The sequence below is a fragment of the Nyctereutes procyonoides genome, unplaced genomic scaffold (assembly GCF_905146905.1).
Source record: "Nyctereutes procyonoides isolate TBG_1078 unplaced genomic scaffold, NYPRO_anot_genome, whole genome shotgun sequence".
Lineage (NCBI taxonomy): Eukaryota > Metazoa > Chordata > Mammalia > Carnivora > Canidae > Nyctereutes > Nyctereutes procyonoides.
The window spans coordinates 7,955,350-8,064,516 of NW_026575028.1; the positions used below are offsets into that span (position 1 = coordinate 7,955,350).

Sequence of the window (109,167 nt, forward strand, 5' to 3'; positions counted from 1 at the left end):
CCAACCGAAATCCTCCTCGGAAACCCCCACCCCCACCACCCCAGAAGTCCAGCCAGGGTCTTCCCCGCAGCTTTCCCACCCAGCACTCAGGCCTCCCTAGAATAAGTCTCCGGCCCCATCTCCTTCATCGCTTCTAAAAGTTCCTCACCTCTCCCCTTCTCTCCGTGCTGACCCCTCTGAACTCTCCTCAGCTTTCCCTCATCACCGCCCCCCCCCCGTTCTTGTGTTCCCTATTCTTTTCCCGACACCAATCACCTCCAAACTACTCTCATGCAGAACATCCATATATATATACAGATAGATACTATAGATATAGGATATATATATCTGTATAGATATAGATATAGGATATAGGATATAGGACTATAGATATAGGATATACATGTATCTCCATCTTTTCAATTTCTTCCCCTCCCCGTGACCCCACGTCTCCCGCTACAGGCCGGCCACAGACGCTGTCACCCCAAGCTCCAGCCGCCCCTCCCGTCCCACGCCTCCCCGCCCCCAAAGCCTCCGCGTACCCCCGACAGGCCAATCCCAGCCGCACACCCACAGCCTCCCACTTCCTCCGTGCCACGGCCCCCTCGGCCCCCAAACTTCTCCAGCCCGCCCCCGCCTCTGCCAGCACAGCCCGCGGCCCCTCCCCCCACCCTCCCGGCTCCCCGCCGTCGGCCTCGGCGAACCCCTCCCCGCGCCCCAACCCCCGCGGCCGGCCTCGGCCAAGTCGCGCGGCGCCTCCCCCTCTCCGGCTCCCCCGCCGCCCCCCCTCGCAGCTTGCCTCGCGCTCCCTCCCTCGCGGCTCCCTCCCGGCCCCTCTCTCCTCCGTTCCTCCGCGCTCCCTCCTTCTCCCTCTTCCTCCCTTCTCCCATCCCCCTCTCCCAAGCGCCCTCCCTCCGCCGTCCGCTTTCCTGTGCGAGTCGCCGGACGCGCCGCCCAGCCCGCCCGCAGCCCCGCGTCGGGCCGGGGCCTCCGGCCGGGACCCGTTCGGGGGGCACCGCCGGCCTCGAGGAGGGGGCGAGGAGAGGGCGAGGTGGGGGGGACGGCCGCCCGGGAAGGGGCGGGGGCCGCGGGCGGAGGCCGCCCGGGGGGCCGGGGAGCGCGCGAGTGCGGGCTGCGCGGGGCGGGCGCGGGCGCGGGCGGCAGGCGGGCGGCAGGCGGGCGGCGGCGGTCGGGGCGGCGCGGAGGGCCGGCCGGGGCCGCGGGGGAGGGCGGCGGGGGCGGGCGGCGCGGCCCGGGCATTCCGGGCGGCGGGGGAGGGCGGGGGGAGCGGGCAGGCGGCGGGCCCGGAGAGGGGCTGAGCCAGAGCGGGGTCGGGATCTGCTCCGGGGGCAGGCGGGCGATCGGGCCCGGTGGGGGGAAGGGGGGATGGGGGCCGCCCTCCGGGGGGGTCGGGGCCGCCGCCGCCGCCGTCGCGGCGGCGACTGAAGCCGGGAAGAGGAGAGGGGGGCGGGGGAGCGGCCGCCGCCGCCCCCCCAGAGGCGCCGGAGCCCCGAATCCCGCTCGGAGCCAGCCAGCCGTCCCGAGCCGCGCGCGACCAGGTAAGATCTGCTGCCGCCCGGGCCTCGGGCCCGCCCGGGTTCTGGCCCGCGGCTCCCCACCCCCACCCCTCCCAGTTCCCCCTCCCGCCGCCGCCGCCGCCGCCGCCGCCGCCTCCATTTGTTATTTTCCCGATCCGGTTTCCCCCACTGCGGGCTCTGGCCGGCCTGAGGCTGGAGGGCTCTGGGGGTGGGGCCGGCCCCGGAGGAGGGATGGGGGCCAGAGCACCCAGAGGGTCGGGAAGGTGGAGAGGGACGTGGGAGGGTCTCAGGAGGAGGGCTGATGGGGCAAGAGGGGAGCCAGGAGCCCAGGACCAAAGCAGGAGCTCCGAGGCGGAGGGTTGGCAGAGGAAAAAGGGGGTGCCCGCGAGGGGGCTTCGGGCGAAGGCAAAAAAGGAACGGAGATATGGCAGCGAGGTGGGGCATCCAGGCTCCAGCAAAAGGCCCAGAGCCCGTGTTTCAGAACTCGGGGTGGAGGGTGTTAGGTATGGAAGGGAAGTGGGAAAGGGGGAAGGGGTGTGGTAGGCGGAGAGAGAGGGATTGTAGCAGATGAGGGAGTAGGGAACCTGGGGAGAGGGGGGCTCTGAAAGGGCCAAGGAGAGGTTCCACCTTTGAGAAGAACCAGAGGTGTTACAGGGCGGAAGGGGATGCCTTTGTGACTCGATTTTCTTTCCCCTACTTCAGGTCACCTCTGACCTTGTTTCCCCAACCCCAGGCAGACTTACTTCTTGGAGGGGGGTACACTGGGGCAGAGGAGGGTGGTCCCCCAAGAACTAATGAGGGGGACGATGGGAACATTGAAAAGAGAGTTAGGGAGAAGGGCTTCCTGGGAGGTGGAAGAGGAGGAGAAAACTGGACGATCTTGTAGGCACTCCTGGCAAGTTGTGACCTCCACCCTCAAATCCCTAGGGCACCCCCTTCCCCTCTAGCTGTGGTTTCTGAAGGGGGCGGGCATATCTTCATTTCTGTTTTGAACTCAGATTTCCCTTTGTGCCCGGGCTTATTTCTTTGGAGGTAGGTACTCTTAAGCTCCCTTCCCTGAGGGTGCTATAGGAGGGTAGGAGTTGCTTTGGCAACTGGAGGGGGAGTGGCTGGCAGATAGACTCCTGGGATAGACTCTTGAGGGGCAGGTTCTACCATTTTGTTGCCCTAGCAATGATCCAGTGGGATGTCCTATAGGTGGGGTTCAGAATCTTGATTGGATCTTGGCCTTTGGCTGTGTCCTTGGGACTCTTGGCTGGGTTCTGGAAGGTGTTTCTGGTGCTGCTGGTGGATAGGAGGTTCCCCAGGGGTTCCCCACTACCACCCCCACCCCCCACCTTCCATCCAGCAGTCTGTTGGAACAGGTAGACATGTTATTTGCAGGTCATAGTGTTGCTCCAGGTTCCTCCCCCTAGGCATGGCGAGAGCATAGAAATGCTTAAGTTACACCATCTTTTGCTAGTTCTTTCTGGCCTCTACCTCTCTTATTATTAGGAACTTTCTGTGTACAGTAGTCCTAAGGATTCTTTGCACTGATATTCTTCCATTTTCTTAAGCTTGAGTGTCCTTTCCTGAGCCTCCCTTTGCCTCTTTCCCAGACTATCAAGACAGTGACCCCTTCCCTCAGCTAACCTTCAACCTTCTATTTCCCTGACCTTGTGAGGGTGGCCCAGGAGAGAGGGCCATGGCAATACTCTGGAGTAGGAGTCAGGATACCTGGCTCTAGTCCTGGCTGTACCTCCAACTGTGGCCTTGGGCCAGTCACTTCTCTTTGGGTCTTGATTTCATTGTAAGATGATGGGGTTATAGAGAAGATGATTTCTGAGGCCCCTCTGACAACCTCGGATTCTAAGAAGGCTTAGACTGGTGCATTGTTATCTGCTGGTCTGGGCTGCATTGTTATCTAGGAGTCTCTTTGGACTGGTTTGTTAGGCTGGTAGGTCTGGAATGATGATGGGGGCTGGGCCAGTGATCCTGAAATTCACCCTGCAAGCCTTTCCCAGAAAGCCTTGTGCCTTGATTGTGTATTCCCTCTGACATCCTGCTCTATTTCCCCTTTCTTTTCCTTTTCTTAGAGACCTCTCCCTTTTTCTCACTTTTGCCTGTCTGGTTTTTGTCATTTTTCTTTTCTTTTTTTTTTCTTAAAGATTTTTATTTATTTATTCATGAGAGACACAGAGAGGCAGAGACACAGGCTGAGGGAGAAGCAGGGTCCTTGCGGGGAGCCTGATGCAGGACTTGGTCCCAGGACCCCAGGATCCCAGGATCATGACCTGAGCTAAAGGCAGACACTCAACCGCACCTGGTGCAACCAGGTGCACGAGGTCTTTGTCATTTTTCTTTTGTAGTAAGGCTGTGAAGGGGAATGTGGGTAGTGTGTTTGCCAGGTACATAGTAGGTGCTCTAGAAGTATCAGTTACGGTGACTGGCTACTAGGGCAAGACGAGTACAGCTCACCTTGTTGATGTAACATATGCTCGGGAGTTCAGAAACATATGCACAGCCCAACCCTAACTCCTCTTCTTTGCCACTCCTTTCCCCCAGGATTGTCTGTGCTTTTATGACTGCTTTTCTCCTTCAAAGCTACTAACTGATAATTTTATCAGATTTCAGCTGTTTAAAACAGTTGCGGTAGGGGGAGGGGCACGCTGATTGCTGTGTTTTTCAGTTACATTCATGCATTTCACTGACCTTTTGGATCTCTTCACTCTCACTGATGTGGTGGATGGATTCTGGGATGAAGAGGAGAGTTGGGCACCCTCCTCTCAAGGAGGGCAAAGACACACCAGTCACAAATAGTCATTTTTGCTGTGCTTTTGTTAAAGAGTGTTTTTCCCTTCTGTTAACCCTTCTGTTATAGGGTTTTGTTCTTTGGATTTTGGGGGTTTGACAGTGTTTTAAAACCAATCTACACATTTCCAAAATGTGGTAATAGTTGTAGTTGAGGAAAAAGGACTAGCTTACTGGGCAGAGCATCAGTTCTAACTTCAGAAGACCTGGAGCTCTGTGTCAGTTCTTTGTGACTCTAAGTAAATTATTATTTAAGTTTCCTGGAAAGGTCAGGTTCCCCCCTCACTGCCTGTCTCAGTAGGGTTCAGTGGAGATGAATGAGAAGTAATTACTCTGTATTCCTCGGGAAAAATATGTTATAGACTGTGGAAATGCCATTTACCTAGCCAGGCCTCCTACTTCAGGATAGGTAGCTAAGTTTACCCTGTTCCCACCAAAGCCAGCAGGATTTTATTAGAAAAGATCCATCGAAGTTAGTGGGTTTACAGGTCACTATCAAGGATGGAACAGAGCACTCATATATATGTGACATCAGTGGGAGATAACAGAAAGGAAGAAAACAGTGGGAAGCTACCGTTCTTGCTCTCAAAAGATCTTATGGTCAGTCATAAGGAGACACATAACAGCAAGAAATACAAACAAGTGTGAATGAAAATAGCTGACTATACATACATATAGGTACAGATGTAGACAAGTGGTGAGGTGTGTGTCCCTGGCTAAGCCAAGTGGGGGTGCAGGCTCAGAAATTTGTGAATTTGTATTATGTGCTCACTGATACTCATTGGTTTGGTTGGTAAATTGAAAGTTGTGATTTTCTAGCCTTAGTGAACCTAAGCACTAGAGAGGGGGTCTCTATGGGGCTTGCAAAAGTGAAGTTCTGTACTTTGAGGATACCCAGGTTTGGGCTTGGGGTGGGTAGGACTCTGTGCACTTGTGTTATAGAATGGGACATGCTTCTCCCACCTACTCTACTCTTTTCATATCTCTAGGACTGAGCTAGGCCTTCTGAGAATTCTCCCTACCTGCTTCTGATGAGAGTATAGCAAAGTCTGGAAGAAATAGCATGGGCTTTGAAGTCAGGGAGATGTGGATTTGATTCTGGTGCTATCACTGGTTTCTGTGTATTTATCACATGAAGTTGGGCAAGTCACAATCTCAATTTTCAAGCCTTAGCTTCCCCACCTATATAATAGAAATAAGGATACATAACCTACTTTGCAAGGATACAACCAACTTTGGTTGGTTGTAAGTATTAAATGAAATTGAACGTAAGGGCTTGACGTAAAGATAGCACTCAATAAATTCCTTAATACCTCAGCTACATTTCTTTATGCTCCCTGGTAAGGCTGTGTGGAACTGCTGGACACAGGTATTTCCTAGGTATCATGAAGGATAAATAACGCGAGCTCATAGGTACATCTGAATCTTGTGCCTTCTCCAGAGATGAAAGAGATGATGTTGTGAGCAGAGTCTCCTTCACTTGTAGATAGCTGGGCAGTCCATGGGGCAAGCCAACAACATCTTACGGATCGTGTGCCTCCTGGCTCAGAGGCCTAGGGCTGGGCCACTTAGCCCCTCAGACACTGTTCCCCAGTATGGAGACTCTGATGGTCTTTCCTAACAGGCTTCACTGGAAACAGATCCCGCGAGTTCCAGGCGCCTCCACTGGGAACTTGGGAGATCCTGCTTCCTGCTTCCCAGACCACAGCTGTGGGGAACTTGGGGTGAAGCAGAGAAGTTTCTGTATTCAGCTGCCCAGGCAGAGGAGAATGGGGTCTCCACAGCCTGAAGAATGAAGACACGACAGAATAAAGACTCAGTGAGTAACAGCTAAAACGAGAGACATGAAAGATGAGGGGCAAAGTAACTAGGGGTGAGGGCCTGGAGAGGAAGAATAGAAATAAGGCACATGGTAAAGTTAGGTACTCTGTGAAAAAAAACCCTACACTACCCGCTTCCTTCCTTCTGCCACAGATGTCAATGAGGAGTGGACGGAAGAAAGAGGCCCCTGGGCCCCGGGAAGAACTGAGATCGAGGGGCCGGGCCTCCCCTGGAGGGGTCAGCACGTCCAGCAGTGATGGCAAAGCCGAGAAGTCTAGGCAGACAGCCAAGGTATTCTGTCTTCAGGTCCTCCCACAGGATGCCCAGACACTGGGGCCGAGGGCGTACGTGTGTGCGTGCTGTGAGGGACCTTCCTGTCTGGCAGAGGGGAATGGTGGAGGCTTAGGAGGCATAAGACAGGAATATTCTCTTTCTCCTGAACAGAAGGCCCGTGTGGAAGAAGCCTCCACCCCAAAGGTCAGCAAGCAGGGCCGGAGCGAGGAGATCTCAGAGAGTGAAAGTGAGGAGACCAATGCACCAAAAAAGACCAAAACTGAGGTGGGAGACCCTGACCCATTTTCTCATCACTTGTTCCTGAAAACTCCCTTTCACTCGTGATTCCTACTTGAATCTTGTCTGATATAGGAGGGAAAAGTCCTATTGCTGTGCCTATTAAAGGAGTCGTGTCTGTAATGTGTCACAGATCTTTAGGGCTAGTAGCCAGCCCACCAGATGACCAGGCAGGGCCAAAGGGGACTGGGAGAGTGAGGAGGATTCCAGCCTCTCCTTTTCAAGGTCCTGGTTCTCATGAAGGGGCTGGGGAGGAGGTTAAAGGTGAGAGGTCTTCGTGGAAGGAACAAATAAATCATAAGGAAAATGCAGGAGTGGTCTTTTTAAGAACCAAGTGTTTCTGGCATGTGTAGTTAAATAGGAGATGGGGGTGGGTGAGTATGAGCTAGTGGAAGAGAGGGATTTGGGTTTAGCTGTGGATGGCAGGCGAAGGTGCTTGAGATGGACATTGAGGAAGGAATGCAGTTTTCCAAGGAGGGAAACAAGACTGGCTGCCAGGGAGTCACTGACAATGTGGGGAGACAGGGGGCATCCCCACATGAGGCAGGGAGGTGGGCTTGAGCAAGAGTATTCATCACATGGTACAGTGGTGTGCTGGGAGGGGGAAATGATTTTGTGCAAGGGAGGCCCCAAATCTAGGGGAAGCAAGGAAAAAGAAGAGAGATGAAATGATCCTCCTTTTTCTGCAGCAGGAGCTCCCTCGGCCACAGTCTCCCTCCGATCTGGATAGTTTAGATGGGCGGAGCCTCAATGATGATGGCAGCAGTGACCCTAGGGATATTGACCAGGATAACCGAAGCACGTCTCCTAGCATCTACAGTCCTGGAAGCGTGGAGAATGACTCCGACTCATCTTCTGGCCTTTCTCAGGGCCCAGCCCGCCCCTACCACCCACCTCCACTCTTTCCTCCCTCCCCCCCGCCGCCAGACAGTACCCCCCGACAGCCAGATCCTGGTTTTGAACCCCATCCTTCTGTGACACCCACTGGATATCATGCTCCCATGGAGCCCCCCCCATCTCGAATGTTCCAGGCTCCTCCTGGGGCCCCTCCCCCTCATCCACAGCTCTACTCTGGGGGCACTGGTGGAGGAGTTCTGTCTGGACCTCCAATAGGTCCCAAGGGAGGAGGAGCTGCCTCTTCAGTGGGGGCTTCTAGTGGGGGCAAACAGCACCCCCCACCCACCACCCCCATTTCCATATCAAGCTCTGGGGCTGGTGGTGCTCCCCCAACAAAACCACCTAACACTTCAGTGGGTGGTGGAAACCTACCGTCTGCTCCACCACCAGCCACCTTCCCCCATGTGACACCAAACCTGCCTCCTCCACCTGCTCTGAGACCCCTTAACAATGCTTCAGCCTCTCCTCCTGGCCTGGGGGCCCAGCCACTACCCGGGCATCTGCCCTCTCCCCATGCCATGGGGCAGGGTATGGGTGGACTTCCTCCTGGCTCAGAGAAGGGCCCCACTCTTGCTCCCTCACCCCATCCTCTGCCACCTGCTTCCTCCTCTTCTGCCCCAGCCCCCCCAATGAGGTATCCATATTCTTCCTCTGGTAGTAGCTCGGCAGCAGCCTCCTCTTCCAGTTCTTCCTCTTCTTCTGCCTCCCAGTACCCAGCTTCCCAGGCATTGCCCAGTTATCCCCACTCCTTCCCTCCTCCGACGAGCCTATCTGTCTCTAATCAGCCACCTAAGTATACTCAGCCTTCCCTTCCATCCCAGGCTGTGTGGAGCCAGGGTCCCCCCCCACCTCCTCCCTATGGCCGTCTCTTAGCCAACAGCAATGCTCACCCAGGCCCCTTCCCTCCTACTGGAGGCCAATCCACAGGCCACCCACCAGCCCCAACACACCACCATCACCACCAGCAACAGCAGCAGCAGCCGCCGCAGTCACAGCAGCAGCAGCAGCCGCAGCAGCAGCAGCAGCAGCAGCAACAGCAACAGCATCATGGGAGCTCTGGGCCCCCTCCTGGAGCATATCCCCACCCCCTGGAGAGCAGTAGCTCCCATCATGCCCATCCTTATGCCATGTCTCCCTCCCTGGGGTCTCTGAGGCCCTACCCGCCAGGGCCAGCACACCTGCCCCCACCTCACGGCCAGGTGTCCTACAGCCAAGCAGGCCCTAATGGGCCCCCTGCCTCTTCCTCTTCTTCCAACGCCGCCTCCTCCTCTTCCTCTCAAGGATCCTACCCATGTTCACACCCCTCCCCTTCCCAGGGCCCCCAGGGAGCTCCCTACCCCTTCCCACCGGTGCCTCCGGTCACCACCTCCTCGGCTACGCTTTCCACGGTCATTGCCACAGTGGCTTCCTCGCCAGCAGGCTACAAGACCGCTTCCCCACCTGGGCCCCCGCCGTATGGAAAGAGAGCCCCGTCCCCAGGGGCCTACAAGACCGCCACCCCACCGGGGTACAAGCCGGGGTCTCCTCCCTCCTTCCGAACGGGAACCCCACCCGGCTACCGAGGCGCCTCGCCGCCCGCGGGCCCAGGGACCTTCAAGCCGGGCTCGCCTACCGTGGGGCAGGGCCCCTTGCCACCTGCCGGGCCTGCAGGCCTGTCATCCCTGCCACCACCGCCTGCAGCCCCCGCCTCGGGGCCGCCCCTGAATGCCACGCAGATCAAACAAGAGCCAGCCGAAGAGTATGAGACCCCCGAGAGCCCAGTGCCCCCGGCCCGTAGCCCCTCGCCCCCTCCCAAGGTGGTAGACGTGCCCAGCCACGCCAGCCAGTCGGCCAGGTGAGCCGGGGTGCGGGGTGCGGTTGGGCCTGGAATGGGGGATGAAGATGGGGAGAGACCGGTGGAGGCCCAAGAGGGAACGCTGCCTTCCTGCGGTGCTTTTTAAAACTGACTCCGGAGCCCTGCGTCCCCCTGGCGGTGTGCGCAGGCGGGCACCGGGGCAGGGTCGGCGCGGGACCGCTCCGGCCGCTCGCAGGGGCCTAAGCGCGCGCCGCCCTTGCGCCCGGCAGGTTCAACAAGCACCTGGACCGCGGCTTTAACTCGTGCGCGCGCAGCGACCTGTACTTCGTGCCGCTGGAGGGCTCCAAGCTGGCCAAGAAGCGGGCCGACCTGGTGGAGAAGGTGCGGCGCGAGGCCGAGCAGCGCGCGCGCGAAGAGAAGGAGCGCGAGCGCGAGCGGGAGCGCGAGAAGGAGCGGGAGCGCGAGAAGGAGCGCGAGCTGGAACGCAGCGTGGTGAGTGCGTCACCACACGCGCCGCCCGCCTCCCGGCCCCTCCTCCGCGCGGCGCAGGGAGGGTCGAGGGCCGGAGGGGCGGGGGTGGTCATTGCGCCTCCTGTCGGAGAGGAGGAAGCACGGCGGCCCGGGGAGTGGAGACGGAAGGATTCCCGCGGGAGGAACCCTGGCGCTCCTGCGTTGGTGGAAGGCCAGTTCCGATCAGAGTCCCTGTGGATGGTGGGGAGGGCCGACATCCGGGCGAGGGCTTAGGGGAGCGCCTGCTGGGCTGAGCCGGCAAGCAGAGGGCCTTCAGCTGGTGAGACAAGTGAGCGGCTCGAGGCCAGCCCCGGTTCCCAGACCTGCCCTTTTGACTCTGTTTCTCCCTGTGTCCCACAGAAGTTGGCTCAGGAGGGCCGGGCGCCAGTGGAGTGCCCATCTCTCGGCCCGGTGCCCCATCGCCCTCCATTTGAGCCGGGCAGTGCCGTAGCTACGGTGCCCCCCTACCTGGGTCCTGACACTCCGGCCCTGCGCACGCTCAGTGAATACGCCCGGCCCCACGTCATGTCTCCTGGCAATCGCAACCATCCTTTCTACGTGCCCCTAGGGGCAGTGGACCCGGGGCTCCTGGGTTACAATGTCCCGGCCTTGTACAGCAGTGACCCAGCAGCCCGGGAGAGGGAGCGGGAAGCCCGTGAACGAGACCTCCGTGACCGCCTCAAGCCTGGCTTCGAAGTGAAGCCCAGTGAGCTGGAACCCCTGCATGGGGTCCCTGGGCCAGGCCTGGATCCCTTCCCCCGACACGGGGGCCTGGCTCTGCAGCCTGGCCCACCTGGCCTGCACCCTTTTCCCTTTCATCCGAGTCTGGGGCCCCTGGAGAGAGAACGTCTAGCGCTGGCAGCTGGGCCAGCCCTGCGGCCTGACATGTCCTACGCCGAGCGTTTGGCAGCTGAGAGGCAGCATGCAGAAAGGGTGGCAGCTCTGGGCAATGACCCACTGGCCCGGCTGCAGATGCTCAATGTGACCCCCCATCACCACCAGCACTCCCACATCCACTCCCACCTGCACCTCCACCAGCAGGATGCCATCCATGCAGGTGAGACTCCTTTGTCTTGGTCCCTGGGGGCCACCTTGATCCCTGTAAGTGATTGGGCTCTTCTGTTGCTCAGGCCAAGACATCCCTCTAGTCTGGCATGAGCCTCTCTTCAGGGATTGCTCCCCTGATCTTTGCCTCCCTGTCACCCTCCACCTTCTCATGCCCCAGCCTTGCCACAGAGACTAATAACCCACACCCCACCCCTCTTCAGAGTCTAGCATTCCTCCATGATAGAGGAAACCTTTGAGGGAATGCTACCTTTCTGCCCTCACACTCCCTCCCCTGCTTCACATACTTGTTTCCTTGCTTCTTTGGATTCAACTCTGTTGTCATTTCTAGCTGTCTTCTCTCCTCCCAGGTGGAGGTATTTCATGTTCTTGCCCATCTCTAGATCTGCAACCTTCCAGAAAGAGCTCTATAGCTTTGGCTGGGGATATCATAGGTGCTAGTGAGCTTTATTTATTATACTTTTTCCATATTTCTTACTGTCCAGGACATGGCCTGATCTAGCCTTATAGTCACGGTCATTCCAGGCTCCCTTGTGCTTTCTCTCTCTTAACCAACTCTCTCCCTGTCTTTCTAAACTTCTGCGCCACCCCCCCAAGCAGTCCATGTCTCTCCTTTCAGATCCCTCTGACAACTGTAATGTTCTGTTCTCTGCCATCCATATATCCCTACTGCAGTAAGGTCTTGTTCTGGCTGCCCACCAGGCCCCTAGTTCTCCCATTGCACCTCCTTGTTCCTCACTGGGTCTCCCTGTGTTTGATCATCCATCTCGTTCCAGGCTTGGATCCTTTCACCCAAATGCATGGTTTTCCCCAAACCTGCCTTTTGGTGACACCTTCCTCTTCTCTACCCTCTAGCTTCTGCCTCTGTGCACCCTCTCATTGACCCCCTGGCCTCAGGGTCTCACCTTACCCGGATCCCCTACCCAGCTGGGACCCTCCCCAACCCCCTTCTTCCTCACCCTCTGCACGAGAACGAAGTTCTTCGTCACCAGCTCTTTGGTAAGGATGGAGGAAGGGGTGGGGAAGGTCTAATGAGAGAAGGGCAGGAAGGATGAATTTGGGTCGTGGGATTGGGCTTTTTGGGCTTGGGGAGGGGTGAGGAGGCACCAGAGGGGCTGGGAATAGGAGAAGGAGGGCCCAGGCCCTCTGCCCAAGAGAGGCACAGATTTTAGTGCCAGGTGGAAGTTTGAATCCTGTCCACTATTGGTAACTTGCAGGTCTGGCTTTGCCCTGTTGTAGAGTCAGTTTGATGTAAGGTGGCTAGCTATCTCCACCAGTCATGTGCCCTCTGCCCTTCCTGCCCACAGCTGCTCCTTACCGGGACCTGCCAGCCTCCCTCTCTGCCCCGATGTCAGCAGCTCACCAGCTGCAGGCCATGCACGCGCAGTCTGCTGAGCTGCAGCGCCTTGCGCTGGAGCAGCAGCAGTGGCTGCACGCTCATCACCCACTGCACAGTGTGCCGCTACCTGCCCAGGAAGACTATTACAGGTACCCCTGGACTCCCCTAGGCTGGGAGTGATGGGATATGAGCTTAGCCAGATGGGGGTGTGGGCAGCAGACTGCTGGGCTTCAGGCTCCTGGGGGAGGGAGGGAACCCCACCTCCACCAGCCTCTAACTGGGGCTAGGTCAAGGTTGACCTCAGTCTCAAGTCTCCATTCTGCATCCCCTCTCCACCAGTCACCTGAAGAAGGAAAGTGACAAACCACTGTAGAACCTGCAATCAAGAGAGTACCCATGGCCCCTGCATCTGGACTCGGAGGCCCTCTGTCCCATCCGGCTGCCCAGAGCTGAGGAGGGAGGGGTGCTGCTCCTTTGCAGAGTTTCAGCAGCTGGGCAGAGGGAGGGAGGGAGGGACAGATGGAAGGCCAAGCCTCTTGTGGTATGCAGAGGTGGGGAGGTGACGGGGGGGGGGGGGGGGGGGGGCGGCAGAAAGCGCACAGTAATCTTGGGCCAGGTCCCTCTTTCTAGTCCCTCTGCTTTCTTCCTCCCTGAAGCTCAACCCCCCTGGTGGCCACCGCCCTTCCCCCACCCCTTTGGTGTGATTATTTCATCTGTTAGATGTGGCTGTTTTGCGTAGCATCGTGTGCTGCCCCCGCCCCGCCCCTCCTCAGTCCCTGTGCGCGCGCCCCTTCTGCGATGTATGGCCCTTGCCCCTCCCCCACATTAATAATTTATATATATAAATATCTATATGACGCTCTTTAAAAAATATCCCAACCAAAACCAAACAAAAACATCCTCACGACTCCCCAGGATGATGGCTGTGACTAGTTCTTTGCGGGTTATGGGGCGGAGTTGGGGGAGGGGGCGCGGTGGGGAACTTGTCAGCGGTGCCTGAAGAGACAGCTGTGGAACAAGTGGGTGTAGGGACCTTGGAGGGTTGCAGAGGAGCTCTTGGGAGAGCCCAGGGCCCTGGAACCTGGCTCTGCGGGAGGGGTACCACAGACCTGGTCCCTGCATCCAAGGCTGGGAAGTCCAGATGTGGAGGCGGGGGACGGGCACTCCTCGGACAGGGTCAGGTCTAAGAAGCCGCTGGCCCCACAGCTGGGAGCCACCAGAGGCCAGAATCCTTTCGGTCGGATAGATTGAGAAACGCTTACGAAGCGGAGGAGCAGGGGCATAGTTTCATTAGGTCAAAGCGATTAGAACTCTGGAGGCGTAAGTACCCCCATGGTTTGGGAAGGGGGTGGGAGACCATTTCAGACGTCTAGAAGAGAGGAAGAATCGGAGGACGTTAGGCTGGAGCGCACAGCAGGGACAAGACCGTCTTAGGAGAGCCGGAGAACCGCCTTAGCTCTCAGCCTTCATTGCTGCGAATCCCTTTCTCAAACATCTGAGGGGGTGTGGCCAGCCTTGCCAGCCAATCAGCTTCGGGTTCATTTGCATAGACTCGAATCAAATGTTCACAAACTCTAGAAATGAATGATATAAATAAGTTTCCTTTTCCCCTGTTTTTCCTTCTGAAAGTCATAATGTTGCCCGTTGGTTATACGTCAATCGAGATTAGGAAACACCACGCTGAGCTCACCCTCACCAAGAGTGGCATTCCTGGATACCCCATGGTCTCTCCAGGCCACTTCCTGCAGTGTTACAGCTCTTTTAGAATTTGTCTAGCAGGTTTTCCGGTCCTCACCGGAAAACCCCCCCCCACGTCTCGTAGTCAACAATAGAGGGGTTTCAGCTGCGGAGGTCGTCTCCGCTCCTGTGCATCTGCCGACGGCGGGGGAGCCTCGGTGGTCTCCCTCCGAAGACGTTTGGGCGGTGGTGCCGCGCTGCGCCGAGAAGCTGCCTCTGCTTCCGGCCGCGGTGGATGCTGCTTCCCTTCCACCCCCGTCAGCCGTGAGAGCTCCTCTCGGCGGCAGCAGCTCCCTTCTCCCGAGCGGCTCTGGCCCCGCTGCAAGTGCAGCGATTGTTACCCTATGGCGTCCGCCTCGGCCCCGCCCGCGGCCCTGAGCGCCGAGCAAGCCAAGGGTGAGGAGCATTCTAGCCGCCCGGCGGGCTCCCTGCTGGAGAACGGTGCGGGGGGAGGTACAGAGCGTGGGGTGTGGGTGCACCGGTACCCCCGTCCTCCAGGAGCCCTGGCCCCCTGGAGCGAGGGAGTTTATCGGGCTGCTATGCCTGCAGTCCACTAATTGCCTGCCCTGTTCCCTGCGTTGCCGGCCGGGCCCGCCTGCCCTGCTCCGCGCCTACCCGGGGACGCGTCTGATTTCGCAGTGGTCCTGGCCGAGGTAATCCAGGCGTTCTCGGCCCCGGAGAACGCCGTGCGCATGGACGAGGCTCGGGACAACGCCTGCAACGACATGGGCAAGATGCTGCAGTTCGTGCTGCCCGTGGCCACGCAGATCCAGCAGGAGGTTATCAAGGCCTATGGCTTCAGCTGCGACGGGGAAGGTGGGTCGGCCTGAGAGTGGGGGTGGAGTGGGTCCAGGAGAGGGCGCTGCATCCATCGGATCCCTGAGCCGCCCTCCCTCCTCGTGTCACACGGAGGCAACCACAATCGGACTGATAGTATTGGGACCGGCAGTATTGGCTGTCAGAGCCCTTCAGAGCCTAGTCTGAATTTGTGCCTGGTGAAGTCCAAAGTGCTTTTTGTAGTTACCAGTTATTATACTGTTATCCCATTTTAAGATGAGGAAACAGACTCTAGTAGGAAACTAAGTGCCTGAGGTCACAGCAGAGCTGGACCTGAACCCTCTTCTGATAACTTGTAGTGGGATGTCTCCTGCAGCCCCTCTAAGGTGTTTTAGCTAATCTCTGTTGGAGGGTTGGCTGGTCAGTTTCCTTGATGAGATCATGGTGTTCCCCAAGGGTGCTTCTTGATTCTGCGCTGCTGGCCCATGGCCTTCCTGTGTGTGTTCAGGTTATAGATTTGGGGTCTTGTGCGTGTTCATGGAACTGAATCGCCAAAATGGTCCACAAGAAGCACACTGCTTTGGGATACTTCATTCATTGCATCCCATCCAATTGTGCCTTGTTTTGTAGACAGCTACTTGACCAGAGGGGGAGCAGCCAGTGACTCCTGCTCACGCTGCCCTCTCCTGATGTGTGGGGCACACCTGTCCCCTGGGGGTGTGGGTTGATGTTCCACTTCTCCTTGCAGGTGTCCTTAAGTTTGCCCGCTTGGTCAAGTCTTACGAAGCCCAGGATCCTGAGATTGCCAGCTTGTCCGGCAAGCTGAAGGCGCTGTTCCTGCCACCCATGACACTGCCTCCCCACGGGCCTGCTTCTGGTGGCAGTGTGGCTGCCTCCTGAGGCTTGGCCCTTCTCTGCAACACTGCCCAGGAAGGGAAGATCTTGACATTCCGGAGGATAATAAACGTGCCTGTGACAGCCTCAGCGTTAGTCCTTTGTGACCCTGACAACCCCCACCTCTTGGTCCCAGATTCCTTCCACCTTTCCAGGTTGCTTCATCTCCCTGTCCAGATCCTTCCTATGCTCCTGCTGGGAACAACCCTGCTTCAGGGCAGGGTGGGAGGAGGGACTTGCCCCTTAACACCCTGGTGGTGGGGATGGGGGTGGGCCTGCCCAGGTGGTGCCTCCTCTGAAGAGTGCAGCTTCCTGAGCTTTTTCAGAGTCCCCTTAGCTTCTGTGTGCGGGGAGGCTCCCCCATTGGTTGGTGTTCCCTTGGCCAGGGTTACTTCCTTGTCTTTGCTCCCACCCATCTTCCCTCCACCAGCTCTGTCAGCCTAAGCTCCAGGTGGCGCTCCAGGTGGCTCCTCCCCTCCCAAGGGAGGGAGGTGAGGACAGGCCGGCCCTGGACTACTCAGTGGGGCCTGAGGGAGAAGCAGATGGCTGTGGGCAGTCTGAGGTGAGGCCCTCCCACCGGTCCCTTTTCCTGGGATTATTAGACCAGTGGCTCATTGCTGTGGTGTCATTGGCCTGGCGGGCTGCATCAAGGAGGAAGTAGCCGAGCTCCCAGTGTTCTTCCTCACCTGTTTGGGCTGCTGTGCACAGCTGCGCCCAGGCTCAGCCCCACCCCTTGTGGCCCTCAGCCTGTGACTCTCCCGTCCCTCTGGGGAGATGCTGTCCCGTGGGTAAGTCCCCGGCTCCACCTGGATGCCACAGTCTCCTGTTAGGTTGGGAGAGAGGGGCAGGGTTCATACTCGCTGCTGGCAGGTGTGCAGACCATGAGTGTGTGAGATCTACCGCTGCCCCCTGGCCTGGGTTTGCTTCCTGGCCCTCCCTTGAGATGTGAGGAACTCCAGTCTCATTTAGGCTCCTCAGCCCCCTCCTTTTCTGTAGCACTTTCCCCCTGACAGATGTGTATTTCTTCTCTCCTTGGGTTGGTTGTCTCCCTTCACTCTCTGGTCCCCTGCCTCTCCTGTCTGCTTACCCAAAACCTGGGGTAGCCCACATCATCAGAAATGGAACACGTCTGAAAGGCAAATCTGACAGAGCTCCCCCTTTCCACATAACTTCCCAACATCTGGTGTTCATTCCACCTTCTTTCAGTGTCCCTTCATTTCCCCTTCCCACGTATCATTTCTTCTATAGATGCATGTTGAGCATCTGTTAGGGGCCAGGTACTTTTTGAGATGCTGGCAGCCATGTAGTGAAGAAGACAGACACAGTCCTTGCTCTCACGGAGCTTCATTCAAGTGGGAGGCAATAGACACCACAAAGAATCCAATAAATAGGACTAATTTTAGATTTTCAGAAGTGTTATGTGGAAAATGAAGGTGGATTCTTCGTGTGCTTGCAAATGATTGGGAGCGCCAATGGCATCATTAACTGGAGGGATCCAGGAGGGCTTTCCTGTGGAGATGACAGGTACACCGAGAGCTGGATGATGATTAAGAGCCAGCCAGGTGGTGACCAAGAGTCAAATGCCTGGGAGGCACAGGCCCCGCTGTGGGAACAAAGGAAGGGGGAGCACAGAGCAAAGCAGTGGAGAGGGAGACATGGACCCGCAGTGTCATGTGTGGCCAGGATGGTGTGTCCATGTGTGGGTATTTGCACTGGGCCAGGTACGTGTGTAGATGGACACAGACGGTGAGGTGCATGCACGGAATGGGACTGTGTGCATGTGTATGTTTGTATGTCATCTGTGTATGACAAGCAGGGTGTGTACGTGTAGGACTGAGAGCTGAATATGCCTGTGCATGGCTATTGGTGAGCTTGTTTATTGGACATGTGCTCTGCATGAGGCACTATGCTAGTCTTTGAACTTCTGAAGGTGAGCATGACTGACTGTGGACCCCCGCACCCCCTGCAGTGGAGCCCACTCTGCAGATCCTCTTTATGCCTCTAGCTCAGGGAAGGGATATGTGGGCTTTCGGTGGGGCTCAAAGTCCAAGACTGAAAGGGTAGTCAGTATTAGGTCATAAAATAAACAGAACAAATTTCCCAGGTACCAGAAAGGAGGGGGGAAAGGGGGAAAGCCCATTTTTGGGGGGAGAAATTGATGTTTGAAAAAGTGATAAAGTAGTCATTGTAGGAAACCAAGACTTTAACTGAGCTTTGGCACTTTGTTTATTTTTCTTACTTTTTATTGAGGTATAGCATAGTTTTCATGAATGTTAAGCAAACGGCCTGATGAACATCATGTTTATGTACACCTGTGTATACACCAACCAGATTAAGATGCAGAGTGTTCCCAGCACCCTAGTGGTTTCCTAGAAATTGCCATCTCCCAGTCAACTTATTTATTTTTATAAAGGTAATACATATCCTTGCTATAACATTAAAAAAAAATGTAGGCAAAGAAAACATCCAGATCACCAACAGACACATGCTCAACATCGCTCATCATCAGGGAATGCAGGTCAAACCCACAATGAGATACCATCTTACATTCGTCAGAATGGCTAGAGTCAGAAAGACAAGAAATAACAAATGTTGGTGAGGATGTGAAAAAAGGGACCCTTGTGCACTGCTGGGCGGGGGGGATGTCAATTGGCCCAGCCACTGTGGAAAACAGTATGGAGGTTCCTCAGATAATTAAAAATAGAAAAACCATTTGATCCAGTAAATCCACTACTGGGTAATTATTACCCACATAAAATAAAAACACTAATTTGAAAAGATACAGGTGCCACTATGTTCACTGTGGCATTATTTACAGTAGCCAAGGTAAGGAAACAATCCAAGTGTCTAGCGACAGGTGAATGGATAAAGAAGATATAGTACATACATACAATGGAATATTACTTGGCCATAGAATGAATAAGATCTTGCCATTTGTGACAAGATGGATCTAGAGGGTACTAGTGAAATAAGTCAGGGAAAGACAAGAACATATGATTTCACTTATACGTAGAATCTAAAACACAAAACAAATGAACAAACCAAAAGCAGAAACAGATCCATAAACACAGATAATAAACTGATGGTTGCCAGAAGGAAGGGGGAGGGGAGAGGGACAAAATGAGTGAAAGGGGAGTGGGAGGTACAGGCTTCCAGTTAGAGTAAAAACCATGGGGATGAAAGGCACAGCATAGGGAATATAGTCAGTGGTATTGTAATAATGTTGGATGGTGACAGGTCGTTGCTATGCTTGTGGTGAGCAGAGCATACTACATAGACTTGTTTTTGTTTTTTTTTTAATTTATTTATTTATGATAGTCACAGAGAGAGAGAGAGAGAGAGAGAGGCAGAGACACAGGCAGAGGGAGAAGCAGGCTCCATGCACCGGGAGCCTGACGTGGGACTCGATCCCGGGTCTCCAGGATCGCGCCCTGGGCCAAAGGCAGGCGCCAAACCGCTGCGCCACCCAGGGATCCCCTACATAGACTTGTTGAATCACTATGTTGTACACCTGAAACTAACAACATTGTGTGTCAACTACACGTCAATTAAAAAAATAAAACCGGTATAAGGGAGATGTAAATATCCCTCTCAGCCCTCTCCCCCAGGCTCCCTCCCTGGGGGAAGCCACCAATCTGAGTTTTCTGTGTTTCCTTTGTTGGATTGCTTTCCTCTTGTTTTGGTTTGGTAGTATTTGTGGTTTTTTTTTAATTTTTATTTATTTATGATAGTCACAGAGAGAGAAAGAGAGAGAGGCAGAGACACAGGCAGAGGGAGAAGCAGGCTCCATGCACCGGGAGCCTGACGTGGGACTCGATCCCGGGTCTCCAGGATTGCACCCTGGGCCAAAGGCAGGCGCCAAACCGCTGCGCCACCCAGGGATCCCAGTGTTTGTATGTGGAATTACACATGGAGATTATCATGAGCTCCTGGGGTGTAGGGCCTCTCAATGTCAGCCAGCCCTGAGAATATCAATCATGGCAGGGACCTCGGTCCTCAGCCCACAGGAGACAGGCCCCTAGTCAGAGTCCTGAGCTCTGAACCGATTCAGACCAGACCCCTTGACAAGAATCTATGACTCAGGCATAGGGTGGACATACCCAAGGGGGCTACCCCCACCTGCATTCCCAGATCTGCTGCCCCTTGCATTCTGTTTCTTGGCTCCACTACCTGGTTAGGGCACAGTGGGGCAAAGACTTGGGATAAGAAGTAGAAAAGGTGTAAGTCTGACAGCTGTGCAGGAGACATTCTGTCCATCCCTCTGTCCCGGCGGTGCCTCTTCAGATGTGTGTGCCAGAGGAGGTGAGGGTGCCTTTCCCTTTGCAAGCATCTGCTTGGCCTTGGCTATTATTTCTAATAAAGTCTCCCCTTCCCTGCAGCCCCCAGTGGACAAGAGGTCCCCACCTCTGTCCTTTGAGTCCCCAAGGGCTGGCATACAGCTGCTAAAATCCCTGGCTTGGGAACCACAGTGTGAGGTCACATCCCAGCACCACCCCTTACCGACCGGCTGACCTCAGGCAAGTTCCCTACATTCTGTGAGCCTCAGATTCCTCCTCTGTAAAATGGGGGAAAAAAAACAGCATGTGCTTTGTGGGGCTATTAGGAAGAATAAACCAAATGAGGTACATAAATGACATGCTAGCATGGTGCCTGGCCTACAGTGAGACTCCGTGGAACGAGAGTTGTCACCGTCACCATTATCACGAGCTTGGACAGGGGAGGGGAAGGGTGTGTGGAAGCAGCCTGTGGAGGAAGATGAGATGGCCTGTGACTGCGGGGGTTCATGCTTATGAAGCATGGCCTCCACCCATCAGGTGCCAGGCATAGTTGTGTCCCTATGTCGTGTGTCGTCACGTTTGCAGAGTGCCATGTTCCTGGAGCCTTTGATGGCAGCCGTGTGGGAAGTGGGCCCCATCCCCACCCCCACTGCCACCCTGCTTGGCTTCTCTTCGCTCTGCCCTAAAACGAGAAGTACAGTGAGTTCCCCCAAGGGGTCGGCCGCGCCCCTTCCTGTCCCCGCCCTGCTGCCGGCTGGCCCTGGGGCCAGTGGAGTGGCAGCCCCAGAACCCACGGCCAGGGCTGACAGGCAGCCTGGGCGCTCGAGCAGAGCCGTGTTGAGGCCGTAGGCCCAGAGCTCTCTGCCTGCCCGGACTCGCCAGTGCACCTCGTTCCCTGCACCCCTTTCCTCTCAGGGAGCCCCCAGGATGGTGAGGTAAGGTCCTGGAGCCTGCGGGATGCAGGAGGCAAGGGGGCCCTGCGGATGGAAGGAAGGACCTCTCCTCATTGCTCTGCGGGCCTCCAGGTGGTTTCACCGAGACCTCAGTGGGTTGGACGCAGAGACCCTGCTCAAGGGCCGCGGTGTCCATGGAAGCTTCTTGGCCCGGCCCAGTCGCAAGAACCAGGGTGACTTCTCCCTCTCCGTCAGGTAGGTGGCCCTCAACTCCGGCCAGGGCAAGTGGCTCCCTTCTGGTTCCCTTGTGGCAGTGCCGACTCCCCAGGCCCCGGCACCCAATGTGTCCCCCCGCCCCCTGTGTGAGCCTGGGACTCTGGACCTCAGCCCATCCCCCCTCTGTCCCCATCTCTCCTCTTGCACCCACTGGTCTCACCGCCCGGTGCCCTGCAGGGTGGGGGATCAGGTGACCCACATTCGGATCCAGAACTCAGGAGATTTCTATGACCTGTATGGAGGGGAAAAGTTTGCGACGCTGACAGAGCTAGTGGAGTACTACACGCAGCAGCAAGGCGTCCTGCAGGATCGAGATGGCACCATAATCCACCTCAAGTACCCGCTGAACTGCTCCGACCCCACCAGTGAGAGGTGAGGGGCTTCCTGGCCCACTCCCACGTGGAGGCGGGCTGACTTCCACCCTCTCCTGCCCAGGGCTCTGTGGGCCTCTTTCTTCTGTGTGATCCCAGGCCCATGCCTCAGGGGACTGACCTCCCACTACTTTCCCTCAGCCCCTGGGAAAGCAGGGAACATCACCTTCCCCTTTTCCAGGGTCTCCACCAGCTGGCAACCCAGGCCCTCCTAGTGATGGAGAGGCCTAGTGGCTACATTTGGTAGTAGGCCAGCTCTGTTGTTAGAAAGCTCTCCTTCCTTCTGTGGAAACAAATCTGCCTTGCCATACTATTCTCTCCCTCAGCACAGGTTAATACATGGAGAGATTGATGTTGAGGAGGAACATAGGGACTTATATTTATGAGGACATTTAATGCCTTATCTCAGTAACACAGTGATGACGGGTCTGCTTTTGGGGACTTGGGAGAGCTTGACCAGTCCCTTGCCTGGAACACAGATCGGTGGTAACTATGATATGGTCGCGTGTGCAAGGGGCCTAGTACCTGGGCACAGGGTAGTACTCAAGGCATTGCCCTTCTGTCCCCTTTGGCTCCAAAGATGTGGTCTCCAGGACTGGGCAGGCTGCCCCTCACATGGTCTCCCTAAAGCATGGGTGGGGGTTGGGAGCCTGAACACTCAGCGTTACATGGGGGTTTATTTCAGCAGCTGCATCCCAGTGACAGCTCCATTAAGGTGAATGTCAGACGAATAATTCTAGGAGCTTTTTTTTTTTTTTTTTTACGTTCTGGGGCCAAGGCAGCCTGCCCTTGTCCTGTATTTGTGCGTTGACTGTTGACCTAATGATAGACCTTGATTCCGTCAGTTTTCACTCTTTCTAAGATGCATGCCTCTTAACTTGCCCAGTATTTTTGTTCAAGTCACTGATGGCAAGTTCGAGATGCGTGAGGATAAGGCCTAGGTGAGGGCCTCGTGGCCCACTGCTGGATGCCATTCTCTAGCCAACATGAAGCCATCGATCCGTTTCCTTTGAAGCCACCTCTTGGAGGAGTAAAGCCCAAGCTTGGATGACTGCTCATGGTGGCCCTCCTTGGTCCTTTCTTGGTATACACACCTTTTTGCCCTCTTCCTCCATCCTGCTGACAGCATTCATGGGGGTTTGCCACTCAGACCCTCTTGAACTCTTGGGGGTCCTCTCTTCCTCTTTGGCCTAAACCAGCCTCTGCCCTGCTAGATGGTGGGCTGGTGGAGGCCCTAGAGGAGCAGGAGGTTGTGGATGGAGCTAGAAGAAGGAAGGAGAAGCTCTCCTTGGGAGAGCCTGAGGCCTGGAGTAGCAGGAGGAGGGCAGAGCTGGGGGCTGGCAGGGAGGGAAGAATAGAGGGTATTGAGGCCAGGGAAGCTGACTCTCAGAAGCCTTTTTGGTCCCTCACGTCAGGACACCTGGCTAACCCCTGACCTTGGGATTGTGTATGGGAGGCTCTTTCTCCATCCCTCTCTTGTTTTCCTGGCTCTGGAGGCTGCCCCTCCTCCTCTGAGGGAATTTGCATTTGTCCCACCAATGGCTAGCACTCTGCCTGTGGTCAGCCTGATATTTGCATGGAAACTTCCTCATCCTGGGCCAGGGGGACGAGGGTCAGCCCCCACCCCATTGCCAGAGTGGGTGTGTGTGGGGGGTGTGCCCTGGTCTATCCCTGAATGGTGGGGTGGGGTGGCCTCCCAGGTACTGCTCCTGGACAGGGCAGGAGTGTGTCTGGGCAGGACCCATGTGCTCCTCCATCCTCCCCCCCATCCCTGCGGTTGGAAAATGCCCCCTCCCCTGGTCCCTGGGCTGAGGAAACCTCACACCCTCACTTCTCACTCTCTCCCCAGAAGGAGTTTTGTGTTTTTTCCATCACGTGGTTTCCTGTGGGGCTGGGCATTGTGGGGCTACGGTTTCCTCCTGGGAAGGGGGTGTGCTTCGGGGAAAGGTCCTAGTTCTGCTTTCTGCCCTTTCTGAGCCCCTCTAAGCCCCAGTCTCCCCTCCAGTGATGTTATTCTGAGCCTCCCAGAGCCCCCCAGACCACCGCTTCCCCCGCAGGGTTGTCTGTCTTCCCTGTCATTGAGGGGTGGGTGGCCCCATGAATCCCTTGTGACCCCCATCTCCACTGCCCCTGCTGTTTGGCCTCTTTGTTTCTCTTGGTCTCCCTCCTCTTTCCCTAATCAGTCCTGGCTTTCCTGGGACCCTTCCTCAGTTTTTCCCCTCCAGTTGTTCTGCATATGGCCTGCCTTTCTGTCTCTGGCTTAACACTCTCAGAGGCAGGTCTGGTTAGAACTCCCGAAGCTTCCTTAGCAAGCCAGGGCCTTGAGCCAGGGTACGATCGCTCAACTTCAGGTTCCTCGTCTGTAAAATGAGATGGTTCCTACCTCTCAGCATTTTTGTGAGAGCAATGGACCTAAATATGGTGGTGGCTTTGAGGGGTGCCTGGCTGGCTCAGTTGGAGGCGCGTGCAACTCTTGATTTCGGACTTTAAGTTTGAACCCCACGATGGGTGTAGAGATGACTTTAAAAAAATCTTTAAGCCACTTGTGTGGCTCAGTTGGTTAAGTGTCTGCCTTTGGCTCAGGTCATGATCTCAGGGTCCTGGGATCGAGTTCTGCGCTGGGCTCCCTGCTCAGCTGGGAATCTGCTTCTTCCTCTTCCTCTCCCTCTGTCCCCCTGACTCGTGCTCTCACACATTCTCTCTCTCTCTCTCTGTCTCTCTCTCTCTCTCTCTCTCAAATAAATAAAATCTTTAAAAAAAAGTCTTGGGGTGCCTGGATGGCTTAGTCGGTTAAGTATTTGCCTTGGCTTCGGTCGTGATCCCAGGGTCCTGGGATGGAGCCCCACGTCAGGCTCCTTGCTCCGAGAAGACTCTGCCTCTCCCTCTCCTTCTGCCTCTCCCCACCAGCCACTCATGCTCTCTCACTCACTCTTGCTCACTCTCTCTCTGAAATTTATTTTATTTTATTTTATTTTATTTTATTTTATTTTATTTTATGAGACACACACACACACAGAGAGAGAGAGAGAGAGAGAGAGAGAGAGAGAGAGAGAGATGCAGAGACACAGGCAGAGGGAAAAGCAGGCTCCATGCAGGGAGCCTGATGTGGGACTCGATCCCAGGACCCTGGGATCACACCCTGGGCTGAAGGCAGCGTTAAACTACTGAGCCACCCAGGCTGCCCTCTCTCTGAAATTAAAAAAAAAAATCTTTAAAAATTTTTTTTAAAAAGTCTTAAAAAAATATGGTGGATTTGAAAGCATCTAACATGGTGCGTGGCACGTCACAGTCACTCGATTTCCCTGTCCCCCTCTATGAATGTCTCTGCTTGGTGCTGGCCCCTTGGCTCAAGTATCACCTTCCCCAATGTTGCCTTCTCTAGGTGGTACCATGGCCACATGTCTGGGGGGCAGGCAGAGACATTGTTGCAGGCCAAGGGTGAACCCTGGACATTTCTCGTGCGTGAGAGTCTCAGCCAGCCTGGAGATTTTGTGCTGTCCGTGCTCAGTGACCAACCCAAGGCTGGCCTGGGCTCCCCGCTCAGAGTTACTCATATCAAGGTCATGTGTGAGGTAAGGCCACTGAGTGGTGGGAGGGCATCCTGCCAGGCGGAGCATGGATGGTGGGGAGGATGAGCCTGGGCTTTGGTCCAAGGCTGGGGGTCGAGGGAGGGAGACTCAGGTCATGTGAGTGGCCTGACTTGGCATCCCTCAGGGTGGACGCTACACAGTGGGTGGTGCAGAGACCTTTGACAGCCTCACAGACCTGGTGGAGCATTTCAAGAAGACAGGGATTGAGGAGGCCTCGGGTGCCTTCGTCTACCTGCGGCAGGTGAGAGGTGTGGGCCTGGCTGCCTCCTTCCGTTTTCCTGAGCAATCCCTCAGACACGGGGGCTTCTGAGATAGCAAGTTGCTGACCTCCCCCTGTCCTCGGCCAGCCATACTATGCCACTCGGGTGAATGCAGCTGACATTGAGAATCGGGTCTTGGAACTCAACAAGAAGCAGGAGTCTGAGGACACAGCCAAAGCCGGCTTCTGGGAGGAGTTTGAGGTGTGTGGTGGGCACCGTCAGGGCGACTGGCGTGGCGACCCCGCTCCCTGTCTCCCCACCTCTCACACTGGTCTGCTCCATTGTATCTCCGGGCACGATGCCCCTCCAGGGGCTGGAGCTTTATTTCCCTCTCTCTCCCCTCAGAGTCTGCAGAAGCAGGAGGTGAAGAATTTGCACCAGCGGCTGGAAGGGCAGCGGCCAGAGAATAAGAGCAAGAACCGTTATAAGAACATTCTCCCGTGTGAGCACCATACCTGCAGGCAGCCTCCATCCCTCCCCCTTCCCAGGCAGCGTCTCTTCACCCAGGAGACTCCCCTTCCCCGAGCCAACCTCCACCCCATCTCACGGGTCTCTGCCCCCTCTCAAGGAGGGTCTACCTCCACACCCACACAACAGAGCCTCCCTGCATTCAGGAAGCCTCTGCTCCTGTCAGGGGAGCCTCCTCACATCCCGCCATCCACCCTCCTCCTCACCATCCACCATCCTCCCTCCTTGGAAACCTTCACCCCCCTTCCCATGCAGATTCTCCACCCCTGCCTGCCCACAGTGCTCTAAGAGCCTCCTGGCTTCTGAGACAAGAATGGCCTGTGAGCTTAGGAAGGGTCTAATCCAGGGGCTGGTGAGCTCTTGGCTGACCCAGGCCTGTCTCATTTCCTCCCAGTTGACCACACCCGAGTGATCCTGCAGGGACGTGACAGTAACATCCCTGGGTCCGACTACATCAATGCCAACTACGTCAAGGTGGGTGGCACCCACTTGTCAAGGGAGGAGAAGCCGGGCCCTGGGGATTCCCCGTCTCTGGGCAGGTACTGGATCCAGAGACATGTAGGCAAGGCCGAAGCCGGCCAGTTAGCAGGTGAGGGGGGTGAGGGTGCAGGGACTCACAGTCCTGGGGTGCAGCTCTCTACACTTGCTTCCAGAACGAGCTGTTAGGCCCCGAAGAGAACACTAAGACCTACATCGCCAGCCAGGGCTGCCTGGAGGCCACAGTCAATGACTTCTGGCAAATGGCATGGCAGGAGAACACCCGCGTCATCGTCATGACCACCCGGGAGGTGGAGAAAGGCCGGGTAAGGCCGAGTCCTATGCTGTCCCCTGGTCCCCACCTCCAACCCCTCCCCAGTGCTTGCTATCCACTACCATTAAACCAGAGAAACTCCAGATACCAGGGCAGAAAGGAACCTCAGAGGGCAAGGTCAACCCTTGTTGGGAAACTGAGGCACAGAGACACTCTTGGGGTTATACTATCTCCCAGATCCCTGCTTCCAACCTGGGGTTCTCCTGACCACCAGACTCAGGTTTTATTTGTTTATTTTTTAAAAATATTTTATTTATTTATTCATTAGAGATACACAGAGAGAGGCAGAGATACAGGCAGAGGGAGCAGCAGGCTCTCTGTGGGGAGCCAGATGTGGGACTCGATCCCAGGACCCTGGGATCAGGTCCTGAGTGGAAGGCAGACGCTTAACCGCTGAGTCACCCAGGCATCCCTATTCTTATTTTTTTTGAGATTTTATTTATTCATTAGAGAAAAAGCACATGAGTGTGTGTGGGGGGAGTGGAGTGCAGAGGGAGAGGGAGAAACAGATACCCCGCTGAGCAGGGAACCCCATGTGATATGGGGCTCCTTCCCAGGATCCTGAGATCAGGACCTGAGCTGAAGTCAGATGCTCAACTGACTGAGCCACCCAGGCACCCCCAGACCCAGGTTTTAAATGGGCTTTCTTCCTTAAAGTGTCTCTTGCCAGAAGCAACCTGCCTCCTGTCCTCTCTGCCTCATAACTCTCTCTGGAGTCTGCCCCTCACCCTCACCCTCACCCTCATCCCACTGCCCAGCTGGCCTCCCTCCCTGTGGGCTTCCCCCACCTCCCACATGTCTGCACAGAAGTCAGAGGGGGTCCCTCTTAGAGCATTCACTGGAGCATCAAGATGCTCCCTGGCTCCCTGGGAATTTTTCGGTGGCTCCCAGTTGTCTTCCGGATAAAGCCACACCTGGCACTCAAGGCATGGTGGCTTCCCTACAACGTTCTGCCCTGCCTCAGGTTCTCACACCTTGGCACAAGCTTGCTTTCTGCTAGGAAAGGACTTCCTCTCTCTGTACTATCTTTGCTGGACAGACTCCTCATTTTTGAAGACCCCGCTCAAATTCTCCCTCCTCTGTGAAGCCACCTCTGTTTTCCTCTATAATCTAGAGGGAGGGTACCCTTTCCCTCCGTACCCTGTGCCCCTGAGCGGCTCTGATTTCCCTGCTCCACTGTCTCTCTCTGAATTCCTAGAGACATAGAGGCCCAGATTGCTTTGTAGTTATGTTTGGGACTCCAGCATGGTCTGTACAACTTCAGATACGTTGTGTGCCCCAGCCGGTGTTTACTGAATGAATTGTAAGGCCAAGTGGCTCAGTCAGGCCTCATGACCTGCTGGTGGCCAGCAGGACCAGATCCCGCCTCTGACTCTTGGCCAGCATCTCTATTCATCCAGCAAATGTTAACTGGACCAGCACCAGGGACTCAGGACCTCAAAAGGGGCCTGGAACATGCCCCCGTACATTCTGTGCCTCATTTCTCACCGCCACCCTCCCTTTGCAGAACAAGTGTGTCCCGTATTGGCCAGAGGTGGGCACTCAGCGTGTGTATGGACCTTACGTAGTTACCAACTGCAGGGAACATGACACTGCAGAGTACAAACTCCGTACTTTACAGGTCTCCCCACTGGAAAATGTGAGTATCCTCCACTCCTGCCTCACTCCTAGGGCCCCTCCTTGGATCTGTTGTTTTGTCTGGTTGGGTGGGATGGGGAGATGCGTGGGAACAGAGGGCACTGGCTGTATGCGCTCTGCCCAGGAGGACCTGGTTCGGGAGATCTGGCACTACCAGTACCTGAGCTGGCCTGACCATGGGGTCCCCAGTGAGCCTGGAGGTGTCCTCAGCTTCCTGGACCAGATCAACCAACGGCAGGAAAGTCTGCCTCATGCAGGCCCCATCATTGTGCATTGCAGGTGAGAACAATAATGATGTGAGTAGTAGTAATAAAAATAAAAGAGAGGTCCTGAGATCAGGACCTGAGCTGAAGTCAGACACTCAACTGATTGAGCCACCCAGGCACCCCCAGACCCCGGTTTTAAATGGGCTTTCTTCCTTAAAGTGTCTCTTGCCACCGAGGCAAGATAAAAAAAACAAACAAAAAAAATCCTTTTTTTTTAAATAAAAATAAAAGTAGTAGCTGGCTAGTAAATACTGCTAACTCAGTGCCCTGGAAGCACTAATTTACATGTTAACGCATTAAATGCCTCCACCTGCTCATGGCCTCATCCGGGCTCCTTGATGGTTCCAGATCCAAGGCGGGAAGCGTAGCTTGAGCTAACCCCACTGATTGATCCTGTGCCTGAGGGGTGGCTTCTTTAGAAACTTCCCTGTACGTACCATCTCACCCAACCCTGCCAAATACCCATGAGGAAATAGGCCCAGCGACTTGCCAGCTGGCCAGCGGGAAAGTGCACTGACACTCACCACACACCTAGGCTCTGGCCACTCCTGTTGTCTCTCACGGGCTTTCTCAGCTTGTATTTCTTCTTGGGCCCTGCCACCTTCCATCTGGGGTCGGTGTGGCTCTCCATTTTTTTCTTTTTTCTATCTGTAGCCCCAGGGATGCTTAGCCTTCCTCTTTCTCCCCCTTCCCAGCTAGTGACCCCAGCTTGGCCTCCAGGGTTGTGTGGGGATGGGTGATGTCTTCCAAAGGGGCACATGTATCTCTAGGTCACTGGAGGACCTCGTGTTCATGATCAGGAGACCCTGTTCCTGCTAGGCAGCAAGGGGGGTGCGGTCAGCAAAGTGAGGGGCAGAGTCCTCACTGACCTGGCCTGGGTCCGTGGGGGGCCGTGGGTGCAGGTTCCTGGACAGACACTGTAGATTAAAATTCTGGCTCTTCTACTCACTGGCTGTGTGTGTGATCTCAGACAAATTACTTCACTTCTCTGACCCTTAGATTCCTCATTTGTCACTTCAGGCTCTCCTGTGGTTGATGTGAGGATTCAATAAGACCCCGTCCCTGTGTCTGGAACCTAGTAATCCCTCAAGAAATGGGAGCCGTTGCTGGTTTAATAACTCCCATTAGGCTGGGAATGGGGAAATGGGAGCCTGCTTCATCTGCTTCCCTTCCTACTCCCTTCAAGTGACCCCAGGCTGGGGCCTCACATGTCTTCCTTCTTCCCACCAGCAACTATTGCCCTGGGGCAGGGCTGGGTGGGCTGAATCTGGGGGTGCCCCTCACATGTCATCTCAGGGACTCTGCCTCTGGCGGCCGGCCCATTGCTAAGTACGACCCTCCTGTTACTCCCCTTCCACTTCTTGAAATCCCCATGGCCTTTATTTAGATGTTACAGGAAGGAAGTGGGTAAGGGGGGGTTATTTTTGACAATCTGGGTTTGAAATTAGTGCAACTCAGGCCACTAGCCTGGCGGCCCCGCAAAGCAGACAGGACTGGGGTCTCTGAGGGATCCTGAGTTTCCTGGGATCTGTTTGCTCTAGGATGCTGGTGGAAGGTGGGGAAATAAGGGAGACCTCACACTTCACACAGCATCTCCACATCATCTCCTGACCCCAGTGACCTTTCTGCCCTGCTGCCACAAGGGCTGTCCTTTCCTGGTCCTCAGGGTCTGAAAAAAATGGGAAACAAAGTCCTCTCGAAAGAAGATCTAAATAAAACTTTTGAAGAGTGCGAGGTGGGGCTGGGGTGTGCAGTGGCGGGGAAGCCTCATTCAGGCCAAGGGTGCGGGAGAGGGCCAGGGGAGGCCCAGAGTGCCAGAGTGGGTGGGGGGAGGGACCCTGGTGGGCTGAAGAGCAGCCCCCAGCCAGCAATGAGGAGGCAGAGCAGGAAGTGGAAGGGTGAGATGCTGGAAAGAAGGAAGGCCAGGCGGGGCGGCCCTGGGAGAACTGGGCCCACCCACAAATCCCTTGGCTGAAGTGTTGAGTGCAAGTGCCTGGACCTCAGGGTCTGGCAGGCAGGCTTCTGCCTATGGTTAGGCTGCCCAGTGACCCCGGGCACATTACCTCATCTCGCTGGAGCCTCAGTTTGAACGCTGGAGTTGAACGCTGGGGCTCTCCCTTCCTGGTGAGGCATGGCCGGGGCCTCTAATGGTGCCCCCTTCCCTCCCCAGTGCAGGCATCGGCCGCACAGGAACCATCATTGTCATCGACATGCTCATGGAGAGCATCTCCACCAAAGGTGAGGGTGACCCATGGGGGATGCAGGTGTTGGGGGGTGTTGGGTGAGCGGCCCCTCAGTGTCCTCCTCTGCCTGGGCCTGAGGTCCAACTGTCATGCCTGCCCAGGGTTGGACTGTGACATCGACATCCAGAAGACGATCCAGATGGTGCGGGCGCAGCGCTCGGGCATGGTGCAAACGGAGGCACAGTACAAGTTCATCTATGTGGCCATCGCCCAGTTCATTGAAACCACGAAGAAGAAGCTGGAGGTCATGCAGGTATGTGCGGAGCAGGGCTCAGCAGAGCGGTGGGGGGCCGTGGGTGTCTCCTGGTCCTGCTGGGACCACTGCCCTCCCACCACACTTCTGCCCACAGTCCCAGAAGGGCCGGGAGTCAGAGTATGGGAACATCACCTACCCCCTAGCCATGAAGAACGCCCATGCCAAGGCATCCCGCACCTCTTCCAAGTAAGTGACCCCTGCCTACCCTCCTCCCTGGCCCGATCCTTCCTTTCCAGAGATGACAAGTGCCGCTGTCAGAGAGACCTGGGTTCAAGTTCAAGCTTGCCTCTTACTCCCTCTGCTCACAAATATTCCCTGAGTGTCCTCTACCTGGGTCCCATGCCAGGTCCTGGTGGTATTACTAATGTGTGAGATGGAGCTGTTGCCCGCAAGGAGCTTCTAGTCTAGGAAAAGGATGCTGACCAGGTCTCCTTTCTCCTGGCCTAAGTTTGCTCACCTGTGAAACAGGGGTGGGCCAGAGGGGGCTGCTGGTGCTGGGTAATCCTGCCCCATCTCCTGACTGTGGCAACTGCCCACACTTGCCCACCCCACCTGCAGACACAAGGAGGACGTATATGAGAATTTGCAGAGTAAGAACAAGAAGGAGGAGAAGGTGAAGAAGCAGCGGTCGGCGGACAAGGAGAAGAGCAAGGGTTCCCTTAAGAGGAAGTGAGCCAGGGTATGGCCTCTCTGCTCCGGGCTCCGCCTTGCCCTGCCCCAAGTGTTCCCTGGATCCAACGCTTTCCCCTGGATGGTTGGGGTGGCTACAACCTCACCCTGCCCTTTCCAACCATTATGGATCCTTTTGGTCCCCTTTTCGGGTCCAGGCACCCTCTTACTCTCTTACTCCCTTCTCTCTGCAGCCTCAGGCCTGATCCTTGCAGAGGCCTCCTGTGGACCAACCACAGCCGGAACTTAGGAGCCCGCCCCCAATTCTATTGTAATTTAAATGCTGCATCCCTACTTCCCTCTTCCTGACCCTGTATATAGCCCAGCAAGGCCCCAGGCGGCCCTAGGCCCTTTACTCTTGTAAATAAAGCCCCAGGGAATCACTGTGTGTGGGTCTCTAATTCAGAATGCTTGGGTAGGGGGGCTCAGAAGGGGACTCGAAGAGGGAGGTGAGTGTGTGTGTGTGTGTGTGTGTGTGTGTGTGTGTGTGTGCGTGCGCGCGCTGCGCGCGCACTTGCATGAATTAAAGCTAGGCCTTCACAGCCATACAGACCTGGTTCTGGATTCTGCTAAACATACTAGGAGTGTGACCGTGGGCCAGGTTCCTCAGCCTGTCCTTTCAGGGATGAATGATCAAAGGCATAGCGTAGGGAATATAGTCAATGGTGTTGTGATAGTTGTATGATAACAGATGGTGGCTACACTTACTGTGGTGAGCGAGTGTAACATACAGACTTGTGGAATCACTATGTTGTATACCTGAAACTAATGTAACATTGTGTGTGAACTATACGTCACTTAAAAAATATATATATATATAATAAAATGGAGGATGATCCTGACAGAGTGTGAAGATCATTGTGACAAGGGAGAAAGACCACAACTGGCAATGATAATTCATTACACACTTGTCATGAGTTAGGCACCACTTAAAACACTACAGATATATATATTTTAAAGATTTTATTTAACCATTTGACACGCAGAGAGAGGCCATAAGCATGGGGAGCAGCAGAGGGAGAGGGAGAAACAGGCTCCCCGCTGAGCAGGGAGCCCCAGGTGGGAGTTGATCACCAGTCAAAGGTCAACACTTAACCAAATGAGCCAATCAAGTGCCCCCAAAAGACTACACGTATTAATTCAGTCTAGGTACCTGTGTCACTTTCATTTCACTGTGGGGGAAACCGAGGCACAGATCAACTACATGACTTGCTCACAGGTGCAGAACTACTGAGTAGTGAAGCTAGAATTCTAGCTCAGGCCGCCTGGCTCCAGAACACATACTCCTGGAGGCATGGCCGGGGTCGCCCGGAGGGGACACAAGCACACTCCTCTGGGACTGACTTCTAGATCTGAGAGCCAAGGCCAGGAAGCATAGGCCTGGCACCACCCACCACCCCTCCCCTCTCTGGGCTCCTGCGGGCTCATGAATGCCTCTTGCTCCTCCCTTCTTTGGGGCCACCGCTGCCCCTGTGCTCCTGGCAGTTTTATTTTTGTTCCCTCTTCCTTGTCCTGTGTCCAGGGTGAACTGCTAGAGACTCCTTCCTTGTGTTAGGGCTTTACCTTGATTAAAGGTCCGGGTCCTGGCGAGGGAAGCCTGTGAAGTTCTGCCTCGGAAGGACTGGCTCCCTGCTGCAGGACAGGCCAAGGAGGGCACTGACCCTGACTGTTGTACAGCAGGTGCTTTATGGTTGGGTGTCCACTGTGTCACAGGCCCTGGAGCAGTGCTGGGGCACGGTGTGAACAAGACAGTTCCTGTCGTGGGGAGCTAGGAGGCAGAAACAGGCCACAAACAGCAAATACGTACAGATAGGTGTTAAGGATGCAAACAAAGGAGACAGGGGGCGCGGGGTGGGGGGAGGAGACAGAGAGAGACACGGCTCGAGAGAAGAGAGCTTGGATTGGGCCACACTATAGCTCCTGGGGCCATTGCCCTCCGGGGGGTGAGTGGGTGGGGCATCGCTTGTGGGCCTCAAGGTTCCTCTCCCCTCAATGTCTAGGGCTGCACAAAAGAAAGGCAGGTCCCACCCCTCTAGCCTCCCTAGGGCTAACTGCCCATGGACTGGGACCTAGACCCAGCTCACTGAGGTGGGCCCAGGAGTGGCTCTGCCCTGAAAGGGTGCATGGTGCCCCCACCCCCACAGGACGGGGCGGGGGTCGCTTCTCCCCATGGGGCCAGTGCAAGGGCTGCAGGGGAGCTGCTTAGTACTTTAATGGTTAGAGTCAGTGCTGGTGTTTCTGGCCAGCTCTGGCCTCCTGGAGGGGTGGGCTCCCCAACACGAGGGCTGAGGACAGGGAGGCAACCCCCTCTGGGACCTGCCTGCCCTACAACAGGCAGAGCTGCCCAGCACAAGCTTGGGGGGACCCCAACCTGTGCCGAGCCGACCCCTCACTGAGCTCAGGGCTCTCTGGCCATGGGCAGGGTAGGAGGCCTCAGAGAAAGGGACTAGCAGGGCAGGAGTAGCTGTGGGGAGAGACCAAGGAGGAAGGCAAAGGAGCCCAAGACCAGTCCCTCTCTTTTCCCAAAGGAGATCAGGCTCCCAAGTATAGGCCCAGGCGGCAGAGGAGGCTGGTCGGAGAGAAGAGACCTGTGGGAAAGGGTAGGAAGGCCTAGTGAGGCGGCCAGGCCTCAGAGGAGGTGCCTACGGCGGCCGGGAGGGAAGGGGTTAAGGCAGTGGGGGGGCAGCCTATGGCAGGAGGACACACCTGTGCGCAGGGGCGGCGGGCGGGGCCCAGGTGAGGAGCCTGCGCTGCCAGGCAGGCGGAGGAGGAAGGAGGAAGAGTGGAGGCCCAGGCAGGCGGGCTCTAGGCCTTTGGATCCTGGGCCTCGACTCCCCTTCCTCTCCTCGGCACTCACTCCTTGGGGGGCAGGCGGCCCAGTGACAGGTAAAGGCCTCTGGGAGCTGGTTTCTGGGGCTGAGCTGGGGACCTCGGAGTGGGGCTCAGGGCTGATGGATGTGTGTGGGGGCAGGACAGGCCCTGCGGCCGGCGGGGAAGGGGCTCCAAGGCGGAGAGCGGCTGGGCAGGGGGCTGCGGAAGACCTGCCCGGGGCGCAGTGGATCCTCAGCTCAGGGTGGGGCTGGCGCGGGCTCCAGGGCTCACCCGGAAGTGTCCCCAGGGACTCGGGTGGTGGGGGGATGGGAACCAGGGTTCCGCAGCCTCTCCACAAGGAGCCTGGGCGGAGGACCGCCTGACCTGGACGTGGGCAGGCTGGGTGGGGGCCCCCGTCTTACCCAGCAGTGTTTGGGTGCTGGTTGGGAGTCTCTAATACTGCCGGGTAATGATGGAGGCCCCTGCCCCTGTGTCAGCGACATCTATCGCCTTGGGGCCCCTGGCCCCCACTGCTGGCTGTGATCCCCTCTCCCGAACCTCCCCCCACAGCGTGGAAGCCTCTTCATCTTGAGTGAAGGGTGCTGCCAAAGAGGTGGCTCTCGGTTGGCTGGCTGCCCACTGAAGGGACACAATGGCCCCGAGCCCCTCCCCCAACCCGGTGTGATTTGTCATCTGGTGGATCCAGAACCCACAGCCGACCTTGAGCTTGGGATTGGCTACATCCTCTCAAGAGGCCTCACCTGGCCTGCGGCCAGGGTCCCTGTAGCAACTGGTCAGCTCTGGCCTGGAGCTGCACGTCCGCCGGCTCTGGGTCCATCTTCCAGTACAGTGTTGGATGGTCTAGTCACGAAGCTCCTAACACTGTCTGGTAAAGATGGCCCCCGGGCCGGTTCCCTCAGCAGTGACCTTCAGGGCGCTCTGAAGACCATGGAGGCCTCCTGATGAATCACCTCTGACCTTTAACCTTTGGATGGGGGGTATAAATCACTAGAAAAGGGGAACAATGGGGAGGAGACAAAATGGCTGCCCCGGAGCCGCAGCAGGATTTGGAAACACACTTGTTCGCCAGGTACTTCCATTCTCTTCCCGCCTCGGGAAGGTGAAAGAAATAAAGTGTGGATCGGAACTGGTGGTGGATTGATTCAGGTCACTTGACGTGTCTTTTGTCTAATTGCTGACTTCATCTCAGGCTCCCAGGCCCGGAGTGGGGCTTCCAGATCTGCTTCCTCTCCCTGACTCTTTTATGATACTTACCTGCAGAGCAGGGGAACATTAATCTACTTTTCTTCGACAATCTGAGGCATGGAAGATGAATCCAGTCCCTGACCCTCTAGGACTCATCTCCTCTCCCTACCCTATACTCTGTAATTCCCATACTTTTGCCCCCAGGGCTAATGGTTCCAAATGTTCCTTGTCTCCCCATAAAGACAAGGGATGGGACATGGGGGCTGTGGTAATTCATTTCTCTGGTGCTTGAAATGCTGAGGGCTGCCTTGGGAAGGATATGAGGCAGCTGTGTAGGGACTAAAAGGGTACCTGCTGTGGGGGGTGCAGAGCTGCGGGCGAGAAGAGCTACCTCTGTAGGTAAAACCCTGTTCCACAAACGGCTTCACACACGCGGTGACTGAGATTGAGTGTGGGTAGCTCACAGCAAGGAACATGATCCACTGGGCTTTTGAACACAAAGTCCCTCGACAGGCACAACTGGTTTCCCCCACAGCTACATGGAACCTTGTTACCAAGGAAGCAGCTCCTGTTGGGGTCATCACATTTTTTTGGTCTAGCTCAGCAAAGCCACAGCTGCTCCAACCTTGGTGAATAAATGTTGGTGATGTACAAGTGGAGGGTGGAGTGAAAAGTGCAGCTGGGCCTCACGGAGGACCTGTTGCTCCCAGCGAGCGTCCTGTTTTGGATTTTATTCCACTGGGCCTAGAGGGTGAGCCGCAGTCCCGCAGGCCCGGGCCCTTAACTCCTGAACTGCCCTGGTCGGAATCTCTACGCCCCCTGCTGGCAGACACGGACCCAGCAGGGCGTGATGTGAACCTGCGCATGCGTGCCTCCCCTCACCCAGATGAGACACTTGTCGCAAAGACTTCCGTTTAAGTAATAAAAATTTATTGAGAATTCCTGGGATGGTGGTTATTGCCTCCCGACCTGGAGGGAGGAACCAACACTGTAGGAAATCACTCAGAAATCACACTGTCCCCAACACCTCTGGCCAACACAGGGAGGAGCAAAATCATTCCCTGGGGGGCAAACGGGTCAGGCTTTGTTCATCCAAGGGCTGGGAGGAAAGATGCAGGAAGGGGCCATCACATGATACTGGGGGTGGGACAGGGGTATGCTGGACCTCAAGCTGGCTCCTCAAACACCAGGGAAGAAACATCAACTTCTCTGGGAGTCGGATTCCTGGTCACCAGGCTCACTTCTTACTCTTGATGAGGCTGTCACTGTGCAAATGGGAAAGACGCACGTTAAAAGAACTAAACCTGAGAGGCAGAACCCCGCAGGCACTCCCTCCTCCATAGTGAGGGGACAACCCCTGTGATGAGGTCAGAATGGGGACGCAGGGAGTGGGGGGGAAAGAGGCAGGGACTGCAGACCCCAAAGGAACAAGGATGCGCCAACAACTCACCTGCCCCTGTGGATCAACAGGCAAATGGGAAACACAGGAAGAGAAGAGAAATGCATGAGTGATTAGAAAGTTTCAGGTCCCACCCACTCTAAACCCTCCTTGGACAAATGGTTGAAGCCAGGAGTCTCACTCCAAGGAGGAGGAGGCTGGTTCCCTTGGCCACTGCCACTTCTCACATCTCCTTTCTAGCATCCTTCCACGCCCTCGAGCAGCAATTTTAGGGCCTCCCAGTACGCAATATTATCTTTTACTACTTTTTGGTTAGGATGAAACCTCACAAATCCAGTGCTTTTTATATGAATAATCCTGTTTGAGCTCGTAAAACCAATCTTAGAGAAAAATCAAGTTAGAGATGGTCAACCACCCACTTTCCTAACTTTGTTTCAGAGAAATGGTGTCTTTCAGCAACCAGAAATGGCACCTTTTCAGGTCCCGTGCTCTGACACTCCACTGTGTAGGTCACGTGTCTTACCGGGTAAAACTTTCATCCTGTAGGTTCAAGACGAGGTTGTCAGCAGTGAGATAGATACGGTTCTGTGATGTAGCGATCTAGAGGCAGGAAATAAAAAACGGATGCTAGTATTCACACCTGGACACCTACCTTGCAATTCAATAACCACTGATGGAATACACGTGGGTTAGGAACAGGGCTGTGGCAATCAGTGAAGAAGGCATGGTGTCTGCCCTCAGACAAAGATCCAGAGCAGCGAGCAACTATGATGTATTAGCACCGAACAGAAGCATAAAAAGGCCAGGGAGCCCCCAGAAATAATGTTTAATGGAGGAAGTGTGCTGGAAAAGCCCTGTTTGAGTAGAAACCCCAACAAGCAGGATTTTAATCCCCTCATTTCAACGTGCTTTCACCTAAAACAATTCCAGACTCATGGCTGCCTTGCGGGGAACGTTGGGCTCACCGTCTTAGAGATGTTCTGGGCTGCCCGGATCTTGCGCAGTTTGATATAGCCAGGGTTCTTGCTCAGGGCTTCTCCAAGGTGAGCAGGTTGGGTTAAGGGTTCACACAAGGCCTGGCCGCAACCCTTGGCTGTGCTTACTACTCTAGCCCCTCTCTGGGCTGTCAGATCCAAGGTTGCGCTCAGATAGCTCGTGCCCAGTCCCATATTGGTCCCCACCTGTAGGCCCCCCTGCAGGCAGCTGCCAGGAACTGGAGGCAGCAGCAGAAGTGGAGACAAGGCCGGCATTGCTATGGATCTGCCTTATAGTGAGGAGCCAGGCCTCGGGCACCCCACTAAGATTTCAGATCCCGTTCAAAACCCCCAACCCCAGGGAGCCAAGGGCCAGAAAGCACGGAGTCGCATTCGCCTTAGTGTCATCAGCCGGCCCAGGAGGGAGAAGGGGGAAGCCAGTGCTCCAGGGGCTGGGCAGAGTTCTCTAGCAGAAGGATATCATTCTGGCGGCCTCAGCCTCACCCTCGGCCTGCACAATCTTCTGCCGTTGCTCCTGCTTTGCTTTTTCTACCAAAAACTGGGCTCGCTGGGCCTCCTGCTGGGCTGTGGTGGGGAGAGTCAGGAAGTCACAGATGTGCGGTGTCTAGGACTCTACCTCTCATGTTCTCAGAAACCCTGGCTGCATCCATCTCAGAACTCACCCACTTGTTTGGCTTCCACAGCAGCTGTGTATTCTCGGCTAAAGCTCAGCTCTGTGATGGCCACATCATCCAGGATGAGGCTGAAGTCTTTGGCCCTCTCCGTCAGCTCCCGTCGGATCAACAAGGATACCTGGGGGTCAGGGAGGGTGGACTGAAGGGACTGGAGAACTGGAAGGGAGGAGTATTGCTGTGATCATCTGAATACCAGATCTCCTGAAAATGGCAGACACAACTAACCCTTTCTTGGTTACTCAACTAGAACATCTGAGTTGGAAAGGACTTGGTCCAATCTTTCCGGCATGTCACAGTGATGCCTAACCTTCTGCTCTCCCCTGTACAGTGTGTACCACTAGACCTTGGCTAGTGTTTTCTCCCATGCTTTCTAAGGCTGAACGCCCTTGAATACTGGTCCTGACTTGTTTCCCCACAGTGGCTGTTAGTCCAGTTTTAAGGTGAAAAGGAAACCAGAGTCATGAGCCTTTCCTAACAAGCTGTCCTTCCTAATACCCACTGCTCCAGGCCGAGAAGGGAAGGTGTGAAGCTATGTAGACGATGACAGGTCAGACCTGGGCCCTCTGGGTGATCAGCTGCGAGGCATTGAACTTGGCCACCACGCTTTTCAGCACCTCGTTGACAATGGACGGCAGCACTCGCTCCTCGTAGTCCAGCCCTAGGCGCTGATACATACTGGGAAGCTCCATAGCATTGGGTCGAGATAGCACTCGCAGGGAGATGTTCACCATCTGTAGGTCTGAGAGGTCAGCAGGGGCTGGTCAGGGCACTGGGGGCCTCATCTGGCCTTTTAGCCAAGCACCCTGCCCTAAGCATTTTCTCCTCCACATGCCTCTCTCTGCACCCAGTGCGGTGCTGTGAAGGGTGACAGGCCAGATGTTCCTCTCCCACTGTAAAGTCTTGCCTATCCACCAGCTCTCCACCAGTAAAGCTGACCTCTCACTTTGCTTCTGCACTGTGTTCAACTTCTACCATAGGTTTGTCAAGCTTCATCATAATCATTTGCCTTTTTTACCAGACTGTATGGACTTGAGAACAAAGATCGTGTTTTATGAATCCTTTATTCCCAGGGCCTAGGATTCAGGGAATGCTAAGCCATCACACTAAAAACAGTACTACGCGGTACATTACAGGTGAATTACTTGAATTACTGTGTAAGAGAAAGGAGTCCAAAGCATCTCAAAGACACAGCTTCTATGTACGGTCTAGAAGGGAACATGTGCACCAGAGAAAAGTGGGGCCAAGTTTCCCCAAGACAGGGGAAACTAGTGGAAAGAATCAGTCAAGCAGTTAAAACAAGGCTTCACAATAAGGCCTTGATCTACGCAGTGAATAAGACAAAGGACAATCTGCTCTTGCTGAATTTACATTAGCAGGAAGATTCACTTGATAGATATGGATGAGCACAGAGTGTCCAGAATGTACTGCTTTAACTAACCTCAGAGGCAGATACTTTTTATCACAGCTCTTTTGCAAATGTAGAAACCAAGGCCCAAGAGATGTGACCTCTCCTCTTCCCCTAGGATCTCCTGCCAGGCTCCCCTGCTTACTTCATGTGGCCACCTGCCAGGGACTTCCAAGTGCCCAGACCTACCTTTGGAGCCTGTGGGGGAGGAAATTTTTCGCGGTCTGGCCCGAATGTCATAGATGATGGGGTACTGGAACCAGGGGATCCTGCAGGGGAGGGTGCAGGGACAGGTATTAGGAGCCTGCACTCTCACGAGGTTGCCGGCTTTTCCTCACCACGTGTTTGCTGGCCTGCTCCACCTCTCAATGACCAAGGGCAAGGAGGAATTCTCTTCTCCCTCTGGAGAACACTTTTTGTGCTGCAGGAGTTTTGGGCAGCACCTACTGTCCAGGACATGGGGTGGGGAAGTAAAAGGGCAGCGCTGAATCAAGCCTTTGAAGTCCTCCCGCAGCCACTGGTGGGTTGGCTTTCAAGGGTGAAGGGTCAGGGTCAGTCCGCTCTGCCCGCCATTACCTGAAGTGAAGGCCCTCGGCCAGGATGGTGTCCTGCTGCACGCCACCGATCCGATTAAAGAAAATGGCTCTGTGCCCGCCTTCCACTGTGGGGAGAGGGGTGGGGATCAGGCCCAAACTTGCGGAGTATGTACTCGCCTCCGGTGGCGCAGGGAGAGGGGCTGGGTCTGCGCGGGGCCCCGGCGGGACCGGGCAGGGGGTCTGCGGGGAGCCGCAGGGTCCGGAGAGCGGGCAGAGGTTGCTCACCGGTGAACACCGACTCGCGGACGCCGTACGCCACGGCGCCGGCCCCCAGCAGCAGCTTCAGCGCCGTGCCCATGCCCCGCGGCCCGGACGGCAGCCGTCCCGCTAAGTCCTTCAGGTTCTGGGCCATGTCGGATCCTGAGGCCGGCGGCACCAGACGTCAGAAGCGGGCGCCGGCCTACCTCGACCCCACTCCAGTTTAGAGACCGCACCCTTCCCACGAGGGTCCGGGGCCCGCGGAGCTCGCGGGAGAAAGGGCACCGGAAGTGCGCTCCCTTCTAAACCCTCCCCAGCGTCCACGGCGGGCCCGAACCTCGCGCACAGGAATTACGCACTCGGGAGTTCCCGCCCCTTTCTGGAACTCTGCCCTTCCCGAGAGGCTTCAGTAGCGCCAGACTGCTAGCAGTTGACATTTCCAGGTGCCCACTTTCAAAATGGCAGCCGGAAGGAAATTTGAGAGTAGGGCTAGCGCGAGGTTTAATCTAAGGACCTTCGCACAGTTTCCGGTCTGGTTGCAAGATGGCTGCGCCCAGTGGCGGATTCCAACCTCGTGAGCGTCGTGGTCGGGAGCCAGAAGAGGGCTGGGATGCTGTGGTTCCCAAGCGTCCCCGACTTGGGGCGGGAAACAAGATCGGAGGGCGAAGGCTCATTGTGGTGCTGGAAGGGGCCAGTCTGGAGACGGTCAAGGTAGCTTGGGACGAGGAAGTGGAGAAATACTAGATGGATAGGATGGGACCCCGAGGGATGAGACGATGGAGAGGCCGAGAGGGGAAACGATCTTTTGGAGGAAAAGTGGCCTAGTAGGCTTTTGATTTAACATCCTAGGTTGGCGTCACTCGTTTTTTTCTGCTCTTTTCATTTTTAAGATTTTAATTTATTCATGAGAGAGAGAGAAGCAGAGAGGCAGAGATACAGGCAGAGGAAGAAGCAATTTCCTCGCAGGGAGCCCCATGCGGGACTCGATCCGCAGACCCGGGACTACGCCCTGAGCCGAAGGCAGACATCCAAACGCTGTGCCACCCAGGAGTCCCTTCTGTCCATGAATCCCACTGCAGCTGTCACGTCCTGACCACCAATTGATTTACTGGGATTCTGCGATAGAGAGGCGTCTGAGGGGAGGGGAAGTATGTCCATGGCGTTATCCCATAGTCTAAACCAAGGTTTTGAGCAAAGGAGAAAGGTAGTTACTGTAGCTCAGCCCCTTTATCCGTCAGGACTTTGTGTTTTAATTCGTTAACCTGCGTTTGTTGTCAGCTTCCTTTATGTTACTATCCACTTCGAAACACTGGATCAGATTATCCTTTGATACTTTTACAAGTTATTTTTAAACATTATTCGGCTGTTTTCCCGAATAAATCCAGCAAATTCCTATCTTAAAACTGCGATGTCACAGTCTCTCTCTCTCTAGTAGACCTAGAAGAAATAGCCCTGGTTTATAAGTCATACTTGGGTTTTATCTTGGCTTTTATACTTACTTTAAATGATCTTGATTGAGAAAACAAGTTTGCAGTTTGTAAAGTGGGGTTAATACTTTGAAAGTGCTTTGAAATTATTTTGATAGTAATATAGTGTGATTCTTTTCCATTTCAGCTTCCTCAACCAGTTACTATGTTGAGCTATTAAAAAGGGACTAGAAAGCCCCTTTTCATTTTTTTTAAAAAGTAATTTATATTTCTAACTTAATTATAGGATCTGATAGTCATCCTTCACTTAATCATTTGCTGTCTTTTCAGTCTGTTAATTCTGAATGTCAGGTAACCACTTTGCTTCTTCATAGAGTCCATGGGGATTATAGTACCTATCAGACTGGGTTGTTGAGGGGATGAAAGGAGGTGATCAGTATAACGTCTGTCACTTGGAATGATTACTGTTGATTATAGGTTCCTTATTAAATTGAAATGGGGGCACCTGGGTGGCTTAGGTCATGATCTCAGGGTTGTGAGACCAAGCCCCGTATCTGGTTCCACACCGAGCGTGGAGCCTGTTTAAGATTCTCTCTCCCTCTGCCCCAACCCCTTCCACCCCCACTCATACAGTCTATAAAGAAAAAAAAGTTGAAAACGTCATGGCCGGGCAGCCCCAGTGGCCCAGCAGTTTAGCGTCGCCTTCAGCCCGGGGTGTGATCCTGGTGACCCGGGATCGAGTCCCACGTCAGGCTCCCTGCATGGAGCCTGCTTCTCCCTCTGCCTGTGTCTCTGCCTCTCTCTCTCTCTCTCTCTGTGTCTATCATGAATAAATAAATAAAATCTTAAAAAAAAAAAAAGAAAAAGAAAACGTCATGGCCAAATTAAAATTCTTAGAGCATGGTGGAAGAATTTAGGTCACATTGTCATTAATGGTACTCCAGGGATGACTGAATTCATAGCAGGCGGCAGTCTATACGGTTTTCTCTTACCTGCCTTTGCTGGCATCTCTTGTTCTGCTAGCCTCACAGAGCCTTCTCTCTCCCATTTATTCCTTATATTCCAGCCTCATTGGCTTTTGTTCAGCTCTTTTGGAAGCACTATGTTGTCTGATATCTTAAGGCCATTACACATAGTGTTCTCTGAGTCTCCTTTACTCATCTCTTTGATTCATTAATTCCTACTTAATGTTCATTCATTTAACAATTACTGAATCTGTTATTGCTCTTCATTCTTCAATTAATTAGTTTAAATATCTCCTCATAGAAGTGACTCTCTTCCTGGTGTAAACCAGGCCTTCCTGTTCATCCTTTAATGAACCATCTACTTTTCTTTCAAAATGTTTATCACAATTTGGTTGTAGTTTCAAGTGCTTGTTTACCATTTGTCGCTCCACTAGAAGGCTCCATGAAGGCAGAGAATAAAGTTTTAAAAGTTCTTATATCTCCAATACCTGTTACAGAAAATGAATACACATAGTATTCATTCTCTGATTAGTTAATAGTTTTCAAGCTTATTAACACAAACCACAATGAAAAAATTATGTCGTGAGCAAGTACACACATGCAACAATAAGATACCAAAAATTTCATAAATCACTAACTACCATTACTACATGTAAAGTATTCGGTCTTCTACTCTATTTCGTTAAAAGAACAAAACCCCTAGTTATAACTTACTAATGAATAGAAACTAGATGTTCTATTCAAGAGATTCTTTTTCTTTGATAACTAATAGTCTCATGGAGGTGGTTCTTGGTCCTTTGTTTTTTCCGTGCTTACTCTCTGACATGCTTGTCATTTCACTTAGTTTCAAAATCTACGTGCCTCTGCCCCCAAACTTTGTGGAGTTCTAGATCTCAAGCTGTTGCCAGACATGCAAATGTTCTGATTCATAGAAACATAGCCTTTCAAATCCTGTATTTATATCTAATGGTATTTTTTTAAGACTTTTTACTGATCATTTTAATGCTCCTTATGAGTCCAAATTGCAATTTGCAATTATTTCTTTTAGCTGCTGTAGATGTATTGGGCCAGATCTTTAGTATCGCACTTCTGGCTAGTGTCTTGTCTTGTCTTTTCTTTTCTTTTTTTTTAAGTTTTTATTTATGAGAGACAGAAAGAGAGAGAGAGAGAGAGGCAGACACAGGCAGAGGGAGAAGCAGGCTCCATGCAGGGAGCCCGGCGTGGGACTCCATCTGGGGTCTCCAGAATCACGCCCTGGGCTGAAGGTGGCGCTAAACTGCTGAGCCACCCAGGCTGCCCTATCTAGTGTCTTTTCAAGTACAGAGTTGCCAGGATAATATTCCTCACTCAATTCATGTCCCTGTTACTCTAGGATTATTTCTGGCTTTATGCTTGATACTTGAGGAACTTGCAGTTTACAAGGCAGTTTGCATCTATCAAGAACCACCTGGGTTTGGGTTGCTTCTAATCTTGGCTATTGTAAATTAACGCTGTAATTAAAATACAGGGTTGCATAGGTCTTTTTAAATGAATATATTTTTCTTTGGGTAAATACTGGTAGTGGAACTCCTGGGTTGTATGGTATTTATATTTTTAAGTGTTTGAGGAACTTCCATTGTTTTCCACAGTGGTTTGGTAAATTGGTTGTCCACCAACTTACATTCCCACCAACAGTATACCACTTTTCTCCACATCCTCATCAGCATTTAGTTTTTGTCTTTGATACTAGCCATTCTGGCTGGTGAGGTCATATCTCATTGTGGTTCTGATTTGCATTTCCCTGATTAGTGACGTTGAGCATCTTTTCTTGTGTCTGTTGGCCATCTGTAGGTCTTTCTCAGAAAAATGTCCATTCAGGTCCTCTGCCTATTTTTTAAGCAGACTGTTTGTTTTTTGGGTGCTGAGTTATGCATGTGTTTTGGATATTAAGCCCTTATTGGATGTCATTTGCATATCTTTATATATTTTGGATATGTCATTTGCAAATACTTGCTCCCATTCATGAGGTTGCCTTTTTGTTTTTTGGTTTCCTTTGCCTTGCAGGAGTTTAGATCATGTGAAATCTTTTTTATTTTTTTTATTTTTTTAATAAATAAATTTTTATTGGTGTTCAGATCATGTGAAATCTATAAACAGGCTGTGTCCTTTCCTTTTCTAAGATCAGTTATGGAGGAAAGGGAGAAAGGGTCAGCGGCCACACAGTAACTCCCTGAAGGGCTTGATGGGTCCCACCCCCCCAGTTCCTAATGAGAAGATCTAGAGCAGATCTGAGAATTTGATTAACAAGTTTCCAGATGATGATTATGATGATGATGCTGGTCTGGGGACCACACTTTGAGAACTACTAATTGAGATAAAAGGTTATGTTGCTCTGTCATGTTCTCTTTTCTTAAGGTTGGGAAAACGTATGAGCTACTAAACTGTGACAAGCACAAGTCTGTGTTGTTGAAGAATGGACGGGACCCTGGGGAAGTGAGACCGGACATAGCTCACCAGGTAACTTCAGGGACAGAACTTACAACCCCCTGAGCCTTTGAGCAGAAGACCAGGCAGCAGCATGCTGAACTGTGCCATGGTTTCTGCCTCCCTCAGAGTTTACTGATGCTCATGGACAGTCCCCTGAACCGAGCTGGCTTGCTACAGGTCTATATCCACACACAGAAGAATGTGCTGATTGAAGTGAACCCCCAGACTCGAATTCCCAGAACCTTTGACCGTTTCTGTGGCCTCATGGGTGAGATCATTAGGACTAAAGTTCAGAATGAACTTGGCAGTAGTGAAGAAGGGAGGAAGACGACAAGGGTTAAATGAAACATGAACTTTCTGAGTGGGGGGAGTGGGGAACATGTTTGATACCAGAACAAAGGCTCTTCATTGTCTTTCCAGGGGCGTGGGTAAGACTTGCATGGCTTCCTGGCTGAGTGAAGAAGGGAGAGGGACTCCCTTTGTCATCCACCTAGTCATATGCTCAACAATTTGCTTGCTCATAACATTTTAGGACCAAGTGTGGTTGTAAAGGACACATAGAGCCCACCTGAACTACCTGAACTATGGATTTTTCTGGTTAGATTTCTGGGCAGAAGAAATAGGGTCTCCACCTAGCTCTGAACTCTCTTCTCTCTCCCCCTTGACCTCCCCACCCAGTTCAGCTTTTACACAAGCTGAGTGTTCGAGCAGCTGATGGCCCCCAAAAACTCCTGAAGGTGAGGTATAGGCACCTACTGGTTGGCTGGCGGTAGGGTTCTGAGATCATTTCTGGGGCTGATCCCCCCTCCCCCCTTCTTTCTTCAGGTAATTAAGAATCCAGTGTCAGATCACTTTCCGGTTGGATGTATGAAGATTGGCACATCTTTTTCCATCCCAGTCGTTAGTGATGTACGAGAATTGGTGCCCACCAGCGACCCTATTGTTTTTGTGGTGGGGGCTTTTGCCCACGGCCAGGTAAGGTCTGGGCTCAACTCTTGGGTTCTTCATGGAGCCGAGGCTTAGTATACCATTCTCAGAACAGCTGGCATTTTGATGACCTTGGGAAATAGAGGGTGAGAACACAGCTGGAAGACAAATGGGGCCTTTACATCCTGCCCCAGGCTGTATCTTTTGAGGGCTGCCGGCATGTATGTGACAGGGAAAGTCAGGACCTTCTTCATCCTCTGTACAAATTCGATGTTCAACAGTTCTGTGACATACTAGCTCAACTGTGTTTTTCTTGCCCCAAAGAACGGCCAAACTTGTCACAGTCAGCAGACACAACTCTTTCTCTCTTTAGGTCAGTGTGGAATATACAGAGAAGATGGTGTCCATCAGCAACTACCCCCTTTCTGCAGCCCTCACCTGCGCAAAACTCACCACAGCCTTTGAAGAAGTCTGGGGAGTCATCTGACAGTAGTGTCTTGTTCTGGGACAGAGACTGGCCATGGCATCCCTCGACCCTGCTTTCAGCTCACTGCTTGGAGGGGACCTTCCTGCACCCAGACTGTGGGGGCTTGGGGAGGCGAGGCTGTATATTTGCTGCTGGTTTATTGTATAAATACTGTTCTTGTAAACCTGGTTGTTTGCAAGAATTTCTAAAATTAGCAGTATCTAATGGTGTAAACTGGTTGTTGTCCTCAGGCTTCAGGAAAAAAGACGTGAGGTTACAGTGTTTGCAGTTTGGTTCCAGGCTTTGCAGGTAGGCTCTGACTCCAAACTTCTGGGAGATCAAGGAGAGAGCCCTGCTTATTTCAGCTATGGTGAGCCTGGAGGGCTGTGTGTAAGAAAGCATCCAGGAATGCTAGCAGTGAAAAACTGAACAAAGAGAAGTGATTTTTATCTGGTACAGTTCCAAGGTAGAAAAAGTGGAGCAGGTGGGGCCTGACACCTTTCCCTCCCCCCCATGGGGGGGGTGGTGGTAGCGGCACATATACAATCATAGTAAATTGGCAGAAGAAAAACACAACAGATTCCTGGTTAGAGGGGGAGAGATAAGGCAACGTGCATGGGGGAGCCCAGAGGGGAGACATGGGCCCTCTACTCCTCCCACGAGAGTCTCCCCTTTGGCCCCAGATGAAGAGTTGGCTGGCAGCAGAGGCACAGCTAGGAGTACCATGTCTTCCCACTCCCTGGCTTCTCTGTTCTCTGTGCTCTGAGGCGAAGGAGTGCTGTGGAAAGGGATACGAGTCATTTCTGCACCAGCCCTGCTCTAGGCCACCTGCAAGAGAAAGATACTTGATTGGCAGTCTGGTCAGAATCACTCCTTCTAGTCCCTGGTCTCCAGCCCTTCCAGCTGTTTCCTGGCAAGCCCAAGTTGAGTAGTCCGTGCCCCATGCTGTGTTTCCTAGAAGCCAGGCCAACTTGAGATTCACTCCAAATGTCCAGTACTCCCTGCCTCCCACCCCCAATCTATTGCTCTATTCTGTAACTTGGCTACAGGGATGTTAACTTACCAGGGAAATAGATTATCCCATTTTCTTTAACTTTTCTTTCCTTGGCACCATTGCTTTGTGAACATAAGGCAATATAAAGAGTAGGCTCAAGAAGAAGACGTGGCCGAGAAAATAGATGGACTTATACACCTGTGGAGAGATACAGGCCACCGAGGTAGACACGGGGCAGACACCAGCCCTTACGGCCTGAGGTTTCAGCGATTCTTCCCCTACCCATCCTTGCCAACAGGCCCTTGTTTACCTTAAACCATTTGTCCCATGTGAAGAGGCAGAAGGCAGTCATCGAGTAACCCATGAAGAGCCAGTGGATGGTCTGCTGCACCAAGTAGTAGAAAGGTTGCAGGACAGTAATGGAAGCCAGGTTGCTCAGGGTCGGGCTCTCCTGAATTAGGCGGGCAGCCTGGGGAACAAAGGGAGGTCATCAGTGTCCTGCCCCTTCTCATGTTCCCTGTTCACTCACCACCCTTCAGGCCTACCTGTCTTTCCACAATAACAATGAGGAATTCCATCTGGAAGCAGACCAGGTATCCTGAGTGTAGTCCATGCCAGAGGGCCAAGAAGAGCAATGAGAGTCCCTGGGATAGTTCTTTATTTCCAAGGAACTTGAGTCGTTTGAAGAAATAACTAGAGTAAAGAGTCGGGGGGGGGGGGGCGGGGATGAGCCTCAGACCAGTCTGTGTACCGCCACCATCTCGCCTCTGGGTTCCTAGTGCCCTGAGGTGTGCAGTGGTGGCGACTGGCTCCTGCTTGGGGCCACCTGGGGTAAAGGAGGCAGCACCATCGGATTAGTTTTAGAGATGAACATAGGTGAAGTTACCACTCAGTTCAGACACAGAAAACAGACCCCAAGATTAGCTGGGTGAGCCTGGGCAAGCCACTTCGTCAACAGGTGCCTGAGCACCTGCTGCATACTTGTGCCTACAGGGGTGAGCAGGACAGACCAGCTCTTGTGCCGCTTACACTCGTGTTGGGCACAAAGATGTCAACGGCAATGGGGAACATAAAACCAGTGGCAGAAATGAGATTAAAACTCGAGGCACTTCTTGGGGTGCCTGGGTGGCTTGGGTGTTGAGTGTACAACTCGATTTCAGCTCAGGTCATGATCTTGGTCATGAGATGGAGCCCTGCATCGGGCTCTGAGCTGGGCATGGAGCCTGCTTCAGATTCTCCTCCCTCTGCCCCTCACCATCTCTCCCTCCCACTCTCTGAAAACCAAAAACAAAACTCAAGGCACTTCCGGGTCTTGCTTGTGTCTTGCAAATATGACAGGAATGGGTTTTGGGGAGATGGGAGTGTGGATAAAACTAAGTACGTGTGTGTGGGTATGTGGATGACTAGAGGTTCTACCCAAAGTGGTAAAAGGTGGATGGTACATCTGTGCCCTTAAATCTGGGAAAGTGGCTGAATGAAGGAGCTGGGGCCCAGACCTCCCCTCCAGCTGCTTACCGGGCCACCCAGGCATTGGTGTTGATGTTGAATGAGGCGATGGTGCCTGTGAAGCGGGGGGTTGTTTCAAAGAGCCACACCTTCATGTTGGCACAGGCATCCCACTTTGCCTTTCCACGTTCATCGAAGTCATTGAAGCCCAGCCCCGTCAAAATGCACACTCCTTCCTAAGGGAAGGAGCCACTCTGTTAGCCTTCTTGCTATTCTCCTCCCCACCACGCCCCACGGCTTGCTGAATTGAGGACCCTATTTCATCTTTTCTACTTACTGTGACCAGCCAACAGGTGACATACTTGTACAGCACAAACTTGCCCCAGAGCAGCATGTACAAGCAGCGGAACCAGAAACTGTGGTTCTTTGGAGAAAAAAGAACACACACACGTTAGGGTGACTACCTGGGCAAGGCAAATTTCCCTCAATGCTCTTCCTTTCCAAACGTGCTGCTGACTACTGCACGTCCACCTGACAGTCTGCTGGGCTGTCCTTCTACCAGGCTACAAGGAACACACAGGGAACCCAGTGAACATCCATTCACCTTTTCCTTTGTAGAGTCCCAGAAACAGAGCTGTCCCTAACTCTTCTAAAGCATCGAACATTCAGGAGACCAAGTATTGAGGGACTTTTATAAATCCATGGTCAATGTTAATTTAAGAGGCAAACCTACCCAGAGTGCGTAGGGAACTGCTGCAAGCCTTTCAGCTGGGCAGGAGCAAAAGCCAGCACTTCCCCCTCCCTTGGTTTTTGAATTCCCTAGAAGCCCCCAATCTATCAAGAGAAGAAAACAGGCTGGAGAGGACCGGAAGCTACTAGGCTCCAAGGAGTCACTGGCTGTAATAAATCAAGCTAAGAGCTGCTCCTGAGGGAGGTAAGGGGTGCTAAAAGTGCACCTGGCACAGCCCTGTGCCCACGAAGGTCGTTCAATGCTGGCTGATGAACATGTCCCGGCCCGGCTGGCATGGACGCCAACTCTCACAGATCTAGAGCAAAACCAACATGCAATTGTAGATGGTATTACCCACTTCTTGGCTATCTACAGGGATCCTGGCCTGTCCATTTCTAGCTCTGATGCAGTCAACCTGCTGCTGTGTTAGTAACCACTCACTTCATAGTCTTCAGTGAGGAGATAGTCTTCTGTGATGTGGGGGCTAAGTAGAGTGTAGCCCACTAGGTAGACGAGGCCCAGGCCCAGGCGCTTGAGAGCAGGTATGGTGCTGGAAAGGAATGAGCAGGGTCACGACAGGCAGAGGCTGGTCCCTCTACCTTCTGACCTTAATTTATGGAGAGGAGTGTTTCAGAGTGGCTACCCGCCTGGAATGGGACAAGTAGCTCTCTGTCCAAAGCCGATACTCAGTGTCAGGGAAGAAGCTTTATGTGGTTGGCTTTGAGGAACGGTGAATGCAAAACCCTGCCATTCACAGGCAAAGGAACAGTGTGCAGGAGTCTGGGGAGCTTCCCCTTGGGGATGCTACAGGTCTCACGGCCTTGTTGGCCTTCCCGGTCCACACTGGGACAGAAAGGCCAATGCAGAGGCCAGGAAGTGACCAATTCTGAATCTGCGCCTTCCTACCCTGGTTGAATCCATGCTTCCACACAGGCTAGACAACTTCTCAGGAAAGGGTTTTTTCTGATAACTTCAATTTGCTACTGTGATATACAGATACACATCTTTATATATTTAAGTCTTTTTTTTTTAACTGAGAAAATGGGTTTTAAAGGCATGGACATGACTGGGCAAAATCCTGTGGCATCAGAGTGAAGTCTTATGTTTGTGCTACAGGGTCAGAATGGGTGGCTGGAAGTAGTCGAGGTTGAAAAAGACCCACTGCCTGTGATGAGCAGGTACAGAGTGCCCATGACAGCAGATGGCCCAGGGACGACGAGGCACAGACTATAAGCCAGGACCACGCTGAAAGACACGTGGGGAGCCAGCTGGGACTGGCCTTCCGGAAGTCACCTTGAAGTGGCTTTGTATTGGGTGAGACACCTACACAGAGGTCTTGACCAAGAGGGGCATTTACCTGTTTGGTATCTTCCCTGGTATGTCAGTCAGCTGTCCCTGCACCAGCTTCATGTAGTGGTTCATTGAGAACTGGGGCCCTACCAAGAAGGCCCCATAGAAGTAGGAGAAACCAGCAACTTCCAGCAGGGAAGGGACACCCCGTATGGCATATTTCTGTTGCTCAGAGGACAAGGAATTCTATGCCGAGAAGAGAATGAATGGTTCAGGATAGCCTTGCATCTCCCCACAAGAGCCAGTTTGTGTGTTCCCCACCCTTGTGCCCCACTGAACCGGGGTTCTTTAAACAGCTGTCTCTTTGAGGGCACAATAGGGAGAAAAGTCATTTGCTTCACGTTGGAATGAGTATGCACTGGGCAGTGGCGGGGCGGGGGGCGGGTGAGGGTAACTTAGCAACAGCTGGCTGCTTCTCTTCCAAATGCCATGCTGGCACTGATCTCTGGACTTTGTGCATGAGCTGGATCTGGGAAATTAGATTTGTCGATCCTTGCTCAGTGCTATCTGAAACAGAACTCACACAGGCTGGGGATGAGGGAGAGACTCTGCTCTGGCCTTGGGGTCCAGTCTTTTGGTAGCAGGAACCTTTTTCTCCTTCCCTCTGGCTACATTCCTTAACCTCTCTGTGGAGGATACTTACCAGATCCTTCCCTCCGTCAAAGTAGTCAACAGCCAAACCTGAGCAGAGAGAGAAGGCGTGGGTAGAGCAGAGGGAGGGCACTGAGGATGTGGCCTGTGGGCTGAGTGTAGCCAGGAGCATAAGGGGGCGGGGCACAGGACACACAGAGTAAGCTTATGGTGGGACAGGGAGGAGCCTAAGTGTAAAAGGGAAAGGCAGAGAGCCACCACTCACCAATCAGCTTCAAGGTCAGGACACAGTGCGGCATTGTCCACTTGATATCATAGTTGCCAGTGGCTGTGTAATAATATCCAGCAAGAAGGTAGGCCTACGAGGGGGGTAGAGTTTATTCTACCACTTGCTAGGGTTTCATTTTCTCCCTGCTCTGAAATCTACTGTATTCTTTCATTTTTTCCTTTCTCCTGCTCTCCTCTTTAAAGGCTTTAAGCTCCTATAAATGGAAGAAAGCGAACCTGCAGAGGGGAAGAGACGTGCTCAAGGCTTCTCAGCAAAATGAGGGCTTAACAGAGAATTCAGAGCTTAGAGTCTGTGGCTCATTTCCTTCCTTGCCTTTAAGTGACACCACTCATGGCCAGCTAGCTGGGCCAATCCTGGTCAGAAACAAAGACCCCGAGTGGCCACAATCCTGTGTAAAGGGTTAGCTGGCACCCTTCCCTGGAGGCAGGTGAATATCACCAATACCATCTGCAGGGAGCCACCTGGCGCCCGTGAAAAGTGACCTACCTGAAGTCATGCTGCTAAAGTGATGCTGGGAGAAAGGACTAGAAACTGGATCTCCTAGCTTGCTTTCTCTCTGCCACCTTCCTCCCAACCTTCCCCCACCCCAAAGTGCTGTCAGCTGTGATCTGAGCTGCTGAGGGAGCAGCACGTTTACCATCTGGAAGCAATAGGTAGTGAGGACGGCAGTGATGGTGCGGCCCATGAGTCGAAGGATGAGGAACTGAAGCACAACACATAGCAGGGAGTGGTAGAGTTGGTTTCCTGCATGCAGAGGCAAGAGAGCACAGCTTAGCTTGTGGTTGTTGGGGATTTTTGTTGTTGTTTTTGTTGTTTTGCATTCCCACCCTTTCTGAAACTTCTAAACACAAAGAGAATACTTAAAGAAGAAACCTTGGTATAATGTCTTTTTGAAAAAGAGACTTGTGTTTTGGAGGTAGGGAAGGAAATGAATTGTATAAATATAAGGGACTGTCAGGGAGTTACTGTATTTTTGAATGTTTGAGCTAAAGGGATGCTCCTGAAGAAGGCTACTTGCATGTCATCCAGTGACAGCCCCAGCAGAGAAAATGATGGAGTCAGCCCAAGGTAGTCACTCTCAAAATGTTATCGGAATGATCGGAATGTACTGAAGAGGAAAATTAAGCTCTGTTCCTGTGCATACAAACGCTTTTTTTTTTTTTTTCTTTTTTGCAAGCAGAACATCCTAACTTCCCTATCCAGCAAATTCTCTCTGGAAATTCTGTTCAAGTCTGCTCTTTCCTGGGTTTCCCTCCAATCGTGGTGCCACTGCTAATTCACTCACCAAAGTTAAAATAAGCGATTGAGAGGCCTGTGAAGGTGTGGAAGAGATGGATGAGGTAGCTGTCCTTGAAGAAAAGGTAACGCCGAAAAAACAAAGCCAAGGGGTAACCTAGAGGGGAGAGAAATCAGTAGAGTGTTACCCATGCCTGATGCCCTCCTGGTTTTGTCTTAGAAGTTTAGCTGGCATGAAATGCAGCCCAGAGTGGAAAATACGTACATTATATGGATGGCGACAGAGAAGATAAGAGCATTCCCAAGAATCAGAAGTCTCTTGCAAATACAATTTAAAACTGAAGATATGAATTGTATATGGAGGCAATACAAAACTGGGTCCTAAGACTAGGTTTCCCTTATGGCCCTACTAAATATTGCTTGGCTTTTTCTCTTGCATTTTTTTTTAAAGATTTATTTATTCATGAGAGATAGAGAGAGGCACAGAGACACAGGCAGAGGGAGAAGCAGGCTCCTCATAGGGAGCCTGATGTGGGACTTGATCCCAGGACCTGGGATTACACCCTGAGCCAAAAGCAGACACTCAACCGCTGAGCCATACAGGCATTCCTCTCTTGCGTTTTTCTTTTCTTTTTTTTTTTAATAAATTAATTTTTATTGGTGTTCAATTTACCAACATACAGAATAACACCCAGTGCTCATCCCGTCAAGTGTCCCCCTCAGTGTCCGTCACCCATTCACCCCCACCCCCTGCCCTCCTCCCCCTCCACCACCCCTAGTTCATTTCCCAGAGTTAGGAGTCATTATGTTCTGTCTCCCTTTCTGATATTTCCCACACATTTCTTCTCCCTTCCCTTATATTCCCTTTCACTATTATTCATATTCCCCAAATGAATGAGAACATACACTGTTTGTCCTTCTCCGATTGACTTACTTCACTCAGCATAATACCCTCCAGTTCCATCCACGTTGAAGCAAATGGTGGGTATTTGTCGTTTCTAATGGCTGAGTAATATTCCATTGTATACATAAACCACATCTTCTTTATCCATTCATCTTTCGATGGGCACCGAGGCTCCTTCCACAGTTTGGCTATTGTGGACATGGCTGCTAGAAACATCGGGGTGCAGGTGTCCCGGCGTTTTATTGCATCTGAATCTTTGGGGTAAATCCCTAACAATGCAATTGCTGGGTCGTAGGGCAGGTCTATTTTTAATTCTTTGAGGAACCTCCACACAGTTTTCCAGAGTGGCTGCACCAGTTCACATTCCCACCAACAGTGTAAGAGGGTTCCCTTTTCTCTGCATCCTCTCCAACATTTGTTGTTTCCTGCCTTGTTAATTTTCCCCATTCTTACTGGTGTGAGGTGGTATATCATTGTGGTTTTGATTTGTATTTCCCTGATGGCAAGTGATGCGGAGCATTTTCTCATGTGTATGTTGGCCATGTCTATGTCTTCCTCTGTGAGATTTCTCTTCATGTCTTTTGCCCATTTCATGATTGGATTGTTTGTTTCTTTGCTATTGAGTTTAATAAGTTCTTTATAGATTTTGGAAACTAGCCCTTTATCTGATATGTTATTTGCAAATATCTTCTCCCATTCTGTAGGTTGTCTTTGAGTTTTGTTGACTGTATCCTTTGCTGTGCAAAAGCTTCTTATCTTGATGAAGTCCCAATAGTTCATTTTTGCTTTTGTTTCTTTTGCTTTCGTGGATGTATCTTGCAAGAAGTTACTGTGGCCAAGTTCAAAAAGGGTGTTTGTTGCCTGTGTTCTCCTCTAGGATTTTGATGGAATCTTGTCTCACATTTAGATCTTTCATCCATTTTGAGTTTATCTTTGTGTATGGTGCAAGAGAGTGGTCTAGTTTCATTCTTCTGCATGTGGATGTCCAATTTTCCCAGCACCATTTATTGAAGAGACTGTCTTTCTTCCAGTGGATCGTCTTTCCTCCTTTATCGAATATTAGTTGACCATAAAGTTCAGGGTCCACTTCTGGGTTCTCTATTCTGTTTCATTGATCTATGTGTCTGTCTTTGTGCCAGTACCACACTGTCTTGATGACCACAGCTTTGTAGTACAACCTGAAATCTGGCATTGTGATGCCCCCAGATATGGTTTTCTTTTTTAAAATTCCCCTGGCTATTCGGGGTCTTTTCTGATTCCACACAAATCTTAAAATAATTTGTTCTAAGTCTCTGAAGAAAGTCCATGGTATTTTGATAGGGATTGCATTAAACGTGTAGATTGCCCTGGGTAACATTGACATTTTCACAATATTAATTCTGCCAATCCATGAGCATGGAATATTTTTCCATCTCTTTGTGTCTTCCTCAATTTCTTTCAGAAGTGTTCTATAGTTTTTAGGGTATAGATCCTTTACCTCTTTGGTTAGGTTTATTCCTAGGTATCTTATGCTTTTGGGTGCAATTCTCTTGCGTTTTTCTAAATGACTCAAGGACTTAGTGCCCAATTCTGCCCAAAGACACTATTTTACATCTTAATGATCCATTATGATTTCATCACCTGTCATGTTAGCAGAGTAAGATCGGCTTATTTTAAGATTATTAAGAGGACATACATAAATTAATGTCGGGCTGCCAAGTTGTATTCCTGACTGCATACACAGTTGCATACTCCTCACATACTGAGGTCTGGGCATCAACTGTGTTAGGAGTCCTTGTGAGTATCCTGGAAAAATGTCATCTAAAGCTGTGATTCCAAGTATGATCCCAGGGCCATGCCTGAACTATAAGGGATCTCTGGTGAGGCCATAAACTGATTATGCATGGTGAAAGGCGGCTTGCTGAATTAAAGGGGTCACTAAAGATTGGGTATTCCTCAACTATAATTGGCATGTTCCATGGTTTTACTACACGTCGGAATTCAGTGTTCCATCAAGAAGTCTGGCTAATGTGCTCAGCAACACTTCTATGGCAGGAGTGTGTGTGCAATGAATTGGAATCCCTGTGTCTTTCTGGAAGGACATTTCATCTACCCTATCGTTGCATAATTAGCATTCTTGAGTTGCTCATGGTTTACAGTTGCTGCAATTCTTGCCGTCAAATTATAGATTGCAGTTAGTTTTTCATGGGCAGCATGGTGGTGAGCTTGGCTAACTCTGCAGTGCTCAGGAAAGTGTTATACACAGAGAAAGTGCTTAATTATTTATCAAGTGAACAAGAAAATGGATAACCATGTTATATATTGGCCTATGTCCTGCTACTCTGTTTTCCCATGCTTTTTCTCTTTTAACTTAACAACATAGCGGGGTACTTATCCTGGGTACTTACAAAACACAACTTATCCTGTTTTTTTTTTTCCATGTAACAGTGTATCAACTATTTGATCTTGGTGCCAGGATCTGCTGATGTTCTTGGATTGCTGTTCTCATCAAGGACTAGGCTCTTTATCAAGCTTACAGCTTCATGCAAATAGTTAATTTTATAGACATCCTGTGCATCACTGGCTCATTCATTTGACACATTTGTTAAAGCCTACCATATGCCCGGTATTCTGTTTGTAGAGCATAGGATGAGTGAGGAGGTAGCATGTCAGGGTTTATTTTCTTGCTAGCTGACATGAAGTGATATACGATTACTAGCTCAAGGGAGAGGGAGACACTTATGACCCTTTCACAGTCAGATGAATGAGTGAAGAAACAGGATTGAGTTTCATTACATATCACATGGGCAGAAATTTGGCAGGGACAGAGCACCAGGTTAGCAGCAAGTTTTGCTAAGAATCAGAGCTAGATACTAGAAAGTATAGAATGGGGTCTAATTGCCTTAAATCTTTTGCTTTTTTTTTAAATAACATGTCTATCTTTATTTTTTTAAATTTTTATTTATTTATGATAGTCATAGAGAGAGAGAGAAAGAGAGAGAAAGAGAGAGGCAGAGACATAGGCAGAGGGAGAAGCAGGCTCCATGCACCGGGAGCCCGATGTGGGATTCGATCCCCGGGTCTCCAGGATCACGCCCTGGGCCAAAGGCAGGCGCTAAACCACTGCGCCACCCAGGGATCCCAATCTTTTGCTTTTTATTTTAAAGATTTTACTTATTTATTAGAGAGAGAGTGCGAGCGTGTGCTCACATGAAGGGGTGCACAAAGTGGGGAGGGCAGAAGAAGAAGGAGAAGCATGCTCCCCACTGAGCAGGGAGCTCCCGACAACCCCAGGCTCGATCCCAGGACCCTGAGATCCCAGGACCTGAGCCGTAGGCAGAAATTTAACTGACTGAGCCACCCAGGAACCCTGCCTTTTTTTTTTTTTTTTTTGCACCCTGCTTTTTAATGCTTTAGGAACGGGGGTAAAATGAATAGAAGCAATAAATAGGGTAGATTTTAAATATCTAGAGTACTGATAAATAAGTTCAGGTAGCCAAGAGTTTACCTCTTTAGGTGCTAAGAACGTCAACCAAATGGGGAGCCCGGGTGGCTCAGCAGTTGAGCGTCTGCCTTCCACTCAGTGCGTGATCCCAGAGTGATCCCAGATCCAGGGTTGAATCTGCAATGGAGTCTGCATGGAGCCTGCATCTCCCTCTGCCTATGTCTCTGCCTCTCTGTCTCTCTCATGAATAAATAAATAAAATCTTAAAAAAAAAAAAAAAGAGCTTTAACTAAATGGAAGCCCTAAAGCCATTTAGAATGCTTAAAATTAAAAGACAAAACAAGGGCAGCCCCGGTGGTGCAGCGGTTTGGCGCCGCCTGCAGCCCAGGGCGTGATCCTGGAGACCCTGGATCGAGTCCCACATCGGGCTCCCTGCGTGGAGCCTGCTTCTCCCTCTGCCTGTGTCTCTGCCTCTCTCTCTGTGTCTCTATGAATGAATAAATAAAATCTTAAAAAAATAAATAAATAAAATCTTTAAAAAAAAAAAAGACAAAACAAAAAACCCCCAAATAAAAAACACAACACATTACTCTGCCTCCAGTCAAACATAATTTAACATTTTCTTGGTGATGTGGGCCATAATTAGAGTACAGTCATGACCTATCAAGGTGTGTTAACTGTTTGCACTGACCCTCATAGGACGTCCACAGCCCTGCATTCTGAGTTCTCGTATCCATTCCTTAGAGCTTTTATGCCCCTTTCCTTATTATTCAGAGATCAGGAGTCATTTCTTGAGCTTTTTCAGAGTGCCTGCCAAGAACACTTCCTTTCCCTATTTCTAATTTATCGCAGGCCTTAGAAACCATAACCATGTTTTATTTTTATTTAATTTTTATTTCTTTATGATAGAGAGAGAGAGAGAGAGAGAGAGAGAGAGAGAGAGAGAGAGAGAGGCAGAGACACAGGCAGAGGGAGAAGCAGGCTCCATGCACCGGGAACCTGACGTGGGATTCGATCCCGGGTCTCCAGGATCGCGCCCTGGGTCAAAGGCAGGCGCCAAACCGCTGCGCCACCCAGGGATCCCCTTAAAGGTATATATATAAAAAAAAAGATCTAAGAGCAAGAGTCTTAGGTGCTTTCCTTATAGACTCAGTGCATAGGCCTGGTGACATCTGTCCTGGCCACTCAAACCCTCTTTCACCTGTTTTCAGGTATATGTTGGGGTGTGTGTGTGCGTGTGTGTGTGGTGGGGACCACTGAGTTCCATACAGGTAAGTGAAGTATTGGTGCACACAGGTAAACAAACACACAAGATGGAGTGACCGGCAGAAAAATAAAAACGCGGCAGGCCAGGTGACCCAAACAGAGGATTATCACACAGAATAGCAAAGCTGGGAATGAAGCCGCAGAGAGGAAGAAGGAATCGTGCTGGGCGAGTTGCTGGGACAACCCAGAGCTGATTTTTGAGTGTGTAAACATCAAACCTTACTCTTGGCTGCTGCTCAGCTCAGCAGGCTTTGGGGCCTGGCTGCTCTTCAGGGATGTGCTGCTTTGGGGAGGGTGTTGTCCTACAAGCTGTTTCTGGGTCTTAACGCTTTTTCATGGGAGCCAATGATTAATATAATGGCTGTAGTCACCTGAAGAATCTTTAAAAGCCAACAAAGCACCTCCTCACTCACTCACCCACCTGTGAGTCTGATTTGACAGGTCTGAGGGATGATGACGTGTGGCCTGGGTTAAGAAGCATTGCTTTACTATAAAAATCCTAAGGGAAGGCAGCAGTCTGTACTAGGTCCCGAGAATAAAATTCTGAGCTTGTCAACTGGGGGTGATGGTCTTTCCTTTAATAGCACCAAACAAGCAGAGGTTTGTTTTATAAACAAATGTATAGCTTCATGCAACTAGTTAATTTTCTAGATATCCGGTGGATTGCTGGCTTATTTGTTCCTTTGACAAATGTTTATTCGGCGCTCACTAATACCAGGTATCCTGTTTATGAAGCATGTAAGCATTTGTTTGGCTATACTGTAACTGTTTCTTCTGATTATTTTTTTAAGGGGAGAGGGCCTTCAGAAACTTATTAGCAGATGCAGGATGATGATCTAATACACATGCTAAACCTGAGAACCCCGACTAGAATGGGAACATTCCAACAGCAAAAACTAGGGCATTCAAAATGATGTGAACCTTAAAGCTTACAGAATTGGGTCCTCCTCAGAGGTTTAGGAAGTCATGGAGTATCCAGCTGTATTCTCCAGTCAGTCCCTGGATGTTTACCACGGTCTAAGTGCCATCTGAGTCAGAAACTAGGATCTGTCACAACCTAGATCACTCATGGAACTCCTTATTCTCTGTATAATAGTTGTGAAATTACTTATTAATCCTACACGTTCTGAGGTTTCATCTGAAGAAATAGAAATGAGGTGTTTACATTTACAGTCTGATAAATTTCTTTGACCTTTCAACCTTTATAGCTATTTCTAGATAGGATATGACCCCATTTGATCAGTCAGTGGTTCATATGACCCTGGTGAAAAGAAAACAGAGCATTTTTGGCAAGTGTGCGGGAGAAGATAGAATTAGACAGAACTGGTATGTGTTGGCTTAGTCTGATACTGATACCGGTTTGTCAAAAAAAACAATCTACCTCAAACACCATGCAAAGTGCTGACATAAAATCCACATAGCACACCAGTGGAGTTCAAACATTTTGGTCTCAGGACCACTTTAGACTTAAAAATTACTGAGGACCTCAAGCAACATGTTAGTGTAGATACTGTCAATATCTACTGTGTTAGAAAACAAAACTAAGAAAAACTTAATTTAATTACTAATTCATTTAAAAACAGTAAACTGATGACATCATATGTAAATAACATACTTTTAATAAGAACAACTATATTTTCCAAAACAAACAAATAACGCAAACCATTTAATGAGAAGAATGGCACTGTTTTTACATTTTTACAAATTTCTGGCCTTTGGCTAAATAGATAGCTGGGTTCTCAAATCTGCTTCTGCATTTAGTCTGTTAATATGTTGTTTTGATTAAAACATATGAAGAAAATCTGGCTTCACACAGATATACAGTTGGAAAGAGAACCTTAATAGTCTTTTCAGATCGTTTTGAATATTATTCTTTGATACTATACTGAAACTGGACAAGTAAGTAGTTTCTTAAAGGTTAGTTGCAACGCAGGACCTGCCAACCATATTAGTGAACTTTCTGCTGTTACATTAAAATCTATGGGCCTCTTGTGTGCTTCAAATGGATCTTTCACCCAGGCATGATTTTTCTAACACCATGCATTGGTCATTTGGAAAATATTAGTTCACTGAGTTAGGCAGATCTTCCAGATACTGACCTATGCTGTTAGAATATGATACCAAAAAAAAAAAAATCCTATTTCTTTTTTTAAAAAAGATTTATTTATTATGTATGTATGTATGTATTTGAGAGAGAGAGACAGAGAGACAGAGTGAGAGGAAGAAGCAGACTTCCCGCTGAACAGGGAGCCTGACTTGGGGTTCAATCCCAGGACCCTGAGATCATGACCTAAGCCAGAGGTAGATGCTTAACCTACTGAGCCACCCAGGTGCATGCCCCAACCTCCCATCCTATATCTTAATATCACCACCAATTTTTAGCAGCAAAGTCTTTATATACCAAGAAGTTGTCAATCTCTTGGTAACAGATACAAGTTTTCCCAAATTCAAATTTTCACTTGAAAGCCTGAATTTTAGTACTGACTACAAATACTGTCAGTTGTTTTGCTTGAAGTGAGAGACTCACTTTGTACATTTTCGAGAAACGATCTGCCAAATGCCTAAGTCTAAACAGCCACGGTTGGCCTGTCAGTCATTATTTCAAGTAAAAAATGGTGTTCAATGAAAAAAGAAGCTATTCGTTCAACACGCAGCTCAAGCACAGCACAAGAGCTTTGCCTCCAGACAGCCACTGCCCTTCAGTATGTAGAAGTGCTTTGTGCAGACTTCTCATTTCTTCAAACAGAATGTGAAAAAGACTGTATTCAAGGGCTGAGATTTAATAAAGTAATGCTTCATCAAGGACTTTTTTTTTTTTAAAGATTTTATTTATTCACGAGAGACACAGAGAGAGAGGCAGAAACATAGGCAGAGGGAGAAGCAGGCACCCCGCAAGGAGCCTGATGTGGGTCTCGATCCTGGGGACTCCAGGATCACACTCTGGGCCAAAGGCAGATGCCCAACCGCTGAGCCACCCAGGTGTCCCCCAAGGACTTTTTTTTTTTAAAGATTTTTTTTTTGTTTATTTGAGAGAGAGAGAGAGAGAGAGCGCGCGCAAGCGAGCATAACAGGAGGGAGGGGAGAGGGCGAGGGAGAAGCAGACTCCCCATTGAGCAGGGAGCCTGAGGTGGGCCTCTATCCCAGGACCCCAGGATCATAACCTGAGCTGAAGGCAGACGTTCAACTGACTGAGCCACCCAGGCACCCCCATCAAGGACAGTCTTAAGTGAACATGGCCTTTTTGGGGGGATTGGGGGGAACTAAGAGTGTGCAGCACTGAAGAATACTGCTAGTGTGGTGTGGTGCTCCTGCCTTGATTCACGGTCAGGCACCAGCAGTTACAACCATTGCTTTTGTACCATCAGAGCAAATGTCGATGCAGCAAACCTAGGGGTTCTGGGACTACACTTGGGGAACTGCTGAATTGCTGACATATGGAATCATGTTTTGGCTTCATCTTCCTTCCTTTAATGCTCAAACCGAGGCCTTTTCTTCCTCTCTGCTTTACTCACCTGCTCTCCTGTGTTTTTTTTTTTTTTTCTATTGAGGTATAATTCCCATACCATCAAATTCACCATTTCAAAGTGTAGAATTCAGTGGTGTTTGGTATATTCACAAGATTGTGAAACATCCCACTACTTAATTTCAGAACGTTTCCAGCTCCCCAAAAGAAACCACATACCTGTTTCCCAGTCACTACTCTCCATTTGCTCCTGTCCCCAGACCCTGGAAGCCCCTGGGGTTACTTTATGTCTATCCAGACTGCCTATTCTGGGGATTGCATATAAGTGGAGTCCTGTCATACGTGGACTTTTGTGTCTAGTCTTCTTCACTTAGCATAATTTTTTTCTTTTTTCTAAAAGATTTATTTATTTATTTGAGGGATACAGAGATAGCAACAGAGATAGAGAAAGAGAACATGAGCAGGGAAGACAGGGAGGAGCAGGCTCCCCACAGAGCAGGAAGCCGGATGTGGGGCTCAATCCCAGGACCCTGAGATCATGACCTGAGCTGAAGGCAGATGCCTAACCCACAAAGCCACCCAGGAGCCCCTAGCATAATGTTTCCAAGGTTCATTTATGTTGAAGCACCTACCAATACTTTATTAGAAAAAATTCTTTTTTTTTTTTTTTTAGTATAGTTGACACATAAGCAATGTTCTATCAGTTTCAAGTGTATAACAGTTATTCAACTCGTCTTTGTTAGGCTATGCTTCCATTCAGCTGCTGATGGAGATTCAGGTTGTTTCCACTTCTTGGGTATTACAGAGTAATGCTGCTATGGAGCATTCATGTCCAAGTTTACGTGGGAACATATAGTTTTATTTATTTATTTTTAAAGATTTTATTTATTTATTCATGAGAGACACACACAGAGAGGCAGAGACACAGGCAGAGGGAGAAGCAGGCTCCATGCAGGGAGCCTGATGTGGGACTCGGTGCTGGGCCCAGAATCACACCCTGAGCCAAAGGCAGATGCTCAACTGCTGAGCCACCCAGGCGTCCTGGGAACATACAGTTTGTTCTCTTAGGCATAAACCTAAGAGCAGGTCTTTCAGTCCTCTTACTCTCGAGCCCTGCACTGCTCTCCATTGGTGGTGTAGAACAGTTTTTTAAATTTCCCATTTGTTTGGAACCAATACTTTTGCAAAATACCAAATCACAGGCTACAAAAGTTCCTAAACATTTACTCTCACTTTCTGGGCTTGCTTTGACTGGCAAGGGGTGGCCGGCTAGAATCTGATCGGCTAGAATCTGAATAGATCGCACGGACTTTTCTTTTTCTCATTCACGGAGGGCTTTTCTCTGGGTCCTAAGTGCGGCTGATCTCCAGGATTTGGCCTTGACCCTCTACTGTGCTTGCTACACCGCCTCCCTGGAAACCACATCTCCTCTCCTGCACCTTAATAGAATCTTCATGCCAAAGACAAACACATCTTCATCTTTAATCCTAACTTCTCAAGTTTCGGTTCTGCATTTCTTACTTCCTGGCAGGACATTCTTCATTTGGTATTGCATACCATTTCAAACTCTGTATTTACAAAAACATGACTTTCCCCCTTCTCTTGGCGGCTTCTTTCTTCTTCTTCTTTTAAATAAATTTATGGGGCTTCCATTCTCCAAATCACTCAATCACATTCAAAAGCCTAAAGGTGTCTTTGTCTCCTCCCTATCCTTGGTTCCCTGGACATCCCTCCTTTCCAACAGTTCTCGCCACTGTCACCCCCACCCCCCATCCTTTGCATTCTGTGCTACATTTGCAGCTAAGACCTTCAAGCAGTTGCCCTTGATCTCCTGCCATGACTCCTACCTGATCTCTCGTGCAGCCTCAGGCTCCCAGCCACCCTCCACCAGAATACTTTTCCTTCAAGTCCTGCTCAGAAAACAGTGACCCCCAAATGACTACTCACCATAGGACCAGTCCCTAAGTCTAAGACTCAAGGTCCATCTTCTAAACTACATTTCTAGGTAAAGCTTCCATTTCTTGGCTACAGCTAAAACTGATCTGCTAGTTTTTGCCCAAACATATCTTATGTCTTTTGTCTCTAGACCTTAGCTCATGCCAACCCTTTGTGTGGAACACCCTTTCTGACTGCTCCTCTACCAAGTGAAATTCTTCCTACCCATTCTTGGAAACCCAGCTTAAATGTTTCCTTCTCTAAGGCCATCTCAGGCCACACTGAACTCATGGCCCTGTGTATTACGGATTCATGCCTTAAATACATGGCACTTAGGACTACAACTCATTTGGTAAATCACTGTATACTAGAATATGCCACTCCTTATATTTTTGTTTTATATTACAATTTTTAAAAAAGATTTTATTTGTTCATGAGAGACACAGAAACGGAGAGGCAGAGACATAGGCAGAGGGAGAAGCAGACTCCCCACTGGGGAGCCTGATGTGAGACTTGATTCTGGTACCCCAGGATCATGCCCTGAGCTAAAGGCAGATGCTCAACCATTGAGCCACCCAGGCACCCCTATATTAAAATTTTTATATGTTCAATCTCTTTTTTCTTTTCTTTTCTTTCTTTCTTTTCTTTTTTAAAAAAGATTTTATCCATCTATTAGAGAGAGAAAGAGTACAGCACAAGCAGGGGGAGCAGCAGAGGGAGAGAGAGAAGCAGGCTCCCATCCAGCAGGGAGCCTAACGTGGGGCTTGACCCCAGGACCCTGGGACCATGACCCAAGCTGAAAGCCAGATGCCCAACTTACTGAGCCACCCAGGTGCCCTTGTTCCATTTCTTTTCCCATAGGCCTCCTATGTCTTTGGATCTTCTCTCGCACACTATCCTGTATACTTGATTTTTTGATTGATTGATCAACGGTAACACTTAATAGCCATTTGACCTTGAACATCTGGTCAAGGTTAAATTTCCTCATCTGTGAAATGGGCTAGCACCTGCCTCAATGAGTTGTTCTAAGAGCTAAAGATGACGACACATATAAAGCAGTTCACACAGTGCCTAAAATATTGCAGGTGGCACAGACTTATGCGAATACACATTTGCACAGAGTGAGAGGGAGGAAAACAGGGCAATGTTTGTTCTCCAAACATTCCTTTCACCCTCCAGCTAATGGCCTTTCTTCCTTTTGTCTTCTCAGACCCTTACCACTCTCCTTAGCTCATTTTTTTTCTGCTTAAAAAAAAAAGGAAAATAAAAGAAGTTAGTGGGGGAGAAAGGCAGGCTTTTCTGAGAAATTCTAGGGCAAATGGATATCAGAACTTCTGAATCTAATCTTCATTCCATGTGATGACCAAATGACTATGGGGTTTCCTTTCCATCTGTATTTCAAAAGATAGCATATTTATTTTAGAAGGATACTGGTTTTGGCTTGCCAAGAGCACTTCTCCCAAAATGCAGTGTACTACTGAATTATGGTGCAGGATGGTTAGAAGAACATGGACTTTGGAGTGAAGACATCTCAATTTGAACTCTTGTCCTGCTACTTACTAGCTGTCACCTCAGGCTGGCTGACTCTTAACCTTTCTGTCCCTCTTTCTCTTTCTTTTTTCTTTTCTTTCTTTTTTTTTTAAAAGATATTTTATTTATTTATTCGTGAGAGAAAGAGATAGAGGCAGAGACACAGGCAGAGGGGGAAGCAGGCTCCATGCAGGGAACCTGATGCGGGACTTGATCCCAGGACTCTAGGATCATGCGCTGGGCTAAAGGCAGAAGCTTAACTGCTGAGCCACCCAGACATCTCTGTCCCTCTTTCTCATTGGTAGAATGAGCATCCAGTTGTGGGTTTGTCTAGTAAGCCTGGTACACATCAGACGCTCAGCAAATGTGAGATCGCTCCACCTCTGCCTTAACAGTGAAGTGCCCAGCGATTTCGTCTAGTCGCACGGCTATAAATACCATCTATTTGCTGACGTCTCTCAAATTTTCATCTTCAGCCTGGACCTCTCCCCTGGACCCCATACTGGGGTATGCACACTCAATACTTTGGGGAGGTGCATTCCTTTATTTATTTATTTATTTTTATTTTATTTTATTTATTTTTTCTGGGGGGGGGGTGCATTCCTAAACAGATACCTCCAAGTCAACAGGCACTGCTGACGTACCGTACCGTCCTCACTAAACCTGCTCGTTCCCTAGCTGGCTCCATTTCAGCAGACAGCAACTTAACCTTCTTTCCCCTATGACTGAATCCCTGCAACCCTGCCACCATTCTTGACCGGCCCCCTTTCCAACCTCAACCTGATCAGTCAACAAATCCTGTCTGTTTTACCTTGAAAATAAACCCAGAATCTGACCTTCTCTTCCCCTGGGCCAAGCCAACACCATCTCTGGCCTGTGTTGTTATCGTTTGCAGCCTGATGGACCTCTTGCTTCTATCATACACAGCACCCACGAGGATTCTATAATAACACAGTCAGATCAGCTCCTTCCTCTGCTCAAAATCCTCAGGTCTCCAATCTTGCTAAGTAGAAGCCAAAATCCAAACAGAACAGGATCTGGTTGCCCTTCCCAGCCTGAGCTTTCTTGGACTCATCTCAACCACCCTGCCCCAGCCAAAGCTCTCTCTCCTGGTTGTCGGGCAGGTCTGGCCCCAGAGCCTCCATGTTCATAGGTTCTGAGCCTGAAATGTCCTTGGCACAGATAAGCTCAAGTCGCTGAGGTCCTTACCAAATGTCCCCTTATCGGTGAGGCCTTCCCTAACCTTCCTATCTAAAACTGCACATGCTTCCCGCCCCCCCAGCCCACACCCACCACCAACACATTCTTCCTGTTCTTCTGGTTCACTTTTCTATTTGCCCCTTAGCACTTCTTTTTTTTTTATTTTTTTATTTTTTTTTATTTTTTTATTTTTAATTTTTATTTATTTATGATAGTCACAGACAGAGAGAGAGAGAGAGAGGCAGAGACACAGGCAGAGGGAGAAGCAGGCTCCATGCACCGGGAGCCCGACGTGGGATTCGATCCCGGGTCTCCAGGATCGTGCCCTGGGCCAAAGGCAGGCACCAAACCGCTGCGCCACCCAGGGATCCCCCCCTTAGCACTTCTTAGTCTTTTACGCACTAGATATTTTATTTATTTATCCGCCTTTGGAAGTAGAGATTTTGTCTGGTTTTTCCTCTGCTGTACCCCAGTGCCTAGTACAAATCCTGGTAAAAAAGGTCTCAAATATTTGTTGAATGGGTGATAGAGTGAAAGAATGAATGAGTGAGCACTCTTTCTCTAGGCAGTCAATAAAATACTTATTAAGCGTCCATTATGTGGTCAGTTTTGCATTTGGCCAAAAGGGGGATGTGGCAGAACTGAAAGAGGTGTTTTTTTTTTTTAAAGATTTTATTTATTTATTCATGAGAGAGAGAGAGAGAGAGAGAGAGAGAGAGAGAGAGAGAGGCACAGACACAGGCAGAGAGAGAAGCAGGCTCCATGCAGGGAGCCTGACATGGGACTCGATCCCAGGTCTCCAGGATCACGCCCTGGGCTGAAGGCTGCGCTAAACCACTGAGCCACCCAGGCTGCCCAAGAGGTTTTTTTTTTTTTTTTTTTTTTAAACTCTTCAGGAACTTTTTAGAGAGCGAGAAAAGAAATATCAGATGCCAATGTTCTGTAAGTGCTAAACGCAAGGGACAGCCAATGCTGTAGAAGTCAGAAAGGAGAGAGATCAACAGTGACCAGAGTAATGAGGATGAAGAAAGATAAGGAAAGAGCAGTCTGGAGGAGGGGGAGGAGGAGGAGGACGAGAAGGAAGAGGGAGGAACAGGAGGAGAAGGAAGAGGAGTAGGAGGAGGAGAAAGAGGACGAGGAGAAGGAACAGGAGGAGGAAGAGGGGGAGGACGAACAGGAGGAAGAGGGGGAGGACAAGGAGGAGGAGGATGAGGAGGACAAGGAGGAGGAGGAACAGGAGGGGAAGGCAGAGGATGAGGGGGACGAGGACAAGGAGGAGGAGGATGAGGAGGATAAGGATGAGGAGGAAGAGGAGGAGGAAGAGGATGATGATGAGGAGGATTAGCAGGAGGATGAGGAGGAGGGGGAGGAGGAGGAGCAGGATGAGGAGGAGGTGAGGAGGAGGACGAGGAGGAGGAAGAGGAGAGGAGGAAGAGGAGGAGAGGGAGGAGGATGAGGATGAGGATAAGGACAAGGAAGAGGTCGAGGAGGAGGAGGAAGAGGATGAGGAAGAGGAGGAGGAAGAGGAAGAGGAAGAGGAGGAGGAGGAGGAAGAGGACAGTAACTTAAAGACAGATGTAGGAGAGAGCCTGGAAGAGTCACTTCAAGGGGGGCTAATTACCGGAGGGGTAATACAGAGTAACAGGACAGGGAGGCTGGGAAAACCCAGTAAGAGTCTGAAAGTGACACAACAGGAAAAGATCAATAGGACTGACTGAAACTGGATGTGGGGGATGATGCAAAAGGATACATTGAAGATGAGTGAGCCACTTTGGTGGTCTTTAAGATTTTCACTGGAATAGCCCCTAAAATATGAACAACTCTATATTCCCTGTCATAGTTTTAAGTTGCCATCTATCATTTGTAAGCTTCAACGAGAGCAAATGATGTGTTTTTTTAAATGTCCATTGAAGATGTCCTTTAAGTATACATGGAAAATGTCTGCTGATGGCAGGCTAATCGGCTTGATCAGACTTCCTTTCTGTCTAAAGAGGTCTAAGCTCATCTCTTTAAGTTTCAGTGAACATGCTAATACGTCCCCTCAGAATGACCATCTTATTTCTGAATTCTAGTTTTTAGACAGATAGATACAGTTGCCTTGAGTCTGTCACCTGGATAAAACAAGGGGTGCTCAGCTTATAGAACACTGTATGTTCATTATACTTAATTTTTTTTAATAAGGGGCTGCTCCTCTTTGCATTACTTTCGTGGCATCCTGTGAAATTTTTATACCATGGGGCAACCCACTATGCCTTTTCCCCCTTGTCTAAGGGCTAAAGGGTGACTTAATTTTATTTTTGATTTTTTCAAAAAGATTCTATTTATTTATTCATGAGAGACACAGAAAGAGAGGTAGAGGGAGAAGCAGGCCCCCTGCAGGGAGCCCAATGTGGGACTTGATCCCAAGACCCCAGAATCATGACTTGAGCTAAAGGCAGATGCTCAACCACTGAGCCACCCAGGTGTCCCTAAAGAATGATTTTAAGGTAATTGGGAAAGGAGATCTTTTGGAGCAGACAGTCTCAAGCATATCCGCTTTAAACAAGAGTACACCTGGAAGCTGAAAATCAGGAAATAAATTTGTTATCCATGCTCATGTATTCCCTGGAGAAAGTGTCTGTGTACCCCTAGAATACGTGTACCCCAACATGAAGACCCCTGGCCTTGAGGTCTCCCTTGTCAGAGGTTAGAAAGAAGGGGGTGCCACTGACAGGGACACAAAGACTAGAGGGGAGTTGCTGGCTCTGGCAGGTGCTGCTGCTAGGGAGAGCTGAAGCCAGGAAAAAAGATAAGCTCTCCAGGGGACAGGCCACAAAAGAAGGGCAGCCCCAGGGCTGAGTCTTGGAAAATGCCTGTAATTTAAGGGAGTGCAAGTAAAAGAAACTGAGATAAAGCAGGAAAATAAGGGGACACCTGGGTGGCTCAGTGGTTGAGCATCTGCCTTTGGCTCAGGTCATGATCCCAGGGTCCAGGGATAGAATCCCACATTGGGTTCCCCGCAGCAAGCCTGATTCTTCCTCTGCCTATGTCTCTCCCTGACTCTATCTCTCATGAATAAATAAATAAAATCTTAAAAAAAAAAACACAGGAAAATAAGGAGGTAAATCAGGAGAGTGTACATGTGAGAAAGGAAGCAGAGTATTTCAGTAGGAAAGGAATTTAATTACATCAGACCTTACAGAGCCCAAGGAGGGTGAGGAAGAGGGCAAGGTCACTGAATTCCTAGTGACATCACTAGGACCTGCAATGGCAGCAGCACGGGGGGACGGAGAGACCAGGAGACGGAGGCCAGGTAAGAAGGCAGTGAACAGATAAAGAGGAAATGCAGACGGGATATGAAGACTCCCTGGGTGAGAAGTTTGGCAGGAAAGGACAGTTGGCCAGAGAGCTTGGCCACTGAGTGAAGGTGAACAATTTCTCACACAGAGACGTCTCGTCCACATATGTTTTATGGGAGAAGAAAGTAGTAGAGCAGAAAGGAGACTGTGTATGCCATAGGAGGAAGGATTTACCTTAGAAAGGAGGAAAACCCCTGACTCTTCCCCTGAGACTGGAGGGCAAGGTGAGGAGACTGGCACAGAAACATGGAAGGCAGAGGACAAAGCTCCTGGAAAGAGTCTTCATCTCCTAAGTGAAAGGGGTGATGGGAGTCATTCTTGGGGAGAACAGAGTGAAGGAGAAGCATAGTGTGACAGGGGTGGGGACTTGTGGGGAAACAGCCTATCCCCAGGGCATCCATCAATGAGATGATCCTCCTTCTCTGACGTTACTGAAAATAGCAGTGGGCAATTCCTCAGCTATGAAATGTTTTTCTTTTCTTTTCTTTTTTTTTAAAGGTTTTATTTATTTATTCATGAGAGCCACAGAGAGAGGCAGAGGCATAGGCAGAGGGAGAAGCAGGTTCCCTGTAGGGAGCCTGATGTGGGACTCGATCCCAGGACCCTGGGATCATGACCTGAGCCCAAGGCAGATGCTCAACCACTGAGCCACCCAGGCGCCCCTATGAAATGTTTTTCTTTCTTCAGAAGTTGGCAATTCTATGGGAATGTGGCAGAGAGCTCTGACTTTTGATTTAAAGCATTGCTGCCAGTTTACATCTATCATTGTCTGAACACGAGCTGCTCCAGTAGGGGAGCCTGATGGAGGCTGCAAGACAAACCCGTGGCACATCTGCATTATGAGAAGTTTTGCACAAAGGATTCCAAGCAACCTAACTGGTAAGTAACTTCATTGTATTAAAACAAATAAAGCATACACATCAGAATGCACAGTTGCCCTGTATTTTAAAGACACAATGTGAGACTTCAATGACATTTCTGTTTGTGCACAGACACTGTATGGTAAGGACCCCAAGCCTGAGAGCACACATTTATTTAGTTTTCCACCACGGTCTGCAGGGAACTCTCTGTGAGAAAACTGTGAAGCTCGGCTTGAAATCCATGCTTTTATATCCTTTTTTTCCAGATCCAGAGGAAGGTGTCCCTCTCTCTGCTTTAAACATCTTCTCCTCCCTCCCAGGGTCCCAATCCTCAGAATCTTATCCATCCTAGTCTTCCCCGGGAACTTCCTTTTGGGTCTTTCTTGCTAGCTTTCTTATTCTTTCCTTCTCAACAATAACAAGTTACTATTGTCACTAACGCCAGTTAATACCAACAAACCTTTACTGAATTCTTACTCATGCACAGTCACGCACTGAGTTCCGTACTTGACACACATTAACTCCCTTAATCCCCATAACTATTTGAAGTAAGGAATAATATTATTGTTTTCATTGTCTGAATAAGCAAACACATCAAAGCTATTAGCTCCTTGGTCTGTGCTGATCAGTGAGTAATTGATGCAGGTAGATGCTAAGCTCCGGGTCTCACTTCTAGCTCTAGCTTGTGATCTCCTTTACCTTCAAACAGCACAGGCTCTCCCTTCTAGGTCTCCTCACCCAACCTGTGTCCCTTTGCTGCTGCTTCTAGCTACTGTTCAATTTCACTTACTCCTGTCGTCAATCTCATAAAATCATGGCCTAACTTATCCTCTATTTCTTGCCTACCCGTTTCTTTATCAGCCTGTTTACTGACAAGATTATGGCAACTCTTTGCTTTTGGGCAATATTGAAAGGATCTATTAAATTTCATTTAAATTTTCCCAAGGACCACAGACCAGAATATAAAATAGGACTGCTTTGGAACCTGGCTTACTTGCAGTTTATTTTTTATTTTTTTTTTGCAGTTAATTTTTATCTATTATTTTCACGTTAATTTTATCGTTATTACTTCAGCTATGAAGATCTGCCATTCAATTCTTTTTCCGCCAAAGTGGAAATTCCTTGTGCTAAACAACCAGGCAGAGAAAAGAAGACATAGAAATAGGAAGGACATTGCTTGCCACTGCCTATTCAAGCGATCAGGAACTGATTAGGCACTTATGTAGAGGTACTGATCACTCTGTCAGCTGGAAGCACACTTACAAATTAGGGACATTTTAGGTGAGGAGGAAGCTCTCATCTTTGGAATTTGTTCAGAACTGGTCCTTTGTTTCTCTTTACCAGATTAAGTTTGTTGATAGTAAGGGCAAGGCGCCAACACACCTTCCATCCTCTGATAATCCTGTATAGCTCAGGCTGAGTCATAGATATAGATTTCCAGGATCTGAAGAAATCTCAGAAATCACTGACTCCCAAGCCTTCACTAGATAAGAAATGAAGTCAGGGTGCTCAGTCAGTTGAGCATCTGTTTTTGGCTCAGGTCATGATCTCTGGGTCCTGGGATCGAGCCCCACATCAGGCTCTCTGCTCAGCAGGGAGTCTGCTTCTTCCTCTCTATGTGATCTCTCTCACTCTTGCTCTCAAATAAATAAAATCTTTAAACAAGATACATAAGAAATGAAGGCCTAAAAGGGATAGAGGGCATGCTCAAGGTTAACAGAGCACAGCTCAAATTAGAATCCACATCACTTGATTTCCATTCTGATCTTCTTGCCACATGCCTTGGCACTTGTCAATGACCTACAAGGGAATCACTAGTAACTAGCTGTGTGCTTTTAAAGCTACAGCTGTATTATTCTGATTTCTCAGCAACAATCTATATTTAAGCATCTGTTTGCAGATGCATGCACACTCACAATTGTTCATCTTCCTATCTAAAAACAATTAAAAACTACATTTCCTCCCCAAAGATTTATTTATTTGAGAGAGAGAGAGAGAGAGAGAGAGAGCAAGGGAGGAGCAGAGGGAGAACGAGACAAGCAGACTTCCCGTTGGGTGGGAAGCCAGATGGGTGGGATGCGGGGCTTGATCCCAGGACCCGGAGACCGTGACCTGTGCCGAAATCAAGACCGGATGCTCAACTGACTGAGCCATCCAGTTGCCCCCCAAACTACATTTTAATATTAAATCTAGGTGCTCTCCTGTACTCTCTTCATTAATCTAATTCTTGGGGACTCCCCATCCCTATCCTCATGCAGTGCAGTAAGAATATAGCAGTTCCTTTCTGAAAGTTTCCTCCCCCTGAGTGTCTCAAACATTTTGTCAACTCTGATCCAGGATTCAAGAAAACAGGGACAAGTGATCAAAATGTCCTGGGGATAGAATAATAGAGGGGATATTTCAAAGGTAAACTAGTGGAATGGCTGTTACTTGTGAGAAAGAAAAAGAGTTTGCTAAGAAGGTTAAGAAATATTAGTTTTTTAGTCACTTGACCCAACCAAATCACCTTGAACCCAAGCTGCCCAAAGCCCTACCAAAAGTAATTCTTTAATGGTTCCATTTACGCCAAATGCTCCTAGTAATAAGCAAGGCCATCTCAAGTTTAGTGCTACTCGCTCATGGACACACGTTGGCTAACTGGTAAAACCTGCTATGGGGCACCTGGGTGTCTCAGTGGTTGAGTGTCTGCCTTAGGCTCAGGTTGTGATCCCGGGGTCCTGGGATCAAGTCCCGTATTGAGTCTGTATCGAGTCCCTGCAGGGAGCCTGCTTCTCCCTCTGCCTATGTCTCTGCCTCTTTCTCTGTGTCTCTCATGAATAAATAAAATCTTTAAAAAAAAAAGTAAAACCTGCTATGAGAGCTGATAAATTATGATACAACACAAGACTGACTTGGATGTTATCAATGCTGCTTTTTGTCATGCCACAAGGAGTTAGACACGCACAGGTTCTCACTAGCTTCTTAGTCTGGGAGTTAGCTATCCATCATGGCAAGCCCTACCGAGCGTTTCAAGTCTGATTGGATGGCAGAAGAGACATCAAGTGCATTAGCCATACATCTGAGCATCTGGTTATGGTATTTTTCTTTACTACTAGTTTGTTTGAATGGTCAGTTTGTTACTTTAGATAGCGGTTTTTCCCTAAAACTTATTCTACAAAAATTTAAACTGAAAGAATGTTAATGCTAAAAGAGACTGTTGACTGGCATTTCTCCATTTTAGTTAAACAGGGAAAACAGCTGTTCAAGACTGACCTTGAGGCACTTTAAGACACCAAAATGCCTTAACTAGCAAAGATGAAATGACACCCCCGTTGCCTGTATTCAGTGCATTTTATCACATTTTAAAATTCTTTGTAAATTAATAAACCACATGGTGGCAACTTCCAGCCAGATTATCTGATCAACTAGAATATCCCTGGACTCAGGGGTTAAGAGTCATCTAGTTGAGAAATTCAGCTCTGCAGCTTAGGTGAATAGATAGGCCCTTTGTATCTCAATGTCTTCATCTGTGAACTCGGCAAAGTGCCAGCCATATCTGCAGGCTGTTGTACAGATTAAAAGAGAAAATATCTGTAAAAGTATCATACATGGACACCCTTGAGGCAACTTTAAGAATATTTATGTATGGGTAAATATTTTATATAAGCATATCTATGCCTAACTTAGAGTATTCTTTTAACTGGTATGGCCTCTATCCACCTCATTATAATTTAACTAAATTAAACCTCTAGCAAGTTTCAAAAATAAAGGTTTGTGAATTGCACCTGGCACTCCCAGGAAGAGGCCCACTGGCCATGAGGCCAATAAAGCTTCAGTTTCAAGGCCTTCCTTTGCAGAGGCCCTTTTTAAGTCCCTGGGGAGGGTAGAGCGGTGGTGGAGGTAGGAGCTAACATGTTCACATGGTCATAAGTATTTGTGAAACTTTATAAGCTATTTTTGTAGCCTTTTTCTTAAAAAAGGTCCCCAAGATTAGAAAAACTTCAGGTCTCCCAAATCTTGGATTAAAAAAAAAAATCAGCCACTACAACAAAACTTGGCACAGGTCAGAAAATACTCTACTCCCAGAATCCTGTGTTTTGGGCTTCATCTGAGGTCTTCCAAATGACAGGCATATTCCCCACATAAGTTCTGGTGGGGGTTTGGGGTGGGGTAGGGCATTTGGCATAAGTGGGATCCTGGCTCCATGGCTGCATAGGCCTGAGGAGGCATGAGGCCGAGAAGGCTGTGACAGGATTGTGACTGGTAGAAGAGCCAGCTGGGATGCGGGATGCAAGGGTGGTATGTGGGAAGCAAATCTGGAAAAGAAGTTTGAGATACATTGTCACCTCTCGGTGAGTATGTGGAGTAAGGGAGTGTCCTGCTCCCTACAACCCCTCTTCCTTGTTCATTAACAGTCTGATTTGCAGTGGTTAAAATGGGAGGGGGCCATGAGATGAGGGGTGGGGGTGAAGTATCCAGTATTTCGTTTGCTAAAGCTGTGTATTTCAGACAGCAGAGGCATCTGTTCAAGTCCAGGAGAGGACAGGATTATAGAAATCATTCAGCATAGATGTTTATCACCTGGGAAGACAGGCCCTTTACAGGCACAGTGAGTAGCAGTGGGCTGGCTGGGCTCCCACAGACCAACCCCCCTTCCCTGCTCTCTGACAGGTCGCCCCTCCTCTTGCCTCTTCTTTTCTTTTCTTTCCTTTCTGTTACTGTTTTTTCCTCTTCCTTCCCTTGTATAGACCTGAAATGTATTATCCCTTGTTGTTTGTTTATTTAAGATTTTATTTATTTATTCATGAGAGACACACAGAGAGAGGCAGAGACATAGGCAGAGGGAGAAGCAGGCTCCCTGTAGGGAGCCAGATGAAGGACTCAATTCCCAGACCCAGGATCACACCATGAGCCAAAGGCAGATGCTCAATCAGTGAGCCACCCAGATGTCCCAATCCCTCGTTTTTTAAAAAACTATTTTATTTGAGACACAGAGAGAGAGTGAGAGAGAACTTGAGTGAGCAGGGAGAAGGAGCAGAGGGAGAAACAGCCTCCCTGCTGAGTAGGGAGCCCGATGACACTGGGATCATGACCCAAGCCAAAATCAACAGTCAGATGCTTAACCGAGCCAGCCAGTTGCTCCTAATCCCCTATTTTTAATGCTTTCTGGATTTTACATGTTATGGGTTCACTCTCAAAAATATCTAACTAGCACGAAGTAACCTGGGTTTTTCCCCTCTTTTAATTTATGGCACTGGTTTTCAGTGGAGAAATGGCCCGTTGGCTCCTGTTGTGACTTGATCTGGCCTAGGGTTGCCCAAGGGTTGTCCCATTGCACCTGTCAAGTGGCTAATTAGCTGCTTTTTCTCCAACGCTCCCAAATACTTGTCATGAGAATTTCTCTCTTGTTTTTGGAGTTGCCTAATCTAATCTTTGTAAATACAAACAAGGTAGGTGAAACTTTTTTCTCAGCAGGCATTTCAGCAAATGAAACAATAAGCTCTTTCTCACAGCCAAGACTCTTAACAAGAGGAAAGATAACAGCATTACACCCTGTAATTGTCCTCATGAATCTAAATAGGTGTAATTGTTGGGTTCTCTCTCTACCTGAGATCATACACAGTCCCTCTTTGGTTTTTTTTTTTTTTTTTAAGTGTAGAATTCAGGGAATTTTAGTGTATTCACAGTGTTGTGCAACCATGACCATTGTCTAATGCCAGAACATTTACATTAGCTGGGACAAGAAACCCCACACCTTTAGCAGTCACTTCCAATTCAATCTTCCTCTCATCCCCTGGAAATCACCAATCTACATCCATCTATTCTGGGCATTTTATATAAATAGAATCATACCAAATGTGGCTATTTCTTAGCATAATATTAACATAACGAAAGCATTACTGTAATATTTTCAAGGCTCATCCATGCTGTAGCAGGTAGCAGCACTTCATCCCTTTGGCTATAGAATATTCCAATGTATAACATTTTGTTTATTCATTCATCTGTTGGTGGACAAAGGGGTGTTTTCACTTTTTGGCCATTATAATAATGCTATGAACATTTGTGTACAAGTTTTTGTGTGAACGCATGCTTTCAGTTCTCTTGAGTATATAACTAGGGGTGGAATTACTATGTCATTACTGTAACTGTTTAACTTTGAGAAACTGCTAAACGGTTTTCCATGGTGGCTGCACTGTTTTACGTTCCCATCAGCAATCCATGTCCTAACACTTCCTGATTCCATTTTTAAAAAAATATTTATTTATTTATTCATGATAGACACAGGCAGAGGGAGAAGCAGCCTCCATGCCGGGAGTCCGACGCGGGACTCGTCCCGGGACTCCAGGATCACGTCCTGGGCCAAAGGCTGAGCCACCCAGAGATCCCCCCCTGATTCCATTTTTAAAATTATTATAGCCATACCAGCGAGTGTGAAGTAGTATGTCACTGTGATTTTAATTTGCATTTTCTTAATGACTAATGAGCATTTTTCTATATGCTTATTGGCCATTTGTTTGTCTTGCTTAGACATCTATTCATACCCTTTTGCCCATTTTTAAATTGAGTTATTTGCCTTTTATTATTGAGTTATAAGAGTTCTTGATATAGTCTGGATACTAGATCCTTATCAGATATGTGGTTTACAAATATCTTTTTTTAAATAATTAAAAAATTATTTATTCATGAGAGAGAGAGAGAGAGAGAGGCAGAGACACAGGCAGAGGGAGAAGCAGGCTACATGCAGGGAGCCGGACGTGGGACTCTATCTCAGGTCTCCAGGATCACGCTCTGGGCTGAAGGCGGCGCTAAACCGCTGAGCCACCCGGGCTGCCCGGTTTACAAATACTTTTATATTCTGTGGGTTATCTTTTCATTTTCTTGATAGTATCCTTTGATGTACAAAAGTTGGAAATTATCTACTTCTTTATCAGCATCTCAATATTACTTGAAGATTTGGGAAGAATTTAAAAAACATTTAAAAATTATATATTTTATTTTTTTAAAGTAGGTTCCACATCCAGCATGGGGCCCAATGCGGGCTTGAACTTATGACCCTGAGATCAAGACCTGAGCTGAGATCAAGAGTCAAATGCTTTACCAAAGGAGCCAACTAGGCACCCCTAAAAAATTATATTTATTTATTTATTTTTTTTAACTTTTTTTTTTTTTATTTATTTATGATAGTCGCAGAGAGAGAGAGAGAGGCAGAGACACAGGCAGCGGGAGAAGCAGGCTCCATGCACCGGGAGCCCGACGTGGGATTCGATCCCGGGTCTCCAGGATCGCGCCCTGGGCCAAAGGCAGGCGCTAAACCGCTGCACCACCCAGGGATCCCAAAAATTATATTTATTAAATACTTTATAAAACAAGAGGGTAAGACTTGAAAAATTGGGAGCTTTTGATGATATCATGACCTGAGTCCCCATAATTATGTTAGGTTCTTAGTGTAAATAATATAAATGCATGCCATCTAGTTCCTAGTTTTGCTTTTGTTTACTACTCTGTCATTTGTCATTTTTTCATTTTTTTAAAAAAGATTGTACTTACTTGAGAGAAAAAGAGCATGAGCAGGGGAGAGGGGCTGAGGGAGAAGGACTAGCAAACTCCCTGCTTACTAGGGAGCCTGACGTGGGGCTTGATCTAAGGACCCTGGAACTATGACCTGAGCTGAAGGCAGACTGAGCCACCACACACCTCTCCTTTTTCACTAAAAAAATTATCATTATTTTAAAATAATCTCTACATCCAACATGGGGCTTCAACTCACAAGACCGAGATCAAGAGTTGGATACTTTATTGACTGAGCCAGCCAGGCACCCCTGTTTGTTACTCTTTTGGAAGAACCAATGAAGAATTAAAAAGTGGAGCCAGATTATCCTTTGGCTAGAGGATGAGGATTTCTAGAAGCACTATGGTTCAATGTTTTTTGTCAGGGCCCCAGTATATTTGTACTCGAACTATAATCAATCTTTCCCCATTTTGTTGGAGGTATATGCCTTAGGAGACTTACAGGCACCACTCCAGTTGGCCTCTGTTTGCTGGCTTACAAAGAGAAGTTTCATATTTATGAACACTGATCCAGAGTGGTGTCCAAGTCCATCTGAGTTTAGAATTGCTATCACAGCAGAAATTGGAAACTTTAGGAGCTAGAAGGCATTTACCACGTCTCTGTGGATGCCACTTCTCATTACAGCATACACAAATATACAGTGATCAGAACTTTAACCTAATGGGAGCTCATATCCTCCTCAGATCTGCACATAATATATGCACATGAATCCTTTTCTTTTATAGTGAACTGCCTGCAAAATTACTATCTCACCATTTATAATTTTATGTAGCAGAATGACCATGTAGGCTTTTCTTATGAAAATGCCATAGCAACATGAATACTTGGTACTGAAAAGCATCTTTAATTGACAAAAGCTTTTTATTTTTAATTTAAACTTAGCCTATGCTTACAGTGGGATATTTAAATAGTCAATTTGATGACTTCATGTTGACTATTTGCCCAACCAAAACCTGGGTCTGATAATTTCTGGCTTGATCTTCTACCGGCTTTCTGACAAAATGTCCCTACAGTTAGAAGGCAATGACATTTCTACCCGAAGCCTCTAGTACTAACAATTCTGGTACATATGGTTCTTAGACAGAATACTTCATTCAAGGTGTCCAGAATTTAATGAATCTCACTTTATCTTCAAAGCCAGTGTTTGAATAGAGAGGAACTTGGATTTAAAAACGAGTCCATTTTAAGCCCAAAGGCAATTCTTATCCAGAAATTACTTATCCTTATTTTTAGTGTCTGACTCGCCACCCCCCCTTCTCATTTTGAAAACTGGGAGGAATAAAGATGCATACAACATCTTTTGGGTTGCAGGAATTAGGGTCAGGCTTTGAGGGTCTCTACAGGAACTACTGCTGCTTTATCACAAGAACTCCAAATGGGCCCTAAATCTCCAGGCCCTTACTTCAGCAATTGCTGAAAAATATCCACACACACACACAGCCCTACCTTAAAAACTCTATGCGTGAGGAGGCCAGTTTACTTAGAACAGCTTTCCCTGGCAGCTGCAACTAGGGCGCTTCATTTTTGTTAAAGCTACAAGTTACAGTTTATTAACTATATTCCGAAGTGGGAGACAATAGATGAGGAGAAGGTTGGATGGCTCCAGGTGACCGACACAAGCCAGGAGGGGAAAGATGAAACTAGGAGTCCAACCACCTGATGTGAAAAAAACCAACCCTCCATATTTAACCTTTTCATCAAAAGAGTGAAACAGACGGTGGAGGTAAGAATGTGAGTTAGACAGTAGAGATGACAGTGATATCACTGTAATAATATTAACAGTAAGATTCAGTAAGAATAATAGTATTTGAAGAACAGCAAGCGATATAAGATGACATTTCTTTTTCTTTTTTATTCATTCATTCATTCATTCATTCATTCATTCATTCATTCATGAGAGACACAGAGAGAGGCAGAGATACAGGCAGAGGGAGAAGCAGGCTCTCCGTGGGGAGAGCAAAGACTCAATTCCAGGACCCAGGGATAACCTGAGACACTCAACCACTGAGCCACCCAGGCACCCAGAGAATGGCATTTCTAACAAGTTCTTAGGATGCAAGCCAGGAGATGCTAGGAGGTCCTGGGGCTTCTGGACCCAAGACCAAACTCAGAAAAGGAGGAGATGAGTACTTATTGAGGGAAGGAAGGGAACAATTACTTAACAATGACTTTGGGTCATGCTTGGTCAAATGTTTACATGTCGTAACCTCATTCAGTCCTCACAGGTGCCTAATGATCTTCCCAGTTTGCTCCCCTAACTTTTCCAGAGCAGAGGAGGAGGGATGCATCCTCACCAAGGCTATGCCTGAGCCATTCTCTACAAGGAAGGCATTTCTTTGACGACTTATGCTATTTTTCAAAATTCATGTATATTTCTCACCATTGCCAAATATTGCTGCTTGTTACGAATTAAATCCAATTTAAGTAATTATCAGATAAACTCCTTAACTCTTAACCTCCATCTGTTAGTAAAATTGCCCTTTGGGAACATGAGGAAATGGACGGCTGAAGTTTAATAATTAGACTACAGTGGCACAACTAGTACCTACTTAATCCAAACACAATCTGTGCCTACGCCAGCAGGTGTCTGGAGACAATGCACATCCTATGACCTACTCCATTCTTTCACCCCCGCCTACCTGAAAGGTTGTCAGGTTTCTCTCTATCACTCATTTATGGATTCTCTATTGTTCTAATCAAACAGGACCACTTGCTGTTCTTCAGGTTCTTCTCCCTTTTCCGGATCTCCACATACAGGTTCATTTTTCTTTGCAGCTGGAAAGCTTCCTCTCTCATCTTTACCTTACTAGGATCTTCCATAATCTTTAAGGTCCAGCTGAAATGCCATTTCCTTTTTGAAGACCAATCCCATTTTTGAAAGGCTGCTGCATTGAACACCTCCAGTGAGTTCTGATGGCTGCCCAGACAGAGTTAATGTTAGTGGGTATATAATTATTTTTGCTAGTGTGTGCCTATAGTCTCATGGGCCCAAATTTATATATGCCTCTGCAAATAAATGATTCCATTTGACATTAAAGTTATACTGGCATTCAAAACATGAAGTTTTGTGCAACGTAAGATATTGGAATGCAGATAAAAAAGGGATAAAAAATAAATTTAAAGAAATCGCTAGGGGCAGCTGGGTGGCTCAGTCGATTAAGCAACAGACTCTTGATTTTAGCACAGGTCTTGAACTCAGGGTTGTGAAACTGAGCCCTGCATCAGACTCCACACTAGATGTGGAGCCTGCTTGGGATTCTCTCTCTCTCCCTCTGCTCCATTCCCTACCCTCTCTGAAAAGAAAGAAAGAAAGAAAGAAAGAAAGAAAGAAAGAAAGAAAGAAAGAAGAAAAGAAAAGAAAGGGAGGGAGGGAAGGAAAGAAAGAAAAACAAATCTTCAAACAGAAAGATTTAGACTACAATAAAATCTGTGGCTAAGAATTAGAATAAAGTCTCAAACGTAGAATATATCTAGACTTCTAGAATTGGAAGGAGGCTTTAAAGTTATCTAAGACAACCCCCTTATTTTCTAGTAGTAGAATTTCTGGACCCTGCTTCCTATTATGGTCAGAAGTCCCATTTGTTTAGCTAATGCTGTTTAATTTCCATCTAGCTTGGCTTTGGTCTCTTTATATTGCAATTCCAGTGCTACCTGAAGAGAGCTTTTTGCACTGAATAACAGATTTAGTTCTGAAGGGCCAGACCTGACTTTAGTCCAAAGGGAACTGAGTGCAGGACCTACTTTGATTTTAAAGGTTGTTAACCTTAGTGATGCTAACATGAACCTCTGAGGAAATGAATCCTTACCCCCCTGAGTACAATTTCTTTCTTTCTTTTTTAAAGATTTATGTATTTATTTGAGAGAGAGAAAGAGGAAGGGCAGAAGGAGAGAGAGAATTCTGAAGCAGACTCCCTGATGAACAGGGAGCCCAACATGGGGCTCAATCTCACAACCCTGAGATCATAACCTGAGATGAAATCAAGAGTCAGCCACTTAACTGACTGAGCCCCTCAGGTACCCCCCAAATGCAATTTCTGATAAGTCTAATAGCCAAGCCGCAGTCATGGCCAACACCAGAGGAGAACACACTCATGCTAAGCAGGTGGCCATCTGCTCCATTTGGCCAGCTCCAGCCTTGGATGCTGAGAGGTATTTCATATGCTGATTACATCTTGGTTTAACCACCTAAGTGAAGAGAAGAAGACACCATGGGCATTTACCGTTTCCATCCCTGCATTCTCTTCGCAATCCCAATGTGCTCAACAGCAGGGACTTTAGAGTTGGGTAGAAATGGGTATGACCTCAGACAAGCTACTTAACCTTTGAAGGCCCCCATTTCCTACCTGCACAAGGGTGATGATAACAGCAATTTAATGATCTTATGGGTGACTTAGCAGGTGTAGGTGTTGAGCACTTCAGACAATGTCTGATATGTGCCAAATCCTGCATAAATGTCAACAGTTGTTATTATTGATCAGAGGTGGCAATGTTAACATACTCCATCAACAAGAATTGGGTGCTCTTCTCTCCGTATAAGCTTTACCATGGCATTTCATGCCCTCCCTGATTCAATTATGATAGCAGTACTGACTCCTAAAACCGTATCTGTAGTCTAACTTCTCTCCTGAGCTCGTTTGGGTTTCTCAACTGTTAAGACACCTGGATATGCCTTGGGAACCTAGAACAAATCCAAAACGAGACCATTACCTGGCATCAAACAGTATTTGATGATCCTCCTAATGTCTCTGCATTTGTGAGATATCATTATCTTTCTAGCTATTCAGGCAGAACTTTTTTTGGGTTTGTTTGTTTTTAAACTGCTTATTTATCATCCATTTAATCAGTTGCCAAGTCATTCATTCACATGCTCACTTTGTCAACAAATAGTTCCATAAAGCAGGCACAGTGTTCAACTCTGGGAATACTATGGTGGACAAAACTAACACGCTTTCGGCTCTCATCCTCTCATCCACAAACACAGAATTACCAATTGGAATATACAAGTGGAAGGAAATTTCAGTCTGTACAAGAAAGTGCAACAGGAGACATCATATAAAATGAGAGCCAGAAAAGAACTCTCAGACGAAGTGACAATTTGAACTGAGACCCAAAAGATGAAAGGAGCCTGTCAGGTGACTAATGAATGAAGAACATTCTAGGCAGCTGCATTAGCATGTACAAAGACTCTGAGGTAGGAAAGGGCTTAATACCTTTCTCCAAGGAACTGAAAGAAGGCCACTATGTGGCTAAAAAGTTGTGAACTTGCTTGAGATGAGGCTGGAAGAGCAGGCAGGGGCTTACTGACTGTTCAGAAGCCTTTGAAGAGTTCTGAGCAAGAGAGGCACAGGATTGGACCATTTTGCTTTGGGAGGGGCGAGAACAGAATTAGAGACCAGTTGGGAGGCTATTCGTGTGGTTCTGGTAACAGATGGTCAGCGGTTGTGGTGATGGAGAAAAGGGGACGTATCTGAAACACAATTTAGAAATTTGGAGGTGGTACTGACAGGACTTGGGGACTGCGATATGGGGTGAGAGTGAAAGGGAGGAGGCAAGGCTGATTCTTAGATTTCTGGCATGAGCAGCTATGTAGATGCAAGTGTATGCAGAAGCTACCTTTCAAAAGATTCTGTGTTCTGAAAATATCTCACGCAAGATCCATATTTTCCCCTCTTGGTGTAACCACTTTGCCTCCAAATCAATATAACCATCTGGATCATTGTTCTTTCTCATTGGTTTCCCTACTTCTTGTCTGTGTCTACTTCATATCACCCCATGCTGTGTTATCTTCCTAATACAGCTCTGGTCAAATTATTGCCCTTTCAAATACCTACCTATCACCTACTTACAAACCCTTTGCCTAGGCTTTCCAGGCTCTATGACCTACCTTTCCAGTCTTCCTTTTTTGGGAGTGTGCAGTGGGAGAGGGAGGGAGACTCCCAAGCAGGCTCCATGCCAGAGCAGAACCTGACATGGTGTTCCATCCCAGGACCCTGAGATCATGAACTGAACCAAAATCAAGAGTCGGATGCTCAACTGAGTAAGCCAACCAGGCACCCCTCCAGCCTTATTTCCAGCACTTCTCTATTTAAGTCCTGTTTTAGTCCAAGTAGACTACTTCCTGTTCTTGGCCATGTCATCACACATTCTTACCTCAATGTTTCTGCTCATGCTATTCCTTTAGTCTTACCGTCTAAGTCTGCTGGAACCTTATTCAGCTTTCAAAGTTCATTAAAGGTCCAATCTTTCAGTATCATAAAGTTTTGTAATTCTCTTATGGCACTTAGATTTCTGCTTTGTATTGTGGTTATTAGAGTACTTATCTCATCCCCATTCCCTACCCTCTAACCCTATGGAATACTTTTGAGTGCCTGGCTTGATTACTCATACTGAACCAGTGTACTTGTCCTTGCAGGGTCAAGCAAAGGGTTTAACTCACAGTAGGTACGTTTTATTGAATTTATTTGGAACAATCCATGTTATTGACAAGGGATCAGAAGGCAAACTGAAGACAAAGCACAAGCTGACACCCCTCAAACTCCTCCCACCCTGCCACTCCTGGGTGGGATATGTATGATATTCCTCCAGGAAACTTCCAACTACCTTAAAAAAATTATTTATTTGACAGAGAGAGACAGCAAGCACAAGGAGAGGGAGCTGCAGAGGGAGAGGGAGAAGTAGATTCCTCACTGAGCAGGAAGCTCAATCCCAAGACCCCAGGATTATGACCTGAGCCGAAGACAGATGCTCAACCACTCAACCGACTGAGCCACCCAGGCGCCCCTATTTTGAACTATCTTAAGGCCAATGCTTTGGTAGAGGGAAAAAGTAAACCTTAGCTTGATAATAGTAAGGCCTCCAGTATCCTGAGGTTCTTCTTTAGCATATCCAAGTCCTTTTGGACACCTCCGTTTTTCCTTCCTCCTTGGGACTCCCAAGTATATAATCAGCCAGTGCAGCTCTTTCTGCCCATGGGTCCCATCCCTGTGCTTTCATAAAATCACCTTTTGGCACCAAAGATGTCTCAAGAATTCCTTCTTGGCTGTGGGCTCTGGACCTTTGCAACATTCCAAAACTACAGAATTAAGTATCCTAAGTGATACTTAAGTGATGAGACCCCAGGTGTTCAAGGGGAATTATACATACACATATACCTTTAATGGAGTTTTCTGGCTGTACAAAATAATCCAATGCAACAATCCTCATAAGCGTATCCTTTCCTTGAAGTGCTGGATATTAAAAATTACAGCCTCTAACTCAAGATTTTTCAAACTACTTGTAACCCATTAATAAGTCATGAAATCAACTTAGTGGGTCATTAAGTAATAAGAAAAAGCAAAATAGAAACAAGCTAAACACACAGCTTATTAAGGATGAGTAATGTTCTCTTGAAGCTTTTGTTTCAGATACATATATATACATGTCTGTGTACTGGGTCATGGTTAAAACATATTTCTTGCCATGGGTCCCAGTCACAAAGGTTTGAAAACTACTGCTTTAATGATCTACAGCCTACCCCAAGATCTGTACACAGAACTCAAGTAGGAATAGTAAGATGTTAAGAAATAGCAATGAGACTATCTGATTAAAAGTTATTCATACTTTAGGGGTGCCTGCTTGGCCCAGTTGGTTAAGCATCTGACTTGATTTCAGCTCAGATCAGGATCTCAGGGTTGTGAGATCAAGCCCTGCTCTGCACTGAGCATGAAGTCTGCTTAAAACTCTCTCTCCCTCTTCTTCTGCCCCTTCCCCACTCTTTCCCCATCCCCAATTGCTATCTCTCTAAAAAAAAAAAAAAAAAAAAAGGAAAGAAAAAGAGAAAAAAATCTCTTTTTTAAAACAGGGTATTCATACTTTAAAACATGAATGTCTGATATACCTAGTTCTTTCCTTGGGGTATCCGCATTAAAGTGTCTTTAACCCATATTTATTGTAAATTAGTGGAAAGTGGGTCATAAATCATTATGGACTACAGGCCTTCTTGGTAGAGCTAACAAGGATTTTCTCCAGTATCCCAGTTCCCCAAGACAGCGGGGTTCCTGAACCAGGAACTCCATCCAGTGCTGAAAGGCTACTGGTCTCTAGGTTACAATACACAGAAATGGTAGTACCTTTGTAAGGAAAGCATTTACAACCAGAATGCACTCTTTCCCTCATGCACATGTCAAGCTTATCAATTTATGTTGACATGTACATATTTAATCCATACCTAGAAAACACAACCCTGTATATCTACACGTAAGAGCTATGCCTCATCTGAGGCAACGTGAGCCCCAAGCCCATCTAAACATGAGAAATACTGAGTTAACTGAAGGCAACAGCACGTGGGAGTTAGGAAGGAGGGATCTGGAAAATGGTAGAGTGTCAAAGGGACTTGGGAGTGCAGTAGGTGTATTGCACAAAGTGTTTATCACTTGATGACGGATCATAATGGGAGAAGGAGAGTAGAGGGGAAAGATATGGAGAAACAATTCCCCAGTATCCCCCATGATAGTACGGAGCAGTAGCTCCCCAGGAGTAAACAGGCAGTATTTGATGATGTCAGCACAAAAAGGACACATTCCAAGTCCTAATTTCAGCCCTAGCTCCATTTAACAGGTTGCCCCTAATAATTTGTTGCTACTTGTGTTATGTTTTCAATTTATAGTTGAGAAATCAACAGTGAGCTTCCAAACTAATGAATGTAAACACTCTTAATTGCCAATTACAACCCCAACAAATAACTGGGTGAGAAACAAGGCTCAAGGAGAAGTTCAAAGCTGCTGTGGTGCGAAGAAGATTAGGGGTGTTGATAAATCTGGGTTAGATCTGAGAGAGACTGAGGTGACTTTCGCCTCGAAAATTTTACAGTTCTACAAGGGAGGGAAAAAGTGACTAGGTGGAAGAAAGGAAGATCAGCTTGGTTTTATATGTAAAAGGCAAGTAACAATTCTATTAGCTGCTAAGGTTATTTAAATATAAAATAATGCCTCACATTATCTAGACCTACTTAAACACCCTTCAGTGATATTATATACCAATGTCTCTACTGACTACTGGGTACATTCCAAACTTCCTTCTGGCATTCAAGACGTTCCACATCTGCCCAACTTTTATCTCTAACTTTTAATGACTCTGATCTCTAATCTGCTTTTGTTCTAGTCCTATTTGCTTTCCCCACCCCTACTCTCCTAGCTAAAGTCCCATAACCTTCATAAAACCTTCCAACTATTCAAATATTTATGCATCAGATCTTGACCTTTGAATTCCTATAGGACTTTGCAAGCTATCCTGTTAGGTAGGCATTACTGTCCTTTCATAGATAAGCAAATCAAGGCGCAGAGAGGTTAAATGACTTGCTCAGAGTCTCACAGTTTGCAAGCAGCAGCAGGGGTGGGTCTTCCCTTGCTTGCCCTCCAAGTCTACACTTCTTTTTCTTTTCCTCATTGGGCCATGCTACTTCCCTATATTAAAAAAACCATGGAGGAAGGATGCAGTAAAAAAAAGCCTATAAAGCAGTTATAATACAGCTTGTTGTGACATAAAGTCAGACACAGCACATCCTTTGAACCATATGGGTAATAAACGCTTGGAGTAGCATAGTTTTTAAGGGAGCTGTCAATCCAGTTTCCCAAGCGCAGCGTTAAAATGATATCCCAGGGTAAATGACAGGTGAGAGGTTAAGGGAGGGGGGAAGCAATATGGTATCAGGGGAAATATTAGAAACAGGACAGAAAAGAGAAGAAAGTGTAATATAAGCTGGCAATGCAGAAAAAGACTCCGAATATGGAAGTATAGGATACGGGGTAGGGACCCACAGGGTAATTACCTAAGTTAGGGAGCCTATGCCTACCGACAAGAAGCGCGCATGTGTGAGAGTTGATATTAATAACAGACAGCAGTACACATGGACAGAGTAGAACTCAAGAGAGAGACAAATAAGGACAGGTCGCGGGGACACGGGGTAGATCACGGCAGGATGAGACGGTGGTGGCGCCAAATAAGGGGCCAGAAGGGTACAGCGGGGGTCGAGGAGGAAGGTAAAGAGGTTCAGAGGGCACGGCGCCCCCAGACTCGAGGAAAGGCTTGTCTTCCTCTCGATAGCTGGTTGGCGTGATTTAGGATTCACACCCGCGCCTCCACCGAGCCTCCCTCGGTGGCTCCGGAAAGTGAGGGAGGGGGTCACGTCCCCATTCCCCGGGGACTCTGCGAGGGGGCGGAGCGAGGCAGGAGGGTCCTTACCCATAAAGATGGAGATGATGAGCCGCAGCGCCTGTTCCGACGCGCCCAGGGACGTCGCCAACTTGTTAAGGCTCAGCTCGTCGAACCCCCACCGCAGCACCCTCGCCAGCTCTGCCACCGTTCCCAGGTCCCCCTCAGCTGCGGACGCCATCTTAGCTCCGGGCGTCCCCCAGGGACCCCCCAGCTCCGCGCGCCCCGAATGTGGGCACAAGGCTGTAGCTTCACCCCCAATTCCGGCCCGGAGCCCGCCCACGGCGTGCGCATTGGCTGCGGGCCCGCCCAGCGGCTCCGGGCTCCTCCGGCTATTGGTCGGTCCGGGCAGGGGGCGGGGCCTAACGCAGCAAGGTAGACAGAGGGCGGGTCTGAACGTTTGTAAAGCAAAGGTGACTCCCGCCGAGAATGAACGCGGGGCAGGCCGGGGGCGGGGCTTGGAATCGGGAACTGGAGTTGCGATTGGAAAAGTCTAAACCCGGCGGCGAGGTGATTGTACAACTCGGTTCTAACTGCTTGGGGGAGGAGTCGGTGAGGGCGAGTGTCCGGCCGGCTCGTGCGCTGCCTCTCTATTGGCTGAGGCGGGAGCAGGCGAGAGTCGGGGCGGGCGGGGGGGGCCGTCACCCGAGCGCGAGGTTACTCTCGGTCGCCGGCGCGCCGGGGTTACTGGGGCATGTAACGGAGAGGGCGGGAATTCCTGGAGCGGCTTCGCGAGCGCCTCCTAACGGCACCTCCGGGCCGTTCTCAAACCGTTAGGTGCGCCGCCTTCACCCCGCAAGGGTCTGGGGGGAGCCCAGCACCCCAGAACACTGCTCCTTTTATTTCATGCATTCCCTTTCACGTAATTTCTTATATTAAACCCTTACCCTCTTCCGAGAGGCGGGGAAACTGAGGTATGCCGATTTAGTCCTTTTTAGTTTCTTTTAAAATAATTTGTCACTAAGTAATACGGGCTCATGGTCAAGGTTCAAACAGTTTAAACTTTTTTTTTTAAATTTTTTATTTACTTATGATAGTCACAGAGAGAGAGAGAGGCAGAGACACAGGCAGAGGGAGAAGCAGGCTCCATGCACCGGGAGCCCGATGTGGGATTCGATCCCGGGTCTCCAGGATCGCGCTCCAGGCCAAAGGCAGGCGCCAAACCGCTGCGCCACCCAGGGATCCCAGGTTCAAACAGTTTAAATAAATAACTCTTAAAATAAGAGTTCTTTCTTGCCACCCTGCTTCCCCATTCTTCCTAACGTAACCACTGTTTGGATTGCGCTAACAAAGATGTGTTGAGCACTTTTTGCTAAGTGTGCCTGGGACTGTGCTGTCCTCTGGGGAATATAATGATGAGCCCAAAGCTATGGAGTGGGGGATGATGCACAGTCATAATAGTGTTAACGCATGTGTAATTGAAAGCAAAAGTAAGTGCTCTGAAGGAAAGGAGCAAGGTTCTATGAGAGTACGTAACAAAAGAACACTGAGTTTCTTGTAATAACTGGAATTTGTGGAACGTTCTTGTGCAATTATGGCGTATACTTCTGTAGCACCTTGCGCATCATAAAGCACTTATATCCATATTATCGCATTTAATTTGGCTGTGAAACAGGATTTGTTTTTTTTTTTTTTTAATTTTGATGTCCTCTTATAGGCAGAAGCTTGGAGAAATTAAGGAACTTACTAAGTTCCTTTGCCAGTAAGTGGTAGAGACTGAATTTAAAGTTAAGTCTGTTAAATTTGGGACGCCTGAGTGGCTCAGCGGTTTAGCCTCAGCCTTCAGCTCAGGGCGTGATCCCTGGGTCCTGGGATGGAGTCCTGCATTGGGCTCCCTGTAGGGAGCCTGCTTCTGCCTCTGCCTATGTCTCTGCCTTTCTCTCTGTGTCATGAATAAATAAATGAAAAAATGAATAAATAAATGAAATCTTTTATAAAAAAAAGTCTGTTAATTTCATCTCCCCCCCATTTTTTAGGGAAAAAAATTAAAAATGTGAAATATTCAGAACAGTTGAAAATAAGATAACTCTCCCCTACCCCCTAGATTAAGAAACAAACATCTCGTATACAGTTGAAGAGGCTGGTATATTCCTTCCCCATGGCATTTCCGTCTTTCCCTTCTTGGAGGTCACTTTGGTGACTTTGATATTTATCAATCCCATGCCTATTTTTTATTTTACATACAGTGTGCATCTAAAGAGAACATACAATATAGTTTGCATGCTCTTTTTTTAATTTTTTATTTATTTATGATAGTCACAGAGAGAGAGAGAGAGGCGCAGCAACATAGGCAGAGGGAGAAGCAGGCTCCAAGCACCGGGAGCCCGATGTGGGATTCGATCCTGGGTCTCCAGGATCACGCCCTGGGCCAAAGGCAGGCGCCAAACCGCTGCGCCACCCAGGGATCCCAGTTTGCATGCTCTTAATATTAATGGCGTTACAGTGAATGGATAATTTTGCAGGTTGTTTTTATGGTTAATATCTTTATTGAGATATAGTCATGATTTTACATGTAGCTCTAATCCATTCATTGTATGATTATACCACATTTAATTTTTCAAAGTCAGGTTAAGGAATACTTGGATCATTTCCTATTTGTTTATTTTATGACAAACTTTGCTGCAGTGAGCATTCTCCTTTAAGCAAGAGTGAGAATTTCTCTAGGACTGTGACATCAAACTTTTTTTTTTTAACTGAGATCTTCTGTAAGAAACACATTGCTATCCAGTATACACATATATTTATACACTAGACACATACACATATAATACTTACACATACATATCCACATTACACGCTGCCATACTAGTGTGTGTTCTCTGATACTTTCTCCTCTATTTTAATTCACTAAAAATTGTTGATTAAGATCCACTAACTTGATATCAATATGTACCAATAGTTCGTGATCCTCATTGAAAAAAAGACTTCTCTAGTGTTTGTAATCAAGAGGGGAATTATGGGTTGTAGGTTATGCACGCCTTTAACTTTATTAGATTTTGCTGAAGTGTTTGGCTAGATGTTATTTCAGATTGTTACAAAATCTTATTTGCTGAATAAGTAAAATATATTTGTTAAAGCATCTAGTCAATTAGACCTTGTTTAAAAATGTAAAAACCTGTGGGACACCAGGGTGGTTGAGTGTCTGACTCTTGATTTCAGCTCAGGTCATGATCTCAGGATGGTGAAACTGAGCTCCAACTGTAGAGCTCTGTGCTCAGTGGGGAGTCTCCACTCTCTGCCTCTTGCCTTCTGCTCCTCCCCCTGCTTGTGCACATGTGCATGCTCTCTCAAATAAACAAACAAATAAACAAATCATTTTTAAAAATGCAGAAAGCTGTTTTTTCTTTGTGTTAATATGACTGGATAACATGTCTGGTCCTTCTTGCGCTGCTGGTGTTCCAAGAGAAGGGTGGGCATTGGACTGAGGCTGTGTCTCTGTTGACACAACAGGTGCCTATTTTCCTTTCCCCTCAAGTGTTTGGTCAGACACATTCTCTTCATTCTTCCTACTGCTCCAGTGCAGCACCTCTTTCCCCAGTTACAGTAACTGGTCTGGTGAGTGGAAGAGATTATATGGCCTCTCACTTTGTAATTAAACACACCGAGCGCTTACTAAGTCAGGGTCTGTGCTGGACCCTCAATACAAAGATGAATAAGAGACAATCCCTGCCCTCAAGAAGCTCTGTGCCTAGTGGGAAGAAAGATATGAAGAGATAATTATAAAACGAAGTGGGAGTGTTTGTATAGAAATAAACAAAACGTATTTGTGAGATCCTTCTTCTTTTCTTGCTACTTTTCCCTGTCCTTCCCTTCCCTCTACAGCAATCTCAAGATGTCTTTCTATTTTTCCCTTCCTCCCTTCTTTCCTTCCTTCCCATTGGCTCCTTGATCTCTGTCTATTATTATCAGTAGGGCTTCCCATCTTAGAACACCTTGGCTTTCTCTGTAGTACTGTCCTCTTTCCCTCCCTGCCATAATTTTGTGAAAATAATCTTACTTTCTCACCATGGCAGAGGTGGTGGTTGGTACTCACTCAATATCCATGCATGTGCTTATGATTTCTCAACTCCCTTGCAGTCAGCTTCGGACCCTGTGACTAGTTATGGCCAATGAACTATAAGCAGAAATGTACTGTCATTTCCTGGCCAAGGTAGTAAAGAGCCAGAGTGACTCCCAAATGTCTCTTTTCCCTTGCTATTGTAACCTTGCAGGGGCCATATGTTCTGTATGGTATTGCTATAAGGTAGGAGAAGGGGCTCCAGACTTGGCTTGAGTAAGAAATAAACCTTTGTGGTGTGTTTTTTTTAAAAGATTTTATTTATTTATTCATGAGAGGCAGAGAGAGAGAGAGAGAGAGAGAGAGATTGGCAGAGATGCAGGCAGAGGGAGAAGCAGGCTCCAGGATCACACCCTGGGCCAAAGGCAGCGCTAAACTGCTGAGCCACCCAGGCTGCCCACCTTTGTGATGTTAAACCCCAAGATTTAAAATTACTACTTCAACTTACCCCAATTAACACACTAACCCACCAGTCTTTATATGCATTAAAATTTGCTATTCATCTTCAACATTTATGAAACTAATCACCCAAAACCACCAACTACTTCTTAATAGTTACACTTACTTCCCTTGTCTGTCTCATATTTTTAATTTCCAAGACCTCTTTCTTAACGTTGGAATAACTTTTTTTTTTATTTTTTAAAGATTTTATTTTTAAGTAATCTCTACACCCAATGTGGGGCTCGTACTTACAACCCCAAGATCAAGAGTTGCATGCTCCCCTGACTGAGCCAGCCAGGTACTCCAGCATTCTTATTTTATGTATGCACACAATCTGTTAGCTTCCTGAGAGAACATAATTAAGAATTTTGGAGGAAGGTTTCTTCTTTTATTTATTTATATTTGTCATTGTCCTTTTATTCTCTACATTTTTCTTTTTCCTCTGGATTTTTGTTTTCTTTTTGTTTCTTTTGTCTCTTTTATGATGGTGACTGTCCTTTCATATACAAACTCGGAATTACAAAGTTGATTGGATATAGGGATGATTGGGTATATATATATATATTGTGTAGGGCTTGATGACCTAAAGTTATTGGGCTGGGAGCTCTCCTTTAGGTTGAGAAACTCCTACATGTCAGTATGTGGAGGGTTTATTCTTTAGGATTTTTCAGTTTCTTTAAAGGAACCTGACAGTTTTCTGCCAGAAAGGCATATACCTGTTTTTGCCTTCATAGCATGCCTACTGTTCCAGAGTTTCTCACATCCATATTCTCAGATTATAGCATCAGTTATCTGCCTGGTGCTGATGGGGTTGGGTATTTACCTAGCTGTGATTGGTGGAGGAGGGGGCCTGAGTCTAGGCTTCCAGTCCTCCGATTTTGGCTGCTGGCCAACTACTACTCTCTGCTGTATCATCTAGGCCCCTCCCCCCCATCTTCTTTCCATTGTCCAAAAATGTATTTAAATGTTTATCTGCTGGCACCTCTTCTTCCTTTTGTAACTAGCGTGTGGGGGCAGGGGGGTGTGCAAGAGCACCTGGTTCTGGGGGTCTCAAACAGCTACTGACCGCTGACAAAATCCAAAGGTACAGACATGAGTGGTGGTGAAATCAGAAAGGAATTTATTTCAGTGAGGCCAACACTAGGAAGATACAGACTATCTCAACGACTGTCTCCAAAGTGCTGAAACGACTTTGAGGCTTATATAAGACAAACGTGGGACAAGGGTTGGTGGATACATGTGGGTGAGCAGTAAAGCCCAGGTGAATCATTATCTTAGGGTCAATCATTATTTCAGGGTCTTGCTGGTTCAGGGTAATTCTTATTGCTTGAGGGCGTAGTTTGGTTCCCATTACAGGATATTTTGTTCACAGGTCTTTTGTCTGAATTAAGAGATAAGCTGGAAAGAAAAATTTAATCAGAAGATTTGAGGTCAAAATGAAAGTAGTTGAAGTCCTTTTTCACCTTCACTTTATCTTTATAGACTTATATCTTCCCCATCCTATCCTTTACTATTATTTTATTTTATTTTTATTTATTTTTTTAAAGATTTTATTATTATTTTTTTATGATAGTCACACACAGAGAGAGAGAGAGAGGCAGAGACATAGGCAGAGGGAGAAGCAGGCTCCATGCACCAGGAGCCTAACGTGAGATTCGATCCCGGGTCTCCAGGATCGCGCCCTGAGCCAAAGGCAGGCGCCAAACTGCTGCGCCACCCAGGGATCGCCCTTTACTATTATTTTAGTGGGATCTTAGGTAGGTCAAGCTGCCACCTTTATCAGCAGACTCCCTCTTTGATTTAAAAATATTTTTCTGGGGGGCCCAGGTAGCTTAGTTGGTTAAGCATCTGAATCTCAGTTTCAGCTCAGGTCATGATCTCATGGGTCACGGGATTGGGCCCTGTGTTGGGGGAGGGGGGTCCATGCTCAGCGGCGAGTCTGCTTGAAGATTCTGTCCTCTGCCCTCTCCACTTGATCTCTCTCTCTCAAATAAAAAAATATTTTTTTCTAAATGACCTTTAAAAAATATCTTTGAAGATTTATTTATTTATTTATTATTTATTTATTTAGCAAGTGAATAGGTAGGAGCAAGATGAGAGGGAGAGAGAGCATCAGAGCATCTCAAGCAGACTCTGTTGAGCCCCACATGGGGCTTGATCCCACAATCTACAGATCATGACCCGAGCCAAAATCTTTGACATCTTTGGTGCAAAAAGGTGGCTTTACTAAGCATAGGGACTTCTGGAAAACCCAGAGTACAGTGGCCTATACAGCCTGGGCAAAGCCATGGACAATTTAGAGCTGCATAGCCACAGGGTCCCATTAGGAGACAGTCATCTAATTCTGGGCTTCCTTTAACTGCAGTCAAGATATCAAGGGCTATTTACTTCTGGAGGTCCCTCTTGAATCTGTGTAATAAAAGATGGTCCATTGTTACTTTTTAGGGACCAAGGGGGTCCAAATCTAAGGATAGTTTCTCTTAGAAAAGATTTTGAGACCTCCATGGCCTTTTTACCCAAATCAGTAGGCTGATGTAAACCCTGTATTATTTACACTGGTTATTTTTGGGTATAAAGACTTTCCTCTCATTATTAACAAATCAGTCCTGCGCATTTTTGAATATCTTTATTCCTGGGCAATTGAATTTCTTGGTCTGAATAGACTGGATTTATGGACTTAATTGGAGTTAAGACTGGTAAAAGACTTAATATTTGTTTATTTTGTGCTGTCTACTTGGCTGCACGGCCTACTGAATTGTTTCTTTTAGATTCTAAGGTCATATCCTTTGATGGATCTGACATGAAGCCATTATAGTCACGGACTGTACCATAGTGAGCTTTGAGGCTTTTTCTATCAAGAGGACTGTTGAATCCTTGGCTAAAGGCTTCACTTGCAATTTTATATTATTAGACATGGCTTCCAAGGTTAAATATGACTAAGGAACAAAACCATCAAGAAGCCCTCTTTATTTGAGGTCCATACTTAATAATGTCCTAATGATAAGGAATCATTGGCAAGTGGGAGAAGACTTGTCTCAAGAGATAAGGGCATTCCCATGTGCATCATCCAATGCAATCATAAAGAAAGTGAGGTCATTCATTTTCTCCACAAGTCCGTAGTTAACCCTATAGAATGGGGTATGTTTTGGCTTTTAAGGAATGATTTTGTCATGCCTGACACACAGACTTGGTCAAGGTGTTAGCCAAGTTATACAATTGTTGGTGAATCAATCCCATTTTTCAGCTGTTCAAATAATCATGCCCTTAGGGTCCTGTTATTATCCCCACAGAATAACAAGCAAGAAGATTGTCTGTACATGAGCTATTGTGGCAATTTTTCTGAAGTTTACCTCAAGTTGTATAGCTTAGGTAAACAACACTCAAAGGCAATCAGAACTAGAATTTAACATCTGCAAAGGTGTGTTATTGAAACATAATTTTTCTCTTATTTCCAAAGGTAGCCAAATCAAGACTAATTTTTTTTTGCAAAACAAGTCCAGTTTTAACAAACTTGGCCTAATGATTTACATAAGCTTAGCAAGAATAGCAATTGGCCATATAGATCTTTTAAAATCTGCTCTGCTGGAAACTTTATAAGGAATATAGATTGAACTTTGGGTGGCCTCAGGTCCAGAAGCCAAGCCAAATAGTATAGTCAATATAATATCAGTGTTTTTTTATATTGATGCCTGCAATACTCATGGATTTGGGAAAATTCCTCTTCATGAGGTTCCCAAAGTATCCTGAGGTTCCTGCACCTGCCAGGAAGTGACATTCCTTACTCATCTGGTGAGGCTGCTGGGAACTCTGTAAGCAAGGTATCAGGCCAACAGTTCTAAGGGGCTTTATGGCTCCATGTTTCATAAAGTCAACCTTAGTTCCTTAAAGCTGTTTGGTCATATCTGAGTCTATGCATGTCTCTCTCAAATATGATATTCTAGTCAAGCCTTGATAAAATAACCAATGTTTCCAATGGTGTCCTGTTACAAGGAGAACAGATTCTTATTGAACTTATGCAGGTGACTATGATTGCTATGGAAGAAATAGTAATACTGAGACCTTTTGGATTTCAGAGGGTTCAGGTAGAGAGAATAAAATGCTTCAATTTGTTCACAAATGAATACTTTATCATGTTTCTGTAAGTTATAGATATCTTAAGAGAAAGTTTCCTTAATCTGGAAGAGTAAACATTAGAGAACCATCAATGTTTCAAACAAGAATCACAAAACTATCATCATCTCTTTAGTTCATTTAGTCCCATGTTACTAAATCTTGTTAAGTTGAAAGCAGCCTATCTCTGTTAAAAAGCAGAGCAGAGCAGCCTTTCAGTTAGTTCTGGGAATTCTTAGCCATTTCAGTTTTATGATCTTAAAGATATTGAGTACCTGTATTTGTCTTAAAAGTCCTTTATATTAACCGCCTTGAAGACGAAATTCATCTGGTAGGAGAATAAGAACAATTAGAAATGACAAAAACTCAGAAATGGACATTTTTAATGATCTGATGTGAGAGTTCATTATGATACAATTGACAGGGAAATTCAGTTATTTCTGTGACATGTAACACTTTAATAATCAGAGTATCTAGTGATGATGACCTTATACCAGAGTCTAACATGTCAAATAAATAACCTGATTAGTCAATGAGGCTTCATTCATGATTTAAATCTTGGGGAAGTTGTTAAAATCTTAGAACTTTTTAAAAGAATTTGTTTATTTATTTGAGATAAAGCAATAGAGAGAGCATGAGTGAAGGAGGGGAGCAGAGGGAGAGGGAGAAGCAGGCTCCCACTAAGCAGGAAGCCTGATGCAGGGGCTGATCCCAGGACCCCAGGATCATGATCTGGGCCAAAGGCAGACGCTTAAACTGACTGAACCACCCAGGTGCCCCAAAACCTTATAAAGTTTTAAAGCACATGCCTGAATAGGGTTAGGGAGCAACAAAGACCTGATAAAGGCAAAATATAGAAACTGTTTTTTCTTATCAGGCAAAGAGAAAACAACTGTTTACATTTTCCCATCAAGAGCAGACAATTCAAGAAAACGTTGTCTTTTTAACAGAGAAAATGCAGACTTTCAATCTTAGACTAGTATGCTTTTAAAATCCATTCATTTCAATCTTACTCCATCCTGACCATACATAAAATTCCTTTCCAACGTTTTCCCATCACAAATCTTCTACAACTTTCTTTTGCATTCAGATTTTGTCCCAAGCCATTTCTCTTTAAACAGCCAGTCTCATTTAGGGCAAAATTGCTTTCTTTTACTTTCAACAAAAATGTATTCCCATTCCTTATATCTTTCTTACACATACAGAGTTGCTTCTCTTATTTCCATCAGTCTAAATTACATTTAGCGGAATTTTGCACTCTTAGAAACCTTAGTTTCCAGAGAAAACTAAGTAGTAATCAGTTGTGAACTATTACACAAGAATTCTTTAGAAGGCAAATTTGTGAATCAGTTAAGCACAATGCATGTTTACCAACAGACTCAAATATCTTTAGTTTCTCTGCAATAAGAAGTCAAAAGCACAAACTGATGTCCAGTAATTAATGCCTTAACACTTTATCCTATTTGGAAAAGGCCTATATGTCCAATAAATTTAATCCATTTATCTTTCAAGCAAAACTTTAAAGTTACAGGTTACCAAAGACTTTGAAAACTATCTTACCAATTACTGATGAAAACTTTGAGACAGACAAGATTAACCATCATTTTAAGTCATATTTTTGCTAACAAATTGCAACAGAGATAATATGAGCTTATTTGACCTTCAGCAAACCTTGGTAGAATAAAATTTTCACATTTAGTGGTGATAACTTTAAAGACATGTCTATCTTAATTAAACTCAAAGACTTAAATTAGTTTAAATATTGAATATGTTCTACTTGGATCCATTTAAAAGTCAATCAATTTGTTCCCCATTGTAATTTTTTTTTCTTTTACCTGAGACACTGGTGGGGAAATCTGAAGTGGGCAGTGTTAAGTCCAGGGGTGCTCTTCTGGCTCCTTGACAGGGAGAGGAGAAAGAGCCATGGTGCAGTGGCACCAAGTATTGTACAGAAGCCAGTTATGCAGGCTACACCCAAGGCGGTACAGAAATAGGAAGAAGGGGAGGGGGAGGCAGAAGAGATGAGGTGTGGCCAGGAAGGCAGAGAAAAAGAGTTCCCGGTCTAAAAGTGATCAGCTCAGACAGAGGAGCAGACGCCATGTTTTTTTTCCACCAGAGCGGAAATGGGCAGTCCATGTTGGGCCAGAGAATACTGGGAATTTTCTTGACCATAGTGGGCTCCAATTATAGTCATTAACCCGGGAAATGAGGGAAAGCCCCCCCCCATCTATTAGGAGGAACAATGAAAGAATCAGCATCTCCTTTGCTAGGGATGGCCTGTGTTTCTTCCAGAAACCTGAGTTTGTTTGGAGGAGGCTTATTTAGATAATTATCATCCAATAGGTCAGGTGGGAGTGTACTAGCCTGGTTACTGACCAAACAATTCTACAAGAGGCCCTTAGGTCTGATCCCTGATCTAGAGCCCTGTTTCCTACAGAAGAGATCTAACCAATAGATCTACCAAGGCCATGCAGTGTTATAGGAGAAGAGTGGTTTCCTAAATTTTGCAATCTGAGTTGTATCCATTGGGTTAAAAGGCACCCCCAAAGGAAGAGTCCTTGGGACCTGAAGAAGAAACCTACTGGTGTCATGCTAGAGAAGGTCCATTACCAAAAATCCATCCTCCCACTCCGACTCCCCAGGTGGCATATGTCAGAGGTTCTGTGTGTCAAAGTGATTGGAGGTATCCCTCAAACAAAATCACTATTAATCATTAACCTGCCTTACCATGAAGGCATTCCTGCTGTAAAAGTCCCCATAGGAGGGATGCTAGCATCTCTCTTCTTCTCCATTGCGTCCTGGGCTATAGATGGGTACCTGGTGATTGGATGGAAATGCCCTACCATGTTGTCTCATGACCCCGAAGGCTGCCCTGCCATTAGGGTCGCACCTTATTTTTCCTTGCCTTCAAGAGCCTGCCATTTTTAACCCACGGGAAATACTAGAAACATTTTACAGGGGGGAAATTACCCAATTTTGTAGTTTGAGTATTACTAGAAGTCATTGACAGAAAACAAAAAGGATAGAAATCCATCATAGTTCTAAGTGACATTCCAATACATGTAGTCTTTACAGCCAACTTCTCTAGGAAATGGTCCCTGGTTGGGTTTTAATTCAATCGGGTATTGGTTTCAGCTGGCTCCCAGTGAAGTTCTCTTGGCCAGAAGCAACTAGACCAGGGATGTGATGGGAATCACATTAGACCAATGAGGAGGAAACCTCACACAGGAGTCTTAAGATTGACAGCATGGGTGCCTGGGTAGCTCGGTCGGTTGATCCTCTGACTTCAGCTCAGATCATGATCCCAGGGTCCTGAGGTTGAACACTGAGTTGGGCTCCCTGCAGACTGGGGAGTCTGCTTGTGGATTCGCTCTCCTTCTCCCCCTCCCCCTGCTCATACTCACTCTCATTCTTCCAAATAAATCAATAAGATCTTAAAAAAAAAAAAAAAGATTAGCAGCCATGCTAGTCACTTAGGTGGCTGTCCCATGCCCAAGACAGACAACTTTGTATAAGGACAGGAGAAAAAGAAAGGACATCAAGTTTCTGGGTCTTATTACCATTGTAGGCAGGGTATTCAATTCCAGCCAAAAAGCAAGCTTTCTCCTCCCTATAGAGTAGCCATGAGCTAGAGGATTGCAAGTTGAGCAATCTACATGCAAGTGTTCCAATAAGACCATACCCCTCAAAAAGCCCCTTGAAATGAAAGTAAAGGAAGAAAAGAGAAAGTCCTCACCACTGCTCAGAATCCACCTTGGGGGCCAAATGATATAGGAAAGATATTAGAGTTCGAAGTCGATGGCCAAGAAAGAATTCTTGAGACGTCTTTGGTACAAAAAGGTGATTTTATTAAAGCATAGGGACATGACCCATTAGCAGAAAGAACTGTCCTCAGGTCATGAGGAGTGGCCCATTATATACTTTCAGGTTGAGAGGGAGTTAGGGATAGCACATTTAGTGGTGATAAGTCTCTAAGGAATTTTGGAAGCAAGGTTTCCAGCTATTGTTGGGAAAAGGTCATTTATTACTGTCTAATAAAACCTTAGTTATCAGACCCTTCAGATGTATATCGGTGGCTCATATGCTTGGGGGATGATTGCCAACATATATCGTGGGGGTAGAGATAAAGGAAGTTTCCTAAGGAATTTTCTTTTAAAGATTTTATCTATTTATTTGAGGGGGGTGGGACGAAAGGGGGGAGAAGCAGACTCCCTGCTGAGCAGGGAGCCTGACATGGGGCTCCATTCCAGGACCTGAGATCATGACCTGAGCCAAAGGCAGATGCTTAACCCACTGAACCACCCAGGTCCCCCTCCAAAGGAATTTTTTTATGTTAAAGTAGACTTAAAGGATCCTGGGGGTCAGGCTAAGATTGCCTTTTACTCTTAGCAAAGTATTAACATAGAGGCAACTGAGTTTCTAGAGAAATGTCACTCTATGTGTTTTAAGGACTTATCAGTAGTAAGGAAATTAAAATTTTCTTTTGCCTTTGTTTCCCACATCAGAATGACTCAAACCTTCATTACTGAAGGATTTGGGCCAATAGTGTGGAGCAAGTCAAAAGGGCCCACAGTGACCACCAAGCTGAATGCATTAAGTGACCCATCTCAAAATAGACATAGGCCCTAACTAACCAATGGGCTACTTACAACCAGGCACAGTTACCAACAAAAAAAATAAAGGTGGGGGGGAGATTGCACTCATTCCCATACCTTCTCATTACACCCTATAACTGTGGTACCTCACCGCTACTTTGTGACAATGTATTCAATAAACTTCTATCTCCTTTGTTCTGTGTTGGGTGAATTCTTTCACCACCTGCACCTCTGGCCCCTACCCAACAGGAGTACCTAACATTTTGGTGGCCCCGTCTGATCAGGATATCCCACAATTAGTAATCCTGCCTGGTTTCAGTTGTCATTTTTCATTGACCTTAATCACACGGCATGGTAATACTAAGAGAAGCCTTAGGGCTCTCCTGTATTCCAGACATACTCTTCATTGCTTCCATTGTGCATCAGTTCAATTTCCCCTTGGTAGTCAAGATCAATCAGCCTAGCCAGGTCAGTATGTCCCTTCTTTGTTGATTTAGAGGCACTAGGAAATCCAAAGTGGCTGGTGGCAGTCTTAACTTCTAGTTCTGTGGAATCATTGTTTTGTCTCCAGGTAGAAGTCCTTCTCCCTCTGGAACTAAGACCTCCAGGTCGGCAGTGTATAAGGATGCAGGAATATGGAGCAAAAATTTTACTAGTGAGTTAGCAGGGTTAGTAGTGACTTGTGCCACTCCCATTTCCACTCTCTTGATTCCTGAATCGTGAATCTTGGCTATGAAAGAAAAAGCACTATATATTAGATAATGATTCAGAGTATGTGAAACCTTTTTCCCCCACCCTGCAAAATATTGTCACCTAGCTGATTCTGTAACTAAGTCTTTAAAAGGCCATCCCATCATTCTTTCAAGCCAGCTACTTCAGGATAGTGGAGAACATGATAAGACCAGTGAATTCCATGAGCATGGGCCCATTGTTATACTTCTTTAGCTATGAAGTGAGTTCCTTGATAAAAAGCAATGCTACTCATCCATAATGTTGAATAAGACATTCTGTAAGTTCGTGGGTGATAGTTTTGGCAGAAGCATTGTGTCTAGGGAAGGCAACTCTATACTCAAAGTGTTTCTTTGTAGTAAGAAGAAAATGCTGGCCCTTCCATGGTGGAAGTGATAGAATAAAATTAACTTGCCATAACCCTTGGGAAGGTGTCATGTTGGGAACTTAGTGTTGATTTCTGCTGTTGATTGTTTGTCATTCAGCAGTGGGTATAGGTAATGTGGGAAACAAAGGCAGAAGAAAATGCAGATAAAATTAAATGCCCTTATAACCTGCAGCCCATTGACAAATACTTGAAGTAGGTAGAGTATAATATTCCCAGGAAGCTCCCTACTGTCTTAATGTGAATACCTTGCTAGAGGAAAAAACAACTGTGGGTTGACAACAGCAAGGCCTCTGGTATCTGGTGAGTATTCTTTGGCAGATGAAAATCCTTTTGGAACTTCTCTTATCTTTACTTCCTCCAACCCCAACGTGTATAATCAGTTGCTCCTCACAATCCTGGGGCAGTAGCTCTTTCTGCCCACAGGCCCTGTCTCCATGTTTAAAAAAACCACTTTTTTTTTAAAGATTTTATTTATTTATTCATGAGAGACACAGAGAGAGGCAGAGACACAGGCAGAGGGAGAAGCAGGCTCCATGTGGGGACCTGATGCGGGACTCTATCCTGGGACCCTGGGATCATGCTCCGAGCCAAAGGCAGACGGTCAACTGCTGAGCCACCAGGCATCCCAGTAAAACCACTTTTTTGCACCAAAGATGTCTCAAGAATTCTTTCTTGGTCATTGCTACAGACCTTATCAACATTCCAAAACTACTCATAGCCGGTCAGCCTTGGGGAGTAGAGGTTCATGTTACTGAGCTCATGCATAATTTCTATCTTTGCCACCATGGCTACTTTGTTCATAAATCCATTGAGTGATGACAAGAATGACTGGGGAAGGAGGCTGACCGGTATCCACAGAGTCAGTTATTCTTTACTTTTGATCCTTAAAATCATCTCTTAATGAGGTCACCCTGTGGCAAGCATTCACATGGAACACAAATATCTTCATGTTTTTTTTTTTCCTATTCAGAGAGGTCTATCTCTTTCCAAAATTTCCTTGTCACCAATTTTCCAATATGTTCCTTATAAGTATCTGACTATTGGGATGCCTGGGTGGCTCAGTGGTTGAGCGTCTGCCTTTGGCCCAGGGCATGATCCTAGAGTCCTGGGATTGTGTCCCACATTGGGCTTCCTGCATGGAGCCTGCTTCTTTTTCTGCCTGTGTCTCTGCCTCTCTCTGTGTGTGTCTTTCATGAATAAATAAAATCTTAAAAAAAAGTATCTGACTACTCAATTAAACTTTTGTCTGTAGCCTATGAACTGGTATATGATTGCACATCTAGCCATTTCTCCTTCCAAGCCAAGTAGACAACCAGGTGCACTGATCTATATGTTGCCTTCAAAATCCAAAGAGGCCCACTAGGTGTCATACTTCTTTTTTTTGATTATGTGAGAAGCCAGATGTAGCTTATCCTTTACATTTGATGGGATGTCTCAAGATGTCCCACATCATTGGACCCTGAGAAATTTTACTGAGGAAAAACCTCCTGAAATTTTGTTGGATTTATGTCTTGCTCTCTGACATACAAACGTCTTATCAATAAGTCTAGAGTAGTGGCTTATTCTTGCTCATTAAATCCAATCAGCATAATGTTATCAATGAAATGGACAAGTATGATTATCTTGTGGAAAGGAAAGAGAATCAAGATCCTTGAGAGCATTATGATATAAAGTTAGAGTTGATATGTCTCTGAGGTAAGATAATGAAGGTTGAGTTGTTGGCCTTGTCAGCTAAAAGCAAACTGCTTCTGGCTGTCCTTACTAACTGATATTGAGAAAAAAAGTATGTGCCCGATTAATAGCTGCATATCAGGTACCATGGTGTCAGATAATAGAAAATATGTGTGTTGGTCTCTGCTCACAGTTCCTGGCACAGAGCTCCTAAAACCCTTATAACTTCCTAAGTGATAAGAACACTAGGAACATCTCTTGTTCTTTTTTTTTTCAATTTTTAAATTTTTTTTAAGAATATTTATTTATTTATGATAGAGAGAGAGAGAGAGAGAGAGAGAGAGAGGCAGAGACACAGGCAGAGGGAGAAGCAGGCTCCATGCAGGGAGCCTGACGTGGGATTCGATCCCGGGTCTCCAGGATCGCACCCTGGGCCAAAGGCAGGCGCCAAACCGCTGCGCCACCCAGGGATCCCCATCTCTTGTTCTAATATTGGTTTTTGACCTCTTTTCCTCACATAGGACTCCTGAAACCCTTATAATTTCCTGGGTGACAGGAATGTCTTTTGTTCTAATGATGGGCTCTTGGAGGACTCCTGGATGAGGGCTGGTCACAGGAAAGACCAAGCCATGACTAGAAGCTTGGAATTTTCAACTCCACATTCCCATCTCTTGGGAAGGGAGAAGGGCTGAAAATACAGTTAATCAATCATGCCTATATGATGAAGCCTTCATAATATCCCAACAGGATGGGATTCCAAGAACTTCCAGGTTGCTGAATATGTGGATGTTCTGGGAGAGTGGTGTACCACTTCCCACATGACTTTTCCTATGCATCTCTTCCATCTGATTGCTCCTAATTGTATCCTTTTATAATAAACCAGTGATCCAGTAAGGAAAAAAACCTCTTGAACAAGAAGATTTGATGAGCTTCTGGGTTGATAAACATATCCATATTTGAGGAGAGTGGTGCACTCCAGTTTCATGGATTCAGAAGCTCCCGCACTCAGGACTTCCAGCCCCTGCTCTATGTACCTTTTCATCTGGCTATTCATCTGTATTCTTTTTTTCTTTTTTTAAAGATTTTATTTATTCATGAGACACACACACACACACACACACACACACACAGAGGCAGAGACACAGGCAGAGGGAAAAGCAGGCTCTATGCAGGAAGCCTGACATGGGACTCGATCCTGAGTCTCCAGGATCAGGCCCCGAGCCAAAGGCAGAGCTAAACCGCTGAGCCACCAGGGCTGCCCCTCATCTGTATTCTTTATAATATTCTTCATAATGAACTGGTATTAAAAAGAAAATCACAGGCCCAACATGGCGTTACTTAAGTTAAGGCTTGAAGTCAGTAAAAGCAACACTTAATGTTTAAAACAGCTGCAGTTTCAACTCTCTAGAGAGTTGAATATGAGATTTAGCCAGTCAACATGGAATTTCCTGGTCAATACTAGGAAATTTACTGATAGACCTTTCCCACTTCCCTTAGGAGGGCAACCTTGCTTAATCAATGCATTCCTTGCTAATAAATTCTCTTCTTCTTCTTTTTTAAAAATCCTCTCTCTCTGCCTTTAAAACCTTTCTTTTGTCAGTGGAGCTCCCCTCTACTTGCTAGATGGGATGCCGCCTAATTTAAGAGTTGTTTATTAAACCCAGTTAAATCTTCAAATTTAGTTGGTTTTTAACTTATTTTTTAATGGTGATAAACAGAAGTAAATGTTTCTCTGGGTTCTGTGAGATACTCTAGAAATTAATCAAATCCAAGATGGGATGGGGCTGTGGGAGTCTCTGATTTATAGCCAGTCAGTCAGAAGCATAGGTAACATCTTGGACTTGCAATTAATGGGGGCAGTCCTTTGGGACTGAGCCTTCACCTATGGGATCTGACACTATCTCCAGATAGATGATGTTAGAATTGAGTTAAGTTTTGTAGGATACTCAGTCAGTGTCCAGTGAGAATTGGAGAATTGCCTGGTGGTATTATTTCGAAGGCATGGAGAAGGACCAAGGAGAGAAACCTGGAGAATATAAAAATGTACAGGGCAGGTAGGCGAGCTTGAGAAGGAGCCCAAGCAAGAGCACAAGTAGTAAGCAGGAAATCAAGATAGAGTAACACAAGAAAGTGAAGAGAAGACAGAGTTTAAGGATAGGGGAGTTCCAATAAAAGATGGTTGAGTAAAGATTTACTCACTTCCTAAAACACCAAAATTAACAAAACGAATATTAGAAAAGAACACCTTATCTGCAACAAAATTAGAATGTGGCAAATAATTGACTATAAGGAATATCTGCCAAGTATAATAAAAACTTGAACCAAAACAAGAGAGGACACCTGGAGCAGATATGTCCTCAGATATCAAGGGAGTCATACATTTCTCTAAAAGTAAGTGAGCAGGCCCTAAGAGACCTTCTCAAGCATCCTTTGCTAGGATGATAAGGAGTAGGAGCACAGGTGTGTCATGGTTGAAGCAGAGAACACTTTTTGACAAAGTCCCAGCATGCACCACAGCTGGGGAAGCAATGTGGGTGCCATCTTTATTTTGTCCACTGTTGCCCAGACTCTCACTGGGAAAAAAATTGCCTGGAGGTGAGGCAGGGATAGGAAGGCCTACCTCAGCCAATTTTATGAGCTGTTAATTTTAGACAGTTGACAGAGATAACTAAATAGCAAATATCTAAACAAAATATACCTATAAACTCTGAAAGCCATATAGAGAACTGCCAAAAGTGAGGTGGAGGAAGGGAGGGGGGATGCAAGAAAAAAGAGGAAGAGAGTTGTGGTAGAGCAGATGATACATCACATTGATTAGAAAATGTCCTGATGCAACAAGATTGCATTGAAACTGCCAGGTCCCCTGAAGAACACCCCTTACTTCTTCCCCAACATTATTTGAGAGTCAAGATGAGAAATACACAAATAAATTTGAAATGATACCTGTGAACAAAAACCATTCCCCAAAGAAAACGGAGAAATGACTCCAGTAGAAAAGAGAGCACTGACAGCCCATGATGTGATCTGACAATAGAGATACACAAAATATCTCCATTGGATGCTCTCTCTCTCTCTTTAAAGATTTTATTTATTTATTTATTTGAGAAAGAGAGACCACACATGCAGGGATGGGGTGGGGAGAGCTGCAGAGGGAGAGGAAGAAGCAGATTCCTTGCTGAGCAGGGAGCCTGATGTGGAGCTCAATCCTAGGATCCTGGGACTATGACCAAAGGCAGATGCTTAAGTGACTAAGCCACCCAGGCGCCCCAAGTGTCTGACTCTTGATTTCAGTTCAGGTCTTGATCTCAGGGTTGTTAGTTCAAGCCCCACTTGGGCTACATGCGTGGCGTGGAGTTTAGGAGAATTGGGCAGGACAGCAGAGGACAGGCTGTCTGCAAGGAGGCATTGGCGGGTGGGGCTGTTTTTATAGGGGGAAAATGAGGTATGGCAATATATGGGATCTTTTTTGGTAACTGTGTCTAGTTGTAAGTAGTCCATTGGTCAGTTAGGGCCTATGGATATTTTGAGGTAGGTCACCTGATGGGTCTGTCTGTATTTAGCCAGGTGGTCTTGTAGGCATTTCTACATTCTATTGCTCAAGCCTGTTTGCCTAAAAGC

The 109,167-nt window shown here is 48.0% G+C and overlaps 6 protein-coding genes and 2 non-coding genes across 12 annotated transcripts; 5 read left to right on the plus strand and 3 right to left on the minus strand.

The window, feature by feature from the left end:
• The first annotated feature begins 1,379 nt into the window (after positions 1-1,379).
• Positions 1,380-12,831, plus strand: ATN1 (atrophin 1). Of its 2 annotated transcripts, none has more exons than XM_055315590.1 (10): positions 1,380-1,538; positions 5,932-6,126; positions 6,282-6,419; positions 6,573-6,686; positions 7,388-9,429; positions 9,660-9,882; positions 10,261-10,957; positions 11,821-11,964; positions 12,273-12,453; positions 12,644-12,831. In XM_055315590.1, exons 2-10 carry the CDS (start codon positions 6,100-6,102, stop codon positions 12,675-12,677), a joined length of 3,600 nt encoding a protein of 1,199 aa, XP_055171565.1. In that variant the 5' UTR covers positions 1,380-1,538; positions 5,932-6,099; the 3' UTR covers positions 12,678-12,831. The 2 variants fall into 2 exon arrangements, with proteins under 2 accessions (XP_055171565.1, XP_055171566.1); XM_055315591.1 differs by having other exon boundaries at positions 7,391-9,429.
• Positions 12,832-14,044: 1,213 nt separating this feature from the next.
• CUNH12orf57 (chromosome unknown C12orf57 homolog) lies at positions 14,045-15,802 on the plus strand. The gene is made up of 3 exons (XM_055315530.1): positions 14,045-14,437; positions 14,681-14,857; positions 15,567-15,802. Exons 1-3 carry the CDS (start codon positions 14,386-14,388, stop codon positions 15,716-15,718), a joined length of 381 nt encoding a protein of 126 aa, XP_055171505.1. The 5' UTR covers positions 14,045-14,385; the 3' UTR covers positions 15,719-15,802.
• Positions 14,050-14,111, plus strand: LOC129503512 (U7 small nuclear RNA). Its single transcript, XR_008663184.1, has one exon. It is a non-coding gene; the product is annotated as a U7 small nuclear RNA (small nuclear RNA).
• A 518-nt stretch (positions 15,803-16,320) lies between the features above and the next one.
• PTPN6 (protein tyrosine phosphatase non-receptor type 6) lies at positions 16,321-32,113 on the plus strand. 3 transcript variants are annotated; one of them, XM_055315622.1, is made up of 17 exons: positions 16,322-16,500; positions 20,092-20,924; positions 21,015-21,137; positions 21,336-21,530; positions 24,912-25,101; positions 25,244-25,360; positions 25,467-25,580; positions 25,725-25,821; positions 26,242-26,321; positions 26,501-26,650; positions 28,166-28,297; positions 28,421-28,575; positions 30,733-30,800; positions 30,907-31,058; positions 31,156-31,247; positions 31,620-31,740; positions 31,925-32,113. In XM_055315622.1, exons 2-16 carry the CDS (start codon positions 20,917-20,919, stop codon positions 31,732-31,734), a joined length of 1,788 nt encoding a protein of 595 aa, XP_055171597.1. In that variant the 5' UTR covers positions 16,322-16,500; positions 20,092-20,916; the 3' UTR covers positions 31,735-31,740; positions 31,925-32,113. The 3 variants fall into 3 exon arrangements, with proteins under 3 accessions (XP_055171596.1, XP_055171597.1, XP_055171598.1); XM_055315623.1 differs by having other exon boundaries at positions 16,345-16,500; positions 20,905-20,924; XM_055315621.1 differs by lacking the exon at positions 20,092-20,924 and having other exon boundaries at positions 16,321-16,500.
• Positions 32,114-36,660: 4,547 nt separating this feature from the next.
• Positions 36,661-41,325, minus strand: PHB2 (prohibitin 2). The gene is made up of 8 exons (XM_055315362.1): positions 41,042-41,325; positions 40,797-40,881; positions 40,410-40,489; positions 39,370-39,554; positions 38,804-38,933; positions 38,602-38,705; positions 38,112-38,189; positions 36,661-37,746 (listed from the first exon to the last, which is right to left on the minus strand). Exons 1-8 carry the CDS (start codon positions 41,166-41,168, stop codon positions 37,666-37,668), a joined length of 870 nt encoding a protein of 289 aa, XP_055171337.1. The 5' UTR covers positions 41,169-41,325; the 3' UTR covers positions 36,661-37,665.
• Positions 38,271-38,535, minus strand: LOC129503516 (small nucleolar RNA U89). Its single transcript, XR_008663188.1, has one exon. It is a non-coding gene; the product is annotated as a small nucleolar RNA U89 (small nucleolar RNA).
• Positions 41,326-41,461: 136 nt separating the features above from the next.
• Positions 41,462-47,485, plus strand: EMG1 (EMG1 N1-specific pseudouridine methyltransferase). Of its 2 annotated transcripts, XM_055315363.1 has the most exons (6): positions 41,474-41,725; positions 45,801-45,902; positions 45,999-46,140; positions 46,551-46,609; positions 46,698-46,847; positions 47,173-47,485. In XM_055315363.1, the coding sequence occupies exons 1-6, from the start codon at positions 41,558-41,560 to the stop codon at positions 47,284-47,286; spliced, it is 735 nt and encodes a 244-aa protein (XP_055171338.1). In that variant the 5' UTR covers positions 41,474-41,557; the 3' UTR covers positions 47,287-47,485. The 2 variants fall into 2 exon arrangements, with proteins under 2 accessions (XP_055171339.1, XP_055171338.1); XM_055315364.1 differs by lacking the exon at positions 46,698-46,847 and having other exon boundaries at positions 41,462-41,725.
• A 198-nt stretch (positions 47,486-47,683) lies between these two features.
• Positions 47,684-89,819, minus strand: LPCAT3 (lysophosphatidylcholine acyltransferase 3). Its single transcript, XM_055315361.1, has 13 exons — positions 89,589-89,819; positions 53,951-54,058; positions 53,303-53,409; positions 52,642-52,735; positions 52,429-52,466; positions 51,793-51,971; positions 50,877-50,985; positions 50,043-50,129; positions 49,775-49,941; positions 48,805-48,952; positions 48,570-48,728; positions 48,329-48,457; positions 47,684-48,093 (listed from the first exon to the last, which is right to left on the minus strand). Exons 1-12 carry the CDS (start codon positions 89,737-89,739, stop codon positions 48,341-48,343), a joined length of 1,464 nt encoding a protein of 487 aa, XP_055171336.1. The 5' UTR covers positions 89,740-89,819; the 3' UTR covers positions 47,684-48,093; positions 48,329-48,340.
• Between the last annotated feature and the right edge of the window lie 19,348 nt (positions 89,820-109,167).

What these genes read in the sequence shown, in the direction of transcription:
- ATN1 (XM_055315590.1), top strand. Translation starts at nt 6,100, where the DNA reads ATGAAGACACGACAGAATAAAGACTCA. An exon ending in CAAAAAAGACCAAAACTGAG is followed by an intron (nt 6,687 to 7,387) that starts GTGGGAGACCCT and finishes CTTTTTCTGCAG; the next exon opens with CAGGAGCTCCCTCGGCCACA. An exon ending in CACGCCAGCCAGTCGGCCAG is followed by an intron (nt 9,430 to 9,659) that starts GTGAGCCGGGGT and finishes TGCGCCCGGCAG; the next exon opens with GTTCAACAAGCACCTGGACC.
- CUNH12orf57 (XM_055315530.1), top strand. Translation starts at nt 14,386, where the DNA reads ATGGCGTCCGCCTCGGCCCCGCCCGCGGCCCTGAGCGCCGAGCAAGCC. An exon ending in GAGCGCCGAGCAAGCCAAGG is followed by an intron (nt 14,438 to 14,680) that starts GTGAGGAGCATT and finishes CTGATTTCGCAG; the next exon opens with TGGTCCTGGCCGAGGTAATC. An exon ending in CTTCAGCTGCGACGGGGAAG is followed by an intron (nt 14,858 to 15,566) that starts GTGGGTCGGCCT and finishes TTCTCCTTGCAG; the next exon opens with GTGTCCTTAAGTTTGCCCGC.
- PTPN6 (XM_055315621.1), top strand. An exon ending in GCTTCTGGGAGGAGTTTGAG is followed by an intron (nt 25,581 to 25,724) that starts GTGTGTGGTGGG and finishes CTCTCCCCTCAG; the next exon opens with AGTCTGCAGAAGCAGGAGGT. An exon ending in GCATCCCGCACCTCTTCCAA is followed by an intron (nt 31,248 to 31,619) that starts GTAAGTGACCCC and finishes CCCCACCTGCAG; the next exon opens with ACACAAGGAGGACGTATATG.
- PHB2 (XM_055315362.1), bottom strand. Translation starts at nt 41,168, where the DNA reads ATGGCCCAGAACCTGAAGGACTTAGCGGGACGGCTGCCGTCCGGGCCG. An exon ending in AGGCTGAGGCCGCCAGAATG is followed by an intron (nt 38,190 to 38,601) that starts ATATCCTTCTGC and finishes CAACCTGCTCAC; the next exon opens with CTTGGAGAAGCCCTGAGCAA. An exon ending in CCCAGAACATCTCTAAGACG is followed by an intron (nt 37,747 to 38,111) that starts GTGAGCCCAACG and finishes TCCTGCCTCTAG; the next exon opens with ATCGCTACATCACAGAACCG.
- EMG1 (XM_055315363.1), top strand. Translation starts at nt 41,558, where the DNA reads ATGGCTGCGCCCAGTGGCGGATTCCAACCTCGTGAGCGTCGTGGTCGG. An exon ending in CCGTTTCTGTGGCCTCATGG is followed by an intron (nt 46,141 to 46,550) that starts GTGAGATCATTA and finishes CTCCCCACCCAG; the next exon opens with TTCAGCTTTTACACAAGCTG. An exon ending in GCCCCCAAAAACTCCTGAAG is followed by an intron (nt 46,610 to 46,697) that starts GTGAGGTATAGG and finishes TTCTTTCTTCAG; the next exon opens with GTAATTAAGAATCCAGTGTC.
- LPCAT3 (XM_055315361.1), bottom strand. Translation starts at nt 89,739, where the DNA reads ATGGCGTCCGCAGCTGAGGGGGACCTGGGAACGGTGGCAGAGCTGGCG. An exon ending in ACCAATGCCTGGGTGGCCCG is followed by an intron (nt 48,953 to 49,774) that starts GTAAGCAGCTGG and finishes TCTTTACTCTAG; the next exon opens with TTATTTCTTCAAACGACTCA. An exon ending in CATGGGACAAATGGTTTAAG is followed by an intron (nt 48,458 to 48,569) that starts GTAAACAAGGGC and finishes ATCTCTCCACAG; the next exon opens with GTGTATAAGTCCATCTATTT.